The sequence below is a fragment of the Myotis daubentonii genome, chromosome 7, assembly GCF_963259705.1.
Source record: "Myotis daubentonii chromosome 7, mMyoDau2.1, whole genome shotgun sequence".
Taxonomy (NCBI): Eukaryota; Metazoa; Chordata; class Mammalia; order Chiroptera; family Vespertilionidae; genus Myotis; species Myotis daubentonii.
The window spans coordinates 10,688,263-10,832,441 of record NC_081846.1 but is presented as its reverse complement, the minus strand read 5'-3'; the positions used below and the strand labels follow the sequence as shown (position 1 = coordinate 10,832,441).

Genomic DNA, 144,179 nt, shown 5'->3' with positions numbered 1-144,179 from the left:
TAAAAGGCATCCAAATTGGAAAAGAAGTAAAACTATCCTTATTTGCAGACGACGTGATATTGTACATAGAAAACCCCAAAGATTCCATTAAAAACCTATTAGACCTAATAAATGAATTTGGCAATGTAGCAGGATACAAAGTTAACACCCAGAAATCTATGGCCTTTTTATACAACAATAATGAACTCACAGAAAGAGAAATGAAAAAAAAAATCCCATTTACCATTGCACCAAAAAAATTAAGATGCCTAGGAATAAACTTAACCAAGTACTTAAAAGACCTGTACTCAGAAAATTACAGGACATTGAAAAAAGAGATAGAGGAAGACATAAACAAATTGAAGAATATACCATGTTCATGGATTAGTAGTATCAACATCATTAAAATGTCCATACTATCTAAAGCAATGTATAGATTCAATGCAATACCTATTAAAATACCAATGGCATATTTCAAAGATGTAGAACAAACTCTCCAAAAATTCATCTGGAATAAAAAAAGACCCCGAATAGCAACAGCTATCCTGAGAAAGAAGAACAAAGTTGGAGGGATCACAATACCAGACATCAAACTATATTACCAAGCCACGGTTCTCAAAACTGCCTGGTACTGGCACAAGAATAGACATATAGATGAATGGAACAGAATAGAGGACCCAGAAATTGACCCAAGCCATTATACTTAATTAATATTTGACAAAGGAGGGAAGAGCATACAATGGAGTCAAAACAGCCTCTTTAATAAATGGTACTGGGAAATTTGGTCAGATACATGCAAAAAAATAAAACTAGATCACCATACACAAAAACAAACTCAAACTGGCTAAAGGACTTGAATGTAAGACGGGAAACCATAAAAATCCTACAAGACTCCATAGGCAGCGAAATTGCAGACATATGTCGTAGCAATATCTTTACAGACACAGATCCTAGGGCAAGAGAGACTAAGGAGAAAATAAACAAATGGGATTACATCAAAATAAAAAGCTTCTGCACAGCAAAAGAAACCATCAACAAAACAAGAAAGCCCACTGCATGGGAGAACATATTTGCCAATGTTATCTCCGATAAGGGTTTAATCTCAAACATTTACAGGGAACTCATACAACTCAACAAAAGGAAAATAAACAACCCAATCAAAAAATGGGCAAAGGACCTACATAGAATCTTTTCAAAAGAGGACACTCAGAAAGCCAAGAGACACATGAAAACATGCTCAAAGTCACTAATCATCCGAGAGATGCAAATCAAAATGACAATGAGGTACCACCTCACACCTGTCAGAATGGCTATCATCAACAAATCAACAAATGACAAGTGCTGGAGAGGATGCGGAGAAAAAGGAACCCTCCTTCACTGCTGGTGGGAATGCAGACTGGTGCAGCCATTGTGGAAAACAGTATGGCGTTTCCTCAAAAATTTAAAAATGGAACTCCCCTTTGACCCAGTGATCCCACTTCTAGAAATATATCCCAAGAAACCAGAAACACCAATCAGACAGGATATATGCACCCCTATGTTCATAGCAGCACAATTTACCATAGCTAAGATCTGGAAACAGCCTAAGTGCCCATCAGTAGATGAGTGGATTAGAAAACTATGGTACATCTATAAAATGGAATACTGTGCTGCTATAAAAAAGAAGGAATTCTTACCATTTGCAGCAGCATGGATGGAACTGGAGAGCATTGTGCTAAGTGAATTAAGCCAGGAAGTGAAAGAAAAACACCACATGATCTCACTCATTTATGGATAATAAAGAACATTATAACCTGATGAACAAAAGATAGATACAGAGGCAGAGAAGCATGGAACAGACTGTCAAATTACAGTGGGAAGGCTGGGGAGTTTTTTTTGCGGGGGGAGGTAAGAGATCAACCGAAGGACTTGTATGCACGCATATAAGCATAACCAATGGACACAAGACACTGGGGGAGTGGGGTGAGGGCATGTGCAAGGGGTTAGGGGATGCCGGGGGAAGGTCAATGGGAGAAATAAAAAGGAGATATATGTACTACTATCGGTAATACTTTAAACAATAAAATAAAATTTAAAAAATAATAATAAAATAAAATAAAACAATGCTAAAAAAATAATTGGTTTTGTGTATATATCATATTTTATATGTTTATTCATAAAGACCTGCTGGTAATAATGATAAATTTTTAAAAACCTGCTTGTATCAGTCACCTCTTCTGTTCTGCCTAACATTTTCTCAGTCCATTTCCCCCCCCCCCAGCGACTGCAAGGCAACAGCTTGAACTTTAGCTGCACTGCAAGTCTTTCCCATTGTGTCCTAAGGCTTTTACATGATGTGGTCAGGACACCTATGAGAAGGGATTGTCAGCTGTGGGTGCTCAAAACTGCAGATGTGGGGGCATTAACACCTCAAGGACAATCCTTGACTTTGTGGAGTGCAGATCATTGAACATTTTTGTGCGTGTATACTGATAACAAAACATTTCTCATAAGAATATGCACAGAAATGGAATTGCTGGGTCACAGGAGGTACGTATTTTTATATTTAATAGATACTGGTGAACAGGTTTTCACACTGCTTCTACCAGTCCACCTTTCATCTTCTCCAAAAACGCACTCATATTTGATACTAGAGGCCCAATGCACGAAATTCATGCAAGAGTAGGCCTTCTTTCCCCTGGCTGCCGGCACCGGCTTCCCTCTGGCACCCGGGATTCAGGTTTCCCTCACAGCTCTGGCTTCATCTGGAAGGATGCCCAGTCTAATTAACATATTACACTTTTATTATTATAGACTAGAGGCCTGGTGCCTGAAATTTGTGCATGGGGAGAGGGTCCTTCAGCCTGGCTGCACCCTCTATAAACCAGATCCCTCTTACAATCTGGAACCACTGGCTACTAACCACTCACCTGTTTGCCTGCCTGATGCCCCTAACTGCCTCTGCCTGCCTGCCTGATGCCCCTAACTGCTCTCCCCTGCCGGCCTGACTCCCCCAATTGCCTAACTGCTCTCCGCTCCTGGCCTGAACTCCCTAACTGCCACCTTCTCCCTTCTCCCTTCTTGGGAGCAGCACTGGCCTTCTCCCTTCTGCCTTGTCCCATGCGCTAGTCTTTCCCCTTGTGCCTTCTCCCACGACCTCTGCAAAAGGGACTGCAGTGCTGGACCAGCCCTCAGCCCTCACAACTGCCATGGATGCTGGCCCTAGGCCAGGGGTGGGCAAACTTTTTGACTCGGGGCGACAATGGGTTCTTAAACTGGACCTGAGGGCCGGAACAAAAGCATGGATGGAGTGTTTGTGTGAACTAATATAAATTCAAAGTAAACATCATTACATAAAAGGGTATGGTCTTTTTTTTTTTAGTTTTATTCATTTCAAACGGGCCGGATCTGGCCCGCGGGCCGCAGTTTGCCCACAGCAGGCTAGAATATATAATGCTAAGTGAAATAAACCAGTCAGAAAAAAACAAATACCACATGACTTCACTTATACGTGAAATCTAAAGAACAAAATTGAATCAAACTCATAGATACAGGAACAAACTGACAGTTGCCAGAGGGGAGGAGGATTGGAGGAATAGGGGAAAAAATAGATTAAGAAGTAAAATTGAGCCTGGCTGGCATGGCTCAGTGATTGAGCAACGACCTATGAACCAAGAGGACATGGTTCTATTCGGTTAGGGCTCATGCCTGGGTTGTGGGCTCGATCCCCAGAGTGGGGCATGCAGGAGGCAGTCGATCAATGATTCTCTCTCATCATTGATGTTTCTATATCTCTCTCTCCCTCCCTAAAATCAATAAAAATATTCTTAAAAAAAAAAAAAAGAAGTAGCCCTAACTGGTTTGGCTCAGTGGATACAGCGTCGGCCTGCAGACTGAGGGGTCCCGGGTTCGATCCCAGTAAAGGGCATATACCTTGGTTGTGGGCACACCCCTAGTAGGGGGTGTGCAGGAGGCAGCTGATTGATGTTTCTCTCTCATCCTTGTTTCTAATTGTCTATCCCTCTCCCTTCTTCTCTGTAAAAAATCAGTAAAACATATTTTTAAAAAATTAAAATTAAAAAAGAAGTAAAATTGATTGTTACAAAATAGTCACAGGGATGTAAACTACAACACAGGGAATATAGTTAGTAATACTGTAGTAACTATATAAGGTGCCAGGTCAGTACTGAAAATATTGGAGGGAACACTTTGTAAGGATATAATTGTCTCATCACTATGTTGTACACCTAAAACTAATACTAAATAATATTTAACATAAACTAATTGAAAAGCAAATTTTAAAAAAAATGAGGGAAAAGCAAAATGGGGAAGAAGAGCACAAGAATGGGGAGAAAAGGCAGCCCAGTGAGACACACAGAATGCTAGAGGGAAAGGCGACAAGATTAGAAAACATTTATTTCTTTCAACCCAGTTATTTTACAGATAAGAAAACTGAGGCCAGAATGCTGATGTGTTTTTTCCAGCAGGTGTCTCATCCAGGAATTTATCTTTTCTCTCAGTCCTAAGGTCCTGTTAGGGCAAGAGACTTGCTTTGAAGGGCAAGAATCACTCTCATCAGATACATATAGAGGCTGGAAGCCAGGAAGAGGATAGAGAAGCTTGAAGCCAAGTGGGAGGGAAAAGAAGAAGCTCAATAAAAGGCACATGAATGTAAGAGGCAGTGGGTTTCTCTAGCAGGGAAGTTGAGGTTATTGTTGCTGGGGAGTGGGAGTTCAGGTAAGAGGCAGTGGATTTCTCCAGCAGGGAAGTTGAGGTTACTGTTGCTGGGGAGTGGGAGTTCAGGTAAGAGGCAGTGGATTTCTCCAGCAGGGAAGTTGAGGTTACTGCTGCTGGGCAGTGGGAGTTCAGATGAGTCTGTGAGACTGTGTGGGAGGGGAGCTCCGGTCAGGGTTCTGAGGAGAGCTTCAGAGCACAGAGAAATTCCAGAGCTCTGATGGTGTTTGAGGAGCACCACGTAACAGCTGTTAGAACATGAGCATGCTTGTAGCCTAACCACCAATGGACCAAGAGGAGGGATTTCCAGGGAGGTCTGAAGACACAGGGGAAAACATGGGCGTCCTGCCCTGGCCAGTGTGGCTCAGTTCATTGAGGGTAGTCCCGGGCACCAAAAGGGGGCAGGACAGTTAACAAGATTATGTGCTCCCCTGAGGTGGTTACACCTGAGAGGGGTCTGGAAAAGATTACTTTTGACATTTCAAAGGTGTGTTAACCTAGATGCACAAGAACAATGGACAGAGTTTGCTTAAGGCAAAGATACACCTGTTATAGACCTGGAGCAGACTACCCATTGTGACCTGCCTAGTTAGCAAGTTATGACAGGTCACCCTGTGACGCTACTTTCTGTCACTGAACTTGTCAGATTTACCACCTGTCACTTTTATAAATTGAGGTAGGAGAGGCAATTCTGAGGTAAAGATGAGGTAGGAATGGTTGGGGCTTCAAAATGTTGATAATAAGAGATGTTCGAGAAACTAAGATGGCGGCATAGGTAAACACCGGGAAATTGCTGCCCCCCACAACAACTTCAAAAATACAATGAAAAGACAAAACGGAATCATCTAGAACTACAGGAAGGCTGGCTGAGTGGAAATTCTACAACTAGGAGGAAAGAAAAGCACACTGAGAGCCAGAGGCGCTGCGGAAGCAAAGTGCAGAGGTACGGAGGCTCGCGCGCGGGGAAAGGGGCTGGCACCTGAGGACACGGCTGTCTTTTTTAATCAGGAGGGAGTCACAAGCTCCCGACTGCTCTGAACTCCGGTTCTGGGACGTCCCTGGGGACCCAGGACTCATATGGGGAGAAACTGGACTGTCTGGCAGCAGGCAGAACTCTGAACTTGAGAGTGGCTTTCCCTCAGAGGTGCTTGCAGCAATTATCGGGACACTGAGACGCGCGGCCCCTTAGGGGAGGGCTGAGGATCCTCCATAGCTGCTTGCTCCGCCCTTTGATTCCCTGAGACCCCGCCCCACCCAGGCTGCGGCAGAGGCTTTTGCATACGAATGCCCTGGCCCTCTGAAATCTGAAAATTACCTAACAAACTGCAGTAGGGCCAGACAGACCCAGAACTTCCAAGAGAAGGCCCAAGGCCCCACAGCACCTTACATTGCTTCACAGCTGGGCCTCATATGGGCACCTCCAAACTCCAAAAAAGGAAGGGGAATCTGCAGTTCTCTTTGTAGCTCCTGCCGGGTAACCTCAGGCAGAAGCTAAATTAGCACCTCCTTAGATCCAAGAGCCAGTGTACCCAGTGGTCAGAGGGGGACCATCCGGATTACAACTCCTCAGATCCATAAGGGACACACTCAGGGGGCATACTCAGTGAGCACCAAAGCCCCACTGAAGCAAGTCTTGCCCCAGAAGGGTGTCTTCAGCACAGAAGTTCTCCCACTGCAGACACAGCTGATTCTCACTGCCAATTGGCCTGGAGGTCAATTCCTCCCAGTGATACCTACAACAATCAAGGCATAACTACGACAAGACTGTGCACAAAGCCCACAAGGGGGTGCACCAAGAGTGTCCACCTCAGGTAATTGGGGAGGCTGAGCCACTGGGCCCTACAGGACACCTAGCACACAAAACCACTCTACCAACACGGAAGCATAAAAAATGTGGAGACAAAGAAACAGGTCACAAATGACAGAAATAGAGGAAAGCAAACGACTGGATATAGAGTTCAAAACCACGTTTATAAGGTTTTTCAAGAATTTTATGGAAACTGCCGATAAATTTAGTGAGACCCTGGAGGATATGAAAAAAGACCAACTAGAAATTAAGCATACACTGACTGAAATAAAGAATAATATACAGAGATCCAACAGCAGACAAGAGGATCCCAAGAATCAAGTCAAAGATTTGAAATACGAAGAAGCAAAAAATACTCAACAGGAAAAGCAAAAAGAAAAAAGAATCCAAAAATATGAAGATAGTGTAAGGAGCCTCTGGGACAACTTCAAGCGTACCAACATCAGAATTATAGGGGTGCCAGAAGAAGAGAGAGGGCAAGATATTGAAAACCTATTTGAAGAAATAATGACAGAAAACTTCCCCTACCTGGTGAAAGAAATAGACTTACAAGTCCAGGAAGCGCAGAGAACCCCAAACAAAAGGAATCCAAAGAGGACCACGCCAAGACACATCATAATTAAAATGCCAAGAGCAAAAGACAAAGAGAGAATCTTAAAAGCAGCAAGAGAAAGACAGTCAGTTACCTACAAGGGAGTACCCATACGAATGTCAGCTGATTTCTCAATGGAAACCATGCAGGCCAGAAGAGAGTGGCAAGAAATATTCAAAGTGATGAATAGCAAGAACCTACAACCAAGATTACTTTATCCAGCAAAGCTATCATTCAGAATAGAAGGTCAGATAAAGAGCTTCACAGATAAGAAAAAGCTAAAGGAGTTCATCACCACCAAACCAGCATCATATGAAATGCTGAAAGGTATTCTTTAAGAAGAGGAAGAAGAAAAAGTAACTCTTACCATTTTCCACAGCATGTATGAAACTGGAGAGCGGATAAACACCACATGGTCTCACTCATTTGTGGAATATAATGAACAACATTAACTGATGAACAAGGACTGATCCAGAGACGGAGAGGCATTGATTGGACTGTCGGGCCTTGGAGGGAAGGTAGGGGAGGGTGGGGGTAAGGGGGAAAGATCAACCAAAGGACTTACATGCAAGCATATAGGCCTAACCAATGGACACGGACAACGGGGGGGTGAGGGCATGAGCAGGGGGGGGGAGGGGGTAATGTGGGGATAAGGACACATATGTAATATCTTAAACAATAAAAAATATATTTAAAAAAATAAGAGATGTTCAGTAACTCACAGTCGGCCCTGCCATGTAGATTGGTTAAAATATGTTTCTGCTGAAAGCTTATTATGGGCAAGTCCCCCAATTTAAATTCTTTAAGGGAGAAGTAAAAGTTTCTCATAAACCTGCAGGGTCTTAATTGTCTCTGGCTCAACATAATTCAAATATTAAAGCTCAATATAGTACAAATTTTAAAGTGGTACATTCTGGGGAGGCCTATTCTGAACTCCTACAATGGCTATGGAGTAATTTAGCTTATCAGCTTGTTAGCACCAATAGAAATCTTTTTTTTTTTTTGTATTCAAGCAAGTATCCCATTTTTTAATTCTAAAATTCCCTTCCTCTCACCATGTAATCAGAATCCTATGTGGTTTCTGCTTGAATCTGTGCTTCCCAAATTACAATACAAATAAACCCTTGTAGTCTCATGTTTTTGCTTTTTAATTTTAGGTTAAGATAATCTTAACTTTTTCCAAAATATTTTAAGAATTAACCTTAGATAATTTGTTTACTTGTATACAAATAAATAACAAAATGGCCCGAGCACATTTATCTAGAAGTTACAAAGGAAAACAACATTTTAAGAGCCTTTTAAACAGGATAAGCATGAAAGAACAGGGTCAGCATGGCCAGCAACGACCAGTGTATGATAAAATAAGCTGGACCATCCAAGCAGGGCCATTAAGAAGGAAATCTTGGATAAAGAACTCCAGAATAGAGAAAACAACCAAGATGGCTGCATAAGGTATATACTTGTACCTGCCGCTCCCCACAACCACATTAAAACTACAACAAAAAGAAAAAAATGGCGATCATCCAGAACCACAGGAAAGCTGGCTGATTGGACATTCTACAACTAGAAGGAAAGAAAAAAGCACATTGAGGGTGGGTAGGAGGTGCGGAGGCGCCAAGAGCAGAGGTACAGAGGCGCGTGAACCAGGCTGCACCTGGATGCAGGGTTTTTTTCAATCTGGAGATACAAGCCCCTAACGGCACTGAACTTGTTTCTGGTGAGACTCTAGGGACCCAGAATCCTATGGGGAGAAACTGGACTGTTTGGCATCTGGTCAGAAAGTGAGGGTGGCTTTCTCGAAGAACTGCTTGCAGGCATCATTGTTACTGTGGGGGTGCGGGACTGGGGGACACGGAAACACTGAGACATGGAGAGGCACCCAGAGGTGCGGAGAAGGCTGACAATAGCATATCACTGTTTGCTCCACCCTGGTGATTCTCTGAGGCCCCGCCCCACTCAATTTACAACCCCACCAAAAATGTGCGCAACAGCCCTTTTGCAGTCTAACCTAACAAACTGCAGCTGGGTCAGATAGCTCCAAAATTTCCAAATTCCAAACAAAGAAGAGAAATCTGCAGATCTCGCGGAAGTGACTGCTGGGCAGACTCACACAGTGGTTGAATTTGCACCTCCTTGGAGAGCCAGGAGCCAGTGTACCCAGGGGTCAGATACCATATTTCAACTCCTTACATCCATAAGTGACACAGCTCAAGAGGGAGACTCAGTGAGCACCAAAGCCCCACTGAAGCAAGTCCTGCCCCATAAGGGTGTTTCCAGCACAGCAATTCTTCCACTATAGACACAGCAGGTCCTTGCAGTCAATTGGCCTGGAAGTCATTTCCTCCCAGGGATACCAACAGCAATCAAGGCTTAACTACAACAAGACTGTACATCCAACCCACAAAGGGGTGCACCAAGAGTGTCCACCTCAGGTGATTGGGGAGGCTGAGCCACTGGGCCCAAAGGACACCTACCACACAAAGCCACTCTATCAACACAGGGAAACAGCCAAAATGCGGAGACAATGAAACATGTCACAAATGAAAGAGAACTTCCCCTACCTGATAAAAGAAATAGACTTACAAGTCCAGGAAGCGAAGAGAACCCCAAATTAGAGGAATCCAAAGAGGACCACACCAAGACATATCATAATTAAAATGCCAAGAGCAAAAGACAAAGAGAGAATCTTAAAAGCAGCAAGAGAAAGACAGTCAGTTACCTACAAGGGAGTACCCATACGAATGTCAGCTGATTTCTCAATAGAAACCATGCAGGCCAGAAGGGAATGACAAGAAATATTCAAAGTGATGAATAGCAAGAACCTACAATCAAGATTACTTTACCCAGCAAAGCTATCATTCAAAATTGAAGGTCAGATAAAGAGCTTCACAGATAAGGAAAAGCTAAAGGAGTTCATCACCACCAAACCAGCATTATATGAAATGCTGAAGGGTATTCTTTAAGAAGAAGAAGAAGAAAAAGGTAAAGATAAATATTATGAACAAAAGGACAACAAATACATATCTATCAACAAGTGAATCTAAAAATTAAGTCAATAAAAAAATCTGATGAACAGAATAAACTAGTGAATATAATAGAAGCGGGGGCATAGAAAGGGAGTGGACTGACAATTCTCAGGGGGAAGGGGGTGTGAAGGGTGTGGGAAGAGTTTGGACAAAAATCTTACACCTATGGATGAGGACAGTGGCGGGGGGTAAGGGTATGAGGTGGAGGGGGGGAACCAGGTGGAGGGGAGCTATGGGGGGATAAAAGAGGAACATCTGTAATAATCTGAACAATAAAGATTTATTTTTTAAAAAACTCCAGAATATTATATTAATTTAATTTCCCACAAATTATCACTGTTTTTAAAAATTATAATAGATTTACAGCATAACCTTCTGTGTAAACTTCATGCTTATTAGCACATATTTTAATCCTAAATAAAACTGTGGAAGATTCTCATTTTACCAAGTAGAAATACAAGCAAAGGTTTCTGATACCTTAAACAATAATGTTTAAAAGCTGTATAATGAAAAAAAATAATTGGATGCCTGAAAAAAATTATTCAATCATTCAAACTTATTCACTGAGCACCTAGCCAGGAGGCATTCTGCTAGAGTTGGGGACCCAGTACAACAGAGGTATACAGACCTAACGCCCTGAGCAAATCACTGAGGCCAAGATTCTGCGTGGGCAACATCAGTTAAGGGTTGGGACTTTGTTTCAAGGCTTGTTTTGTCTAGTCTATACATTAAATAAAACCCAGCACACCAAGGAGTATACTCCTTAGTTTATTTGCTTCCTTCTTAAGTAGCATGAAAGCTCCTTGAATAAAGTGATTGTCTTGTAGACCACTATATATTCACCAGTGTTGCAAGGTGCCTGTATTCAGGCAGGTGCTGAGTGACTCGGGTTAATGAATATATATCAATGCAGGTCAAACAGAGGAGATTTTTTTTTTATGTTTCAAGGTTCTTGTGGTCTGTGCGATGGCTACTGGTTCTTCCCTAAGAACAACGTTTATACTGTTACACAGGGAAATCATAGGAGATCCTGAAAATCAAATAAAGCAGCCAATGAGATGTCAGAGATATGATGATACAGTGGGGTGGGGCTTAGACAGAAGAAGAGAGTATTTGAAGAGTATTTAAATTTGGCAAGAAAGGACAGAGTGACAGGACAGAGCAGGGACAACAGAACATTAGGTAGGAATTGGAAAATCATTTAATTTTATGTTTTCATTGTCTGAATGAGAAGGAAATATCTCCAGAAATAAACTGACTTTTGAATGGCGCATAAAAATTAGTTCATAGGGACTGAATTAGAGAAAGATGAACAGAATGAAGGCCGAACAAGGAAGATGCTGAAAGCCAGATAAGAGAGTCAGAAGTGGAGGGGAAATGAGAGGCTGAATTGGTGTCTAAAGTTTAGGGAAGGAGCACTGTTTTTTCATTTTGTTTTGTTTTGTTTGTCTGTTGTTAGATAAAGGAAGTCAGAATAGAGGTAGTCTGGAGTAGTTTTATTTAAAACAGAAGCCAAAGACAAACTTTCCTGAGAAAGAAATAACATCTGTAAAGGAAATGCTGTTTCTGCAAATTCCATTGCTAGCAGTTCTCCTCACGGCTGGTGACAATGAAGATGGTAAGAACTATGGCAACTGCCTGTTGGGTGCAAAAGGGTGTGTGTGTGTGTGTGTGTGTGTGTGTGTGTGTGTGTGTGTGTGTGTGTTTCTGTGTGGTGTGGTGTCCTCGGAACATACCTGGAGAGGAGAATGTCAGCATAGTTCTCAGTATCCCATACTCTGGGACCCTGTGCCCTTCTGAAGTTTGTTTGTAAAGCCTGGGCCCTGGGCAGCTGAATGTCTGCTGAGGTAGCCATGGCTTCCCTAATCTCCCGATTCTAGTGTTTCCTTCCTGGCACCTTTCTTCATTCTCTCTCCTTCCAGATGCCTTTTCTTCTCCTCATTCTGTTTGTTCTTTTGCCCAGCCTTCCAGGAGGAGATCTCCTTCAAAATTATCCACAGCTCATCCTTCTACAACCATTCCTGGGTGAAAAGTTGGCACTCTGGTTGGTTGGGTAACTTGCAGACTCATGGCTGGGACAACACTGGCAGTATTATATTCCTGCGTCCTTGGTCCAATGGAAACTTGAGCAAGAAAGAGTTAAATGAAGTGGTAGAGTACCACCATGCGCTCACCCATGAAATGCCGCACAAACTTCACAGACATGCCAGTCAATGGCAGCTTAAATGTAAGTTCAATTCCGAAAATGGGGAGGTGCAATGTGCTGGTTGAGGGGTGTGTGTCTCAATGAGATCCTTATTCCAATTTTCCCCACATTCAATCTCTTGAGTATTCTCTGTCTGTGCATTTATTGTAACCTATTGCATTTCATTCTCCCTGGGTTATTGTAATCACAACTCACACTATGGCATCCTTTCTTATTCTCTTGTTCACACCATTTACGTCACCTTCTTTCAAAAATTCGCTCACTTCTATTTCCAAAAAAAGAAGTCATTCATTTTTTTCCTCTACCTTCATCTGCCACCAATTACACATTTTCTGAACTTCTGATCAAACCAAACTTTGTTCCATTACCTCAAATCCCCCAAACTGCTTTTATTTCCTTTTTTTCAATCCACTAATTTCATCTTTACTCCCTCTTTCCTCTAATTTACAACCCTTTTCCCCTAGATCCCTTTGAGGTACAGTTAACAGCAGGCTGTGAGCTGCACCCTGGGGGAGCCACAGTAGCCTTCAATCAATTCGCTTATCAAGGATCAGAGCTCCTGCACTTCCAGAACAATTCATGGTGGCCATCTGTACAGGATGAAATTAGAGCTCAGCCTATGAGCAGAGTATTCAATCAGTACCATGTCCCCAACAAAATAGTACAGAGGATTCTCAGTGACACCTGCCCACGTTTCCTCTTGAGTATCCTTGATGCAGGGAAGGCAGATCTCCAGAGACAAGGTCAGTCCCATATCCTTCCTCCAAGAATTTTCTAAAATTACACCTTCCCACCTTCCCTCTAAATTAAAGATAAGTAGTCAAGAGGGAGAAGGATAATGCGTGAATTCCCAACGTGGGATAGATGTGTCCTTCTGAACTGATGTGAAGATATGAACCTCCAAGTCTGTGTTAGTGTCCTTATCTGAGTATCTCTCCTGTTCTCTGCAGTAAAACCAGAGGCCTGGCTGCCCACTGGCCCCAAACCTGGTCCTGGCCGTCAGATGCTGGTTTGCCATGTCTCTGGCTTCCATCCAAAGCCAATTTGGGTAAAGTAGATGCGAGGTGAACAGGTACAACAGGGCACTCAACTAAGTGATACCTTGCCCAGTGCTGACGGGACATAGTGCCTTCAGGTTTTCTTGGAGGTGGAAGCCACTGAGACATCTGGCCTGTATTGCCGGGTGAGACATAGCAGCCTAGGAGGCCAGGACATCCTCCTCTACTTGGGTAAGAAACACTGGGGCCCGCACTGGGAGTAGGAGTGGATAATGGTCTACAAGCAGAGCAGGAGAGCCAAGTAAAATTTGGGATTTATGGCCTCCAAACCAAAAAGAATGAAAATAATTCTATAAATAAAGAGTTGAAAATGAGAGACCTGCAGAAGTAGGAAGATGTTGAGGGTTAGATGAAAGATTCAACTCTGAAGAGGGAGGAGAGAGGAAACAAGAACAAAGATTAGTGAGGCGAACACGCAAATAAAAAAGGCAGAAAATAAAATTTAAAAAAATAAAAAAATGCAGACCAGGGAAAGGCAATAAACAGGGGGTGGGTTTGAAATGACACCTTGTGTGCACCCAAACCCACAGAACATCATCAAGGCTCCGTGGGCTGGATCATCTTGGCAGTGATGGTGCCCCTGGTGCTTCTGACAGCTCTTGCATTTTGGCTTAGGAAGCGCTGGTGAGTTTTTTGTGCCCATCTTTCCTGTTCTTTCACCCACTCCCTACTTGTCTTCCCACCTTTCTTCTCTCTCCTTAGTCCTTCTTTCCTCAGTCCCTTTCCTTCTACTCTTCAATTCTCACCTCCTCCTCATGCAGAGTAACTTCCATCTCTGTTCTTATCAGGTCACACTGTGAGCCGCCTGCCATTCTTCTTCCTCTGGAATGAGATCCAGCAGCCCTGGGGTTCCAGACATATTTAAACGCAGCATGGCGACAATGTCCGCTCAGCTCTCCACGTACAACTTTGGTTGTTTATGTTTTGTTATTTGTGTGTTTAACAGTTAGTTATTAATATGAGCTAAAGGTAATTTTGCTATTTGACCTGGTTCTGAGATTATAAAACTCTTATTTTAACTCTGGATAAAATGAGACCTTAGCAACTGCTACATATTAAAAAACTGATGAATCTCAGGCACATTTCAGATGTCACTTCTTTATGGGGCCTTCCCTGATTCACAAGTGGAGGCAGCGTCTGAACTCCCACCACGCTTTTCAGTGGACTTTGCTGAATCTACTTTCCACTTTTTATCCGTTGTTGTAGTCATGTAGGCCCCTTTTCACCTTTTAATTTTTAAGCTTGAGTGGAAAGTCTATGTCTTTTAAAAATTTGTATCATTTTCAAAGTGTATAATCATATGTAATATGCTTTCAATAAAAGCCTGTGTTAAGTTTTCTTAGCATTTACCACTCAGATCAGGTACCTGAAGTTCTAGAGCAAGGAAGGAGAATACAAGGAAGTAACTAGTGACAATATTATATATCCTGCTACTTAACACAAACCCATTTTTCTATCAATTTGTGAAAAAGAATATGCTATTTATAAGTTAATTCAGGCTCGAGGTGCATGAAAAGAAAATTTGAGGCAATATCCCTAAAGGTACACAGGGAAAAACTCAAGAAGGACAGACTTTACTTTTAACATAAAAGTTCTATTTTTTTTAAATATATTTTATTGACTTTTTACAGAGAGGAAAGAAGAGGGATAGAGAGCCAGAAACATTGATCAGCTACCTCCTGCACACTCCCCACTGGGCACGTGCCTGCTACCAAGGTACATGCCCTTGACCAGAATCGAACCTGGGACCCTTCAGTCCACAGGCCGACACTCCATCCACTGAGCCAAACCGGTCAGAGCAAAGTTCTATTTTCTTGTGAGGCAGCAACAAGTGTTCAGATACAGGGAATGCATAGGTACACAGTAACAATATTTATCACCATTGGAAATGCTGTTTTTTGGGAGAATTTTATTAGAAAAACAAAATTTTTAAAAATTGCATTTAAAAAAGATTAAACAGCTTCAACAGAGATGAAAGATACAAACTTTAAAAAAACATAAATTATATTCTTCAACAGGATTGCATAAACAACATCTATTGTTAAGGGCTGCTCTGCCTATCATTAATTTAAGGCAGAGTAAAACTTAAACCTTAAAATGCGGAGTTAAGTATTCTTAGCTTAATGCAAATTCAGCACTTGCATTGGTACAGTTCAATACACTGGTCCAAGCATCAAGAAATGAATCAAGTTCAGAATAGTACAATAAATTGAGTAGTGGCGATTTTCCTGTTTTTTCCTTTTTTTTTTTTTTTAATATATTTTATTGATTTTTCAGAGAGGAAGGGAGAGAGATAGAGTTAGAAACATCGATGAGAGAGAAACATCGATCAGCTGCCTCCTGCACATCCCCCACCGGGGATGTGCCCGCAACCCAGGTACATGCCCTTGACCGGAATCGAACCCGGGACCTCTCAGTCCGCAGGCTGACGCTCTATCCACTGAGCCAAACCGGTTTTGGCCTGTTTTTTCCTTTAACAAAAGAAAATCTTGACAACCCACTGCTAATCTTGGACATACCCAAGGCTATAAAATCTGCCATTTTTAAAATACCTTCCATTAAAAGCCAACCATTGAAAAGAAAAAGCCTGTCTTGTTGCCAGTTATCCCACAGGTAGCAACAGCACCTTCTGAAAGACGGATTTGGCTGGTCATAAGTGTAAGACACCTTTTAAACAACATGAAGAATCTACAGCAAAAATAATTTTGGCATCCATGCTCACAATATTAACCAAAACGGAAAAAGAGATATTTTTTTTTAAATATATTTTATTGATTTTTTACAGAGAGGAAGGGAGCGAGAGAGAGAGTTAGAAACATCGATGAGAGAGAAACATCGATCAGCTGCCTCCTGCACATCTCCTACTGGGGATGTGCCCGCAACCAAGGTACATGCCCTTGACCGGAATCGAACCTGGGACCTTTCAGTCTGCAGGCCGATGCTCTATCCCCTGAGCCAAACCGGTTTCGGCAGGAGATATATTTTTAAAAACATAACTGCTCACAAAAGACATGACAAGCAACAGACTCAGTCATGATCAAAACCAGTAAATTTACATGTTTTTATCACAACAAATTCTTTAAGGGAAAAAAACTAACTTAAGACTGATAAAGTAATTAACCACAGAATAGCTCCTTATGCCAAAATGTACATGCCATTATTTCTTTTACTGTAATGGAAACACATTTATTTAAATTTTAAAAAATTTAAGCCATAATCCCATTGAAGTTATTTTAATTTACTTACTTCCTGTACAGTTTTCTAGAGAATAACAATTATAGAATGTAATTTTACAAAACAGTATTAAGACCCATTAAAAATAAATCAACCCCTTGGGAACTAAGCATTAAATAAAGTGGAATGAGCTAAGATTAGTATTTTTTCTAGACTGCGATAAAGCTCCTATGTTTAAAATTAGCCCTTTGGCGCTGGCAGTTAAAGTTGTTTGTAATTTGTACCTTTTCTTTTCTTCAAATCTCAGGCTCTGTCTCTCCCAAATCCACGGGATATGCTTGGTTGCCATACAATTCATTTACCTACAAATTCACATTCTCCTTACAACCAGACATTACAAGTTCCATTTACAAGACTATGTAAATAATAAAGTTATCCCATTCCTATTTTAAATTACTTTAGGTTAAGGATATATGAAACTCTACAGAAAAATGTGAATTAGACCAAAATGCACAACAGAGTAAAAGGAAAAACTTTACCAAGTGGCATTCTGGCTGTAAAATACCCTCATAACTTGTAGGGACGGAGACGCAAGAAAGTTAAGTGTGAGGCAAAGAAAAGAACACGGATTTAACAGAACGCAAGTCATCCAAAAACAGGCCTGTGTGTTTTAACCTTGTCTTTAACTTCTTCTTCCTGCCTTTTACACTAACTCACCTGACCTCAGTTTTACCTTTCCTGTACTTCTGACACAGCAGCTCTCTGTGGTGAAATGGTCAAGTCAAAGGCAAAGAATCAAAGTTCTCAGTAAACCAACCAGAACATTTAGATCCTGAATAACTGGGCGGTTACTGACTTAGAAGCCACATGTACTAATTCCAAGTAAATTAATTTTGAACAAAAAAGGTACCAAAATTCATCTGACTCACCAACTAACCTGACAGACTTATGTTTGAATTTATCTAACTTCCCTAAATACATCTCCATTTTAACTTCAATAGGGCATGCTTTTCATTACTTAGACATTTAAAAGTTGCATGATTATAAGAAGTCCTTACAGAAGATGTATTGCTACCACTAGGTTTTCCTTGATGGGATATGTCTGGATAAACTGACATAGTAACCCTCTATACCAGGGGTACTCAAACTTTTTAAACAGGGGGACAGTTCACTGTCCCTCAGAGCGTTGGAGGGCTGGACTATAGTTTAAACAAAAACTAGTCAGCTGCTAAGCAACAGCCAGCAGCGGCAAAAACACCCGGCTGGCCGGATAAATGTTTTCGGCAGGCCACATGTGGCCCGTGGGCCATAGTTTGAGGACCCCTGCTAACCTGTATCCCTTTACAAGTATTTAAATTTTTTCTCCCTGTAATATGTATAAGAACATTACATCATTGCATCATAAGGTAGTATATGAAGACCTCAGAAGGATGCTTGTTACCAACACAGTTTGCTGGAACTCACTTTGTAAAAGAGCTGCTCCTTAATTTTACTACCACATTCCCAGACATGGAATACTGCTGACACGTGACACTGGCAGTAACTGTATTAAGATGAGCCTAAATCCAAAACTGGATGGATTTTTCAAAGGTTCCTGTTGCTTATGCCCCAAAGCTCTCCTTTGCCTGTTTCCCGACTGTGTGGAATGTTGGACGGACAACTAGCAAAACTGTAGGTAACATCTCAGTGCCAACTACATAAAGAAAATGTCAGTCGCAAGATTCTGTGATTACGGATTGCTATTCAATGGATTACACTCCTGGCAAACTACTAACCCAGACCAAGTCCACAAGACAACAACATCACAAAAGCAAAGGAGGAAATCCATGCACCGTCATTTAGGATCTCTGGGACTGTGATACAGTGATGATGAAAGGTAGGATGATACCTGTGGTAAAGGCAGATCATGTGACTGTCAGGCTGTGGCCAGAGCCCTTGAGGGTAAGATCTGGCGTGGGAAGGAGTGGCTTGAGGATGCTGACGAGGCAGAAAGCAGAGCCGCTTTTAGGAATGAAATTCACCTTGTTTTTGTCAGGACAGTAAAAGGCTGGGATTTCGTGAAGTTGTTTTGGCCTAGATATAGAACAGACAATCCCATGCATTTAGGTCACAGAACAGTGGAAATACATTCCTTTATTATTATTTTTTAAAAGCAGATAACAGACACATAAAAGAAATACAAAATTCAAGCTACATCAAAGCTTCAAATGCTATGGACCAAAGCGAGACTAGACACATGATTCAAAATCTGTATTTCAGAACGCCAGGAGGACACCATTCACCTTGCTGCTGTCAGTTCCCTGGCGAGCCCGGTGCACCAGAAGCTTTCCCAGGCTGCCAAAAGGGTCCACAGCACAAAACAGGTAAAGAGCTCCTGCAAGAGGGGCTGAGAGATGTGATAAAACGGCTTGTAAAAGGCTTACAAGGAGCACAGGAAGTGACAACCAGTGCACAAAGGAGGAGAGAGAGTTTGGGGAGAAGCAGCCTTCCAAAGGAAGTCACACCTGAGCTGGGTGGTTGCCGGGAGCCGGTCCATGCTTGCTGTTTCAAGGGACCTGGCATATATGGCATACTGTTCTTAATATGTTTGCTCACCTTCTTGGCACTATGTGTTTTAACCAAGATCTCTGAGAAAGGTTGAATCCCCAGGTAGGGATTTTCCCCTGAAGTTAGGGAGGGAATAAAACCCCTCAACTAAGTGCCAGGCGGGTAATTAATCCCTTTAATTACGAACAATCATGCTTAAACTACATAATCTTTTCTCCCTGGAATGGAGATAAGAAACGCCCTAACCTTTGTAATAGAGATTGATAGGATTGAATCAACTGGTATAAATACAGTTGTAACAAGACAGAAACACTCAGAGCTTAGAACAGAATTCAGAAGACAGCAAGACACAGAACTCAGAACTTAGAACAGAATCAAGAAGACAGAACCTACACGGAGCCTAGAGACAGAAGAACTTCGCTGGAGAGAGCATGCCGGAGGATCCTGGACAGGGACTGGCCTCGGAGCCTGGAGGCGGAGCCTGGCGAGAGAGCATGGCAGGGGATCCTGGACTGAACCTGACTGTGGAGATTGGCAGGAGAGCCTGACTAGAACCTGGTGACTGATCCTGGCTGGAGAACCTGTACAGAACCTGGCTGGAGATCCTAAGCAGAACCTCTCTGGAGATCGAGACCAGAACTTGGCTGGAGATCCTGGCTAGGCTGCTGATCAACTGAACTCTGCCTCCGTGTCCTTCCTTCTTCGCCGACTCCGTCCACACCTTTGGGGACCCCTGGACCCGCTGGGGTTAGACCCCGGCAGGTGGTAATGAATGAAGAAACAGGCCTTGGGAGTGGATGCAAAAAGAAAGGAGTGTCTAGTAGACAATGTTTTGGGTGGCAGATTTTATCGATGAACAGTGAATACTGCCCGTGAACAGCTCTGGCAAATGTAATAATTTATGAATAAAGACATTACATGAGGGAGTGGGCTCATGAAGACATGCCCCGCTCCAGCTGCCACCTCTCTGGTCCTCTCCTGGCCTAAGCCTCCCCCTGAGGGCTCTGGCAACAGATCCCTGGGGCAGCGGACCTTGGTTCCAGCCACTGTGTGACTCACCGCTCTGAGCCTCAGTTGACTCAGCTATGAAATGGGTTGAACACCCACTACCTCCCTACCTTGTTCTTGGGACTTAAGGAGATAAATCCCAATGTTTGGCACACAATAAGTGTTCAATAGATGCTAATGCCCTCTCTACGTGTGGGACCTATGGATATACTAGCCCACGCCTCTCCTGGAAGGGTCTAGATCTGCACTGTCCACCTGAAAAGTCATGAACCCCATGTGGCTACTGAACACTGGAAATGTGCCAGTCAGAATTGAGATGTGTCATCAGAGTGAAATATACAGCGGATTCTGGCAACCTGATAAGTAAAAGGAATGCAAAATATATCATGAGCAATGTTTTATATTGAGTACATGTTGAAATGACATATGTCTGGTACATTGGGTTACATGAAACATATTATTACATTTAAAAATGACATCATTTAAATTGTTTCTTAAATAAAATAGAAACTTAACTCATTGAGTACGTTTAGGCCCACAAATGTGTTTGGATATGCTGCTGTTAAGAGGACACACTCCTCTGTTTTTACTATCTGATAGTATGTTGTTCTTTTTCTTTTTTTTAAATCCACATTCAAGGATATTTTTCCACTGATTTTTAGAGAAAGAGTGGAAGAGAGAAGGAAAGACAGGTAGGAACATCAATATGAGAGAAATCGACTGGCTGCCTCCTGCATGCATGAGCCCTGACCAGGGCCAGGGCAGGGGAGGAGCCTGCAACCAAGGTACGTGCCCTTAACCAGAATCAAAACCAGGACCCTTCAGTCCACAGGCCAACACTCTATCCACTAAAACAAACCGGGTAGGACTAATTTTCTTTTTTAAATATATATTTTTTACTTTAGAGAGGAAGGGAGAGAGAGAGACAGAAACATCGATGATGAGAATCACCGATCAGCTCTCTCCTACCTGCCCTCTACTGGGGATTGAGCCAACACACCCAGGCATGTGCCCTGACAGGGATCATAGGTCGATGTTCAACCATAGGGCCACACCAGCTGAGCGACTCCTACGTTTTTAATTATTTAATTTTTTTGAAGCTATCTTCTTTTAAAATTTAAATTTTATTTTTACAAATTGATTTTAGAGATGGGTTTGCAGAGCAGGGAGAGAGAGAGAGAGAGAGAGAGAGAGAGAGAGAGAGAGAGAGAGAGAGAGAGAGAAGGAGAAACATCGATGTGAGAAAGAAACACTGATTAGTTGCCTTGCACCCTGATCAGGGCCTGAACTGCAACCTGCATGTGCCCTGACCAGAACTAAACCACAACCTTTTGGGTGTATGGGACGATGCTCCAACTACTGTACAAACTGGCCAGGGCGACAGTTATTACTTTTGAAAAGAAATAACTGATGATATAATTAGTGGATAGTACTTGGTTTCTTGAAAAAATACTCCAAATAAAATATGAGACAAGAATTGCAAAGACCCTGGCCGGATGGTTCAGCTGCTTGGAGCACTGTCCCATACACCAAAAGGTTGTGGGTTCGTTCGTGGTCAGGGCACATACCGTGGTTGCGCGTTTGAAACCCAGTTGGGACCAATGCAGGAGGCAGCAATCAATGTTTCTCTCTCTAAAATCAATAAAAATATATCCTCGGGTGAGGATTTTTAAAAAAGAATTGCAAAAATAGATTCATCTGAAATTATTTATCTGGATTGATATTATAAAAGTATGGCAAGTGCTGGCGAGGATGTAGAGAAAAGGGAACCCTAGGGCACTGCTGCGGGGAATGCAGACTGGTGCAACCACTATGGAAAACAGCATGGAATGTCCTTAAAAAATTAAATATGGAACCGCCATTTGACCCAGTGATCCCACTTCTAGGAATATATCCTAAGAAACCAGAAACACCAATCAGAAAGGATATATGCACACTATGTTCATAGGAGGGCAATTTACAATAGCTAAGATCTGGAAACAGCCCAACTGCCATCAGTAGATGAGTGGCTAAAAAAGCTGGGGTACATTTACACCATGGAAAACTATGCAGCAGATCCCTCCATACTGTCTCTTACCCTTTGAGACAGTATGGAGGGACCTGAAGAGTATTATGCTAAGCGAAATAAGCCAGTCAGAGAAAGACAAGTATCACATGATCTCACTCATGAGTGGAATCTATAGAACAAAATATATTGATGAACAAAATAGATCCAGAGATATAGAAGCATAGAACAGACTGCAAAACCTCAGAGGGAAGGTGGGGTGGTGGGAATAGGTGGATAGGAGGAGATCAACCAAAGACCTTGTATGCATATATGCATAACCTGTGGACACAGACAATAGGGTGATGTAGGCCAGGAGCGAGGGGGATTGGCCTGGGGGACAGTAATGGTCTAGAAGGGGTCACTGGGGGGAAATGTGGAATATATGTAATACTTTCAATAATAAGGATTTAATTATTTTTTAAAAGTTCCTTAAAACACAGTTTTAACTGAGGTAAGAAGATAACCTATGTTAGGCTGGTATTAATAAAATCTACACTAATAAAAGAGAAAAATGGTAATTGGCATACGACGATACCCTTTTCATTGGCTAATCAGGGCTATATGCAAATTAACTGCCAACTATGATTGGCAGTTAACTGCCAACTAAGATTGGCAGTTAACTGCCAACTAAGATTGGCAGTTAACTGCCAACAAGATGGCAGTTAATTTGCATATGTAGGCACAATGCAGGGAGGCGAAAGGGAAAGCAGGAAGAAGCCCCCTGCCACTGACAGTGATCGGAAACCCAGGGGGGAGCTAAGAGCTGCGGGGCAGGGCAAAGGCGGCCCTGGGGCCGCCTTTTCCCTGCCCCCCAGCCATGATCGGAGAATCAGGCGCCTTTGCCGCCCTGGCCAGTGATAGCAGGAAGTAGGGGTGGAGCCAGCGATGGGAGCTGGACACGGTCGAAGCTGGCAGTCCCAGGAGCTAGGGGTCCCTTGCCTGGGCCTAAAGTGGAGCCCATGATTGCGGGGCCGCTGCAGCTGTGGGTCCCTGCTGCCCGAGCCGTACGCCTCAGCCAGAGGCGTTAGGCCTGGGCAGGGGCGGAGCCTGCAACCGCGGGGAGCTGGGGGTGCCCTGCCCAGGCCTGACACCTCTGCCGGAGGCCTCAGGCCTGGTCAAGGGGCCGATCCAGTGATTGGTGATCGGAGGGTGATGAGGGTCAACTCCTCTGGCCGAGGCATCAGGCCTGGGCGGGGGGCTGAGCCGGGGATTGGGGGGGATATGATGGTCCCCTTGTCCAGGCCTGAAGCCTGGGTCAGAGGCGTCAGGCTTGGGCGGGGGGTGGAGCAAGCGATCAGAGGGAGATGGGGGTCCCCTGCCCAGGCATGATTCCTGGGCCAGAGGCCTCAGGACTGGGCGGGGGCCAGAGCCAGTGATCGGGGGGAGATGGGGGTCCCCTGTCCAAGCCTGACACCTCTGGCAGAGGCGTCAGGCCTGGGCAAGGGGCTGATCCTGCGATTGGAGGGTGATGGGGGTCAACGCCTGAGGGCTCCCAGTATGTGAGAGGGGGCAGGCTGGGCTGAGGGACACTCCCTCCCCACACACCCAGTGCACGAATTTCGTGCACGGGGCCCCTAGTCCTATATAATAAAAGAGAAACATGCAAATTAACCTTCCCTCCACTATGCTCAAGCCACGCCCAAAAGCCATGCCCACTACTAATCAGGAGTTACTATGCAAATTAACCCAACTAAGATGGCAACAGCTACAGAGCAGGAGCAAGCAGGAGGTTTGGGTTGCCCCTGGCGATGGAGGAAGCCAAACTTCCCACCTGCCCTGGCCGGCCCTGGGCTATGCTCTAAACTACAAAGTTTCAATTATAGAAGATAAATAAATCCAAGAAAAAAAAAAAAAAAGAGAGAGGCAGGGAACTTGGTTTGCCAGGGGGGGGCGTGGCTAACCTGAAAATGGCCATCAGCTACTCACCCAGGCTGGCCAGCACCCCAGTGGGACTCCCTCACCCTGAAGGGGCTGTGGGAAGCCTGAAAATGGCCCTCAACTCCTCACCCAGGCTAGTCACACGCCCATGGGTTGAGGATCCCTGCTGGGGGGCTTGGCCAGCCTGAAAACAGCCACCAGCCTCTCACTGAGGCTGGCCATGCACCCCAGTGGGGACCCCAACCCTGAAGGGGGTGTGGCCAGCCTGAAAATGGCCATCAGCCCCTCACCCAGGCTGGCCAGGCACCCCAGCGGGACCCCCACCCTGATCCAGGACCACTTCAGGGCAAACAAGCTGGCCTCCACCCGTGCACCAGGCTTCTATACTATATAATAAAAGGGTAACATGCAAATTGACCCTAACAGCAGAATGACTGGGAATGACTGGTCACTATGACACACACTGACCACCAGGTTACAGAGAGTCAATGCAGGAGCTGCCACCTGGTGGTCAGTGCGCTCCCACAGGGGGAGCTCTGCTCAGTCACAACCAGGCTGACAGCTGCCAGCACAGCGGTGGTGGCAGGAGCCTCTCCCGCCTCCTCAGCAGCTCTAAGGATGTCCGATTGCAGCATAGGCCTGCTCCCCGCTGGCAAGTAGACATCCCCCGAGGGCTCCTGGGCTGCCAGAGGGATATCTGAATGCCAGCTTGGGCCCCTTTCCCCCTGGAAGCAGGCCTAAGCCAGCAGGTGGACATCCCCTGAGGGGTCCCAGACTGCTAGAGGGCACAGGTCAGGCTAAGAGACCCCCGCCAAGTGCACAAATTTTTGTGCACCGGGCCTCTAGTATGTAATATAATTGTTATTATATAAAAAATATAGTGGACACATAAATAATAATAAATATTAAAATAATTTGTTATTAAAACTCTCCCACAAAGAAAACTGTGGCTCAGAAAGATTGTTGAATCCAAACATTTAAAGATAAAGAAATACCAGTTTTATATTAAAACCTTTTAGAAAACAAAGATGGCATTCTTAATTTACTTTATGAGGTCAGCATATTGCTACCATTAAAAACTTACAAGATAATTGCAAGAAAATCAAACTATTCATCAATATTTCTTATAAACATAGATACAAAATTCCTAACAAAATGTAATAGAATCCGGCACTGTACAAAAAGTTTATTATATGATGACTATTTGGGTTTATCCCAGATGAGGAAGATTTTTTAAATTTAAAAATTAATCATTATAATTCACCATGGTAACAGAATAGAGGGGAATAATCATATTTCACCTCAATAGGTGGAAATAAAACATTTGAAACATTGAGCATCTTCTCATGTCAAAAACTTCCAGTGAACTAGGAATGAAAGGGCACCTTCTCAATTTCATAAAGAGGGGAAAAACCAAAACAGCTAACATCCCACTAAATGGTGACACTTTGGGCTTCTCTCCTAAGGACATTTGTGTTCATCATTGCAGTGAATGCCCCAATCTTATTAATTAAGAATTAATATGACAAAATAAGAAATTAAAGCCATAAGATTATAAACCAAGAAGCATAGCAATCTTTATTTGTAGGGGACATGATAGTCTATATACCAGAGAACATTTACTCCTGTTCTATATGCTCTTTCATCAGTTCAGAGTCTGCATAGTTAGTACAGAGTTTGCAAAGTTTGTTGGAGAACCTAATTAGCAATGAAATAGACTAATCCGAAACAAAGGACTATGTTTGCTTTATCTACATCTTAAACTAAATATAAATAGCAGCAAAACCAAACAAAGTGAAATACTTGGTGGATACAACTGCGTATAGTACTGTTTAGATCTATACAAGTCAATCAGGGGAAACTGAATTTTTGTAGAAATAATGGCTACAAAAGATAACTTTCAAACACAACCTTTTACAGGTAAAATTCAAGAGTTGATTTGCCAGTTAGTTTTTACTGTGTGATTTTTCTATGAGTAAGAAGTGGGCTGCCCTACCTGGTTTGGCTCAATGGATAGAGCATCAGCCTGCAGACTGAAGGGTCCTGGGTTCGATTCCGGTCAAGGGCACATGCCCAGGTTGTGGGCTCGATCCCCAGTAGGGGGAATGCAGGAGGCAACCGATCAATGATTCTCGCTCATCATTGATATTTCTATCTCTCTAACCCTTTCCCTTCCTCTCTGAAATCAATAAAAATATTTTTTTTTTAAAAAAAGAAGTGATCTGTGTGAAGATACTTTTAAGAAAATATAATGCGCCCTGACCGGTTTGGCTCAGCGGATAGAGCGTTGGCCTGTGGACTGAAGGGTCCCAGGTTCGATTCCGGTCAAGGGCATGTACCTTGGTTGCGGGCACATCCCCAGTAGGGAGTGTGCAGGAGGCAGCTGATCGATGTTTCTCTCTCATCGATGTTTCTAACTCTCTATCCCTCTTCCTTCCTCTCTGTAAAAAATCAATAAAATATATATTAAAAAAAAAAAAGAAAGAAAATATAATGCAAGTTGAATAAGTTGAAATTATGTAACTGTGGTTTTAAAATAAAGAAGTTAAATTGGTTTACAGAAATTTACTTGGTATAATTTCTTATACATACTTTAATTTAGAGATTAAAGGAGAGTAACTAACAAACATGGAGAAATTAAGACTTTCAGATTACAATGCAATATAGAGATTTCATGTGAGGCTGACTTTATGTATGGGGGAAGCTACATGGGGTACGTCCACCAGAGTCAAGCTGCCCACATCAAGAGTTTACTTGCAAGGTACCATACTGAGTTTGCCTTATTTTCTCAGAGTGGTGGGTTAGGGTAACGGTCCCAACAGATGAACAGCTGTTACTGCAGGTGAACAGCTGCACAGCAGGAAAAGGGTGTTTTGTGTGTGTGTGTTTTTTAACTCACTGGTATTGTTTTTTTTAATATATTTTCATTGAGTTCAGAGAGGAAGAGAAAGGGAGAAAGAGATAGAAATATCGATGAAAGAGAATCACTGATTGGCTGCCTACTGCAAACCCCACACTGGGGATCCAGCCTGCAACCTGGGCATGTGCCATGACTGCAATCCAACTAGACTTCCTGGTTCATAGGTCAACGTACAATCACTGTGCCACACCAGCCGGGCAGGCATTGGTTTTTAGTTTCGAATAGAGTGAAGGTGAGCAACATAGAGTTTCATAGGAATTTCTCCTTAGACAGCGTTAAAGAGCTGTAACTTGATGCTTGTGAATGTCTGTATTGGAATAGGTGTCTGTATTTGAATAACTGGGAGTTAAACAGTTACTGAACAGACTGGCCTATGGATGATTTCCTATGAAAAATAATTGATTTTGTGTATATATTATATTTTATATCTTTATTCATAAAGACCTGCTTGTTATAAAGATAAATTTTTTAAAAACCTGCTTGTATCAGGTTTTTACATTCTGTTCTGCCTCACATTTTCTCAGTCCATTTCCCCCCCGAGAGACTACAAGGCAAAAGCCCTGAACTTTAGCTGCACTGCATGTCTTCTGCATTGTGTACTAAGGCTTTTACATGATGTGGTGAGGCCACCTGTGAGAAGGGATTGTCAGCTGTGGGAGCTCAAAGCTGCAGATGTGGGGGCATTAACACCTCAAGGACAGTCCTTGACTTTGCAGAGTGTGAATCATTGAACATTTTTGTGCGTGTATACTGAAAACATAAACATTCATTTCTCATAAGAATATGCACAGAAATGGAATTGCTGGGTCACAGGAGGTACATATTTTTACATTTAATAGAAACAGGTTTTCACAGTGCTTCTACCAGTCCACCTTTCATCTTCTCCAAAAACTCACTCATATTTGATACTAGAGGCCTGATGCACAAACTTCATGCAAGAGTAGGCCTTCTTTCCCCCGGCTGCTGGCACCGGCTTCCCTCTGGCACCTGGGATTCCGGCTTCCCTCACATCTCTGGCTTCATCCAGAAGGATGTCTGGCCTAATTAGCATATTACACGTTTATTATTATTATAGACTATAGGCCCGGTGCACGAAATTCGTGCATGGGAAGGGGGTGTCCCTCAGCCCAGCTGCACCCCCTTCAATCCGGGATCCCTCTTGCAATCCAGAACCAGTGGCTCCTAACCGCTCAGCTGCTTGACTGCCTGATTGCCCCTAACTGCCTCTCCCCTGCCTGCCTGATCCCCCTAACTGCCTAACTGCTCTCTCCTGCTGGCCTGATCCCCCTAACTCCGTGGTCGGCAAATCGCGGCTCGCGAGCCACATGCGGCTCTTCGGCCCCTTGAGTGTGGCTCTTCCACAAAATACCATGTGTGGGCACACACGTACAGTGCAATTGAAACTTTGTGGCCCATGCGCAGAAGTTGGTATTTTGTGGAAGAGCCACACTCAAGGTGCCAAAGAGCCGCATGTGGCTCGTTGAGCCGCGGTTTGCTGAGCTGCAGTTTGCTGACCACTGCCGTAACTGCTCTCCCCTCCTGGCCTGATCCCCCTAACTGTCTAACTGCCACCTTCTACCTTCTGTCTTCTCCCACATCACCAGCCTTCTCCCTTCTGCCTTCTCCGGTGGTGCTGGCCTTCCCCCTTCTACTTCTCCCACGGCCTTTGCAAAAGGGACTGTAGCACTGGACCGGCCCTCAGCCCTCACTGCCGCCTGACTGCCGGCCCTGGGCCCTTGCAGCTGCTATGGCTTTGTCTGGAAGGACATCTGGAAGGTCTACCAGAAGACATCTGGTCTAATTAGCATATTGCCCTTTTATTAGTACAGATTATGAACCCCTTTAATTTTAGCCATTCTTGTGTGGGTATTTTTAGTTATCTATTTATTGTTTAGGGTTTATATTTTCCTGTTGACTAATGGTATTTAACATATACCTATTAGCCATTCTGGAGTGTGGATCATTGAACATTAGCTGCACTGTAAGTCTTCTACATTGTGTCCTAACGCTTTTACATGATGCGGTCAGGACACCTGTGAGAAGAAATTATCAGTTCGAATAGAGTGAAGGTGAGCAACACAGAGTTTCAAAGGAATTTCACAAAATTGAAACAAACTTATAGATAAGTTTGAGAAAAAAGTAAAGAGATTAAGAAGTAAAGATTAAGAGGCACCTGGCAGGTATGTGAATTTTTATCACTCTCTAGTGATTGCTAGAACAGGTGAGAACTACTAAGCAGTATAACCAATAAATGTTCTCAGACCAAGAATTCTCATCAGTTTTTAATTTGGGAGTTAGGTTATATCTAACACACAGTTGTTGTATATCATTGTTTTTTATAGAGATTTAGTTTTAATACTTTAGGTATCTTTATAAATTAAAAACCAGCCTTTCTTTTAACACTTTTGTGAAGTACCAGTTTAAATGTTTAGATATTCGCGTGCGCATGTGTGTGTGTGTAGTTAGGGAGGATGTCGGTCTTTTTCTTATTGATTTGAAGCTCTTTATAATGTCTGTATAGTAGTCCTTTGCTGAATATATGTATTGTAAATATTTTCTACCAGGCTCTGGCTTACATTCTACTCTCTTAAACTTGTATTGTGATGGAAAGAATTTTTAATGGGATACAATTGATTAATATTGTTCTTTATGATGATTGTTATTTACTCCTGTAAGTTATTTACTCCTTCTCCAAGGTCATGAGATATTCTCCTTAAACTGTGGTGCTCAAACATGAGTGGGCATCAGCAGTATCTGCGAGGTGTTTTGTGTTTTTTCTAAAACAGGAAATGTTTGTTTACATACCTCCAGAATGTCTAGTTCTTTAGGTCAGAAAAGAGGCCTAAGAATTTGCATTTTTTTACAACTTTCAGATGATGCTGATTCTGGTGGTCTGAGGATCACACTTTGAAAACCACTTTATCTTTGAGAAGCTTATCTTTTACATTTAGATATACTGGTACAATATGCCTGGACTTGATTTTTGTGTGTGCTATGAAATGGGGATAAAAGTTAAAATTTTCCATGTTAGTCAATTAATAATGATATGCAGCACCAATTATGTTGTAATTTAAGTGCCTATATGTATACTGACCTGTTGCTGAACTCATTTTGTTCCATTCTTCTGTGAGTCTGTCCTTATGCCAATGTAATGTAATAGAGTAATCTTAACTACTTTAGATTTAATAAATCTTGATAACCACTGCTCTTCCTACTATGTTGTTTTTGTTGTTTTCCTTCAAGTGTATCTTGTAAAAGAAGAGGAAACTTGTAAGAAAACAATACAGAAGTACAGGCTTTTTGGAAGCTAAGGGTTACTTACTGTCTCTGAAGTCTAAATATCTTTGAGACACCTCTGTTAAAAAGAAAACACATTTGCAAGTCAAGAGGATTTTGAAAAGTAAAGAAGATTTTGAAAAGTGAAAATATCCAGTGTATGGGCTGACTTTGTTTTTCCTAAAATTTATATGCTGAAGTCCTAACCCCCAATATCTCAGAATGTGACTGTACAGACAGTCCTCGGGTTACATCGGACTCAATGTACATCGTTTTGTGGTTACGTCACCATCTCCCATTTATTAATTAAAAAAAAGGTTCCGTCATTTTGACAGGTGTACATATGTGCTTTATGTTTTCTATTATTTATTTACCACAAGTAAAGGTCAGGAATTGTTATCTTTCTTTTAAAATTTTTTTTTTTACTGTTTCACTTCATCACTGCTGTGTATGTGCTCCATGTGAGTGACGTGGGCGCTTATGTAGCTGGGTTCCGACTTATGGCGAAATTGCGTTACATAGTGCCGTAGGAACAGATCTCTGACATAACCTGACGACTTACTGTATTTTAATAAAAGGCCTTTACGGAGATCATTCAATTAAAGCCAGGCCCTTATGATAAGCCTTAATCCATTCTGAATGGTATCTTTCTAAGAAAAAAATTGGGCACACAGACACCAGGACCAGGGATGGGTGTTTACAACGGAACGGTGATGTGAGCACACAGCAAGAAGATGGCCCGTCCAACAGCCAAAGAGAGAGGCCTCAGGAGAAACAAACCTGCTGACACCTTGATCTTAAACTCTGTCCTCTAAAACTCTAAGAAATACATTTTTGGTGTTTGAGTCACTCAGTCTGTGGGTTACTCAGTGGGTAACCCTAGCAAACCAACACATCTTGTGTTGGCAAAGTTTTCTTCTAGATGATTAGTCATTAAGCAAAGCAGGAACAAGTATATAACAGGCATTGCAGGATAATAACTAAATATTTAGGCAGCATTTTCAGAACATATTAGGGTAATATCAAAATCGTCTTAAAAACATATAGCAAAGAGTTTCTTCACCTACTTTCTATCTGATAATAAGAGCTTGACAAAATAAATTAGAAAAAGAAAGAAAATATTAAATGCAATCTACCAAAAGAGGCACCTGGCAGGTGTGAATTTTTATCCCTATCTAGTAATTGCTAGAACAGTGAGAACTATTAAGCAATATAACCAATAAATGTTCTCGAACCAAGAATTCTCATCAGTTTTTAATTGAGGAGTTAGGTTTTATCTAACACACAGGTGTTGTGTATTGTTGCTTGTAATATGGGTTTAGTTTTAATACTTTAGTTATCCTTATAAATTAAAAACCAGTAGAAATATTTTCATGAATATACAGGTCTCACTGCTGAGGTCTGACATAATCATTGCAGCCAATATTCTGGTGGTCAGATTGAGCAAAGCCACATAAGTAGTGCAAATATCCTATCTAATAAAAGAGAAACATGGTAATTAGCCATACCTCTGCTACCCTTCCCATTGGCTAATCAGGGCGATATGCGAATTGACTGCCAGCCAAGATGGCAGCCGGCAGCCAGGCAGCTTGAAGCAAACAGGAGGCTTGCTTGCTTCAGTGACGGAGGAAGCCAACGTTCCCGCCCACCTTGCTGGCCTCTGAGCTTGCAGTTTGAAACATTGTTACAAATATAGAATCTAAACAAACTCCAGAAACCTGCTTTCAGCCAGCCAGGATCTCAGAGCTGGAGTTGAAACAGTGTTTCGATCATAGAACCCAAACAAACCAGATACCTGCTTTCAGCAGCAGAGGCCTCAGAGCTGGAGCCAAGCCTCAGAGCTAAAGCTGGCCCAGAATAAAAAGAAGAAAAAAAAGGAAAAAAGGAGTGGTTGGGAGCTTCAGTCACCCGCCAGCCTGAAAACAGCCCTCAGCCCCTCACCCAGACTGGCCAGGCACCCCAGTGGGGACCCCCACCTTGAAGCAGGTGTGACCAGCTGCAAACAGCCATCAGCCCCTCACCCAGGCTGGCCAGGCACCCAAACGGGACCCCCACCCTGACCCAGGACACCCTTCAGGGCAAACCAGCTGGCCCCCACTCGTACACCAGGTCTCTATCCTATATAGTAAAAGGGTAATATGCCTCCCAGCACCAGGATCAGTGGAGCCCCGAGGCCTCCCGGCACAAGGATCAGCATGACAGGGGGCAGTGCCCAAACCCCCTGATTGCCCTGCGGCTCTGTGTGTGACAGGGGGCGGGGCCACAACCTCCCTATCCACCCTGCTCTGTTTGTGACAGGGGAAGGCACCCCAACCCCCCTGATCAGCCCTGCTCTGTGCCCGATAGGGGGGAGCTCCCCAACCCCCTGATCGCCCTGCAGTTCTGTGTGTGATGGTGTGGCACCACAACCCCCCCGACCCCCCTACGGGCCCTGCTCTGTGTGTGACGGGGTAGAGCCATAACCTCCCCCTCGGCCCTGCCCTGAGTGTGACAGGGTGTGGCGCCCCAACCCCCTGATCCGCCCTGCTCTGTGTGTGACAGGAGGCGGTGCCCCAACTCCCCTATTGGCCTTACTCTGTGCATGACAGGGGGGAGCTCCCCAACCCCCTGATGGACCCTGCTCTGTGCGTGACAGGGGGTGGCGCTGCAACCTCCCCATCGACCCTGCCTTGAGTGTGACAGGGGGCGGTGCCCCAAACCCCCAATCGGCCCTACCCTGAGCGTGACTGAGAGTGGCATTGCAACCTCCCAATCCGCCCTGCTCTGTGCATGACAGGGGGCAGTGCCCCAACTCCCCAGTCAGCCCTGCTCTGAGCCCGACCAGGGGCTGCACCTAGGATTGGGCCTGCCCTCTGCCACCCAGGAGCAGGCCTAAGCCAGCAGGTTGTTATCTCCCAAGGGGTCCCAGACTGCGAGAGGGCACAGGCTCTGCTGAGGGACCACCCCCCCCCCCCGCCGAGTGCACAAATTTTTGTGCACCGGGCCTCTAGTATAGTAGATAAAAAAGCTCTTTAAAAAATATGTTTTCATTTAATTTTTTTTATAGAGAGAGCAGAAGGCAGAGGGAGACCAAGATAGAAACATCAATAAGAAAGACTCAATCAACTGCCTCCTGCACGTCCTCCTAATGGGGACTGAGGCGGTAACCTGGGTATGTGCCCTGACCAGGAATTGAACCTGGGACCCCTTGGTTCATGGCTCAGTGCTCAACCACTGAGCCACACTGGCTGGAAAGATAAAACATTTGAGACTCATTCCGTCCTTGTAATTTCCTTCGCAGGAGAATTATCACAGTCTTCTCAAGTTATGTTTTATGTCATCATTCCAGAAATAAATTCCATAACTGTGATTTACATATTACACACAGAAATTTATGGGCCACGCAATAAAACAATGCTTTAGCGTTGAAAGTGAGTCAGGAAGGAAAGACTGGCGGGGCAAATGGAGTAAGCAGCTGAAACTAATAACACCCACCCCAAATTGGCGAAACTACTCAGCTGGTGAGACGGTCTGCAGCCGGGAAGGGCAGAGCTCCCCTGGAAAGGTAAAAAACCAGGGATCTGGGCAGGAAAGTTTGCCAGACCTCTGAGCCCAGAGGAATAGAGGCAGACCGCGCGGCAGACAGCCGAGACCCTTGGGACAGGCACAGCCCCTGACTGGGGAAAGGAGATCCGCGGGATTCCTGGTACCGCCGTGGGATTTGAGAGCTGAGTTCTGTGATCACAGAGGACTGAGCCTAAAGGGGGCAGCCTGAAGAGCTGACCAGAGCATGAAGTGCCGGTAGTAGAAGAGCTTGTAAGAAAGTCAGCCTTCCCCGTTTCCGCGGCCGGCGTTTGCTTATTTATTTTCACTGAATCCTGTTCATAAGACATCTCGGATACAGACACTCACCTGTGCTGAAGAGAGGGAGAAGGTGCGGACGAGTGGAATCTGGGGAGAGACTGAGGAGAGAGGGGGGGCCGGGAGAGGTGGCAGCGAATTGAGTGCTGAGACACCCCTGGGCCCAGGATCGGGGCAGCCATTCTCTCCGGAGGGTGGGACTCCCCTACCTAGCCCCCAGGCAAGGAGTACAGCCACACCCAGATTCCACTGTGAATGAGATCAAGGATTAAAATAATCTGATCAGTCCCTGGGAGTTAACAGGATCTGGCCTATAGAGGGATTTTCAATCCCAGCGATAGAGAAGCCATATAGCCTCAGAGGCCAACCCCAGAACACTGCCACCCAGAGGCTGAGCCACAAACTGATTCTTTGCTAAACACAAAATAAGGCAGTCTGAGAAACAAATACGGCCTGCTTTAAAATAAGGACTGGTTTACAACAGTGTATCGCAGGGAAATTCAACACTCTCCTGAATACCTGGCAGGACTAAGGCGAGCCAGACTGACGAGTAGAAGAACCGAAGGACCTTCACTACTGCAATTTTTTTTTCTTTTTTCACCTTTTAACTAAGAAACCAATTTTTTTTTCTTCTTTTTCCATCACCTGATTTTACCCTTTTAATTACTACATTCTTATTTTTAACCAGTATTATTACTGCTACCATTTTACCATTTTTTAAAGTGCCATTTTATTTTCTCTTTATTTTATTTTGGGATTAGTGTTCTCCATTCTATTTTCATCGTTCCTTTAGCAACAATTTTCCCTACCTCAATTTTACCTCTATGCTAAAACCCTCTCCCTCACTTTTCCCCTTTTGTTGTCCTGTTTCTCTTATCCTATTCCTGCTCTAGATTTTCCCTATTCCTTCTGTTTACCTCGTGTCAAAATTTCATCCTACTTATATATCCTATTTCCAATCCACTGCTCTAAATCTTTATACATATACCCCTCATCTTTCTTCACTATCCAAAAATTTTTTTATTTTTTTCTTCTTTTATCTTTCTATTCTTTTGTTGCTGTTTGCTTGATTGTTGAGTATATTGTTTTTTTGTTGTTGTTGCTTGTTTTTTTGTGTGTGTCTGTGTGTGTGTGTGTGTGTGTGTGTGTGTGTGTGTGTTTTAGGACTTGTTGTGAGGCTGTTTTGTTTTTTTTATTTTTTTCTGCTGGTTTTTCCCCTCCCTCCACCCATCCCCCCCGGTTATTTTTGTGCTTCTGTTTTCCCTTGCCTCTCTTGATATTATTGGTTGTTTCTAGTTTGCATTCATCTCCAGGGAGCTGTTGCTGGAATTTGTTGGGATTAGTGGCGGTTCTATAGGAGTTTTCTCCTCATATTAATAGTCTCTTCCCCTCTTCCACTTCATTCTCTCTTTTCGCTCTTTTTTCTTTTCTTTTCTTTTCTTTTCTCTCTTTTATTTTCCCCCCTCCTTTTTCCCAATTTCATTTTTGCACTCCTTTTTTTTTTTGGTCCCTACTTTTCTTTTCTTTTTTCTCTTTTATCTTTTTCTCTTCTTTCTTCCTTATCCCCTAATTCTCTTAATTCGGGTGGTCACCTTTATTTGGAGTTATTAATATCGTGAATATATTTGTGTTTAGTGCCTGGTACGTGGTGCCTTGTTGTGTTGTATTTTGTGCCTTTAAATCAACGCAGCAGATCCAAGCAACAGCAGCCTCCTGAGCACCACACCCTCTGTCTGAGGAACAGCAGCTGTACATGAAACCTCCCCCCACCAGCCAGAAGAGCCACCACAGCTGTGAACAGCACCCACCAGAGGAGTTGCTGCCAACTGAAGAGCAGCTGCTACCGCAACCGCCCGAAGAGCAACCACAGACCAAGGAGTCACTGCCACCCAGGGAGCAGCCACTGAATGACTCAATGTCTAGATATGTCAGTGAGATCAAACATGGGTAGACAAAGAAACCCCCAAAGAAAAGAAAAAGAGGACTCGCCAGAAAAGCAGCTAAATGATACAGAGGCATGCAACATGACAGAAAAAGAATTCAGAATAAGGGTTCTAGAGTGCATAAACCGGACGGAGGAAAAAGTCAACAACTTATGCAAGAAGCTAGAAGAAACAGACGAAAAAGTCAACTACCTATGCAAGAAGCAAGAAGAAACAGATGAAAAAATCAATAACATATGGAAGAAGCTAGAAGAAACAGATGAAAAAATCAACAACTTAAGTAAGACCCAAGAAGAAATGAAGAGTGATATAGCTGCAATAAAAAACACCATTGAAAGTATCAATAGTAGACTAGGAGAAGCAGAGGACCGAATTAGTGAATTAGAAGACAAGGAAGCAAAACACACCCAAACTGTACTGCAATTGGAGAAAAAAATTAAAAGACAGGAAGAGAGCCTAAGGGAGCTTTGGGACAACATGAAATGAAACAACATACGAATAATAGGGGTGCCAGAACAACAGAAAGATGAACACGGATTAGAAAACCTACTCGAAGAAATAATATCAGAAAACTTCCCTGAGGTAGGGAAGAAAAAAGTCACACAAGCCCAGAGAGTCCCAAACAAGGTGAACCCGAAAAGACCCACACCAAGACACATCATAATTACCATGGCAAATGTTCAGGACAAAGAGAGAATCTTACAGGCTGCAAGAGAGAGACGGAAAGTTACAGGAAGGAAAGACTGAGATGATAGTGAATGGACAGGGACTATGAGAAAATGGAGAGGAGGCTGGGAGCTGTGCTGGAGGCTAAATGGGGAATGACTGATAAGACATGCAGAAGGAGAAACAAGGAAGGACCAAGATATGGAAACAAGTCAAGTTCCCATCAATAAAGGATGGATAAGAAAGTGGTAGCACAGATATACAATGGAATATTACACGACCATAAAAAAGAACGAAATCTTACAATTTGTGACAGCATGGGTGGGTCTAGAAGGTATAATGTTCAATGAAATAAGCCAATAAGAGAAAAATAAATACCACGTGATTTCTCTTATACATGGAATCTAAAGAACAAAATTGAAACAACCTCACAGGAACAGACTCTGACAGTTGCCAGAGGGGAGGAGGATTGGATGAGTGGGTGAAAAAAGTAAAGAGATTAAGAAGTAAAATTGAGCCCAGCTGTCATGGCTCAGTGATTGAGCAACGACCTATGAACCAGGAGGTCATGGTTCAATTCTGGTCAGGGCACATGCCGGTGTCGTCGGCTCGCTCCCCAGTGTGGGGTGTGCAGGGGGCAGCCAATCAATGATTCTCTCTCATCGTTGATGTTTCTATATTTCTCTTTCCCTCTCCCTATCTCTCTGAAATCAATAAAAAAATTGTTTTAAAAAAGAAGTAAAATTGATAGTTACAAAATAGTCACAGGGATATAACGTACAACACAGGGAATATAGTTAATATTACGGTAGTAACTATGTAAGGAGCCAGGTGGGTACTGAAAATACTGGAGGGAACACTTTGTAAGGACATAATTGTCTCATCACTATGCTGTACACCTGAAACTGTTATGCCGAGAGTTCAGGGTCCCCAATAATCCACCACCACGGAGCCTTTTCCGATGCAAAAGCAGAGAGTCTTTATTCAAACCCAGGTTTGGCTCCCAGTCTCTGTCCGATGCAGCGGTGAGATAAGAGACCGTGTCTCAGGAGAACAAAGGTTATATAGGGCAAGTTATTTGGGTGGGCTTTAGGGGTGACGTGAGTTACAGAGATTGGTCATTTAGGTCAGGGTTTTACAGCATAAGGGTCAGGAAGTGACGAACACATTCTGAAGGTTAGAGCCGTCCTCCACTATAGCCTTATTAGGACCTTAGCTGCATTTCTGGAGCTTAATTGGTCCACTCAGGTGGTGGTTGGGTGAGTTAGGACAATACCAGCATTCTTGTGGTCACTCTCAGAAAAAAAGGGGGGGTGGGGGGCTTGGGCTAAGGGCCCAGCCTTGCAAGACAAGATAGAGGAGAGGGAGGAGAGTGTGTCTCTGCTCCGTCCTTGAAAAGGGAGGAGGGTGTGTTTCTGCTTTGTTCTTTCAAAACTAATATTACTAAATAGAAACACCTTATAAGGCTATGATTGTCTTCCCACTATGTTCTACACCTAAAACTAATCCTATATAATAAAAGCTTAATATGCAAATTGAGCCTCAACTGAAGTTCTGCTGGGAGTACCATTGCTCGACCAGTTGCTATGACATAAACTGAACACCAGAGGGCAGACACTCCAACCAATAGGTTACCTTGCTTCAGGCACTGGTGAACTGTACTGGAAAGTGAGGTGTGAGGTGAGAGCCATCAGGAAGCTCCCAGGATTGGGATCAGGACTGGACCCGTGAACAGCTCTGATCACCAGACAGGTGGAGGGACCCCACCCGTGCACGAATTTCGTGCACCAGGCCTCTAGTACTAAATAATATTTAACATAAACTAATTGAAAAGTAAAGTTTAAAAAATGAGGGAAAAGCAAAATGGGGAGGAAGAGCACATGCATGAGGAAAAAAGGGAACCCAGTAAGACACACTGAATGCTAGAGCCAAAGACGACAAGATTAGAAAACAAGATTATTTCTTTCAACCCAGTTATATTACAGATAAGAAAATTGAGGCCAGAATGCTGATGTGTTTTTTCCAATTCACTGCATCCAGCAGGTGTCTCATCCAGGAATGTATCTTGACTCTCAGTCCTCAGATCCTTTTAGTGCAAGAGAGCTGCTTTGAAGGGCAAGAAGCACTCACATCAGATACAGAGAGATGCTGAACGCCAGAAAGAAGATAGAAAAATGTGAAGCCAAGCAGAGGGAAAAGAAGCAGCTCAGTAAAAGGCAAATGAGTGTAAGAGGCAGTGGGTTTCTCTAGCAGGGAAGTTGAGGTCACTGCTGCTGGGCAGTGGGAGTTCAGATTAGTCTATGAGACTGTGTGGGAGGGGAGCTCCCGTCTGGGTTCTGAGGAGAGCTTCAGAGGACAGAGAAATTCCAGAGCTCTGATGGTGTTTGAGGAGCACCACGTAACAGCTGTTAGAACATGAGCATGCTTGTAGCCTAACCACCAATGGACCAAGAGGAGGGATTTCCAGGGAGGTCTGAAGACACAGGGGAAAACATGGGCATCCTGCCCTGGCCAGTGTGGCTCAGTTCATGGAGGGTAGTCCCGGGCACCAAAAGGGGGCAGGACAGTTAACAAGATTATGTGCTCCCTTGAGGTGGTTACACCTGAGAGGGGTCTGGAAAAGATTACTTTTGACATTTCAAAGGTGTGTTCACCTAGATCAGTGATGGCGAACCCTTGGGCTCGGCGTGTCAGCATTTTGAAAAAACCTAACTTAACTCTGTGCCGTGTCACATATAGAAATTTGTTGATATTTGCAACCATAGTAAAACAAAGACTTATATTTTTGATATTTATTTTATATATTTAAATGCCATTTAACAAAGAAAAATCAACCAAATAAATGAGTCCACTTGTTAGCTCTGACACGTGTGTCATAGGTTCGCCATCACTGACCTAGATGCACAAGAACAATGGACAGAGCTTGCTTAAGGCAAAGATACACCTTTTATATAAACCAAGAGCATGGCTACCCGTTGTGACCTGCCTAGTTAGCAAGTTATGACCAGGTCACCCTGTGAGGCTACTTTCTGTCACTGAACTTGTCAGATTTACCACCTGGCACTTTTTAAATTGAGGTAGGAGAGGCAATTCTGAGGTAAAGATGAGGTAGGAATGGATGGGGCTTCAAAAGGTTGATAATAAGGGATGTTCAGTAACCAGTAGTCTGCCCTGCCATGAAGATTGGTTAAAAATATGTTTCTGCTGAAAGCTTATTATGGGCAAGTCCCCTCATTTAAATTCTTTAAGAAACAAGTAAAAGAGTCTTATAAACCTGCAGGCTCTTAGTTGTCTTTGGCTCAACATAATTCCAATGCGAAGGCTCAAAATAATACGAATGCTACAGTGGCACATTCTGGGGAGGCCTGTTCTGAACCCCTACCATAGCCATAGAGTAATTTAGTTTATCAGCTTGTTAGCACCAATAGAAATCTTCTTTTTTTGTATTCATGAAATTATCCCATTCTTTTCTCCTAAAATTCCCTTCCTCTCACCCTGAAATCAGGACACTATGTGGTTTCTGCTTGAATCTGTGCTTCCCAAATTGAAAGACAAATAAACCCTTACTGCCTCCCGTTTGGCTTTTTAATTTTAGGTTAAGATAATCTTAACTTTTTCCCAAAATATTCTAAGAATTAGTCTTAGATAACTTACTTGTATACAAATAAATAACAAAATAGCCAGAGCACAAAGGAAAACATTTTAAGAGCCTTTTAAACAGGATAAGCATGAAAGAACAGGATCAGCATGGCCAGCAAAGACCAGTGTATGATGAAATAAGCTGGAACATCCAAGCAGGGCCAGTAAGAAGTAAATCTTGGATAAAGAACTCCAGAATATTCTATTAATTTAATTTCCCACAAATTATCACTGTTTTTAAAAAATTATAACTAATAGATTTACAGCATAATCCTCTGTGTAAACTTCATGCATATTAGCATATATTTTAATCCTACATAAAACTGTGTAAGATTCTCATTTCACCAAGTAGAAATACAAGCAAAGATTTCTGATACCTTAAACAATGATAAAAATCTGTCTAATGAAAAAAATAATTGGATGCATGAACCCAATTATTCAATCATTCAAGCTTATTCACTGAGCACCTAGCCAGGAGGCATTCTGCTAGAGTTGGGGACCCAGTACAACAGAGGTATACAGACCTAACGCCCTGAGCAAATCACTGAGAACAAGATTCTGCGTGGGCAACATCAGTTAGGGGTTGGGACTTTGTTTCAAGAAGGCTTGTTTTTGTCTAGTCTATATCTTATATAATAAAACCCAGCACACCAAGGTTTATAGTCCTTAGTTTATGTGCTTCCTTCTTAAGTAGAATGAAAGCTTCTTGAATAAAGTGATTGCCTTGTAGACCACTACATACTCATAAGTGTTGCAAGATGCTTGTATCCAGGCAGGTGCTGACTGACTCTTGGGTAAATGAATATATATCAGTGCAAGTCAGAGGAGATGTTTCTTTATGTTTCCAGGTTCCTGTGGTCGCTGTGATGGCTACTGGTTCTTCCCTAAGGATAATGGAGTACTAGTTTATACTATTACACAGGGCAACCATAGGAGATCCTGAAAATCAAAAAAAGCAGCCAATGAGATGTCAGAGATATGATATAATGGGGTGGGGCTTAGACAGAAGAGAGTATTTGAAGAGTATTTAAATTTGGCAAGAAAATGACAGAGTGACAGGGAAGAGAAGGGACAACAGAACATCAGGTGGGAATTGGAAAACCATTTGGTTTTATGCTTTCATTGTCTGAATGAGAAGAAAATGTCTCCAGAGGTAAAATGACTTTTCAATGCCAAATAGGACTTAGTCCATAGAGGCTGAATTAGAGAAAGATGAACACAATGAAGGCTGGTAGCAAGGGGAGAAGTTGAACATCAGTAGAGGGGAAATGAGAGGCTGAATCAGTGCCTAGAGTTTAGGGAAGGAGCACTTTTTCTTTTTTGGTGGTGGTGGTTTGTTGGTAGAAAAGGAAGTCAGAATAGAGGTATTGTGGAGTAGATTTATTTAAAACAGAAGCTAAAGACAGACTTTCCTGAGGAAGAAATAACACCTGTAACTGAAATGCTGTTTCTGCAAATTCCATTGTTAGCTGTTCTTCTCACGGCTGGTGACAAAGAAGATGGTAAGAACTATGGCAACTGCCCTGTTGGGTGCTAAAGGGTGTGTGTGTGTGTGTGTGTGTGTGTGTGTGTGTGTGTGTGTGTGTGTTCCTGTGTGGTGTGGTGACCTCGGAACATACCTGGAGAGGAGAATGTCAGCGTAGTTCTGAGTATCCCGTACTCTGGGACCTTGTGCCCTTCTGAAGGTTGTTTGTAAAGCCTGGGGCCTGGGCAGCAGAATGTCTGCTGAGGTAGCCATGGCCTCCCTTATCTCCTGATTCTGAGTGTTTCCTTCCTGGCACCTTTCTTCATTCTCTCTCCTTCCCGATGCCTTTTCTTCTCCTCATTCTGTTTGTTCTTTTGCCACAGCCTTCCAGGAGGAGATCTCCTTCAAAATTATCTACAGCTCATCTTTCTACAACCATTCCTGGGTGAAAAGTGGGTACTCTGGTTGGCTGGGTGACTTGCAGACTCATCGCTGGGACACCAACTCTGGCAGAATTATTTTCCTGCGTCCATGGTCCAAGGGCAACTTGAGGAAGGAAGAGATAAAAGAACTGGAAGAGTTCAACCGTGCACTCTCCATTGAATTGCAGATCGAACTTCAGAGACGTGCCAGTCAATGGCAGCTTAAATGTAAGTTCAATTCCCAAAATGGAGAGGTGCAATGTGCTGGGTGAGGGGTGTGTGTCTCAGTGAGGTCCTTATTCCAATTTTCCCCCACATTCAATCTCTTCAGCACTCTCTGTCTGTACATTTATTGTATCCTACTGCATTTCATTCACCCTGGGTTATTCACAACTCAAAATACGTGCTTCCTTATTCTCTTGCTCTCAGTATTTATGTCCCCTTCTTTCAATAATTTGCTCACTTCTATTTCCAAAAAAAAAGAAAGCATTCACTTTTTCCTCTACCTTCAACTACCACCAATTACACTTTTTCTGAACTCTGATCAAACCAAAAGTTGTTACATTACCTCAAATCCCACAAACTTCTTTTATTTCCTTTTTTTTAATTTTTTTTTTGCTTCCAGTAATTTCATCTTTACTCCCTTTCTTCGAATTTACAACCCTTCTTCCTAGATCCCTTTGAGGTACAGTTAACAGCAGGCTGTGAGCTGCACCCTGGGGGAGCCATAGTAGCCTTCTATCGATTCGCTTATCAAGGATCAGAGCTCCTGCACTTCCAGAACAGTTCATGGTGGCCATCTGTACAGGATGAAATTAGAGCTCAGCCTATGAGAAGACGATTCAATCAGTATCATGTTGCCAACAAAATAATACAGAGGATGCTCAGTGACACCTGCCCACGTTTCCTCTTGAGTATCCTTGATGCAGGGAAGGCAGATCTCCAGAGACAAGGTCAGTCCCATATCCTTCCTCCAAGAATTTTCTAAAATTACACCTTCCCACCTTCCCTCTAAATTAAAGATAAGTAGTCAAGAGGGAGAAGGATAATGTGTGATGAATTCCCAGCGTGGGATAGATGTGTCTTGTCTAAGCTGATGTGAAGATATGAACCTCCAAGTCTGTGTTAGAGTCCTGATCTCAGTATCTCTCCTGTTCTCTGCAGTAAAACCAGAGGCCTGGCTGTCCACTGGCTCCAATCCTGGTCCTGGCCGTCAGATGCTGGTTTGCCATGTCTCTGGCTTCCATCCAAAGCCAATTTGGGTAAAGTGGATGCGAGGTGAACAGGTACAACAGGACACTCAACAAAGTGGTATCTTGCCCAATGCTGATGGGACATGGTACCTTCAGGTTTTCTTGGATGTGGAAGCCACTGAGACATCTGGCCTGTATTGCCGGGTGAGACATAGCAGCCTAGGAGGCCAGAACATCCACCTCTACTTGGGTAAGAAAGACTGGGGCCTGCACTGGGAATGGGAGTAGATGGTCCACAGCAGAGCAGGAGAGCCAAGTAAAAAATTTGAGACTTATGGACTCCAGACCCAAAAGAATGAAAATCGTTCAATAAATAGAGAGTTGAAAATGAGAGACCTGCAGAAGTAGGAAGATGTTGAGGGTTAGATGAAAGATTCAACTCTGAAGAGGGAGGAGAGAGGAAACAAGAACAAAGATGGTGAGGCGAACACGCAAATAAAAAATGCAGACCAGGGAAAGGCAGTAAACAGGGGGTGGGTTTGAAATGACACCTTGTGTGCACCCAAACCCACAGAGCATCATCAAGGCTCCGTGGGCTGGATCATCTTGGCAGTGATGGTGCCCCTGGTGCTTCTGACAGCTCTTGCATTTTGGCTTAGGAAGCGCTGGTGAGTTCTTTGTGCCCATCTTTCCTGTTCTTTCACCCACTCCCTACTTGTCTTCTCACCTTTCTTCTCACTCCTCTTAGTCCTTCTTTCCCCAGTCCCTTTCTTTCTACTCTTCAGTTCTCACCTCCACCTCATGCAGAGTAACTTTCATCTCTGTTCTCATCAGGTCACACTGTGAACGTCCTGCCAATCTTCTTCCTTTGGAATGAGATCCAGCAGCCCTGGGGTTCCAGACATATTTAAATGCAGCATGGCGACAATGTCCGTTCAGCTCTCCATGTACAACTTTGGTTATTTATGTTTTGTTATTTGTCTGTTTAACCGTTATTAATATAAGCTAAAAATAATTTTGCTTTCTGACCTGGTTCCAAGATAAAAAGTCTTATTTTAACTCTGGATAAAATGAGATCCTAGCAACTGCTACATATTGAAAAATTGATGCATCTCAGGCCATTTCAGATGTCACCTCTTTATGGGGGCCTTCCCTAATTCACAAGTGGAAGCACCGTTTGAACTCCCACCACACTTTTCAGTGGACTTCACTGAATCTACTTCACTCTTTTCAGTTGTTGCAGTTATGTAGGCCCCTTTTCACCTTCTAGTTTTTAAGCCTGAGAGCAAAGTCTATGTCTTTTTGAAATTTGTATCATTTACAAAGTGTATAACTGTATGTAATATGCTTTCAATAAAAGTCTGTGTTTAGTTTGCTTAGCATTTACCACTAAAATCAAGTACCTGAAGTTCTAGAGCAAGGAAGGAGAAAACAAGGAAGTAACAAGTGACAATATTATATATCCTGCTACTTAACACAAACACATTTTTCTATCAATTTGTGAAAAAGAATATGCTATTTGTAAGTTAATTCAGGCTCGAGGTGTAAGAAAAGAAAATTTAAGGCAATATTCATAAAAGTACACAGGAAAATTCAGCACTTTCACTGACCTGTTCATTCCACTGGTCTAAGCAACAATAAATGAATCTTAAGTTTAGAATAGTTCAGTAAATGCAGTAGTGGTGATTTTCTTGTTATTTCCTTTAAAAAAAGAATATCTTGACAACCCAGTCCCAATCTTGGACATACCCAAGGCTACAAATTCTGCCATTTTTTTTAATACCGCCTGTGGGTGTCGGTGGCTCGCCTCCCCCTCCCGCGTAAGCCGCATTATCTCCCATGGAAGCGGCTGGCCACCTACTGCGTGCGATATCGTGCAATGGGCTACTAGTATTATAATAAAGCCCCGCACACCAAGGATTATAGTCCTTAGTTTATGTGTTTGCTTCTTAAGTAGAATAAAAGCTCCTTGAATGAAGTGATTGCCTGTAGACCACTAGATACTCATGAGTGTTGCAAGGTGCTTGTACCCAGGCAGGGGCTCAGTGACTTTTGGGTAAACATTCATTTGGGTATATATCAATGCAAGTCAGAGGAGATTTTTCTTTATGTTTCCAGGTTCCTGTCGTCTCTGTGATGGCTACTGGTTCTTCCCTAAGGATAATGGAGTAGTAGTTTATACTGTTACACAGGGCAATCAGGAGATTCTGAAAATCAAATCAAATAAAAAAACCAATGAGATGTCAGAGATATGAATGAGGTGGGGTGGGGCTCAGACAGAAGTGTGTATTTGAAGAAAATTTAAATTGGGCAAGAGAAGGACAGAGGGACAGGAAAGAACAGGGACAACAGAACATCAGGTGGGAATTGGAAAGCCATTTGGTTTTATGCTTTCATTGTCTGAATGAGAAGAAAATGTCCCCAGAGGTAAACTGACTTTTCAATAGCACATAAGACTTAGTCCAGAGAAGCTGAATTAGAGAAAGATGAACAGAATGAAGGCTGGTAGCAAGGGGAGAAGTTGAAAGTCAGAAGTGGAGGGGAAATGAGAGGCTGAATCAGTGCCTAGGGGGAAGTAGCCCTTTTTCTTTTTTTTTCTTTTTTTTGGTGGTGGTTTGTTGGTAGAAGAAGGAAGTCAGAATAGAGGTATTGTGGAGTAGTTTTATTTAAAACAGAAGCCAAAGACAAACTTTCCTGAGGAAGAAATAACATCAGTAAATGAAATGCTGTTTCTGCAAATTCCATTGCTAGCAGTTCTCCTCACGGCTGGTGACAATGAAGATGGTAAGAACTCTGGCCACTGCACTGTTGGGTGCAAAAGGGTGTGTGTGTGTTTTTCTGTGTGGTGTGGTGTCCTCGGAACATACCTGGAGAGGAGAATGTCAGCGTAATTCTGAGTATCCCGTACTCTGGGACCTTGTGCCCTTCTTAAGGTTGCTTTTAAAGCCTGGGGCCTGGGCAGCAGAATGTCTGCTGAGGTAGCCATGGCTTCCCTTATCTCCTGATTCTGAGTGTTTCCTTCCTGGCACCTTTCTTCATTCTCTCTCCTTCCCGATGCCTTTTCTTCTCCTCATTCTGTTTGTTCTTTTGCCACAGCCTTCCAGGAGGAGATCTCCTTCAAAATTATCTACAGCTCATCCTTCTGCAACCGTTCCTGGGTGAAAATGCAGAACCCTGCTTGGTTGGGTGACTTGCAGACTCATGGCTGGGACACCAACTCTGGCAGAATTACTTTACTGCATCCTTGGTCTAAGGGCAACTTAAGCAAGGAAGAGATATAAAAAAAAAAACTGGAAGAATTCTTCCATTGGTTCTCCATTCTAATGCCTCAAGGAATTCACAGACATGCCAGTCAATGGAAGTTTCAATGTAAGTTCAATTCCCAAATTGGGGAGGTGCAATGTGCTGCGTTAGGCAGGTGTGTGTGTCTCAATGAGTTCCTTATTCCAATTTTCCCCACATTCAATCCCTTCAGCATTAAGTCTGTACATTTATTGTAACCTATTGCATTTCATTCACCCTATGTCAGTGTTTCTCAACCTTCTGGCCCTTTAAATACAGTTCATGTTGTGACCCAACCATAAAATTATTTTCATTGCTACTTCATAACTGTAATGTTGCTACTGTTATGAATCGTAATGTAAATATCTGATATGCAGGATGGTCTTAGGTGACCCCTGTGAAAGGGTTGTTCGACCCACAGGTTGAGAACCATGACCCTAGGTTCTTATAATCACAACTCTCACACTACATGCTTCCTTATTCTCTTGCTTTCACCATTTATGTCACCTTCTTTCAACAATTTGCTCACTTCAATTTCCAAAAACAAGTCATTATTTCTTCCACTTTCATCTACCACCAATTACACTTTTTCTGAACTTTTGATCAAACCAGACTTTGTTCCATTATTTCAAAACCCCCAAATTTCTTCTATTTCTTTCGCTTCCACTAATTTCATCTTTTTATTCCCTCTAATTTACAATCTCTCTTTGCTATATCCCTTTGAGATTCAGATAACATTAGGATGTGAGCTGCACCCTGAGCGAGCCATAGTAGGCATCTATGGATTCGCTTATCAAGGATCAGAGCTCCTGCACTTCCAGAACAATTCATGGCTGCCATCTCCAAAGGGTGGAACAAGAGCTCAGGATGTGAGCAGAGTATTCAATCAGTACCAGGTCACCAAGAGAGAAGTACAGAGCATTCTCAGTGACACCTGCCCACGTTTCTTCTTGAGTATCCTTGATACAGGGAAGGCAGATATCCAGAGGCTAGGTCAGTCCCATATCCTTCCTCCAAGAATTTTCTAAAATTATACCTTCCCACCTTCCCTTTAAATTGAGATAAGGAGTCAAAAGGGAGAAGGATAATGGGTGCATTCCCAGCATGTCATAGATGTGTCCGTCTAAACTGATGTGAAGATATGAACCCCCAAGTCTGCGTTAGAGTCCTTATCTGAATACTAGAGGCCAGTGCACAGGTGGGGTCCTTTGGCCTGTCCGGAGATCGGGGGTGATGAGGTATGCCAGCCGGGAGGGACAGCGGGACATGGGCCGGCCAGGGAGGAACAGCAGGAGGGCTCCAGGGTATGTCCAGCCCGTCTCACCCAGTCCCGATAGGCCGGAACCCAGCAGTAAGCTAACCTACCAGTGTAAGCGTCTGCGCAGTGGTGGTCAGTGCGCGGCATAGCAACTGATCGAAGAGTCGGACTGAAGGGTCTAATGAATGGTCGAACACTTAGATTACACTTTTATTATATAGGATCTTTCCTGTTCTCTGCAGTAAAACCAGAGGCCTGGCTGTCCACTGGCCCCAAGCCTGGTCCTGACAATCAGATGCTGGTTTGCCATGTCTCTGGCTTCCATCCAAAGCCAATTTTGGTAAAGTGGATGCGAGGCGAACAGGTACAACAGGGCACTCAACAAAGTGATATCTTGCCCAATGCTGATGAGACATGGTACCTTCAGGTTTTCCTGGATGTGGAAGCCACTGAGACATCTAGCCTGTATTGCCAGGTGAGACATAGCAGCCTAGGAGGCCAGGATATCCTCCTCTATTTGGGTAAGAAAGACTGGGGCCCACAGCAGAGCAGGAGACCCAAGTAAAAAATTTGGGATTTATGGACTCCAGACCCAAAAGAATGAAACTAGTTCAACAAATAGAAGAATTGAAAATGAGAGACCTGCAGAAGTAGGAAGATGTTGAGGGTTAGATGAAAGATTCATCTCTGAAGAGGGAGGAGAGAGGAAACAAGAACAAAGATGGTGAGGCGAACACTCAAATAAAAAAGGCAGACCAGGGAAAGGCAGTAAACAGGGGGTGGGTTGGAAATGACACCTTGTGTGCACCCAAACCCACAGATCATCATCAAGGCTCCATGGGCTGGATCATCTTGGCAGTGATGGTGCCCCTGGTGCTTCTGACAGCTCTTGCATTTTGGCTTAGGAAGCACTGGTGAGTTTTTTTGCCCATCTTTCCTGTTCTTTCACTCACTCCCTACTTGTCTTCCCACCTTTCTTCTCTCTCCTCTTAGTCCTTCTTTCCCCAGTCCCTTTCCTTCTACTCTTCAATTCTCACCTCCACCTCATGCAGAGTAACTTTCATCTCTGTTCTTACCAGGTCACACTGTGAGCCTCCTGCCATTCTTCAGCCTTTGGAATGAGATCCAGCAGCCCTGGGATTCCAGACATATTTAAACGCAGCATGGCGACAATGTCCGCTCAGCTCTCCATGTATCATCTTGATTGTTTATGTGTTGTTATTTGTGTATTTAGTGATTAATTTATTAATAAGATAAAGGTAATTTCGTAGAACTTGCTTTCTGACCTGGTTCCGAGATAAAAAGTCTTATTTTAACTCTGGATAAAATGAGATCCTAGCAACTGCTACATATTGAAAAATTGATGAATCTCAGGCCATTTTCAGATGTCACTTCTTTATGGGGCCTTCCCTGATTCACAAGTGGAAGCAGCGCCTGAACTCCCACCACACTTTTCGGTGGACTTTGCTGAATCTACTTCTCACTTTTTATCCGTTGTTGCAGTCATGCAGGCCCCTTTTCACCTTCTGATTTTTAAGCTTGAGAGCAAAGTCTGTCTTTTTAAAATTCGTATTATTTACAAAGTGTATAACTGTATGTAATATGCTTTCAATAAAAACCTGTGTTAAGTTTGCTTAGCTTTTACCACTAAGATCAGGTACCTGAAGTTCTAGAGCAAGGAAGGGGAAAACAAGGAAGTAACAAGTGACAATATTATATATCCTGCAACTTAACACAAACGCAATTTTCTAGCAATTTGTGAAAAACAATATACTATTTAAAGTTAATTCAGGCTCGAGGTGTATGAAAAGAAAAATTGAGGCAATATCCATAAAAGTACACAGGAAAAAACTCAAGAAGGACAGACTTTATTTTAACATAAAAGTTCTATTTTCTTGTGAGGCAGCAACAAGTGTTCAGATACAGGGAATACATAAGTATATAGTAACAATATTTATCACCATTGGAAATGCTGTTCTTTTAGAGATAATTTTATTAGAAAAACAAAAATTTTAAAAATCGCATTTAAAAAAGATTTAAACAGCTTCAACAGAGATGAAAGATACAAACTTTAAAAAAACATAAATTATATTCTTCAACAGGATTGCATAAACAACACATATTGTTCAGGGCTGCTCTGCCTATCATGAATTTAAGGCAGAGTAAAACTTAAACCTTAAAGTGCGGAGTTAAGTTCTTAGTTTAATGCAAATTCAGCACTTCCACTGGTCCGGTTACCTCCACTGGTCAATGCATCAAGGAATGAATCTTAAGTTTAGAATAGTACAGCAAATTCAGTAGTGGCAATTTTCCTGTTATTTCCTTAACAAAAGAAAATCTTGACAACTCAGTCCTAAACTTGGACATACCCCCAAGGCTACAAATTCTGACATTTTTTTAATACCTTCGAGTAAAAGCCAACCATTGAAAAGAAAAAGCCTGTCTTGTTGCCAGTTATCCCACAGGTAGCAATAGCACCTTCTAAAATGTGGATTTGGCTTGTCATAAGTGTAAGAAACATTTTAAACAACATAAAGAATCTAGAGCAAAAATAATTTTGGCATTAACCAAAAAGGAAAAACAAATATTTTTAAAAACATAACTGCTCACACAAAAACACGACAAGCAACAGACTGAGTCATGATCAAAACCAGTAAATTCACATGTTTTTATCACAACCAATTCTTTAAGGGTAAAAAAAAAATAACTTAAGACTGATAAAGTAATTAACCACATAATAATAGCTCCTTTTGCCAAAATATACATGCCACCTATTTCTTTTACTACAATGGAAACACATTTATTTAAAATTATAAAAAAATTAAATTATATTCCCATTGAAGTTATTCTAATTTACTGACTTCCTGTACAGTTTTCTATAGAATAACAATTGTAGAATATAATTTTAGAAAACAGTATTGAGACCGATGAAAAAAAATCAATCCCTTGTGAACTAAGGGTTAAATAAAATGGAATGGGCCTTAGTATTTTTTCTAAACTGCGATAAAGCTCCTATGTTTAAAATTAGCCCTTTGGTGCTGGCAGTTAAAGTTGTTTTTAATTTGTACCTTTTTTTTTTTTTCGTCTTCAAATCTCAGGCTCTCTCTCCCCCAAATCCACCGGATATGCTTGGTTGCCATACAATTCATTTACCTACAAATTCACATTCTCCTTACAACCAGACATTACAAGTTCCATTTAGAAGACTATGTAAATAATAGTTATCCCATTCTAATTTTAAATTACTTTAGGCTAAGAATATATGAAACTCTACAGAAAAATGTGAAACAGACCAACATGCACAACAGAGTAAAAGGAAAAACTTTACAAAGTGGCATTCAAAATACCCTTGTAACTTGTAGGGATGGAGACGCAAGAAAGTTAAGTGTGAGGCAAAGAAAAGAACACGGATTTAACAGAACTCAAGTCATCCAAAACAGCTGTGTGCATGATTTTTAACCTTGTCTTTAACTTCCTGTTCCTGCCTTTTACACTAACTCACCTGACCTCAGTTTTACCTTTCCTGTACTGCTGACAGAGCAGTTCTCTGTGGTGAAATGGTCAAGTCAAGGCAAAGAATCAAAGTTCTCAGTAAACCAAACAGAACATTTAGATCCTATATAACTGACTTAAAAGCCACATGTACAAATTCCAAGTAAATTAATTTTAAGCAAAAAAGGTACCAAAATTCATCAGTCTCACCAACTAACCTGACAGACTTATGTTTGAATTTATCTAACTTCCCTAAATACATCTTCATTTTAACTTTAACAGGCATGCTTTTCATTGGTTAGATATTTTAAAGTTGCATGAGTATAAGAAGTCCTTTCAGAAGATGTATTGCTACCACTAGGTTTTCCTTGATGGGATATGTCTGGATAAACTGACATAGCTAACCCTCTAAACTGTCTCCTTTTACAAGTATTTAAATTTTTCTCCCTTTAAAATGTATAAGAACATTAAACCTTTGCAACATAAGGTAGTATATGAAGACCTCAGAAGGATGCTTACCAACAGAGTTTGCTGGAACTCACTTTGTAAAAGAACTGCTCCTCAATTTTACTACCACATTCCCAGACATGAAATACTGCTGACACGTGACACTGGCAGTAACTGTATTAGGATGAACCTAAATCCAAAACTGGATGGATTTTTCAAAGGCTCCTGTTGCTTATGCCCCAAAGCTCTCTTTGCCTGTTTCCCACTGTGTGGAATGTTGGATGAACAACTAGCAAAACCTGTAGGTACCATCTCAGTGCCAACTACATAAAGAAAACGTCAGTCGCAAGATTCTGTGACTACGGATTGCTATTCAATGGATTAGGCTCCTGGCAAACTACTAACCCGGACCAAGTCCACAAGACAACAACATCACAAAAGCAAAGGAGGAAATCCATGCACCATCATTTTAGGATCTCTGGGACTATGATACAGTGATGATGAAAGGTAGGATGATACCTGTGGTAAAAGGAGATCATGTGACAAATACTGTGCAGAAAAACCAAAGGGGCTTATTACTCCTAGCTAGCAACCAACACTGGGCAGCTTCCTATTGGCTCATGTACTTACAAACCAACTTCCAATGATGGGTGAGAACTTGTTAAGCACTCATCTCCAGACTACGATTTTTCTGAGCACATGGTGGAATGTACACAGGAGTAGTGAAGAGAACAGCAGTTTTACAAATATTTCACCCAAAGCACAAACTTTTGACATAAAAAACATAAACCACATAATGTACTAATATTGCTTTTTATTTCTTTTTTTATATACTTGTTCAACGCATTTACTTATCAATTCTTGTTTGGGAGGAGAACACAGTCATGAGAATAAGATTGCTGGGAAAATGTCAACAATCCCTTTGGTCCCAAAGCTGAAAACAGCTGAGAAAAGCACACATTGAGAAAGGGAAACAAGAAACAGGCCACCAAAGACTCTTTTGAACATCCGTTTGCTATGTTTCAGAAAATGTCACATTGGTTTTATAAAATAGTCATTATCATATAAAAGATGGTTCTTGCAGCATCACTCACATCTCCAGGAATCATTTGCAGGGGTCAGTGTTTTGTTGTGTTTTTGTTTCTAAAGAAGTTTAATTTGAAAACAAAACAACAACAAAAAAGTGGTATCAGCCCACCAAAAGCAAAGAATGAGACCTTTCTGTTTCAACTGGCGCTTTAGGAGAAAGCAGGCTAAGCATTGAGGGCTGGCCTTCCAGCGAGCCGGTCACCAGATGGTGCTCTTCCAGAAACTGTGCTGGGAGTCACCCTGGAAGCCTGAGCACGGCACAGCCAACTGAGCGCAAGGTGCCATCACAGTCAGGAGATCTGAGGGAGCAGTGGTTACGCAGCACTGGGACCTACCCTTCAGCCTCCTCAATCGGTTCAGGTGGTGTGAGTAGTGAGGCCGAGGGCAGGATTGTACTTGTTCCTCGGGAGACTCGGTCTTGCTCTGCAGACAGGGAGGCCATGGCGATGGGCTGCAGCAGAGTGGTCGTCATGCCAGTGGTGACCGTCAGGCTGTGGCCAGAGCCCTTGAGGGTCAGATCTGGCGTGGGAAGGAGTGGCTTGAGGATGCTGACGAGGCAGAAAGCAGAGCCGCTTTTAGGAATGAAATTCACCTTGTTTTTGTCAGGACAGTAAAAGGCTGGGATTTCGTGAAGTTGTTTTGGCCTAGATATAGAACAGACAATCCAATGCATTTAAGTGACAGAACAGTGGAAATACATTCCTTTATTATTATTTTTTAAAAGCAGAGAACAGGCACACATAAGGAACACAAAATTCAAGCTACGTCAAAAGCTTGAAATGTTATGGACCAAAGCGGATTAGACACATGATTCAAAATCTGTATTTCAGAACGCCAGGAGGACACCATTCACCTTGCTGCTGTCAGTTCCCTGGCGAGCCCGGTGCACCAGAAGCTTTCCCAGGCTGCCAAAAGGGTCCACAGCACAAAACAGGTAAAGAGCTCCTGCAAGAGGGGCTGAGAGATGTGATAAAACAGCTTGTAAAAGGCTTACAAGGAACACAGGAAGTGACAACCAGTGCACAAAGGAGGAGAGAGAGTTTGGGGAGAAGCAGCCTTCCAAAGGAAGTCACACCTGAGCTGGGTGTTAAAGAATGAAGAAACAGGTCTTGGGAGTGGGTTCAAAAAGAAAGGAGTGTCAAGTGGACAACGCTTTGGGTGGCAGATTTTACCGATGAACAGTGAATATTACCCATGAGCAGCTCTGACAAATGTAATAATTTACGAATAAAGACATTACATGAAGGAGTGGGCTCATGAAGACAGGCCCAGCTCTAGCTGCCACCTCTCTGGTCCTCTCCTGGCCTAAGCCTCGCCCTGACGGCTCTGGCAGCAGAGGCCTGGGGCAGCGGACCTTGGTTCCAGCCACTGTGTGACTTCACCCCTCTGAGCCCAAGTTGACTCAGCTATGAGATGGGTTGAACACCCCCTACCTCCCAGCCTTGTCCTTGGGACTTAATGAGATAAATCCCAGTGCCTGGCACACAGTAAGTGTTCAATCGATGGCAAGACCCTCTCTCCGTGTGGGACCTATGGAGATACTAGCCCACGCCTCTCCTGGAAGGGTCTAGATCTGCTCTGTCCACCAGAAAAGTCATGGCTACTGAACACTGGAAATGTGGCCAACCAGAATTGAGAAGTGTCATCAGAATGAAATATACACCAGATTCTGGCAACCTGGTACCTAAAAGGAATGCAAAATAATTAATAACATTTTACAATGACTACATGTTGAAATGACATATGTCTGGTACATTGGGTTACATGAAACATATTATTACATTTAAAAATGACATCATTTAAATTGTTTCTTAAATAAAATAGAAACTTAACTCATTGAGTACTTTTAGGCCCACAAATGTGTTTGGATATGCTGCTGTTAAGAGGACACACTCCTCTATTTTTACTATCTGAGAGTATGTTTTTCTTTTTCTTTTTTTTAAATCCTCATTCGAGAATATTTTCCATTGATTTTTAGAGAGAGAGAGTGGAAGAGAGAGGGAAAGACAGGGAGGAATATCAATATGAGAGAAACACATCAACTGGCCGCCTCCTGCATGCATGAGCCCTGACCAGGGCCAGGGCAGGGGAGGAGCCTGCAACCAAGGTACGTGCCCTTGACCGGAACCGAATCCAGGACCCTTCAGTCCACAGGCCAACACTCTATCCACTGAACCAAACCGGGGAGGCTTAATTTTCTTTATTAAATATATATATTTTTTACTTTATCTTTTTTATATATATATATATATATATTTTATTGATTTTTTACAGAGAGAAAGGGAGAGGGATAGAGAGTTAGAAACATCGATGAGAGAGAAACATCGATTAGCTGCCTCCTGCACACCTCCCACTGGGGATGTGCCCGCAACCCAGGTACATGCCCTTGACCGGAATCGAACCTGGGACCTTTCAGTCCGCAGGCCGACGCTCTATCCACTGAGCCAAACCGGTTTCGGCTATTTTTTACTTTAGAGAGGAAGGGAGAGGGAGAGAGAGAGAGAAACATCAATGATGAGAGAGAATCACTGATCAGCTGCCTCCTACATGCCCTCTACTGGGGATTGAGCCCACAAATCGGGTATGTGCCCTGACAGAGATCATAGGTTGATGTTCAACCACTGAACCACACCAGCTGGGCAAGTCTAGGTTTTTAATTATTTAATTTGTTTGAAGCTATCTTCTTTTATTTTATTTTTTAAAATATATTTTACAGATTTTTTACAGAGAGGAAAGGAGAGGTTTAGAGAATTAGAAACATCGATGAGAGAGAAACATCGATCAACTGCCTGCTGCACACCCCCTACTGGGGATGTGCCCGCAACCGAGGTACATGCCCTTGACTGGAATCGCACCTGGGACCTTTCAGTCCGCAGGCCGATGCTCTATCCACTTAGCCAAACCAGTTAAGGTAGAAGCTATCTTCTTTTAAAATTTAAATTTTATTTTTAAAAATTGCTTTTAGAGATGGGGTGGGTGAGAGAGAGAGATAGAAAGAGAGAGGAAGAGAGGGAGAGAGGGAGGGAGGGAGTGAGGGAGGGAGAAGGAAGGAGAAAGAGAGAAAAAAACATAGATGTGAGAAAGAAACACTGATTAGTTGCCTTGCAGCCTGATCAGGGACTGTACCTGCAACCTGTATGTGCCTTGACCAGAACTGAACCACCACGTTTTTGGTATATGGGACGATGCTCCAACCAACTGAGCCACACTGGCCAGGGCTGAGTTTATCCTCTTAAAAATGACCTAAGACAAGCACTGGCTGGTATGACTGAGTTGGCTGTAGTGTCATCCTGTGTACCAGAATGTCACCATTTCAATTACTGGACAGGGCACATACCTAGTTGCTGATTAAACCCCCAATCAGGAGTGTGTGAACTACCTGACTGATATATATATATATATATATTTTTTTTTTTTAAAATATTTTTTATTGATTTCAGAGAAGAAGAGAGAGAAACATCAATGATGAGAGAGAACCATTGATCGGCTGCTTCCTGCACGCCTTCCCCCGCCCCCCTCCCAGGATCGAGCCCACAACCCAGGAATGTGCCCTTGACCAGAATCAAACCTCGAACCCTTCGGTCTGCAGGCTGATGCTCTATTAACTGAGCCAAATCTGCTAGGGCCTGACTGATATTTTTTAATGAGAATCTAAAAAGTTTAATTTCCTGTTGCTTTCATAAAAACACTTATGAAAATATTTACACAAAATAATATAAACAGTAACTTTGTCTAACTAGCACCCAGGTCAAGAAAACAGGACGTTAACAGTAAAAAGCACCAAAAAGCACCAACCCACCAAGAGGAATCATTCCTGACCTCTAACACTTAACTTCTAGAAGCATATTACCTAAGAATCACACTACTGACCCTTGGGAGTGTATGACTTATACTTTTGGTAACAGAAGGTGTAAGTATTCATATTATATAAAACCTTTCTTCTCAACTCAAGAACCATAACTACCAAAAAAATCACAGAAATAGTTTTAAAATTTTATTTTTCCTTAAAAAGTTATCATTTTTCCTTAAGAAGTTATCATTTTCAAAGATAGACCACATTTTAGGACACAGGCAAAGTCTCTTCAAATTCAAGGAGATAGAAATCATACCAAACATCTTATCAGATCACAATGGCATAAAATCAGAAATCAACTACAATAAAAACGATGAAAAAAATAAAACACTTGCAGGCTAAATAGCATGCTATTAAACAAGGATTGGGTTACCAAAGAGATCAAAGAAGAAATAAAATGCATCCTGAAACAAATGACAATGAAAACATAACAATCCAAAATCTATGGGACACAGAGAAAGCAGTCCTGAGAGGGAAGTTCATAGCTCTACAGGCCTACCTCAAAAAAAACAAGAAAAAATGGTAATGAATTATCTAACCTTGCAAATTAAAGAGTTAGAAAGAGAGCAACAAGAAAACCCCAGAGGAACCAGAAGGAAGGAAATAATAAAGATCAGAGCAGAAATATATGACATACAGACCAAAAATACAATACAAAAGATCAATGAAACCAAGAGCTGGTTCTTTGAAAGGATAAACAAGAATGATGAACGTCTAGCCAGGTTCACCAAGAAACAAAGAGAGAGGACCCAAATAAACAAAGTCAGAAATGAGACAGGTAAAGTAACAATCGACCCCAGAGACATACAAAGGATTGTAAAAAAATACTACGAACTACTCTACTCCGACAAAATGGACATATTCCTAGAAAAATACAACCTTCCAAAACTCAATCAGAAAGAATCAAAAAACCTGAATAGGCCGATAACTACTGATGAAATTGAAACAAAAATCAAAAAGCTTCCAGCAAACAAAAGCCCTGAACCGATGGCTTCACAGGGGCATTTTACCAAACATTCAAAGAAGAACTAAAAGCTATCCTCAAACTATTCCAAAAAACTCAAGAGGAAGGCACACTTCCAAGCTCTTTCTATGAAGCCAGCATTACCCTAATCCCAAAATCAGATGAAGACACTATAAAGAAAGAGAATTACAGGCCAATATTCCTGATGAACATACATGCTAAAATTAAAATCCTCAACAAAATTCTAGCAAACCGGATCCAGCATTACATTTGAAAGATCATACACCATGACCAAGTGGGATTTATTCCAGAGATGCAAGACTGGTATTAATATCCACAAATCAATAAACATGAAACATAATATAAACAAATTGAGAGACAAAAATCACATCAATTGATGCAGAAAAGGCACCTGACCAAATCCAACACCCTTTTCTGATAAAAACTCTCAGCCAAGTGGAAATAGAGAGATCATACCTCAACATAATAAAAGCCTTATATGACAAACCTACAGCCAACATCATACTCAATGGGCAAAAACTAAAACCATTTCCCCTAAGAACAGGAAAAAGACGGGGATGACCTCTTTCACCACTCCTGTTCGACACAGTACTGGAAGTGCTAGCCATTGTGATCAAACAAGAAAAATAAATAAAAGGCATCCAAATTGGAAAAGAAGGCATAAAACTGTCATTTGCAGATGGCATGATATTGTACACTGAAAACCCTAAAGACTTCACCAAAAAGCTACTAGACTTAATAAATGAATTTGGCAATGTAGCAAGATACAAAATTAACACCCAAAAATCTATGGGGTTTTTTATACACCAATTAGAGGCCTGGTGCACAAAATTATGCATGGATGGGGTCCCTCAGCCTGGCCAGCGATTGGGGTTGATTGGGGCCATCTTGCCTAGTCCGGAGGGATGGACCGTGGGAGGTTGTCTGGCTGCAGGGAATTGGCTGTGGGAGTGTACTGACCACCCTGTCAGCCAGGGGAAGGGATCACGGGAGGTTGGCTGTGGGAGTACACTGATCACCAGGGGCAGCTCCTGCAATGAGTGTCTGCCCCCTGGTGGTCAGTGCACATCATAGCTACTGGCCGGTCGACCGGTTGCTTAGGCTTTTATATATATACTAGAGGCCCGGTGCACAAAAATTTGTGCACTCGGGAGGGAGGGGGGGCGGTCCCTCAGCCCGGCCTGTGCCCTCTCGCAGTCTGGGACCCCTCGGGAGATAACGACCTGCTGGCTTAGGCCTGCTCCCGGGTGGCAGAGGGCAGGCCCAATCCCTAGGTGCAGCCTCTGGTAGGGCTCAGAGCAGGACCGATTGGGGAGTTGGGGCGCCGCCCCCTGTCATGCACAGAGCAGGGCGGATTGGGAGGTTGCGATGCCACCCTCAGTCACGCTCAGGGTAGGGCCGATTGGGGGGTTGGGGCACTGCCCCCTGTTACACTCAAGGCAGGGTCGATGGGGAGGTTGCAGCGCCACCCCCTGTCACGCACAGAGCAGGGCCCATCAGGGGGTTTGGGCGCTGCCCCCTGTCACGCACAGAGCAGGGCCCATCAGGGGGGTTGGGGCTCCGTACCCTGTCATGCACAGAGAAGGGCCCATCAGGGGGTTGGGGAGCTCCCCCCTGTCACGCACAGAGCAGGGCCCATCAGGGGGTTGGGGAGCTCCCCCCTGTCACTCACAGAGTAGGGCCGATAGGGGAGTTGGGGCACCGCCCCCTGTCACACACGGAGCAGGGCGGAGCAGGGGGTTGGGGCGCCGCCCTCTATCACCCACAGAGCAGGGCCAATCAGGGGGTTCGGGCGCAGCCACTGTCACACTCAGGACAGGGCTGATGGGGAGGTTATGGCTCTACCCCGTCACACACAGAGCAGGGCCTGTGGGGGGGGGGGGGCCGCCCTCTATCACCCACAGAATAGGGTGGGGGGGGGGGGGCCGCCCTCTATCACCCACAGAATAGGGCCAATCAGGGGGTTGGGGCACCGCACGCTGTCACACACAGAGCCGCAGGGCGATTAGGGGGTTGGGGAGCTCCCCCCTATCAGGCACAGAGCAGGGCTGATCAGGGGGTTGGGGTGCCTTCCCCTGTCACAAACAGAGCAGGGCTGATAGGGAGGTTGTGGCCCCGCCCCCAGTCACACACAGAGCCGCAGGGCGATCAGGGGGTTTAGGGCACTGTCCCCTGTCACGCTGATCCCGGTGCTGGGAGGCATATTACCCTTTTACTATACAGGCGAGAGGCCTGGTGCACGGGTAGGGGCCGGCTGGTTTGCCCTGAAGGGTGTCCTGGATCAGGGTGGGGGTCCCCACTGGGGTGCCTGGCCAGCCTGGATGAGGGGATGATGGCTGTTTGCAGCTGGTCACACACTCTTCAGTGTGGGGGTCCCCACTGGCGTGCCTGGCCAGTCTGGGTGAGGGGCTGAGGGCTGTTTTCAGGCTGGTGGGTGACTGAAGCTCCCAACTGCTCCTTTTTTTTTTTTTTATTCTGGGCCAGCTTTAGCTCTGACTTCAGCTCTGAGGCCTCTGCTGCTGAAAGCAGGTATCTGGTTTGTTTGTGTTCTATAATCGAAACACTGTATCAACTCCAGCTCTGAGATCCCGGCTCGCTGAAAGCAGGTTTCTGGGGTTTTGTTTAGCTTCTATATTTGTAACTATTTTTCAAACTGCAAGCTCAGAGGTCGGCAAGGCAGGCAGGGAACGTTGGTTTCCTCCGTCACTGAAGCAAGCAAGCCTCATGTTAGTTTCAAGCTGCCTGGCTGCCAGCCGCCATCTTGGCTGGCAGTTAATTTGTATATCACCCTGGGAAGGGTAGCGGATGTACGCTAATTACCATGTTTCTCTTTTATTAGATAGGACTAGAGGCCTGGTGGACTCGGGGGGTTGGGGGGAAGAGGTCCCTCAGCCTGGCCTGTGCCCTCTCGCAGTCTGGGACCCCTCGGGGGATGACCACTTGCTAGCTTAAGCCTGCTCCCCAGAGGATTGGGCCTAAGATGGCAATCAGACATCCCTCTGGCAGCCCGGCAGCCCTCAGGGGATGACCACTAGCCAGCAGGGAGCAGACCTAAGCTGCAGTCGGACATCCTTAGCGCTGCTGAGGCAGGAGAGGCTCCCACCACCACCGCTATACTGGCAGCCATCAGCCTGGCTTGTGGCTGAGCAGAGCTCCCCCTGTGGGAGTGCACTGACCGCCAGAGTGCAGCTCCTTCATTGAGCGTCTGCCCCCTGGTGGTCAGTGTGTGTCATAGTGGCCAGTCATTCCCAATCTTTCTGCTGTTAGGGTCAGTTTTCATATTACCCTTTTACTATATAGGATAGAGGCCTGGTGCACGGGTGGGGGCCAGCTGGTTTGCCCTGAAGGGTTTCCTGGATCAGGGTGGGGGTCCCGCTTGGGTGCCTGGCCACCCTGGGTGAGGGGCCGATGGCTGTTTGCAGGCTGCCTGCACCCCCTTTATGGCGGGTGTCTCCACTGGGGTGCCTGGCCAGCCTTGATGAGGGGCTGATAGCTGTTTTCAGGCGGGCCAAGCCTGCAACTGAAGCTCCCAGTCTCTCCTTTTTTTCTTTTTTATTCTGGGATTTATTTACCTTCTGTAATTGAAACTTTGTTGCGGCTCCAGCTTTGAGGCCGGCTAGCTGAAAGCAGGTATCTGGGGTTTCTTTAGATTCTAAAATTCCAACATTGTTGCTTAGACTGGAGCTCAGAGCCGGGCTGCGGCAGGCGGGGAACCTTGGCTTCCTCCATCACTGAAGCAAGCAAGCCTCCTGTTCACTTCAGCTGCCTGGCTGCCGGCCGCCATCTTGGTTGGCAGTTAATTTGCATATCGCCCTGATTAGCCAATGGGAAGCGTAGCGGAGGTATGGTTAATTACCATGTTTGTCTATTATTAGATAGAACTAGAGGCCTGGTGCACAGATACGCGCACCGGTGGGGTCCCCCGGCCTGGCCTGTGGGGATCGGGCTAAACCTCTAAAATCCCCCAAGGGGTTCTGGATTGCCAGAGGGTGCAGGTCAGGCTGAGAGACCCCACGGGTGCACTATCAGGGCTGGGGAGGGACTGCAGGGAGAGCTCCAGGGCGTGTCTGGCCCATCTCGCCCAGTCCCGGTCAGCCGGACCCCTGCAGCAAGCCTACCTACTGGGTGGAGCGTCTGCCCCTGGTGGTCAGTGCATGTCATAGCGACTGATCGAACGAACGGTAGGACACTTAGCATGTTAGGCTTTTATTACATAGGATAGACTAGAGGCCCGGTGCACGAAATTCGTGCACAGGGGTGGGTCCCCAAAGCCCAGCCTGCACCCTCTCCAATCCAGGACCCTTCGGGATTGGGCCTAAACCAGCAATCAGACATTCTTCTCACAACCGCTCACTTACCTGCCTGCCTGATTGCCCCTACTGCGCCCCCTGCTGACCTGGTCGCCCCTAACTGCCTCTGCCTGCTGGCCTGATCACCCACAACTGCCCCCACTCTCGGCCTAGTTGCTCTTACTGCCCCTGCTGCTGGCATGATCGCCCCCAACTGTCCCCCCTTGCCGGCCTGGTCGCCCCCAACTGCCCCCCCACCAACCTGGTCACCCCATGCAGCCTGCTGTTCAGTCATTTGGTCATCCCTCACTGCACCCCTGCTGGCCTGGTCGCCCCACGCAGCCTGCTGTACAGTCGTCCCTCCGGTTGTTTCGGTCGTAACGGCCCCTGACTTTATATATATGGATAAAGAACTCATAGGAAGAGAAACTAAAAAAACAATCCCATTTACCATTGCAACAAAAAATTAAGATGCCTAGAAATAAATTTGACCAAGGAGGTAAAGGACCTGTAATCAGAAAATTACAGGATGCTGAAAAAAGAGATAGAGGAAGACATAAACAAATGGAAGAATATACCATGTTCATGGATTGGTAGAATCAACATCATTAAAATATCCATACTACCCAAAGCAATCTATAGATTCAATGCACTCCGCATTAAAATACCAACAGCATATTTCAAAGACCTAGAACAAACTCTCCAAAAATTCATCTAGAGTAAAAAAAGACCCCGAATAGCTGCAGCAATCCTGAGAAAGAAGAATAATGTTGGAGGGTTCACAATACCAGATATCAAGCTATATTACAAAACCACTGTTCTCAAAACTGCCTGGTACTGGCACAAGAACAGACAAATAGACCAATGGAATAGAATACAGAACCCAGAAATTGACCCAAACCATTATGCTCAATTAATATTTGTTTGACAAAGGAGGCAACAGCATACAATGGAGTCAAGACAGTCTCTTCAATAAATGGTGTTGCGAAAATTGGATAGATGCAAAAAAATGAAACTAGACCACCAACTTACACCATATACAAAAATAAACTCAAAATGGATAAACGACTTAAACGTAAGACAGGAAACCATAAGAAACTTAGAAGCCATAGGCAGCAAAATAGCAGACATATGTCGTAAAAATATCTTTACTGATACAGCTCCTAAGGCAATGGAAACTAAAGAGAAAATAAACAAATGGGACTACTACATCAAAATAAAAAGCTTCTACACAGCAAAAGAAACAATCAAGAACCCACTGCATAGGAGAACATATTTGCCAATGTTATCTCCGATAAGGGTTTAATCTCCAACATTTACAGGGAACTCATACAACTTAACAAAAGGAAGATAAACAACCCAATCAAAAAATGGGCAATGGACCTAAATAGACACTTTTCAAAAGAGGACATACAGAAGGCCAAGAGACATATGAAAACATGCTCAAAATCACTAATCACCCGAGAGATGCAAATCAAAACAACAATGAGGTACCATCTCACACCTGTTAGAAAGGCTATCATCAACAAATCAACAAATGACAAGTGCTGGCAAGGATGCAGAGAAAAAGGAACCCTGGTGAACTGCTGGTGGGAATGCAGACTGGTGCAGCCACTGTGGAGAACAGTATGGCGTTTCCTCAAAAAATTAAAAATGGAACATCCAGTTGACGCAGTAATCCCACTTCTAGGAATGTATCCCAAGAAAACAGAACACCAATCATTAAGGATATATGTACCCCTATGTTCATTTGCAAACAGCCTAAGTGCCCATCAGCAGATGAGTGGATTAAAAAACTGTGATACATCTACACAATGGAATACTACGCTACTGTAAAAAAGGAATTCTTACCATTTGCAACAGCATGGATGGAACTGGAGAGCATTATGCTAAGTGAAATAAACTGGTCAGAGAAAGATAAATATCACATGATCTCACTTATTTATGGAATATAATGAACAAAAATAGATCCAGAGACAGAGAAGCATTGAATACAGTGTCCATCCTATGAGGGAAGGCGGGAGGTCCGGGTACGAGATCAACCAAAGGACTTGTATGCATACATATGAGCATAACCAATGGACACAGAAGGGGAGGAGGCGTGGCCAGGGAGAGGTCAATGAGGGGGAAAGGAGACTTATGCAATACTTTAAATACCCACTCTAACCTCTAGTTGAAGTCAGTTACTTCCCTTTAATGCCAATGAATCCAGTGCATTTGCTCTAATTTTGACATAGCTAGTGCAAAAAGAGACTAATTTTTAAACTCTGAGTTGTTTAATTTTATTTTTTAAAGAAATATTTTTATTGATTTTTAGAGAGGAAGGGAGAGGGAGAGAAACTTCGATGTGAGAGTGTAACAACTGGCTGCCACCTGCAAACTTCCTACTGGAGAATGAGCCTACAAACCAGGCATGTGGCCTGACCAGTAAGCAATTTAATCTAATTAGCTGACCCAATCAACACAATCCAACTGGACTGAGTGAACAGCTTAATCCAATCAACTGGTCCAATCAACGTGTTCTGATCAATCCTCATTCTCTCAATTTTCTCAGACCTCTGGTTTCTCTCCTCATTCACTCAATTGTGTCCCATCTCTCATTTCTCTCCTCATCCTCTCATAAAGGAACAGAAGGATACCAGATTTCAAAATGATTCCAAAATGTTCATAATGGAGGAAAAAGATAAATTATGCGAATCAGACAAGGTTGGATATTATCCACATTGTATTTTAGGTTTCATAGTGAGAAAAAGCCAGAAAAGAGCCTCGTACACTAGCAACCATAGTGTGATTAGAAGTACTATCACCATATTCCCAAATAATGTTCATCACCTATTTGCTCATCGCATTTACCCTTACAACCCTGCAGCCATCACTTATAAAGCAAAGAACATTTCAGCTACTGAAAACCCAAGGCTGTAATACTTTCTGAGCAACTTTTGAGTCTAAAATTGAAATACTTGATGAGTACCAGTCAACAGAATAGGAGCATAGGTGATCACACACCAAAAGTACCAGACACTGTTGAAAATTTTACTTCTTACTATCTTCATCACAGTAACATGATTCGGCAAAGTAACAGAATCCTGTTTCCTATATTGGCAAATAAAATATTTTTTAAAACTATTTAACAAAATGATCAAGAATAGATAAAAACCAAAGGGAATTCAATTCTTGAAAGAAGGAAACCACACTGGGTAAGATCTATGGTATATCTTGAATAAATATACTGCTAAATTTAAAGTGTGATGTTGACTGCATACAGGTTCAAAAATAACAGCCACAAATGGTACAGTGGAAAGAAGTTAGAAAAGGTGAATAACAACTGGATATTAAACATTACTGTTAATTTTCTTTGATGTGATAATGGTATTTTGGGTATGTAGGAGTAGTGTGGTTACTTTTAAGAAGCACATATTAAATTGTATTTAAGGTGTAAAGTCATGGTGCCTGCAAATTTACTTTCAAGCAGTTCAGCAAAAACACTACCACAAACAAAGCCAATACAGCAACATTTTATTACAGAACACAGGGAGTGGTTATATGGGTGATCACTGTACTAGTCTTCAATTTTCATAATAAAAATTCTCACAATAAAAGCTTGAATTTGGGGGGAGGAGAGTACTTACGAGCATTCCTCAAAGACTTTGACCCTTTCACAGCCCTCTGGAGGTTCCCTTTTGAACATATAACTGTTGTTGGGTTTTGGTGAAGTTGCATATTTGGGCAAAGGAGAGTTGTTCCCATTCTCTGCAATAAACAACATGCTGGATTACTAAGAAATGCTACTACATAAATGCTTAGTCATACTGTAATAAATTATTCATGCCCCCACCACCCCCCCATGAGCCACTTGAGGATAGAAACAGTGTTTTCCTCATCAACACCAACCCAATATCTAATTCCTGGTAAAGAGAAGAAAATGTTCGTTAAATAAATGCATAAACAAATCAAAGATTTTTATGTCTTTTTCACTTATAATCACCACCTCCTAGGCCCGTCTCTGATTTATTTTTATTCCATACATAGCACACAGACTCCAATAGCACTACCATTCTTCCCAGTACAAGTAACTGTTTGCTTATCATTCTCTCCTGTGCTACCCTTCAGAATTTCTCAGTTGATTTCTCGGCTCCTCCAGTTACCATCTCTGCTCCAGGATGTCAGAGCCATCTGCACTGTACACCAAACTTCCTTTTGCCTATGAACTTCTCCATGCATGCATAAGAGATTTTCCTCTCTGCTGATTTCTCACAACTGCCTTCAAAATCTGGCTCAAAGTTTTTAAAACCTTTCCAAATTAATTATATCAAAAGGAACACTTCTTACTTTGGTATTCCTGTTTAGTGCTGATGTCCTCGGTTTATATGTATTAACTTAAAATTTCTTGATACGTTACGTAAGTGTTCTGAGTTTTCAGCTTGTGTTTGCTAAGCTACAAATTCCTTGCCAAGAGTAGCACAGTGGCTCTGTTTTCTTACAAAAGAAATTCAGAGCAGCTAGTCAGTCACTAATCTCCTAAAATCAAATGCAGCAGGACATGCTGTCAAAGGGCAGATTTTAATGGCCACGACTTTTTAAATGTTGGAGGGTACATTTGATTGAGCCTAAGTACCAAGAGTAAGCTAAATGGTTTGCATTCACTACCTCATTTAATCCTCACAATAAACATAAGAATTATTATGCAGATTCCTGACAAGAAACACATGGCCCAATCAAAGGACTTAACTGAGTGGGTGTCAAGCTTGTGTGCACATTGGAATCACGGAGAATCTCCTAGTGCCTATTCCTACAACCCCCAGGGGCTGTGATTTAATTGGTCTGGGTGTTGGCCTGGAACAGTCGTACTTTATTTAACCTAGAAGCTGGCAGAAAAGGCTTCAAATAATAATATTTTACAATGGCCCATAGTTTGAAGTGACTTCTTCAGAAAACCTTATGTTCTCTGCATGTCTCAATAACTTAAGTGTTTGGTAGTAACAGTCAGCTGTAACAATGAAACATTTTAGGATGTTCAACACACTGTATGAGGTCCTAAATAAATGACTACTGAACTGGGCTGTAGAATCCTATTAATAAAAGCTTAATATGCAAACTGTCCCCTCGGGCGATCGTTCAACCAGGAGACTGGGAGTTCGACCGCTCGCTATGACATGCACTGACCACCAGGGGGTGGCATGGAACATAGCGGGTGTCAGCGCTGCTGGCCCCAAAGGGCTCTAACGAGAGTGGGACCATGGTGGGATGGTGGAGCAAGTGAGCGGGCGGCACCAGGCCAAGGCAGGTGCGAGTAGGGGTCCAATCACCCCGCCGATCGTCCCACAGATGGCAACCAGCGGCAGCAGAGGGGGCCTGGCCCCAACCAATCACCCCGCAGATGGCAACTGGCAGCAGCATGGGGGGGGGGGGGGTATGGGGCTCCGGCACCAATTGATCACCCACAGGCGGGATGGTGCAGCAGATGAGGGGATGGTGTCAGGCCAAGGTGGATGCCAGGCGGCTGCGAGGTTGGGGGCGTGAGCTGGGGCCCTATCTCCACAGGCCAAAATATTGCCCTGATACAGACTTATGAAAGGTCCTATTTGTTTTAAAAGGTAAGAATACTAGTAATTAATATTCAAATTGCTTAGGTCACCACGTTATTTTTCAAGTTGCATAAGTAGTTTAATACTGTAAGTAGCCCTCCAGGCTTCCCTTGAATAGTCATTTTGCATGATATAAATCAGCTCTATTCCTTCTAGAAATATCACAAGTATAGATCCTAAAAAACACTAACTTAAAGGTTTCACATTTAATTAAAAAGTAGTGGGTAGTAAAAACATTACTACTAAATGACAGAGAATAAAGTGCTCTTCATGACCAATGTTCATCTCATTTATACCCAAAAGAATGTTTCTCACTAATAAGACACTTGTATTAATAAGCACAAAGAAGAAAAAAGAATAAAAACCCATAAACTCACCCAACTTGACCATCACCGAACACACCACAATAAAACCTGTTTTGTACTCCAATTTTTAAAAATCTGTTTTGAAACACCTCAAACTAATTACCTTAGTGCAGCTTTAACACATTGTTTGTGGGTAGTTTTTATCGCGCGCTAACAGGTGGCGCGGGCCATTTTTGCTAATTTTTTGCGCAAATGGCAACGTTCAGAAAATTACGATAACTTTAGTTTACGTATTTATACGTTATCTGCATTCTACCGCTAGTCTATAAAAAACGTATTAATATGTGTCCCGCGCTCTACTACACTGGTAGAACGTATAAATACGTAAAACGTGTACACACGTTTCCCGCATACAATGTGTTAAGTGTGTGCGTTCTGCTAGAAAATAGAATAAATGATAACATAGGTGGTATTCCCTTATCATCTGGTAACAAATTCCTCCTGTACTGTACCTTTATCTCTGGGATCAACGAGCAGGTCATCAGCTGAACAAGGGCTCTCTTCGCTGCCTTCATTGGAGATGGTGAGGAATGACGCAGGGGACACAGACTGGGAGCGGCTGCTGTTGTTGCTCCCCCTGTCTGCCCCACCAGGAGTCTGCGTGTCGATGCTGCGTGTGCTGCTACTTCTCTGTACAAGGGGAGGAGGTGCACGATGGCCATCTGGAATATCTTGTGGCTGTTATAAAAGTTTTTAAAATATGCGTATTTATCACTGATTTTGAAACTCACCCAGAAATGTGCCCAAAATTGACCTTCCCCTGTGGTTCCAGAAGACTACGTCAGAAATCCCCTACTTATGAGCCTAATGAGAAAGAAGCCTTTGTGTTCCTCCATTAGTGACATCCCTGCCTAATCTGACTCCCCCACTGGACACCGAGCAGCCTGGGCAGACTCTCTTTCCAGGAACTGGCACCTGACAGGTGGCCAATGCTTACTGAATGATAAATTAAAGTTACTTATCATGTGCTAAATAGTATTTAAAAATTTATGAAGAGGGGCCATGAAAATGAGAATTCTATGTGTAACACTCAATTCCATTATTAGAAGAAAAGGTTATCCATTGTGGGAACTTCAGATACCTGATGTTAGGCCCTGTTACCTTCTCCCCCTGCCAATTCTGAGTTTTTTTTAAAAAAACTGCTACATGAGGAAAAAGTTCATCACAACAGTGGTAATTATAGGGGGGAATCAAGGGGAACAATTTAAAAAAGCTTGTGGGCTCACTTTTGAGGGAAACCAGGAACCTGTTTACCTGTGCCTCATTGACATTTATTATATGAGGGAAAGTTTCCCTATCATGCAGCATGGAGAAGAGGGTGTGAGGAGTTGTGTTTTCTGTAATCTAAACGAACCTTTAATCTTAAGCATCAATGAAATACTACTTAAAACTCTTCAATTCATTCACTGAAGAAAAAAGCTTAGTATACTCTGTGACATGGTTTTAAATACAAACAGGAAATTTTCTGTCTTACATATGAGTCATTCTTATGTGCATTAAAGTTAGTAGAAGAGTACACAGTCTTATGTGCATGATAGGTAAGAACTGCACTTCATGATGTTCTCATTAACCTTTGAAATAGTAAGTGACAAACAATAAACAGGTAGCCCTGGCCGGATGGCTTGGTTGGAGCATTGTAGTGCATCAAAAGTTTATGCATTGGATCAACTCCGGGTCAGGGCACGTACCTAGGTTGTGGGTTTGATCCCCAGTGCGAGTCCATATGGGAGGCAACTGATCAATGTTTCTCTCTCTCTCAACCTCTCTCTATCTCTCTCTTAACATATCCTAGAGTATCTAAAAAAAGAAGAAACAGTTCACGCTTAGAATTTGATGTCATATCCCTCTCTCCCCAACAAATTAGTAGCCTAATCTTTTCTTAAATGGAGTTATAATAATTAGAATTATACCATCTGTCTGGTGCTTTTCAAATACAAATAAATAAAAAATAGCTGAGAGAAACTAAGATGGCGGCATAGATAAACACCGGGAAATTGCTGCTTCCCACAACAATTGATAAATGCATCAAAAACACAAGGCGGACATCATCCAGAACTACAGGAGGGCTGGCTGAGTGTAAATTCTACAACTAGAAGGAAAGAAAAGCACACTGAGAGCCAGAGGAGCTACGGAGGTGGAGTGCAGAGGTACGGGGGCTCGCGTGCGCGCGGAAAGGGTCTGGCACCTGAGGACGTGGCTGTCTTTTTGAATCCGGAGGGAGACACAAGCTCCCGACGGCTCTGAAATCCGGTTCCAGGAAGTCTCTGGGGACCCAGGACTCATACGGGGAGAAACTGGACTGTCTGGCAGCGGGCGAGCTTGAGGGCGGCTTTCCCTCAGAGGTGCTTGCAGCCATTGCCAGGACACTGGGACTCGCGACTCCTTAGGGCGGGGCTGAGGCTCCGCCATAGCTGCTTGCTCCACCCTTTGATTCCTTGAGACCCCGTCCCGCCCAGGCTGCGGCAGAGGCTTTTGCATATGAATGCCCCGGCCATTTGCAACCTGTAATTACCTAACCGCAGCCGGGCCAGATAGACCCAAAGCTTCCAAGAGAAGGCCCAAGGCCCCACAGCACCTTGCATTGCTACACAGCTGAGCATCATCAGGGCACTTCCAAACTCCAAAAAAAGGAAGGAGAATCTGCAGTTCTCTTCGTAGTTCCTGCTGTGTAACCTCAGGCAGAGGCTAAATTAACACCTCCTTAGATCCAAGAGCCACTGTACCAGTGGTCAGAGGGGGACCATCCAGATCACAACTCCTCAGATCCCTAAGAGACACACTCAGGGGGCAGTCTCAGTGAGCACCAAAGCCCCACTGAAGCAAGTCTTGCCCCAGAAGGGTGTCTCCAGCACAGAAGTTCTCCCACTGCAGACACAGCTGATTCTCACTGCCAATTGGCCTGGAGATCAATTCCTCCCAGTGATCCTACAACAACCAAGGCATAGCTACAACAAGACTGTGCACAAAGCCCACAAGGGGGTGCACCAAGAGTGTCCACCTCAGGTAACTGGGGAGGCTGAGCCACTGGGCCCTATAGGACATCTAGGACACAAAGCCACTCTATCAACACAGGGAAGCAGCCAAAATGCGGAGACAAAGAAACAGGTCACAAATGGCAGAAACGGAGGAAAGCAAACGACTGGATATAGAGTTCAAGGCCACGTTTATAAGGTTTTTCAAGAATTTTATGGAAACCGCCGATAAATTTAATGAGTCCCTCAATAAGTATAGTGAGACCATGGAGGACATGAAAAAGGACCAACTAGAAATTAAGCATACACTGACTGAAATAAAGAATAATTTACAGAGATCCAACAGCAGACAAGAGGATCCCAAGAAACAAGTCAAAGATTTGAAATACAAAGAAACAAAAAATACCCAACTGAAAAAGAAAAAAGAAAAGAGATTCCAAAAATATGAAGATAGTGTAAGGAGCCTATGGGACAACTTCAAGCGTACCAACATCAGAATTATAGGGGTACCAGAAGAAGAGAGAGGGCAAGATATTGAAAACCTATTTGAAGAAATAATGACAGAAAACTTCCCCTACCTGGTGAAAGAAATAGACTTACAAGTCCAGCAAGTGCAGAGAACCCCAAACAAAAGGAATCCAAGGAGGACCACACCAAGACACATCATAATTAAAATGCCAAGAGCAAAAGACAAAGAGAGAATCTTAAAAGCAGCAAGAGAAAGACAGTCAGTTACCTACAAGGGAGTACCCATATGACTGTCAGCTGACTTCTCAACAGAAACGATGCAGGCCAGAAGAGAGTGGCAAGAAATATTCAAAGTGATGAATAGCAAGAACCTGCAACCAAGATTATTTTATCCAGCAAAGCTATCATTCAGAACAGACGGTCAGATAAAGAGCTTCACGGATAAGAAAAAGCTAAAGGAGTTCATCACCACCAAACCAGCATTATATGAAATGCTGAAAGCTATTCTTTAAGAAGAGGAAGAAGAAAAAGGAACTCTTACCATTTGCCACAGCATGGATGGAACTGGAGAGCATTATGCTAAGTGAAATAAGCCAGTCAGAGAAGGATAAATACCACATGATCTCACTCATTTGTGGAATATAATGAACAACATAAACTGATGAACAAGGACTGATCCAGAGACGGAGAGGCATTGATTGGACTGTCGGGCTTTGGAGGGAGGGGAGGGGAGGGTGGGGGTAAGGGGGAAAGATCAACCAAAGGACTTACATGCAGACATATAGGCCTAACCAATGGACACAGACAATGGGGGGGGGGGGGCGCCATGAGCGGGGGGGGGGGGGGGGTAGAGGGTAACGTGGGGACAAGGACACATATGTAATATCTTAATAAAGATATAATAAAAAATAATAATAATAAAAAAAATAAAAAATAGCTTCTGTTCAAGGATCCAAATTTAAGTCATATCAGTTGTCTCTATGACATGCAAAGAAATGAAAACTTTCACTCACTTAGTTTTCCAAAAGATAAAAATTGTTATTTTCTCTCAACAAGAAGGAAGAAACCTAAGTAAATATGAAAAACAAAATCGTAAATTTTTTAATAGGTAGAAGAGTTAATGAGTAAGGATTACTTACTATAAGTTGTTCTTCCTTTTCCCCTGTCTCTTTAATTATTATTTCAATCTCCTGATTCAATCCTTCCACACTGTTCCGGAACCGCGAGCCTGTTGATTTGGTGATGGGAACTGCTGGAATAAGAGTACTCTTTGGAACAGGAGCCTTGAGAAGAGGAAATAAAGCAGGGAGAAGAGCGGTTTAACACTCATTTGAAACATACTTTTAGTTTACATGAGTAACTCTAAAATAAAATAAAAATACAGTCTATAGGCCTCGTAAAAAGTGTGAGTGACCAAATCTCCTTCTCAGTATACTGTACATTGAAAACAATTTAAAGATAAAAACCCAGACAATCAAGATAGGCTTTCAGAAGTATATTCACATCTATGAGGAACTATAAAGGGAAACCAGATAAAAGAATACTGAAAGAATTTCAATCTCAAATTATTGTATGATTGTAACAGAGTTCTAATTTCAGACATAACTTTAAAGTCCTCTAGTGACACAATTAACTATATTTATAGCAAGACTGCGATGGGAATAAGGTCCCTGTAAAATTTACTTACTTATACTTCCATTGTAATGATTTTAATGTTTTTTCAGGAATGAAAATGATATGATTTATTTTCTTTTTTTTCCCAAAGCCTATCACTAACTTGAAAAAACATTTTTTTTCACTGACAGTTATTGCTTTTGAAAAGTAACTGATAACATAATTATAGGATATTACTTGGTTTCTTTTTTTTTAATATTTTATTGATTTTTTACAGAGAGGAAGGGAGAGGAATAGAGAGTTAGAAACATCGATAAGAGAGAAACACCAATCAGCTGCCTCCTGCACACTCCCCACTGGGGATGTGCCCACAACCAAGGTACATGCCCTTGACCAGAATTGAACCTGGGACCCTTGAGTCCACAAGCTGACGCTCTATCCAATGAGCCAAACCGGTTAGGGCATTACTTGGTTTCTTGACAAAATACTCAAAATTAATGAGACAAGAATTGCAAAGGCACTGACTGGATGGCTCAGCTTCTTGGAGCGTTGTCCCATACACTGAAAAGGTTGTGGGTTCGATTCCCAGTCAGGGCACATAACTAGGTTGCGGGTTCAAAACCCAGTGGGGGAGAGTACAGGAGACAACCAATCAATGTTCCTCTCTCTCTAAAATCAATAAAAACATATCCTTGGGTGAGGATTAAAAAAAAAAAAAAAGAATTGCAAAAATATCCGCCAAAGTTCAATGCAACAGTGTGCCTGAGGTCTCTTGTAAATTGCCCTGCTGCCTGGTAAAGAAATGTGATTAACCCACCATTCACTTGGAGGTTTCTTTGAAAAACTTGTCTTTCTGAGGAAGGTGGGTAAGCAAAAAGGTAACAGGGCCTTTGATCAATTATCACTAGTTTCATTCAATGGACAACCCTGTCCTCTGAAATAGAACTTAGTTTTAAACCTGTATTCCTCCTCTTTTATTCCTGCTCACCATTATAACTGATATTTTTAAAAATTAAGCATAACACATTAACAATCCTCGGAACAGGCAAGGAACTGGTGAGAAAGATCTAAGGGGAAGCTTCAATCTGGAGTGCCGAGGCAGCGCTTCTTCACTGATTACTGCTGGGCCCCTCCGCCCCACTTTCCTCATGTAATAGGGGAACACAACCACCTCAGATTGTAACGTGTTATTTTTTTTCATTTCCTCTATCTCTAACATCTTTCTATGCTTTAAAATTATTATTTACCAAATAACATTCATAGCTGAATGGTATTTTTTTGTATAAATAAATATATTAAGAATAAATGCTTTGCTATTGGACAAATAGTTTCCAATTTTTCACTACTCAAAAAAAAAATGCCAATATGAACATCCTCTAAAATAAATATTGCATACAAATATAAATATTTCCTTAGGATAAATTCTTGGGCCGGAGGGACTACTGACTCAATGTACAGGAAAGATTTTCAGGACTTTCATTCATACTGCTAAATTAATCGGCAAAAACATTTTTTACTGCCGGGAGCCGGTCCATCCTTGCTGTTTCAAAGGACCTGGCATATATGGCATACTGTTCTTAAAATGTTTGCTCACCTTCTTGGCACTATGTGTTTTAACCAAGGTCTCCTCTCTGAGAAAGGTTGTTTCCCCAGGCAGGGATTTTCCCCTGAAGTTAGGGAGGGAATAAAACCCCTCAACTAAGTGACAGGCTGGTAATTAATCACTTTAACTACGAACAATCATGCTTAAGCTACATAATCTTTACTCCCTGGAATGGAGATAAGAAACGCCCTAACCTTTGGAATAGAGATTGATAGGATTGAATCAACTGGTATACATACAGATGTAACAAGACAGAAAGACACAGAACTTAGAAGACAGAACTTAGAAGACAGAACCAAGAGGCACCGAACCTAGAGAAGAACCTAGAGACAGAACATGGCAAAAGATCCTGGACAGAAACTGGCCTCAGAACCTAGAGACAGAACCTAGCAAGAGAACATGGCAAAAGATCCTGGACTGAACCTGACTACAGAAATTGGCAAGAGAACCTGACTAGAGCCTGGTGACTGAACCTGGCTGGAGAACCTAGCAAGAGAACATGGACACAGAACCTGGCTGGAGATCCTAACCAGAACTTCACTGGAGATCCAGACCAGAACTTCGCTGGAGAGCCAGACCAGAACTTGGCTGGAGATCCTGGCTAGAGATCCTGGCTAGGCTGCTGATCAACTGAACGCTGTCTCCGTGTCATTCCTTCTTCGCCGACTCCATCCACACCTTTGGGGACCCCTGGACCTGCTGGGGTTGGACCCCGGCATTTTACTCCTCACAGTATCTGCACTTCATGTTCACTGCAGCATTATTTCTGAGAGCCAAGACATGTTAACAACGTAAGTGTCTGCTAACAAATAAATGGATAAAAAATAGGGTTATACACACAAACAATGAAATATTATTCACCCATGAAAGAGGAAATCCTGCCAATTGCAACAACATGGATGAACCTAGAGGACATTGGGCTAAGTGAAATAAGTCGGAGAAAGACAAATACTGTGTGATGTTACTTATATGTGGAATCTTAAAAAAATAAAAAAATAAAATAAAAAAACCACTTCATAGAAACAGGAGTAGATGGATGGTTGCCAGGAACAGATAGGTAGGAGAAATGGGTGAATGTGGTCAAAGAATACAAACTTCTAGTTATAAGATGAATATGCTTTGGGGATCTAATGTATAGCATGGTGATGACAGTTAATAATGTATTGTATACTTGGAACTTGCTGAGACAGATCTTAAAAGTTCTCACCAGAAAAGAAATAAAAAGGTAACTATGTGAAATGATGGATGTCTTAACTAACCTTATTGTGGTAATATTTTTACAATATTATACATATACCAAGTCATCAAAATGAATAGCTTAAATGCACAATGTTAAATATCAATTATATCACTATCAAGCTGAGATGGGGGGAATGATACACTGGACTTCTTCAAAATTATTTGAAAATAATTTTTTCTCTGTGAAAGACCCTGTTGAGAGAATGAAAAACTAATTCAGACAATAACAACAGACCCCATAGAAATACAAAGGATTGTTAGAAAATACTACAAACAACTCTACTCCAACACACTAGACAACCTGGAGGAAATGGACATATTCCTAGAAAAATACAACATTCCAAAACTTAACCAGGAAGAATCTAAAAATCTCAATAGGCCAATAACTATGGAGGAAATCGAATCAGTAATCAAAAAGCTTCCAGCAAACAAAAGCTCGGGGCCAGATGGCTTCACAGGGGAGTTTTACCAAACATTCAAGGAAGAACTAAAACCTATCCTCCTCAGACTACTACAAAAAATTCAAGAGGAAGGAACACTTCCCAGCTCATTCTATGAAGCCAACATCACCCTAATCCCAAAACCAGATAAAGACAATACAATGAAAGAGAATTATAGGCCAATATCCCTCATGAACATAGATGCCAAAATCCTAGCAAACTGGATCCAGCAGTACATCAAAAAGATCATACACCATGACCAAGTAGGATTTATCCCTGGGATGCAAGGATGGTACAATATCCGCAAATCAATAAATGTGATACATCACATAAACAAATTGAGAGAAAAAAACCACATAGTCATATCAATTGATGCGGAAAAAGCATTTGACAAAATCCAACACCCTTTCTTGATAAAAACTCTCAACAAGATAGGAATTGAGGGATCATACCTCAACATAATAAAAGCCATATATGACAAACCCACAGCCAACATCATAATCAATGGGCAAAAACTAAAACCATTCCCTTTAAAAACAGGAACAAGACAGGGATGCCCCCTCTCACCACTACTGTTCAACATAGTACTGGAAGTACTAGCCATTGCGATCAGACAAGAAGAAGAAATAAAAGGCATCCAGATTGGAAAAGAAGAAGTACAACTGTCCTTATTTGCAGATGACATGATACTGTACATACAGAACCCTAAAGACTCCATCAAAAAATTATTAGACTTAATAAATGAATTCGGCAATGTAGCAGGATACAAAATCAATGCTAAGAAATCCATGGCATTTCTTTACACCAATAGTGAACTTACAGAAAGTGAAACTACAGAAGCAATCCCATTTACCATTGCACCAAAAAAATTAAAATACCTAGGAATAAACTTAACTAAGGAGGTAAAAGACTTATATGCCAAAAACTACAGGACACTGAAAAAAGAGATAGAGGAAGACATAAACAGATGGAAGATCATATCGTGTTCATGAATTGGTAGAATCAACATCATCAAAATGTCCATATTACCCAAAGCAATTTATAGATTCAATGCAATCCCCATTAAATTACCAACGGCATATTTCACAAATCTAGAACAAACGTTCCAAAAATTCATCTGGAATAAAACAAGACCCCGAATAGCTGCAGCAATCCTTAGAAAGAACAAAGTAGGTGGGATCTCAATACCAGATATCAAACTGTATTACAAAGCCACTGTTCTTAAAACAGCTTCATACTGGCACAAGAACAGACATATAGATCAATGGAATAGAATAGAGACCCCAGAAATCGACCCAAACCACTATGCCCAATTAATATTCGACAAAGGAGGCAAGAGCATACAATGGAATCGAGACAGTCTCTTCAATAAATGGTGTTGCGAAAATTGGACAGATACATGCAAAAAGATGAAACTAGACCACCAACTCACACCATACACAAAAATAAACTCAAAATGGATAAAAGACTTAAACGTAAGACGGGAAACCATAAAAATACTAGAGGAATCCACAGGCAGCGAAATCGCAAACATATGCCGAAGGAATTTCTTCTCTGATAATGCTCCTAGGGCAATGGAAACTAAAGAGAAAATAAACAACTGGGACTACATAAAAATAAAAAGCTTTTGCACGGCAAAGGAAACCATCAACAAAACAATAAGAAGACCCACTACATGGGAGAACATATTTGCCAATGATACCACCGATAAGGGTTTAATATCCAACATTTACAGGGATCTCATGAAACTTAACAAAAGGAAGATAAACAATCCAATAAAAAAATGGGCAACGGACCTAGATAGACACTTTTCGAAAGAGGACATACAGAAGGCCGAAAGACATATGAAAACATGCTCAAAGTCACTAATTATACGAGAGATGCAAATCAAAACGACAATGCGTTATCATCTTACACCGGTCAGAATGGCTATTATCAACAAATCGACAAACAACACGTGTTGGAGAGAATGTGGAGAAAAAGGAACACTTGTGCACTGCTGGTGGGAATGCAGACTGGTGCAGCCACTGTGGAGAACAGTATGGAGCTACCTCAAAAAACTACAAATGGAACTCCCATTTGACCCAGTGATCCTACTACTAGGAATATATCCCAAGAAACCAGAAACGCCAATCAGAAAGGATATATGCACCCCTATGTTCATAGCAGCACAATTCACCATAGCTAAGATTTGGAAACAGCCTAAGTGCCCATCAGCAGATGAGTGGATTAGAAAACTGTGGTACATCTACACAATGGAATACTATGCTGCGGTTAAAAAAAAAGGAACTCTTGCCTTTTGCAACAGCATGGATGGAACTGGAGAGCATTATGCTAAGTGAAATAAGCCAGTCAGAGAAAGATAAATACCACATGATCTCACTCATTTGCGGATTATAGAGAACAACATAGACTGATGAAAAGGGACAGACCCAAAGACTGAGAAACAGAGATCAGGCTATCAATTCCCAGAAGGAAAGTAGGGGAGGGCAGGGGTAAGGGGAAGAGATCAACCGAAGGACTTGTATACATGTATATAAGCCAAACCAATGGACATGGACAACAGGGGGATGGGAGCATGAGTGTGCGGGGCGGGGGGGGGGGGGGGGGAGGTTGGGGGTAAATGGGGGAATGAGGACACATTTGTAATACCTTAACTAATAATAAAAAAAAAAAAAAGAGAGAGAATGAAAAACTAATTCAGACTGAGAGAAAATATTTGGAATTCACAAAGCCAACAAAGGACTTGTATCCAAAATATATAACGATCTCTCAAATATATAATAAAACAAACAGCCCAATTTAAATATGGGCAAAAAACTTGAACATACATTCATTAAAGAGGATTTACATATAGCAAATAATCTTAGAAAAATGTGACAGTGCAAATTTATATCAAGTACAATACCACTACACATCTATTCGAATGGCTAAAATAAAAAATACAAGAGGCAGAGTAGGTGGAAGTTACACTCACCCTCCTCCCAGGTCCAAATTGGAATTACAACTAAATTACAAAACACTCCACCTGAATAGCCAACTGAAGACTAGCTGAACCGAAGTCTTGTAACCAAGGATTTATAGAAGAAGCCACTTTGAGACTGGCAGGAAGGGCAGAGACATGAAAAGGGCTGGCCCCACACCCATGTACAGCAGGTGGGAATCTGGAGGGACATCTCAGCTGCAAAAGTTACCCCCTGAGGAGCAAGGGGTCTCAACCAAACGCATGTGCATGCGGGTAGAAGAGCCCATATAACATCTGGCTGTGAAAATTAATGGGGATTCTGTCTGCCAGGGAGAAACAGTACTCTGCTCAAAAGCCAGGTGCCCTCTTAAAGGAACAGCACACAAAATCTCATTCATGGCCACTTAGCCTGGACTCCAGCAAACAGAGGGAAGATCAGAGCAAACTGGAGATGTGGGAGGACAAACAGGGTGTGAGGCTCCAGGGAAAGAGCTGAAGGGACCGCTGCCAGGACCTCTATGCCAAGTTCTTCTCAGACAACAATCACAGAAGACATCTTTCCTGGGTCAAGCACTCCCCTCCATACTGCATCAGCCTGGAGAAATGCACTAGCCCCACCCTCATGACTCCATCACCCTGCCCTGCCGAGCTGTTGGAAATTACAACCAAACTTTAAATTTATGAAATCAAATTTGACCCATGTGCCAATATTTTAGGACAAAATTAGTTTGAAAAAATATATACCTCTACCTATACTTTCTCTTGAAAACAATCCAAATATACTTGACAATCATCAGAAGGTATCAACCTAGAAAAGGTGTTGGCAAACTTTCTCTTGTTTCTCCTTGCCTAGGGACCCCATCCAATTTCAATTCAGTTAAAAAGAAATGTTCCCGGTGCGAGCCATCAAGAGTAGTTTATAGGATTCTATTAAGGAACCAGAGCAGCTAAACGTTTTCCCCTAGTAAATGACTTTATGAGACAGGTATCATTATTATCCTCAATCCTCAGATGAGGAAACTGAGACTTAGAGCAGGTTACCTGTCCAAGGACTGATTCCACAGCCAGTGCATATCTCTATTATTCTGCCGCCAACATACTAAATTGATAGATACAAAGTACGGTAAGTCAAAATATGAAAAATTAGCTATGTCTCTTAGAAGTCTTATCACAGATCACCAAAGGAAAATATCATTTTGTCAATTTAATATTCTAGTTTCTTTTTTTCGGTTTATTTTTATGAAGGTTATGATTCAGTATTAATCAGTTTCAAATGTGTTTTTGGCTATTTTGTCCCATAGTCACCTATAAAATAACAAATCACCTGCAAAATAAAAAAATCTTGTCTGCATTTTGTGTTATCTGTGCTCCTACCTGACACTGGTTAATGGCTGAATGGTTGCCATGGAATGGTGACTGTCTTTCTTTATCTCGATGATGTCGACTGCTATGCTTACTTCTCTGCAATTGCTGGCGTAATTTTGCAATCTGCAAAGGGGAAAATAAAACATGCATCAGAGTGTTTCCCATACTATATAAAACATCCTTGCTTAATAAGAACCAGAAAAATTCAGTCTTAATAAAAGTTTTGAATTTTTAGACTGTATCACAAAATCTTATTATATACTAGAGGCCTGGTGCACAAAAATTTGTGCACTCGGGGGGGAGGGGGGGGTCCCTCAGCCTGGCCTGTGCCCTCTCGCACTCTGGGACCCCTTGGGAGATAACAACCTGCTGGCTTAGGCCTGCTCCCGGGTGGCAGACAGGCCCAATCCCTAGGTGCAGCCCCTGGTCAGGCTCAGAGCAGGGCCAATTGGGGAGTTGGGGCGCCGCCCCGTCATGCACAGAGCAGGACGGATTGGGAGGTTGCGATGCCACCCTCAGTCACGCTCAGGGTAGGGCCAATCAGGGGGTTGGGGTGTTGCCCCGTCACGCACAGAGCGGGCCAATCAGGGGGTTGGGGAGCTCCCCCTGTCTCACAGAGCAGGGTCAATCGGGGTTGGGGAGCTCCTCCCGTCATGCACAGAGCAGGGCCCATCAGGGGGTTGGGGAGCTCCCCCCTGTCACGCACAGAGCAGGGCCCATCAGGGGGTTGGGGAGATCCCCCCTGTCACGCACAGAGCAGGGCCCATCAGGGGATGGGGAGCTCCCCCCTGTCACGCACAAAGTAGGGCCAATAGGGGAGTTGGCGCACCGCCCCCTGTCACACACGGAGCAGGGCGGATCAGGGGGTTGGGGCGCCGCCCTCTATCACCCACAGAGCAGGGCCGATCAGGGGGTTGGGGCACAGCCACTGTCACACTCAGGGCAGGGCCGATGGGGAGGTTATGGCTCTACCCTGTCACACACAGAGCAGGGCCCGTGGGGGTGGGGGGGTTGGGGCGCCGCACCCTGTCACACACAGAGCCGCAGGGTGATCAGGGGGTCGGGGAGCTCCCCCCTATCAGGCACAGAGCAGGGCTGATCAGAGGGTTGGGGCGCCTTCACCTGTCACGAACAGAGCAGGGCCGAAAGGGAGGTTGTGGCCCTGCCCCCTGTCACACACACAGAGCCGCAGGACGATCAGGGGGTTTGGGCGCTGCCCCCTGTCACACTGATCCTGGTGCCGGGAGGCCTCTCAGCTCCGCTGATCCCAATGCTGGGAGGCATATTACCCTTTTACTATATAGAATAGAGGCCTGGTGCATGGGTGGGGGCTGGCTGGTTTGCCCTGAAGGGTGTCCTGGATCAGGGTGGGGGTCCCCACTGGGGTGCCTGGCCAGCCTGGGTGAGGGGCTGAGGGCTGTTTTCAGGCTGGGACTGAAGCTCTCAACTGCTTTTTTTTTTTTTATTCTGGGCCAGCTTTAGCTCTGAGGCTTGGCTCCAGCTCTGAGGCCTCAGCTGCTGAAAACAGGTATCTGGTTTGTGTAGGTTCTATAATCGAAACTCTGTATCAACTCCAGCTCTGAGATCCCAGCCGGCTGAAAGCTGGTTTCTGGGGTTTTTTTTAGCTTCTATATTTGTTACAATGTTTGAAACTGCAGGCTCAGAGGCCGGCAAGGCAGGCAGGGAACGTTGCAGTCCTCCGTCACTGAAGCAAGCAAGCCTCACGTTAGTTTCAAGCTGCCTGGCTGCCGGCCGCCATCTTGGCTGGCAGTTAATTTGCATATCGCCCTGATTAGCCAATGGGAAGGATAGCGGATGTACGCCAATTACCATGTTTCTCTTTTATTAGATAGGAGGATACACATGTATATATAAAGAGATATTCCAAGTACTAAACAAGTGAAGTTTTCAGCATTCAGAATAAATTATATTACAACTTTCACAAAGAATTAAAAATTCATAGTTATTCTCTCATTGCCCTCATAAATCACATTTTATTTAGATTTCTTTATCAAACTTGTGACCTTCAACAGCTCCAAAAATTAAACTATTTGAATATCAATTCAAGCCACAAAATGCACTCACAGATATAATCTTTAAAAATACCAAATAAAATTTTAATCAATATCCCATGTTATTTCTGGACTGAATTTTCCTGGTCTTTTTTTCTACATTATATGTAAAATGAAAATGTTATAATTGTAGACAGAAAATGGTAATTAGGTAATCATAGCACAGGGGCAAAATCAACTTAGTTCTACTGGGTTACTAAATAGTAGAATCACTACCATAATATACAGAAATAATATATGTGAATTTGTTATATCACTAAAATTTATGTATTTGATATTTATATATTAATAGGTATAGACGCTCTTTTTTTAAAAAGAAAAAGTACACTATCTGATAAGTAATGTGTACATTTCTCCATTCAAATCTTTATTCAATTAACATAACTGTTTTTCTGATGTTAATTCTCAAGTAAACAGAACTAAGATAAAAACAAACACACAAACCCCACACTCAATGGAAACTGACAAATCTCTGCTGCCCACAATTTCAAGGAACTAGCCAACGAAGGAATCAAGTTTCCACACCCACTTTCTTGGAATCATTTTCCTGACCTCCTTAAGTTGATCTGTACTGCCCCAGGATGCTGAACGCTTGTGAGACCCTTTCTTCTTTTCAGAATATTCTTCGGCCCATGCACTCTCTGTCTATAATGAGAAAAAGGGGGAAGGGAGATTTTAATGAAAGAATCATTTAACAATAATGTATACCACATTTGCCACAACATGGATGGACCTTCAGGGCATTATGCTAAATGAAAAAAGTGAGACAGAGAAAGACAAATACTGTATGTGGATTCTAAAAAAAACCAAACATACAAAAGAGATCAGATTCGTAGTTATCAGAGCCAGGGGATAGGTTGGTAGGGGACTTAGATGAAGCTGCACAAAAGGTACAAACATACATTTATAAGAGAAATAAGTACTGGAGATGTAATGTACAACATAAAGGTTATTAATTCCCACAGCTGTATAGTATATTTGAAAGTTGATGTTTCTTTCTCTCCCTCTTCCTTCCTCTCTAATGTCAGAAAAAAAATATTTTAAAAAATCAATAAGGAGATAGATAGAAGTTTTGAACACTATAACCAATGTGACCCAATATATACTCATTGAACATTACACCTTATAAATTCTGAACATATGGATTCTTTATCCCAACATGCACGAAACATTTATCATCATAGACCATATGCTAGAGCTAGACCATAGAGATGTCTCAGTAAATATTAGAGGATTCAAATCACTGAGTATATGCTCTGATCACAATGGAATTGAATTTGAACTCAGTAATAGTAAGACATCAAGAAAATATGTATCCAAATATTTGAAAAGTAATCAACACAATTCTAAAGAAATTAACTCGTCAGTGAAAGATTTAAAAGATTAGAAAATATTTTGAACCTAATGATAATGAAAACGTAACATATTAAACTATGTGAGATACTTCAAAATGTACAAGAGAAACCTCAAAGTTCAAATGTTTACATCAAATAACAACAAGGAATGTTTAAAATCAGTAGTAATCTAAGCTTCCACCTTAAAAGGTAAGAACAAAAAGAGGGTATAGAAAGGTTACTATATGGTGACTATCTGGGTTTATCCCAGATAAGAAAGATTTATTTTAAATTTAAAAATCTAGCATTATAATTCACCATGGTAACAGAATATAAGAGAATAACCATATTTATCTCTATAGGTAGAAATAAAACATTTGAAACATTCAGCACCTTTTTGAGGCAAAAACTTCCAATAAACTAGGAATGAAAGGGCACCTTCTCAATTTCATAAAGAGAATTTAAAAGCAACAGCTAGCATCCTACTAAATGGTGACTTTTTTGGCTTTTCTTCTAAGGCTGGGAAGAAGGTTGGATGTCTGCCTGTGCTCACCATTTGTATTAATCATTGTAGTGAATGTTCCAATCTTATTAAGAATTAATATGACAAAATAAGACATTAAAGTTATAAAGACTATAAAACAAGAAGACTGAAACAACAAAACAAACAAACAAATAAATAACAAGAAGCTTAACTATCTTTATTTGTAGGGGACATGATAGTCTATATAACAGAGAACATTTCTATATGCTCTTTTATCAGTTCAGAGCCTGCATAGTTAATTTGCAAAGTTTGCTGGAAAACCAAATTAGCAATATAATAAACTAATCTAAGACAAAGGACAATGAGCTCAACTATTTTTGCTTTATATAAACTTTAAATATGAATAGCAGCAAAACAAAACAAAAGACTTAATGGATATAACTGCATACAGTAATATTTAGATCTATACAAGTCAACCAGGGAAAATTGCATTTTTGTAGAAATAATGGCTATAAAAGATAACTTTCAAAGGCAAACCCTTTACAAGTAAAATTCAACATTTGATTTCTAATTAGTGTTTACCATGTATAATTTTTATATGAAAAAGGACTGATTCATCTGAATATACTCTTAATAAAATAAGCAGAAATTATGTAACTATGGTTTTAGAATAATGAAATTAACTTGGTTACAGGAATTTACTTGGTATAATTTCTTATGCATACTTTAATTTGGAGATTAAAGGAGAGTAACAAAAACTGGAGAAATTAAGACTTTCAGATTACAATGCAATAGAGAGATTTCATGTGAGGCTGACTTTAAGTATGGGGAAGCTACATGGGGTAAGTACATCAGAGTCAAGCTTCCCACATCAATAGTTTACTTGCAAGGTACCATACTGAGTTTGCCTTATCTTCCAAAGTGGTGGGTTAGGGTAACGGTCCCAACAGATGAACAGCTGTTACTGCCGGTGAACAGGTGCACATCAGACACTGGGTTTTTAATTCAGAATAGATTGAAGGTGCGCAACATAGAATTTCACAGGAATTTCTCCTTAGACAGTATTAAAGAGTTGAAACTTGATGCTTGTGAATGTCTGTATTTGAATAGTTTTCTGTATTTGAATAGGTGTCACTGTATGTTAAACAGTTACTGAACACAATGGCATATCGAAGATTTTCTATGAAAGAAATTGATTTTCTGTGAAAAAAATTACATATATTTTATGTGTTTACTCATAAAATAAATTTTAAAAACCTGCTTGTATCAGTCACCTCTTCTGTCCTCTCTCACATTTTCTCAGCCCACTCCCCCCACTCCCCTCCCCCCTTAGAGATTACAAGGCAACGGAACCAAACTTTAGTTGCACTGCATGTGTTTCACATTGTTTTACTAATTAAGGCTTTTACATGACGTGGTTGGGACACCTGTGAGAAGCTGATGATCATTTGTGGGTGCTCAAAACTGCAAATGTGGGGGAATTAACACCCCATAACACAATCCTTGACTTTGAGGGATATTATGCTCAGTGAAATAAGTCAGTCAGGGAAAGATAAATACCATATGATTTCACTTATATATGGAATATAAAAAAAAACAAAAATTGAAACAACTAGTAGAGAACAGAATAATGGTTGCCAGAGGGGAGGGGGTTGGAGGAATGGGTGAAAAAAGTGAAGCGATTAAGAATTACAAATTAGACGAACTCTCCAAAAATTTATCTGGAATAAAAAAGACCCTGATAGCTGCAGCAATCCTGAGAAAGAAGAACAAAGTAGGAGGGATCTCAATGCCAGATATCAAGCTCTATTACAAAGCCACTGTTCTCAAAACTGCCTGGTATCAGCAGAAGAACAGACATATACACCAATGCAATAGGATAGAGAACCCAGAAATCGACCCAAACCACTATGCTCAATTAATATTTGACAAAGGAGGCAAGTGCATACAATGGAATCAAGACAGTCTCTTCAATAAATGGTATTGGGAAAATTGCACAGATACTTGCAAAAAAACGAAACTAGACCACCAACATACACCATACACAAAAATAAACTCAAAATGGATAAAGGACTTAAATGTACGACAGGAAACCATAAAAATACTAGAAGAATCCAAAGGCAACAAAATCTCAGACATATGCCAAAGCAATTTCTTCACCGATATAGCTCCTAGGGCATTGGAAAGTAAAGAGAAAATTAACAAATGGGACTACATCAAAATAAAAAGCTTCTGCACAGCAAAAGAAACCATCAACAAGCCCACTACATGGGAGAACATATTTGCCAATGTTATCTCTGATAAGGGTTTAATCTCCAACATTTTTAGGGAACTCATACAACTTAACAAAAGGAAGATAAACAATCCAATCAAAAAATGGACAAACGATCTACATAGATACTTTTCGAAAGAGGACATATAGAAGGCCAAGAGACATAAGAAAACATGCTCAAAGTCACTAATCATTTGAGAGATGCAAATCAAACAACAATGAGGTACCATCTCACACCTGTCAGAATGGCTATCATCAACATATCAACAAATGACAAGTGCTGGCGAGGATGCAGAGAAAAAGGAACCCTCCTTCACTGCTGGTGGGAATGCAGACTGGTGCAGCCACTGTGGAAGACAGTATGGCGTTTCCTTAAATAATGAAGAATGGAATTCCCATTTGACCCAGTGATCCCACTTCTAGGAATATATCCCAAAAAATTAGAAACACCAATCAGAAAGGATATATGCACCCCTATGTTCATATCAGCACAATTTACAACAGCTAAGATTTGGAAACAGTCTAAATGCCCATCAGCAAATGAGTGGATTAGAAAACTGTGGTACATCTACACAATGGAATACTATGCTGCTGTAAAAAAGAAGGACCGCCTACCATTTGCAACAGCATGGATGAACCTGGAGAGCATTATGCTAAGCGAAGTATGTCAGTCAGAGAAAGATAAATATCACATGATCTCACTTATTTGTGGAATATAATGAACAACATAAACTGATGAACAAAAACAGATCCAGAGACAGAGAAGCATCAATTAGACCCATGGTCGGCAAACTGCGGCTCGTGAGCCACATGCAGCTTTTTGGTTCCTTGAGTGTGGCTCCTCCTAAGCCTTAGGAGTACCCTAATTAAGTTAATAACAATGTACCTACCTATATAGTTTAAGTTTAAAAAATTGGGCTCTCAAAAGAAATTTCAATCGTTGTACTGTTGATATTTGGCTCTGTTGACTAATGAGTTTGCCGACCACTGGATTAGACCGTCAAACCTCAGAGGGAAGGCAGGGGAGGGTCGGGGGAAGGGAGAGATCAACCAAAGGACTTGTATGCATGCATATAAGCATAACCAATGGACACAGACACTAAGGGGGTGAGAACATGAGCGGTGAGGTGGGGGGGCATTGGGAGGATAAGGACCCATATGTAATACAGTAGGGCCTTGACTTACGAGTATCCCAACTAACGAGTTTTTTGAGATATGAGCCGTCTCTCGGCCGATTTTTTGCTTTGAGTTGCAAGCTCAAAAAAAGTTACGAGCCAGCTTCAGATACCCCACTGCTAGTTGGCGCAGCAAACGTCACAGTGATTTGACATACGAGTAATTTGAGTTATGAGCTCCATCACGGAACGAATTAAACTTGTAAGTCAAGGCCCCACTGTACTTTAATCAATAAAGAAAAAATATATATTTTTAAAAAGGAATAATTAAAAAGAAAAAAGAATTAGAAATCAGTCCTGGCTGGTTTGCTCAGTGGATAGAGCATCGGCCTGAGGACTGAGCAGTCCCTGGTTCAATTCCTGGTCAAGGGCACATGCCCAGGTTATGGGCTCAATCCCCAGTAGGGGGCGTGCAGAAGGTAGCTGATCCATGATTCTCTCTCATCATGGATGTTGCTCTCTCTCCCTCTCCAAAATCAATAAACCTGTATTAAAAAAAAAATTACAAATCAAGAGTTACAAAATAGTCACAGGGATGTAAAGTACAGCATAGGGAATATAGTCAATAATATTGTAGTAACTATGTCTGGTGCCAGGTGGGTACTGAAAATATTGGAGGGACTACTTTGTAAGGATATGATTATCTCACCACTATGCTATACACCTAAAACTAATCCTATATAATAAAAGGGTAATATGCAAATTGACCCTAACAGCAAAACGACTGGGAATGACTGGTCACTATGACCCACACTGACCACCAGGGGGCAGACACTCAATGCAGGAGATGCCCCCTGGTGGTCAGTGCGCTCCCACAGGGGGAGCTCTGCTCAGCCACAAGCCAGGCTGATGGCTGCCAGCACAGCGGTGGTGGTTGGGAGCCTCTCCCACCTCCTCAGCAGCACTAAGGATATCCGACTGCAGCTTAGGCCTGCTCCCCACTGGCAAGTGGACATCCCCCAAGGGCTCCCGGGATGCCAGAGGGATGTCTGACTGCCAGCTTAGACCCGATCCCCCCGGGGAGCGGGCCTAAGCCAGCAGGTGGACATCCCCCGAGGGGTCCCAGACTGTGAGAGGACACAGGTCAGGCTGAGGGACCCCCCTGAGTGAACAAATTTTTGTGCACTGGGCCTCTATTACTAAATAATACTAAATGTAAGCTGTAATTGAAAAATAAAGTTTAAAAAAAAGGAGGGGAAAATAGAGTGGGGAAAAAAGAGCACATGGATGGGGAGAAAAGGGACCCCAGTACGACACACAGAATGCTAGAAGGAAAGGTGAAAGATTAGAAAACATTTATTTCTTTCAACCCAGTTATTTTATAGATTAAAAAAAACTGAGGGCAGAATGCTGATATGTTTTTCCCAATTCACTGCATCCAGCAGGTGTCTCATCCAGGAATTTATCTCGACTCTCCGTCCTCAGATCCTTTTAGTGCAAGAAGCACTCACATCAGGTACACATAGAGGCTGAAAGCCAGAAAGAAGATAGAGAAGTTTGAAGCCAAGTGGGAGGGAAAAGAAGAAGCTCAGTAAAAGGCACATGGATTTCTCTAGCAGGGAAGTTGAGGTTACTGCTGCTGGGGAGTGAAAGTTCGGATGAGTGTGTGAGACTGTGTGGGAGGGGAGCTCCCGTCTGGGTTCTGAGGAGAGCTTCAGAGGACAGAAAAATTCCAGAGCTCTGATGGTGTTTGAGGAAGCACCACATAGCAGCCGTTAGAAAGAGCATAAGCATGCCTGTAGTCTAAGCACCAGTGCAGTGGATCAAAAGGAGGGATCCCAGGAAGGTCTGAAGACAAAGGGGAAAATGATGGACTTCCCCTAGGATAGCTGGGTACCCTGCCTTGTTAAGTTCTAATCAGGATATATCCCATTTATCTTGGTTCTCTCCTCTGGGGCTTTCTGTGTCCAGGGAGCACACAATTAATAGTGACCTGAATAGACAACTCCTTCTCTACCAATTCTTTTTTTTCTTTTTCTTTTACTGGTTCTGGTTGCCTTTCTTCACCCCTGTTTTTATCTCTTAATTTTGGTCTCTTTTAGTACTGATTGCATTTAATCTTTTCTCTTTTTCTAATATATTTTGTCACGGCTCTTATTATCAGACTAGAGGCAATTTGTGCACAGGGGTGGGGGGGAATCGTGGGAGGTTGGCCGGTGGCATCAAGGAGGGAGCCGGCCTTCGGGCCCCCTGGGGAAGGGGTTGCATCTGCCACCACCCATCCCCGGTTCCCCATCTCAGCCTGGGGCCTGAAGGCCCCAGCAGATGTGGGACAGGAGGCGACGGTAGCTGGGCCAGGCACAGAAGGAACAGACACCAGATGCCAACACTGCCCTGCCACTGCGCAGTTCCCCACCTCCCCCACTTCTCCTTCCCTCACTGCCGAGGCCCCCCTGGGAAGGGAGAGGATGGGAGCAAGACAAACCCTTGTGTTGAGGGCTGACTTTCAATAGATCACAGCGAGGGAACTGCTCTGCTATATACAAAACCCCAACCCAGAAGCAGGTTGTCTACGAATGGTTTAGCACCAAGGGCTGATGGGAGCCAGCCAACCGGGGGAGGGACTGTGGGCGGTTGGCCAGCTGAAGAAGATTGGCTGTGGGAGCACAGTGACCATCAGAATGTCTGCCCCCAATGGTCAGTGCGCAGCATAGCAACTGGTTGACCAGTCATTCTGGTCATTTGGTCGTAACAGTCGCTTAGGCTTTTATACATACTAGAGGCCCAGTGCACAAAATTCGTTCACAGGTAGGATCTCTAGGCCTGACTGGTGATCAGGGCCAATCAAGTTCCCCGACTCCTCATTCCCTTGACACCCACATGGTTCCTAGCCTCCTGCTTCCCTTACTCAGTCAGCACCCCACGGCTGCTGCTGGTCCTGCACCGCCCCCTGGTGGTCAGTGTATGTCATAGCAAGCCATCGAATTCCTGGTCTCCTGGTCGAACTCCTGAGGGGACACTTTTCATATTAGCCATATATATATATATATATATATATATATATATATATATATATATGTATATATATATATATATATATATATATATATATATATATATATATATATATATTAGAAAGTGGGTAAAGAAACTCTTTACTATGTGTTTACTCAAATTTCTCATTTATAGACAGGTGCTTTGATTTTTTACTTTTGGAATTAAGTCTTCCAAAGGGTCCTGCCTTTCTCTCAATAGTATGAAACCTCATACGGTCTAGGACAGGGTGTTTTACTGTCCTTTCTCCTTTTCCTAGCTGCAGGGCATCTTTACCTGTACCTTGAAAGCTATAGAGCTTTCTGTCCTATTCCAAGCAGGCTAAGAATTTTTTTTTTTTTTTTTTTGGTTGGTAGATAAGGTAGAAAGATCTGGTGGAAAGTTTTTCCTGTTCTCATGCAGTTGCTGGTCTCATGCCTCAGGTTTGCATCAGGAGAAGTTTTTCTGGTCCCTATTCTTTTTATTTTTTAATATATTTTATAGATTTTTTACAGAGAGGAAAGGACAGGGATAGAGAGTCAGAAACATCGACGAGAGAGAAACATCGATTCAGCTGCCTCCTGCACACTCCTCTCTGGGGATGTGCCCACAACCAAGGCACATGCCCTTGACCGGAATCGAACCTGGGACCCCTCAGGCCACAGGCTGATGCCCTATCCACTGAGCCAAACCGGTTAGGGCTGGTCCCTATTCTTGACTCCAATCTTTCAGGAGTCTCTGGTGAGGACTATGGAAGAATTTTAGAAATGTAAGTGAATTACCCATGTTTTTAATTCTCAGGTGTTCTATATACTCCTATTAGCCTTTAGTAATGTGTTAATATTGTAGAGTAGGTGATAATTCTCCCAATCTACCCTTCTTTACTTCTAACAGATATGGACTGGACAAAATTAACGAGAAAAAAGTACTTTAATTCATGCACATGGGAGAATTATAAAATGATACTCCCTCTGTCCCATAATAGTAGCAAGTGAATATTTAAACGGGAATTATTGGCAAATGCAGCTGTAAGTTATGTTGTAGTGCAAAACTGCGAAGCCTTCAATCAAAATCAATGATTTCTGACATCTGTCATTTGTTTTGACACATCTTTCAATATTTAGGTTAATCTAATTATTACAAATTATAACTATTTTTCTAATTTCATCCGCTGACTGAAATCAATTGTTTTATTTCAGTTGAATATAAACCCATTGTAAAAGTAAGATGAAAAAAGGAGAGTTTTCAAGCAAAGATTGAGTTGCGATTGTCCAGTTCTTGATGCATCAAAAGAAAAAGGAAAAGTTGCAGAAAGGTGCAATTACATTAGATGCAAAACAATTTAAGTGCAACAGAATGACCATATCAAAAATTTGGAAACATGCTTCCGAAAAGAATTGTCAAGGAGAATCTTATGCTAATGTTGATTCTTTGAAAAAACAAAACTGTGGACGTAAATGCAAAGATTATGGAGAAAAACTTGAAAAACAGACATATTCCTCTTAGCAGAAGAGGCACCATATTAGCCTTTGATAATATTTCTCCCGAAATACTGGATAATACGTTTCTGTCACTTCAAGTTATGCTGGAAGCAATGAAGAATGATGGCTCCAATAATTTTAAACTTACGCATATAGGAAAAGCAAAGCTTCACAGCCAAGGGATCCTACCAACAAGTTTAAAATGCAGTAACAAAATTATTGAAAAATCCAGAAACTATCTGAACACTCAAAATAAAAATGAGGAGTACTATTTTTAATTTATTGTTTAATTTAATCTAGTTTTTTAATAATAAATGTTGCGTTCTATATTTATTTTCTTTTGCTACTATTATTATGGGACAAATTACATTCATCAACTACTACTATTATTATGGGACAGAGGGAGTAGATCATAATGTGAGGCTCAAAGAAGAGAATGAACTAGGTAACATTTTATACCTTTTAGATGAAGAAACAATAAACTTGTCAGGAATTTACAGGAAAAATAAAGCTAGTGCTCATTCTAAACAGGTTTGGGGTTTTTGTTTTTGAGGAATCTAAACAAAATTTGAGCTCAGGTAGTAAATTAGTAAAGGCATTACAAGGTTTGTTTATACACACTTTTTTACTCTGGATTTCATAACACTTGTGAAAAAGTTCTCTCTTGGTGCTTCAGGAATGGGGAGGGCACCTATCATGGAAATCTGTGTCGTTCTTTTAAGTGGATAGAGGAGGGTCACAGAGCTCTTCCTGCTCTTGCTGCTACTCAGGTGATTTTTAGTTCAAAATAATATGTCACTGTGGAAGATCTCGGGGCAGCCAATTCTGAGCCCCAGTATTAATTTTAGCTGAGTTATTCTTACTAGCTTATATGGCATCTGGCATAAATAAGCAAGCATCTGCATCCCTATTTCCTTGAAGATGTCTGTTTGTCCCTATATTTTGAGTTGATTGCCTTGACACTTCAGTTCTCCAATGGTCTAAGAAAATTTGTAATTTTGATTATAATTGTAAGTAAAGAGTTTCTTTCCAGCTATCTATGTTGTAGTTGTGAAAAGTTGTCTAAATGGAGCCATCTAATCTAATAAAAGAGAAACATGGTAATTAGCCGTAACTTTGCTACCCTTCCCATTGGCTAATCAGCGAGATATGCATATTAACTGCCAACCAAGATGGCGGCCGGCAGCCAGGCAGCTGATGCGAACATGGAGGCTTGCTTGCTCCAGTGACGGAGGAAGCCAGGTTCCCCGCCTGCCTGCTGGGCTCTGAGCTGCTCTCTAAGAAACATTGTTACAAATATAGAAGCTAAACAAAACCCCAGAAACCTGCTTTCAGTCAGCGGGGATCTCAGAGCTGGAGTCGCAACAAAGTTTCAAATACAGAAGGTAAACAAAGTCCAGAAACCTGCTTTCAGCAGCTGAGGTCTCAGAGCTGGAGCTGAGCCTCAGAGCTAAAGATGGCTCTCAGCTCCAGTGACAGCCATAGAAGGTAAATAAAATCCCAGAATAAAAAAGAAAAAAGAAATAAAAGAGAGGTTGGGAGCTTCAGTCGCCCACCAGCCTGAAAACGGCCCTCAGCCCCTCACCCAGACTGGCCAGGCACCCCAGTGGGGACCCCCACCCTGAAGGGGGTGTGACCAGCTGCAAACAGCCATCATCCCCTCATCCACACTGGCCAGGCACCCCAGCGGGACCCCCACCCTGATCCAGGACACTCCTCAGGGCAAACCAGCCGGCCCCCACCCATGCACCAGGCCTCTATCCTATATAGTAAAAGGGTAATATGCCTCCCAGCACCAGGATCAGCAGAGCCGTGAGGCCTCCCAGAACTGGGATCAGCAGAGGAGCGAGGCCTCCCAGCACCGGGATCAGCGGAGCCACAAGGCCTCCCGGCATGAGATCTGTGGAGCCACAAGGCCTCCTGAACTTGGGATCAGCGGAGCCGTGAGGCCTCCTGGCACCGGGATCAGCAGAGCTGCGAGGCCTCCCAGCACCGGGATCAGCGGAGCAACGAGACCCCCCAGCACTGGGATCAGCAGAGCCGCAAGACCTCCCAGCACCAGGATCAGCAGAGCCACAGGCCTCCAGACCTGGGATCAGCGGAGCCACAAGGCCTCCTGAACCCGGAATCAGAGGAGCCGCGAGGCCTCCCGGCACCGGGATCAGCAGAGCCGCGAGGGCTCACTGCCCCTGTGTCAAGTGGAGCCATGAGGCCTCCCAGCACCAGGATCATCGGAGCCACAAGGCCTCCCGAACCCGGGATCAGCAGAGGCACGAGACCTTCCAGCACTGGGATCAGTGGAGCCACGAGGCCTCCTGGCACCGGGATCAGTGGAGCTGCAAGACCTCCCAGCCTGGGATAAGTGGAGCCACAAGGCCTCCCAAACCCGGATCAGCGGAGCTGCGAGGCCTCCTGGCACCGGAATCAGCGGAGCCGCGAGGCCTCACTGCCCCTGTGTCAAGCAGAGCCATGAGGCCTCCCAGCACCGGGATCAACTGAGCAGCCAGGCCTCACTGCCCTGGTGTCAAGCGGAGCCGCGAGGCCTCCCAGCACTGGGATCAGCGGAGTCGCGAGGCCTCCTGGCCCCTGGAGCAGCATGACAGGGGGCAGCGCCCAAACCCCCTGATCACCCTGCAGCTCTGTGTGTGACAAGAGCGGGCTCACAACCTCCCTATCTGCCCTTTCTTTGTTCGTGACAGGGGAAGGCGCCCCAACCCCCTGACCGGCCCTGCTCTGTGCCTGATAGGGGGGAGCTCCCCAACCCCCTGATCGGCCCTGCTCTGTGTCTGACAGGGTGGAGCTGTGACCTCCCCATCGGCCCTGCCTTGAGTGTGATGGGGTGGCGCTCCAACCCCTCAATCAGCCCTACCCTGAGCATGACTTAGGATGGCATGGCAACCTCCTGATCCGCCCTGCTCTACGCATAGCAGGGGGATCTCCCCAACCCCCTGATCGGCCCTGCTCTGTGGATGACAGGGGGGAGCTCCCCAACCCCCTGATCGACCCTGCTCTGTGTGTGACAGTGTACGGAGCCCCAACTCCCCTGATGGGCCCTGCTCTGTGCGTGACAGGGGGCAGCACCCCAATCCCCTGATCGGCCAGCTCTGTATGTGACAGGGGTGGCGCCACAACCCCCTGATCTGCCCTGCTCTGTGCGTGACAGGGGGTGGCGCCGCAACCTCCCCATTGACCCTGCCTTGAGTGTGACAGGGGTCGGCACCCCAACCCCCCATTCAGCCCTACCCTGAGCATGACTGAGGGTGGCATCACAACCTCCTGATCCGCCCTGCTCTGTGCATGACAGGGGGCGGCGCCCCAACTCCCCAGTTGGCCCTGCTCTGAGCCCGACCAGGGGCTGAAGGGCACACCTAGAGATTGGGCCTGCCCTCTGCCACCCGGGAGCGGGCCTAAGCCAGCAGGCTGTTGTCTCCCGAGGGGTCTCAGACTGTGAGAGGGCACAAGTGGGGCTGAGGGATACACCCCCTCCACCCCCCCAGCACCAGGCCTCTAGTCCTATATAATAAAGAGCTAATATGCAATGGTCATCACACCCTCACACAGTAACGACTCAGACATTCAACACTGGGGAGAGAAGAATGGGGACCAGCCAGGCACAAATGAGCTCGCGAGAGAGGAATGGGGACCAGCCAGACTGTGGCCTGGGAGAGGGACAAGCTGCCCGCCCCACGGTCCCGGCTGCCAGTGGCTGCGCCTGCGGCCTGGAGAGAGATCGCCGCAGTCCCGGGCATCAGAGGTTGGGTCTGCAGTCCGGGAAAGGGACAAGCCGCCTGCCTGCAGTCCCAGGCGCCAGCGGCTGCATCTGTGCCTGCGGCCCAGGTGAGGGACAAGCCACCCACCCCATGGTCCCAGGCACCTGCAGCTGCGGCCCGGGTGAAGCTGCCTGCCCACGGTCCCCTGCGGCTGCGGCCGGCCCAGGCGAAGCCAGGCCGGGTCCTGGGTGCCTGCGACCAGCCAGAGGGAGGGAAGTCCGGGTCCCAGGTGCCTGCGACCGGCCGGAGGAGGGAATCCTGGGTCCTGGGTGCAGGGCAAGGCAGAGGTGGTTAAGGGTAATCAGGCCAGCAGGGGAGCAGTTAGGGGTGATCAGGCAGGCAGGCAGAGGTGGTTAGGGGCGATCAGGCAGAGGTGGTTAGGGGTGATGAGGCAAGCAGGCAGGCGAGCGGTTAGGAGCCAGCAGTCCTGGATTGCAAGAGGCAATCGGACATCCCCCAAGGGGTCCTGGATTGGACAGGGTGCAGGCCGAGCTGAGGGATCCCCAGCCCCCTACACAAATTTCGTGCACCGGGCCTCTAGTTTTAAAATGAAACCAGAGCAGCCATTCCAAAGGAACTACATTTCACACTTTACTCCTTAAAACTTTAGAATGCTTGAACTGGGCCAGATCTTTGGACTAGCCAAACCAGTATTGTCTTTCAAACAACTGTTTGCAAGGCTAACTAGAAAGCAGACATTTTGACCACAAGGACTAATTATTATAGACTCTGTCAATGTAAGAATGTCCAAACCTGTAGGGAATTTTCATAAAAGTATGAGTGTAACTGATGACATATATTAGGAAGCAAGATCTCAAATACTTCAAAGAATAACAGTTTTGCAGCTTCTTTTAAGCATTAAAATTAAGAAGGAAACAAGATTACATGGAAATGGGAGGACTGGAACACAGGATAATTAATTAACATGATCGTATGCTCTCTTGAGGGTGTTAATAGCTTATTTCAAAGGTGTATTAACCTAGATGTACAGAAACAATAGACAGGGCTTACTTAGGCAAAGATACACTTTTTACTAAAGAGATTATATGCCTGGAAAATGACTACCAACCAGGACCTGCTCAACTAAGAACTTATGATCAGATCAGCCTTTGAGGTTACTTTGCATAGAAGACCTTTTTTGTTGTCCAAAACTTTCTTTCTGAAGACAGAATTAGTAACCGTCTATGTGTAGTGTAGGGGAAGAAGAAACTTTACCCTCCTAGGTTCTTTCCATGGATCTAATAATTAAATTAACATGAGTCAGATTAACAAGAGAAAATCATCAAATTTAGTAAATATGTCCACATGGGTACCACACATACATGAAAGAGTCAGAGAACCCACATACATAAGAAATTCAAGGAATGTATGTTGATGTAAGAACATCCAAACCTGTAGAGAATTTTTATAAGTTTATTTAAGTCAAACTGATGACATTCTGAGAAGCAAACTCTCAAATGCTCCAGAGAATGACAGTTTTGGAGTTCTTTTTATAAATTTCAAATCAAGGAGGAAACTTAAGGAATATTACATGAAAGTGGGACAAGATATTAACAAAATTATGTGCTCTCTTGATGGTGGTTACCCCTTAGAGAGGGGTCTGGGAAAGATTACCTCTAACATTTCAAAATGCACACTGTTCTAGATGCCCAAGAACAATGGATAGAGCTTGCTTAGGAAAAGATAAACCTTTTATATAGACTAGGAGCATGACTGCCTGCTATGGCCTGCCTAGTTAGAAATGTATGATCAGGTCACCCTGTGAGCTTACTTTCTGTCACTGAACTTGTCAGGTTTATTATATAGCCCTTTTGTTGTTCACAGTTAAAGTGAGGTATATAAGGCAAGTCTGAGGTAAAGATAAGGTAAGGTAGCTTGGGGCTTCAAAAGGTCATCCTATATAATAAAAGGATACTATGCAAATTGTCCCACTGACAGGGAGTTCAACCAGGGGGTGGGGGCAGCACCAGCCGGGGAAAGGGAGGGAGTACCTGGCCAGCAGCCAGCAGCTGCTAGGGATCCTACCAGTGCACAAATTTCATGCACTGGGTCTCTAGTTGAAGGATAATAAGAGATGTTCAGTAATTAATAGTTTGTCCTGCCAGGTATATTGGGGTTTTGTTTTGTTGGTTTTTTTTAAGTTATTTCTGGTGATAGCTTAGTATGGGCAAGACCTCTAATTTAAATTTTTAAAGAGAGAAATAAAGTTTCTCATAAACCTACAGGATCTTAACTGCCTTCAGCTCAAAGTAATTTAAATGCTAAAGTGGTACATTTTGGGAAGAAGTGTTCTGAAGTCCTACAATAGCTAAAGAGTAATTTAGCTTATCAGCTTATTAGCATCAATAGAAACCTTTTTTGTATTCATGAAATTATCCCATTCTTTCCTCATAAAATCCCCTTGCTCTCATCCTATAATCAGGACATTATGTTGGTTTCTGCTTGAATCTGTGCTTCCCCCAATTATAATTCTTTGATCCCAAATTAACTCTTACTGTCTCTCATTTTGTTTTTTAAGTTGTAGGTTGAGATAATCTAAATTTTCCAAAATATTTTGTTTCTTAAATTAGCCTTAGATAATTTGTGTACTTGTGCAAAAAGAAATCTATAATAAAAGCATAGTATGCTAATTAGACTGGACAGCTGAACAACCTTCAGGGCGTCATTCTGGACGTCCTTCCGGACTAAGCCACAGAGGCCAAGGGAGAGGCAGTTAGGGGCAATCAGGCAGGCAGGAGAGCAGTTAGGAGCCAGTGGTCTCGGATTGCAAGAGGGATGTTCCACAAGAATCAGGCCTAAACCGGCAGTCAGACATCACCCAAGGAGTCCTGAATTGTGAGAGGGTGCAGGCTGGGCTGAGGGACCCCCACCCCCGGTGAATTTCATGCACCGGACCTCTAGTAACAAAATAATAGCCAAAGCATATTTATCTAGAAGTTACAAAGAAAAACAAAATTTTAGAGCCTTTTAACCATTATAAATAGCATTAAAGAGGAGCATCAGCATGCCCAGCAAAAAACAGTTTATATATGATAAGACAATCATGGAATATCCAAAGCATGGCCAATAAGAAAGATATCTTGGACAATAACTCCAGAATATTCTATTAATTTCATTTCCCATAAATTATTAAGTTTTTTAAAATATATTTTTATATTTCAGAGGAAGGGAGGGGGAGAGAGGAATAGAAACATCAATGATGAGAGAGAATAACCGACTGGCTGCCTCCTGCATGCCCCCCACTGGGAATTAAGCCTGTAACCTGGGTATGTGCCGCTGACCAGAATCACATCCAGGACCCTTCAGTCTGTGGGCCAACTCTATCTGCTGAGCCAAAACATCTAGGGCTTATCACAGTTTTTTGTTTTTTTTAATAAATCTTTATTGTTCAGATTATTACGTTTGTTCCTCTTTTTTCACCCCATAGCTCCCTTCCACCCGGTTCCCACTCCACCCCATGCCCTTACCCCCTGCCACTGTCCTCATCCATAGGTGTAAGATTTTTGTCCTATCTCTTCCTGCACCCCCCACGCCAGTCAGTCCACTCCCTTTCTATGCCCTGATTCTATTATAATCACCAGTTTATTCTGTTCATCAAAGTTTTTATTGACTTGATTTTTAGATACACTTGATATATATTTGTTGTCACTTTGTTGTTCATAATTTTTATCTTTACTTTTTCTTCTTCCTCCTCTTCTTAAAGAATACCCTTCAGCATTTCATATAATCTGTTTGGTTGTGATGAACTCCTTCACTTTTTCTTGTCTGTGAAGCTCCTTATCTGACCTTCAATTCTGAATGATAGCTTTGCTAGGTAGAGTAATCTTGGTTGTAGGTTCTTGCTATGCATCCCTTTGAGTATTTCTTGCCACTCCCTTCTGGCCTGCATGGTTCCTGTTGAGAAATCAGCTGACAGTCATATGGGTACTCCCTTGTAGGTAACTGACTTTTTTTCTCTTCCTGCTTTTAAGGTTTTCTCTTTGTCTTTTGCCCCTGGCAATTTAATTATGATGTGTCTTGGTGTAGTCCTCTTTGGATTCCTTTTGTTTGGGGTTCTCTGCATTTCCTGGACTTGTAAGTCTATTTCTTTGACCAGGTAGGGGAAGTTTTCTGTCATTATTTCTTCAAATAGGTTTTCAATATCTTGCTCTCTTTCTTCTTCTGGCACCCCCATAATTCGGATGTTTGTACACTTGAAGTTGTACCCTAGGCTCCTTAAACTATCTTCATATTTTTGGATTCTTTTTTCTTTTTTCTTTTCCAGTTGGGTGTTTTTTTGCTTCCTCGTATTTCAAATCCTTGATTTGATTCTTGGGATCCTCTATTCTACTGTTAAATTTCTGTATAATCTTCTTTATTTCAGACAGTGTATGCTTAATTTCCAACTGGTTCTTTTCCATTTTTTTGGCATTCTCATTAAGGTCCTTGAAGGTCTCTGCCCTGACTGGTTTGGCTCAGTGGATAGAGTGTCGGCCTGTGGACTGAAAGGTCCCAGGTTCGAGTCCAGTCAAGGGCATGTACCTTGGTTGCAGGCACATCCCCAGTTAAGAGGTGTGCAGGAGACAGCTGATTGATGTTTCTCTCTCATCAATGTTTCTAACTCTCTATCTCTCTCCCTTCCTCTCTGTAAAAAATCAATAAAATTCATATTTTTTTTAAAAAAAGATCCTTAAAGGTCTCACTAAGGTCCTCAGAGGTTTCGAGAAGATTCTTGAATAACCTTATAACTGTGGTTTCGAACTCTATATCCAGTAGTTTGCTTTCCTCCATTTCTGTCATTCATGACATGTTTCTTTGCCTTCGCATTTTGGCTGCTTCCCTGTGTTGATAGAGTGGCCTTGTGTGGTAAGGGCCCAGTAGCTCAGCCTCACCAATCACCTGACGTGGGCACTCTTGGTGCACCCCTTTGTGGGCTGGGTGCACAGTCTTGCTGTAGTTAAGTCTTGATTGCTGTTGGTATCACTGGGAGGAAATGACCTCCAGGCAAATTGGCTGTGAGGACCTGCTGTGTCTATAATGGAAGAACTGCTGTGCTAGAGACACCCTTATGGGGCAGGACTTGCTTCAATGGGGGTTTGGCACTCACTGAGTCTGCCTCTTGAGTGTGACACTTATGGATGTGAGGAGTTGAAATCTGGTATCGTCTCACACTGACCACCGGATACACTGGCTCCTGGATCTCCAAGGAGATGCAAAGTCAGCCACTGCCTGAGGCCACCCAGCAAGAGCTACAGCGAGATCTTCAGATTTCTCCTCTTTGTTTGGGGTTTGGAAGTTTTGGAGCACTCTGACCCAGCTACAGTTTGCTAGGTTAGGCTGCAAAAGGACAGGGCATTCATATGCAAAAGCCGTTGTGCCCAGCTTGGGTGGGGTTATAAATTGGGTGGGGCAGGGTCTCAGGGACTCACCAGGGCAGAGCAAACAGCAATGGTTGCCGGTCTGCCATCTCCACTTCCCGTGCCCCCACGCAGTAACAACGATCCCTGAGAGCACCTCTGCAAGAAAGTTACCCTCACTTTCCGACCCGATGCCAGACAGTCCAGTTTCTCCCCGTAGGAGTTTGGATCCCCAGAGTATCGCAGGAAACTGGAGTTCAGAGCAGTCAGGAGCTTGTATCTCTCTTCTGAATGAAAGAAACAGCACACCCAGTTGCCAGCCCATTTCACGCGCCTTCGTACCTCCGCTCTTCTGTGCCTCCACACCTTGTAGCCAGTTCAATGTGCTTTTTTCTTTCCTTCTAGTTGTAGAACTTCCACTCAGCCAGCTTTCCTGTGGTTCTGGATGATATCCATTTTGTCTTTTAGTTGTAGTTTTGATGTGGTTGTGAGAGGCAGCATGTACAGGTGTTTACCTTATGCCACCATCTGGGTTCCTCTATCACTGGTTTTTAAAAATTATTACTAATGGGAGATTTACAGCATAACCCTCTGTGTAAACATAATGCTTATAAGCATATATTTTAATTCAAAATAAAACTTTATGAGATTCTCATTTCACCAAGTAGAAATACAAGTAATTATTTCTGATGTCTTAAAAAATTGTTAAAAATCTGCGTAATTAAAAAAATTGGATGCCTGAACCAAATTATTTAATCATTCAAAATTATTCATTGAGCACCTTGCCAGGAGGCATTCTGCTAGAGTTGGGGATGCAGTACAGCAGAGGTATACAGACCTAACACCCTGAGCAAACCACTGAAGTCAAGATTCTGAGTGGGCAACATCAGTTAAGGATTGCCACTTTACAAAATATTGTTTTGAGAAGGTTTGTTTTTGTTTAGACTCTCTACATTATAATAAAATCCATCACGCCAAGATTTATAATTCTTGGTTTATGTTGCTTTCTTCTTAAGTAAAATAAAAGCTCCTTGAATAAAGTGATTGCCTTGTAGACCACTAGATATTCATGAGGGTTGCAAGGTGCTTATTTCCAGGCAGGTGCTGAGTGACTTTTGGGTAAATATTCATTTGGGTATATATCAATGCAAGTCAGAGGAGATTTTTCTTTATGTTTCCAGGTTCCTGTGGTCTCTGTGATGGCTACTGGTTCTTCCCTAAGGATAATGGAGTAGTAGTTTATACTGTTATACAGGGCATAGGAGATTCTGAAAATCAAATAAAGCCACTAATGAGATGTCAGATATATGAATGAGGTGGGATGTGGCTTAGATAGAAGAAGAGATTATTCGGGGAATATTTAAATTTGGCAAGAAAAGGAAAGAGTTACAGAAAAGAGCAGGGGCATAAGAACATCAGGTAGGAATAGAAAAGCCAATCAGTTTTATGCTTTTATTGTATGAATGAAAATAAAATGTCCCCAGAGGTAAACTGACTTTTCAATGCCACATAAGACTTATGTATTCTATAGCGGCTGAATTAGAGAAAGATGAACAGACTGAAGGCTGGTAATGAGGTGAGATACTGAAAGCCAGAGAAGACAGTCAGAACTGGAGGGGAAATGAGAGGCTAAATTGGTGTCTAGGGTTTAGGGAAGGAGCACTGGTGTGTGTTTTTTGTTGGGTTTTTTTGTGTGTGTGGTTTTTTTTGGTGGTTTGTTGGTAGAACAAGGAAGTCAAAATAGAGGTATTGTGGGGTAGGTTTATTTAAAACACAAATCGAAGACAAACTTTCTGAGAGAAAGAAATAACATCTGTAACTGAAATGCTGTTTCTGCAGATTACATTGCTAGCAGTTCTCCTCGCAGCTGGTGACAATGAAGATGGTAAGAATTCTAGCAACTACCCAGTTCAGGGTTGGGGTGGGGGGAACGTGCGGTGTGTATGCACATTGTCCTTACGGCATACCTGGAGAGTGAGAATGTCAGCACAGTTCCATTCTGAATATACCATACTCTAGGACCCTGTGCTTTTCTGAAGGTTGTTTGTAAAGCATGGGGCCTTGGGCAGGTGAATGTTTGCTGAGATAACAATGGCTTCCCTTATCCAGATTCTGAGTTTTCCCTTTCTGACACCTTTCTTCATTCTCTCTCCTTCCCAATATCTTTTTTTCCTCCACATTATGTCTGTTCTTTTGACACAGCCTTCCAGGAGCAGATCTCCCTCCACATGATCCATATCTCATCCTTCTACAATCATTCCTGGACACAAAATTGGGGCTCTGGTTGGTTGGGTGAGTTGCAGATTCTTGGCTGGGACAGTAACTCTTACAGTCTTATTTTCCTGCGGCCTTGGTCCAAGGGCAACTTCAGCAAGAAGGAAATAACAGAAATGGAAAAGTTCTTCCGAAGGTTACACACCGAACTGCCATTTGTAATTCGCAAGCATGTCAGTGAATGGAAGTTTGAGTGTAAGTTCAATTCCCAAAATGTGGAGGTGCACTGTGGGTGGGATGTGCATGTCTCAGTGAGTTTCCTATTCCGATTTTTCCCTGCATTCAATCACTTCAGCAATTTCTGTCTGTACATTCATTGTAACCTATGGCATTACATTCACCCTAGATCAGCAGTCGCCAACCTTTTGGACCTCACGAACCACCAGTGGTCCATGGACCACCGGTTGGCAACTGCTGCCCTAGATTATAATCACAACTCTCACACTAAATCCTTCTTTATTCTCTTGCTCTCATCATTTATGTCACCTTCTTTCAATTTGCTCCCTTCAATTTCCAGAAAATATGTCATTTATTCCCCACCTTCAACTAGCACCAATTATGCATTTTCTGAACTTCTGATCAAACTAAACTTTGTTCCATTACCTCTAATACCCCAAAATCCTCTCTTATATTTCCTTTTTTCACTTCCACTAATTTCACCTTTACTCCCTCTTTCCTCTAATTTACAACCCTTCTTCCCTAGATCCCTTTGAGGTACAAATAACAGGAGGCTGTGAGCTGCACCCTCGGGAAGGCAAGGTAGTCTTCCTGAAATTTGCTTATCAAGGATCAGAACTCCTGAACTTCCAGAACAATTCATGGCTGCCATCTTCAAAGGGTGACAATAGAGCTCAGGAGGTGTGTAGACTATTCAATCAGTACCATGTCGCCAACATAATAACACAGAGGATGCTCTGGGACACCTGCCCACGTTTCCTTTTGGGCCTCTTTGATGCAGGGAAGACAGATCTCCAGAGAAAAGGTCAGTCTCACATCCTTCCTCCAAGCATTTTCTATTCTAAACTTTACCTTCCTACCTCCCCTTTACATTGAGGAGGTTTATATCTTCACATAAGTTTAGACAGACACATCTATCAATTCCCAGCGTGGGATAGATTGTCTGTCTAAAGTGGTGTGAAGATATGAACCTCCAAGTCTGTGTTACTGTCCTTATCTGAGTATCTCTCCTGTTCTCTGCAGTAAAACCAGAGGCCTGGCTGTCCACTGGCCCCAATCCTGGTCCTGACCCTCAGATGCTGGTTTGCCATGTCTCTGGCTTCCATCCAAAGCCAATTTCGGTAAAGTGGATGAGAGGTGAACAGTTACAACAGGGCACTCAACAAAGTGATATCTTGCCCAATGCTGATGGCACATGGTACCTTGAGGTTTTCATGGATGTGGGAGCCACTGAGACATCTGGCCTGTATTGCCAGGTGAGACATAGCAGCCTAGGAGGCCAGGACATCCTCCTCTACTTGGGTAAGAAAAACTGGGGACCACACTGGGAATGGGAGTATATAATGGTCCACAAGCAGAGCAGGAGAGCCAAGTAAAACATTTGGGATTATTGACTCCAGACCCAAAAGAATGAAAATAATTATTACAATAAATAAAAGCTGAAAATGAGAGACCTGCAGATGTAGGAAGATGTTGAGGTGAAAGATTCATCTCTGAAGAGGGATGAGAGAACAAAGAGGAAGAAAGGAGATTAATGAGAACATTCCAAAGAAAAAAGGCAGCCCAGGGAAATGCAGTAAACAGGGGGTGGATTTGAAATGACACCTTGTGTGCACCCAAACCCACAGAACATCAGCATAACTCCGTGGGCTGGATCATCTTGGCAGTGATGGTGCCCCTGGTGCTTCTGACAGCTCTTGCATTTTGGCTTAGGAAGCGCTGGTGAGTTTTTTATGCCCATCTTTCCTCTTCTTTTATCCACTCCCTACTTATCTTCCTCCCTCTTTCCCTCTCTCTTCCCCTCCTGCCCCTTCTCTCTTCTTAGTCCTTCTTTCCTCAGTCCCTTTTCTTTTACTCTTCAATTCTCACCTCCACCTCATGCAGAGTAACTTTCATCTCTGTTCTTATTAGGTCACACTGTGAACCTCCTCCCACTCTTCATCCTTTGAAATGAGATTCCAGCAGCCCAAGGACTCAAGATATATTTGAACACACATGGTGGTAATATGCTTTCAACTCTCCTGGTACAACTGTTGTTTATTTATGTTTAATGATCCATTATTAATATGAGCTAAATGTAATTTTGCAGGACTTGCTTTCTGACCTGGTTCAGAGATGAAAAGTCTTATTTTAACTCTGGATAAAGTGAGATCCTAGCAACCGCTACATATTGAAAAATTGATGAATCTCAGGCCCATTTAAGATGTCACTTCTTTATGGGGGCCTTCCCTGATTCACAAGTGGAAGCAGTGTCTGAAATCCCACCATACTTTTCAGCATACTTTGCTGAATCTACTTCTCACTTTTTATCCTTTGTTGCAGTTTATGCAGGCCCTTTTTTTTCCCCTTTGGATTTTTAAGCTTAAGAACAAAGTCTATGTCTTTTTTTTTTTTAATTAGGTCTTTATTGTTCAGATTATTACATTTGTTCCTCTTTTTTCCCCCATAACTCCCCTCCACCCAATTCCCACCCCACCCTCCGCACTCACTCCCCACCCACTGTCCTCAAGAATAGGTGCACGATTTTTGTCCAGTCTATTCCCACATCCCCCACAACCCTTTCACCCCCGAGAATAGTCAGTCCATTCCCTTTCTATGTCCCTGATTCTATTATAATCACCAGTTCATTCTGTTCATCAGATTATTTATTCCCTTGATTTTTAGATTCACTTGTTGATAGATGTGTATTTGTTGTTCATAATTTGTATCTTTACCTTTTTCTTCTTCTTCCTCTTCTTAAAGGATACCTTTCAGCATTTCATATAATACTGGTTTGGTGGTGGTAAACTCCTTTAGCTTTTTCTTATCTGTGAAGCTCTTTATCTGACCTTCAATTCTGAATGATAGCTTTGCTGGATAAAGTAATCTTGGTTGTAGGTTCTTGCTATTCATCACTTTGAATATTTTTTGCCACTCCATTCTGGCCTGCAAAGTTTCTGTTGAGAAATCAGCTGACAGTCGTATGGGTACTCCCTTGTAGGTAACCGAGTTTCTTTCTCTTGCTGCTTTTAAGATTCTCTCTCTGTCTTTTGCTCTTGGCATTTTAATTATGATGTGTCTTGGTGTGGTCCTCTTTGGATTCCTTTTGTTTGGGGTTCTCTGCGCTTCCTGGACTTGGAAGTCTATTTCTTTCACCAGATAGGGGAAGTTTTCTGTCATTATTTCTTCAAATAGGTTTTCAATATCTTGCTCTCTCTCTCTTCTTCTGGCACCCCTATAATTCAGATGTTGGTACGCTTGAAGCTGTCCCAGAGGCTCCTTACACTATCTTCGTATTTTTGGATTCATTTTTCATTTTGCTTTTCTGGTTGGGTGTTTTTTGCTTCTTCGCATTTCAAATCTTTGACTTGATTCTTGGGATCCTCTGGTCTGCTATTGAGAGTCTGTATAATATTCTTTATTTCAGTCAGTGTATGCTTAATTTCTAGTTGGTCCTTTATCACAACATCGAGGGTCTCACTAGATTTCTTGAGGGTCTCATTGAGTTTAGCGGTGATTTCTAGAAAATTCTTGAAAAACCTTTAAAGTGTGGTTTTGAACTCTATATCCAGTAGTTTGCATTCCTCCATTTGTCATTTGTGTCCTGTTTCTTTGTCTCGGCATTTTTTTATGCTTCGCTGTGTCGATAGAGTGGCTTTCTGTGCTAAGTGTCCTATAGGGCCCAGTGGCTCAGCCTCCCCAATTACCTGACGTAGTCACTCTTGGTGCACCCCCTTGTGGGCTTTGTGCACAGTCTTGTTGTAGTTAAGCCTTGATTGTTGTGGGTAACACTGGGAGGATTTGACCTCCAGGTCAATTGGCTGTGAGAATCAGCTGTATCTACGGTGGGAGAACTTCTGTGCTGAAGACACCGACACCCTTATGGGGCAAGACTTGCCTTCAGTGGGGCTTTGGTGCTCACTGAGTCTGCCCCCTGAGTGTGTCTCTTATGGATCTGAGTTGTAATTGGATGGTCCCGCTCTGACCACTGGGTACACTGGCTCTTGGATCTAAGGAGATGCTAATCTAGCCTCTGCCTGAGGCTACACAGTAGAAGCCAGCTGTAAGGCAATGCAAGTTGCCCTGGGGCCTTGGGGGCAGCTGCAGTTTGTTAAGTAATTTTCAGATTACAAAGGGCCGGGCCTTTCATATGCAAAAGCCTCTGTGCCCAGCCTGGGCGGGGTGGGGCAAGGTCCCAGGGGATCAACAGGGCAGGCGGAGCGAGCAGTATGGCTGCTCTCAGTCCTGCCTTCAGAGGCCCAGGCAATCGCTGCGAGTGCCTCCAAGAGAAAGCTGCCCTCAAGTTCTGACTGATGCCAGACAGTCCGGTTTCTCCCGTATGAGTCTGGGTCCCCAGAGACTCATCCAGAACTGGAGCTCAGAGCCTGAGACTCCCTCCCGATTGAAAAAGACAATCATGTACTCAGCCGCCAGCCCCCTCTGCATGCACCTCCGCACCTCTGTATTTTACTTCCGCACCGCACCTCCTCTGAGTCTCAGTATGCTTTTCTCTTTCCTTCTAGTTGTAGAATTTCCACTCAGCCAGCCTTCCTGTGGTTCTGGATGATGTCCGTTCCGTCTTTTAGTTGTATTTTTGAAGTGGTTGTGCGAGGCAGCAATTTCAGGTGTTTACCTATGCCGCCATCTTGGTTTCTCTCAGGTCTATGTCTTTTTTAAAGTTTGTATCATTTACAAAGTGTATTAACTAAATGTAATATGTTTTCAATAAAAGTCTGTGTTAAATTTATGCCAAATATATAGTCTTTTCTTATTCTTTATCTTCCTGACATGTTTGTTGTAATTGAGACATTTTATGCTCTTTTTGTTAAGTCTTCACCCTTTACTAGTTCCTTAGTAACTTACTTCTCTGAGTTCCTGAGGAGAAACACAATTTTGCCTCTGACCATTCTTTTTTTGTTTTTTTTTTAATCCTCACCCAAGGTTATTTTTTCCATTGATTTTTAGAGAGAGAGGAGGGGTAGAGACAGAGAGAGAAACACTGATGTGAGAGACACATCGATTGGTTACCTACTGCATGCACCCTCAACCTGGGTTGGGGATTGAGCCTGTAACTGAGGTACATGCCCTGACTGAAATCAAACCTGAAACCCTTTAGTTCACAGGCTAATACTCCAGCCACTGAGCTAAACGGGCACCTCTGACCATTCTAATAATTTAACTATAGAGACCTACTGGTGTGAAAGCTTTGCTCCAAGTATTTTAAACAAAAGAGGAAGGAAGAATATAGTCCTTGCTATTTAGTGTGGCCCAGGGACAAACAGCAGAGTTATCCCCTTGGAATTTGTTAGAAACCTATATTCTTGCACCTCACCTCAGACTTACTGAATCATAACTACATTTTAGCAAAATCAAAAGGCATTCATAGGTACATTAAAATTTGAAAAGAACTGATATTGGCGTAGTCTGAGAGGTAGCAGTATAAGTGTGTCACAGAAGCAAAAAGAAGATGGTCAAGAAAAGAGAACAGCATGTTGACAGTCAAGACTGAAGTGAGACCAAAGCAAGGAGAGTACATACAGTACATGCTTGCTATTTATGGTGGTTGTGTTAAAGACACTGTGATCACTGAGTTAATGAATTCTAAGCCACTGCTCCTAGGAAAAATATAAGGTTATGCTCCTGTAAATTTCTGGTTAAAACATTTTGATCAACTAAAGAATACACACACATCTCTGTTTTATGTGTGTTTCTGTTTAAAGTCACCTTTTTTAACGTAGATATAATTTCAAATAATTTATTTATTGCATGTAATATTTTTTAATATTTTTATTGATTTGAGAGAAGGGGAGAGGAAGAGAAAGAAACATCAATGTGAGAAAGAAACAGCAATCTGCCAGCTCCTGCAAGCACCCAAACTGGGGATCGAACCCACAAGGAACAGAACTGGTGACCTTTTGGTGCATGGCATGGTGCTCAATCAACTGAACCACAAGGGTTAGGGTTGCATTTTTTAATAGAACACCAGCCAAGACTGTTTCACATTTCCCTGACCCTGGGCAATGTAATTATAAGTATTTTTAGCCATACAGCTGGGCTATTATGCTTTAAAAAAACAAAAATAGTCATTTTATCATGAATTCACAAATCCAGTCCCTTCTCCATCTATTCCATAGCTTAATCATCTACACTAATAAAAGACAAAGATGCTAATTGACCATACCTTCGCTATGCCCAAGCCATGCCCACCAGCCAATCAAAGCGACTATATGCAAATTAATCCAAACAAGATGGTGACCAGCAGCCACAGAGCTGGAGCAAGCCGGAAGCTTGGTTGCCCCGGCGATGGAGGAAGCCAAGCTTCCCGCCTGCCCTGGCTGGCTGTGGCCTCTGCAAAAGGCAACAAAGTTTCAATTACAGAAGCTTAATAAATCCCAGATACCTGCTTCCAACCAGCCTCCACTGGGAGCTTGGGTGGCTGAGGGCCGTGGCCAGCCTGCAAACAGCCATCAGCCCCTCACCCAGAATGGCCACACCCTCATGGGGTGGAGATCCCTGCTGGGGGACTTGGCCAGCCTGCAAACAGCCATCAGCCCCTCACCCAGACTGGCCAGGCACCCCAGCGGGAACCCCACCCTGATCCAGGACACCCTTCAGGGCAAACCAGCCGGCCCCCACCCATGCACCAGGCCTCTAGCCTATAAAATAAAAAGGTAATATGCAAGTTGACCCTAACAGCAGAGCGTATGGGAATCACTGGTCACTATGATACATACTGACCACCAGGGGGCAGACGCTCAATGCAGGAGCTGCCCCCTGGTGGTCAGTGCACTCCCACAGGGGGAGCTCTGCTCAGCCACAAGCCAGGCTGACGGCTGCCAGTACAGCGGTGGTGGTGGGAGCCTCTCCCGCCTCCTCAGCAGCGCTAAGGATGTCCGACTGCTAGGCCTGCTCCCCGCTGGCAAGTAGACATCCCCCGAGGGCTCCTGGGCTGCCAGAGGGATGTCTGACTGCCAGCTTAGGCCCAATCCCCTGGGGAGCAGGCCTAAGCCAGCATGTGGTCATCTCCTGAGGGGTTCCAGACTGCAAGAGGGCACAGGCCGGGCTGAGGGACCCTCCCGAGTGCACAAATTTTTGTGCTCCAGGCCTCTAGTAGCATTATAAATGTTACTTTAGCGCACTGTGAGCAGCTCCACATACAGATTGGCAAATCCCTTTGCTTTTTTCCAGGCCTACTGACTGTACTGTAGATTTATTAACACTGAACTCACGGCCCACAACACTGTAACTCATGCCGGAACAAAGCATATCTACCTATGCATTTCCTCTGTAAGGCATATTACAGTCTATTTGTGCTTAGGAACACTAGAGAGCTCATTTGTACTGTTTCAAGGATATTTTAAACATCTAAATTACCAACACAAAGAAAAAAAAATGTAGAAAATGTGGCACTAAATAGACCATGAAAGGGACAGCTGTTTATAGTGTGAGAACTAAAATAAGAAGGCAGAATGTCACTTTGTTCAACTTAGCACGAACTGCAGTATAAGTTGATATATCCATGACTAGACTTCAATTACTTCATTAATTAATTCCAAAAATAATTCTTAAGCACTTTTTATGCAGCAGGGACATACTGAGTATAAAGTAGTGGGGACAGAAAGATCACTGCCTTCTGAGCTTGAAAGTTTTGCCTTCCTAATTTGATTCCACAAGTTCACTGTTTTCATTGTTAGATCTTAGTTTCTCAGTACAGCAACTTATTGGATTAAATTAGGGAAAAGAGACTGAGTTCTAGTTTGTTTAGAGAGCTGAGATGGGGGGGACTGGCAAAGAGAACATCCTTATGAACCTAGTACATCTGCACATATCAAAATTTTTGCAAAATAAAGTTGAGATGGGAGAGGGAGGAAAAGGTCAAAATAATGGGATGAGGGAGAGTAAGCAGTGGGACCGCTGCACTCTTCCTAACTGAATTAGGCTGGTTGGTTGCTTCTCTTGGTGCCAATCTACCTTGTCACCATGCAGAGCAGCCATTTGGTTTATGGTTGGTTGATTCCACTCTCATCTGTACTTTAAACCTCATCAGCCTAAGGCAAATATGAGAAAGCATCCCTGATATGTAATAGGCTAAAGGATGGACTGGTAATCTATAATTTAAGCCAAATCATCATTTAGACTTCACTTATCCTAGAGCTCAGAGTGATGGTTCAGGGCTAGGTATCTGCTCTAAGGTGATACAGTTCATATGAAGTCTAATTCTTAAGTTTGATAGTAAGGAAAAGAGACGCTCTTTCTTGTCCTGTTATGGTGTAAGGTATGAAGCTTGAAACAACCGAAGCTAGCCCAGCCTGTGTGGCTCTGTGGTTGAGCATCGACCTAGGAACCAGGAGGTTGAGGTTTGATTCCCAGTCAGGACACATGCCTGGGTTGTGGGCTCAATCCCCAGTAGGGGGCATGCAGGAGGCAGCTGATCAATGATGCTCTCTTATCATTAATGTTTCTATATCTCTCCCCTCCTCTCTGAAATCAATAAAAATATATTTTTAAAAAGAGAAACAATTAAAGCTACTTTTTCAATACCAGAGAAGCAAGCTGTGGATAAAATTATATATGCAAGAAGGAAGAGAAATTTGAAATTTATTAAGAGGGTAGATCTTAAGAATTCTCCACACTAAAAAAGAATAAAACAAGTAACTATGTGAGTTAGTGGACAGGTTAACTTGTCATGATCATTTCACAACATACACATAACTCAAAACACTGAGTTGTGGACTTGAAATATATAAAATTGTCATTTGTTGCCCTGGCTGGTTTTCTCAGTGGTTAGAGCACTGGCCAGCAGACCAAAGGATTGAGGGTTCAATTCCCAGTCAAGGGCATGTACCTCGGTTGCAGGCTCGACCCCTGGTTTGGTCAGGGCCCGTGCAGGAGGCAACCAATAGAAGTCACTCTCTCTCACACTGATGTTTCTCTCTCTCTCTCCTCCACACTCTCTCCCTTCCACAAATCACTGAATCATAACATTAATAAATATTTATGTTTATGCCTTATAATTACTTAATTGAATTCTTTATTATTTTGATTGTTTCTGATGATATTTTTAACAATCCTTTTCTTATTCACTCATGAAAGAAAGTTTAACTGATCAAGTCCACAGTAAACTGCAAGTTTATAGGAAATTTCTCATTTCTAGAAAAGAAGATTAAAAGAAAACTTGTGACATTTTTTTAGTATGCACAATTTCAATAAAGAACAATGGGAGGGAAATTTCTTCTTATAACAGACCTGGCCACACCTACACACAAACTATGTTTCATCACAGGCAGGAGTAAGGGATTCAGAGAAATTTTTGCAAGGTTAAAGGAAAAATTAATTCATATCATGTGTCATAAAAATTAGTATTAGTCACTCTCACTACTGAAGTTCATTTTCTGTGTAACTTTAATTTGGGGTTAGAAACATTTATTGGTGAAGGTAAAAATTGGTATGGTCTATAAGTTTCCGAAATGGTTTATTTAGGCTTAAATTCAATTTTTTGTGGTGATCTGTACATTCAGTACCTCAGTATCTAAAGGGGGATGCAGACATGGACTATGACCAAAGTATGCATCTGCATTCAGACATTACTGCTTTTTGCTTTTGTTAAAATTTTAAATAATCTGAGATTTTAAAACAATGGTCACTAAAGATTAATTTTTGCAATCTTACTACGATGCATTGTTTTTACACAGGTGAGCACAAATTCCTTTTTTCTGGTTCATAAGGAATTCTAAAGTGACACATATAGGGAGGGGATTTTATAGATTTAAAAGCATTTATTTATAAATAAGACAGACTAAAAACATATGAACTAAGACTTTAATTGAGGAAGCTAAAAAAATAAAATACTAAAAAATTAGAAGATAGAAAATTAATTTTAAAGCACTAAAAGTTAAAATAAAAAGCAAAACAAAAAGTTGATAAAGGTGGGTCAAGATGGTGAAGTAGCTGTACTCACCTCCTCCCATAACCACTCAAAGTTACAACTACATTTACAGAACCATCATTGAGTACTGCCTGAAGTCTAGTTGAACAGAAGCCCTATAACTAAAAATATACAAGTCAAGACTAGTAAGAGGGGTAAAGAAGAATGGGCTGGTCTCACCCACATGAAGCAGTTAAAAATCAGGATAGCCCTAGCTGGTTTGGCTCAGCAGATAAAAGCGTCAGCCTGCAGACTGAAGGGTCTTGGGTTCGACTCTGGTCAAGGGCACATATGCTGGGGTTGTGGGCTTGATCCCTAGTGTGGGGCATGCAGGAGGCAGCCAATCAATGATTCTCTCTCATCATTTATGTTTCTCTCTCTATCCCCCTCTTCATTCCTCTCTGAAATCAATAAAAATAAAGAATAAATAAATAAATCAGAAGGGTTATCCTGGGGGCAGAGTTCCCCCTTAAGGAGTGAGGGCTCCCAACCCCGCATCAGGTCCTCCAGCCCATGGGTTTTAGTGCCAGGAAGAGAAGTTCCCCTAAGTTCTGGCTGTGAAAATCAGCAGAGATTGTAGCTGCGATGGAGGCTTCTGGAGTCCCAGCATTCCTCTTAAAGGGCCTGCACAAACTTATTTGCTGACAGGCTCACTCATTTTGAACTCCAGTGCTAAGCTGGCAGCTCAAAAGGCACCAGGGATACACAAGAAGGTACTAAATTGTCTGTCTTTACATCAAGGGCTAGAGGTGCAGCATTCTCTTAGAAATGCTAACAGAGGCCATTATTCCTTTGCTAAGTTCTCCCCCTACAGGTGCAGGCAGGCACTACATCTGAGTATCCATCACCCTGGCTAACACCATCGACCCTGACCCACCCAACTTGTGGGCCCAAGCAAGCCTCTTCCAGTGGTTTTCCATACAAATGGCCTGTCTTGGCTCATAATATAGGAGACTTTCCTAAAATCACTTAAAGGCTCACAAACCCTAAACATATGGAATTTGGCCTCAATGTGCCCTGTATCACTTGATAAGTGGCCTCAGGCTAGACCAGCCGTGGGCAAACTATGGCCTGCAGGCCAATGAATAAAACTATTGAAAAAAAAGACCGTACCCTTTTATGTAATGATGTTTACTGTGAATTTATATTAGTTCACACAAACACTCCATCCATGCTTTTGTTCCGGCCCTCCAGTCCAGTTTAAGAACCCATTGTGGCCCTCGAGTCAAAAAGTTTGCCCACCCCTGGGCTAGACACTTGTGGCAGCCAGACTTGGTGCACAACTTGGCCTCTCTCAGGCACCACCAAATCCAACACAAGGAGCAACTATTGGCAGGTCACTTTATAGCTCAGAGCAGGAGGCCCCCAAGCAGAGCACAGACAGTGGCTGACCTTGGCCTGCACCTTCCAAGAGGCCTGAGAACCAACATACCCAGTGCCCAACTTCAGACTCCACCAGAGCACCACTTCCACAAACAACACACTCAAAAGGCAGACTGGGCAGGCACCAGAACCCCACTAAAGCGAATCCAGCTCCATAGGATTAGCCTTTGCACAGTATCTCCTCCACAACAGTCGCAACCAGTCCTCAAACCAATCAGTCTGAGGGTCAATTCCCTCCCATCGACATGCCAACAGCAATCAAGGCTCGACTACACTGGAGGACACATAGGACCCACACGAGGAACACACCTGAGTGCTTGGCTCAGGTGAACAGAAAGCATGTGCCACTGAGCCACACAGGACACTTGCTACATAAAAACACGCTTACCAAAACAGAGAGGCAGCCAAAATGAGGAGACAAAAAACCATGTCCCAGATGAAAGAACAGAACTCCAAAAAAAAGAATTAAACAAATTAGAGACAAGCAATATATCTGGTGCAGAGGTCAAAACTCTGGTAATAAGAATGGTCAATGATCTCAGTGAGAACTTCAAAAAGATAGGAAACAGAAACTCCTTTCCCCCAGGAGCGTGGGGTCTTAACCCACAGAAGGATCCCCAACACAGAGCAACAGTGATGGAAAGAGGAACCTACATAGATGAGCATCTGCTGGTGCAAACCGGTGGGGGTTCAGTCTCCCTGGGAGACAAGTGAGTCTGCTAAAGACACAGACACCTTCCCAGGTAAGAGCACTCCTGTTGTTGTAGCACCAGCCTGGGAATACACTGCCTGGTCCCCAACTGCTGACGAGACCACTCTGCTGTGCTGGGCCCCCTTTTTCTGAGGAGGCTCTTGACGGAGACTTAGACAGTGACTAAACTGTGTGCCTTTGGAAAGGGGGCCAATCTCCCCCACCTTGAGCACAGCCAGTGCCACCCAACCCCACCTGTTGAATTACTTGGCCGGCCTTGTCCTGCTGAGCTCAGTTGTGCAGGGGGATCAGAGTGTTGTGCAGAGCTGGCACTTTCATAGCCTCCCGGAGAAGCTTTTTAAAAATTATTTACTTATTTATTTATTTTTTTACGTAATCCCCACTCCAGGATATGCTTACTGATTTTAGAGGGAGATGGGGGGGGGGGGGAGAGAGACATCAATTTATTGCCTCCTATCTCACCACGACCAAGGACTGAACCCACAACTTTCCAGACAACGCTCCAACAAACTAAGCCACCAGGCCAGGGCTCCCAGGGAAGCTTTTGTTTAAGAATTAGAAAGTTGGGTGCTGGTTTGTATAGCTATATCACCAGAAGCCCCATTTATCTTCTCTGCAAGCTCACCACACCCTCCCCAGGAAGGGGAAGGAGTGCCTGCCCCCCTACTACAGGCTTGTAGGCACCACCCCCCAATGAGAGTCTGTTTGGATCTGCCCTTCCAAGTCCCAGACACCCAACCTAGCTGAGCTCAGTTCCGCAGGCAGAAGGGAGAGCTGCTCAGAGCTGAGATATTAGAGTGTGAGTCTCTCAGAGGCTACTGTCTGCGACCAGGAAAAAGTGCTTAGCCCACTCCTGCGAGCTGAGCCAACATCAATCCCAACGGGAGACTCTTGATCTGTCCTCCTGAGTCCAGTGGCTCTGCCCAGCAGAGCTGACTCATGCAGAGAGGATGGCTGGCTGCACCCAACTTAAACTTGCGGCGTGCCCCTCCTGGGTGAACCAGAGTTGGAGACTCTAGCAGAGACTGAGTGGTTTGGCTCTGGAGAAGGGACCACTTTTCCTCTCATTGAGTGCCTGACCACATGACCTCCAAGAGGGGACACTAGCTCAGTGATGGTGAACCTAAGACACGCGTGTCAGAGGTGACACGAGAACTCATTTTTTTGGTTGATTTTTCTTTGTTAAATGGTATTTAAATATATAAAATAAATATCAAAAATATGAATCTTTGTTTTACTATGGTTGCAAATATCAAAAAATTTCTATATGTGACATGGCACCAGAGTTAAGTTAGGGTTTTTCAAAATGCTGGCACGCCGAGCTCAAAAGGTTCACCATCACTGCACTAGCTCCATCCTCCCAACCCTGGTTACCCACCCCTACCAAGCTTGCAACTTGTGGAAGGGGCTGTGGGTTGCAGGCAGCCTGGGCACACTCTCTAATCATCCTTCAGAAGACTCTGGAGGAAGATTAGGCAACCCCAGGGAGAGGTGGAGTAGCTGACAAGGACAGGTGGACCTCAGAGAACCTGTCCTCTTACATGCCCCCAGCTCGAAGTTGAAGGAAACTGACCCTTATACACATACTAGAGGCCCAGTGCACGAAATTTGTGCACGGGTAGGGTAACTAAGCCTGGCCGGCAATTAGGGCCGATCGTGGCCTTCAGGCTGCCAGTCAGGGCCCTCCCTTCCCCAGCTTCCAGCTGCTGGCCAGGGCCTTCCTTCATTCTGTGCCACCCCCTAGTAGTCAGCACATGTCATAGCAAGCGACTGGTCTCCCGACTGAACTCCTGTGGGCAAAATTTGCATGTTAGGCTTTTATATATATAGACTGGCTTCTCCCACAAACACCCAGGCCAAGGAGATGCAGCCACAAAGGTGAAAAATATAGTAGCTCCAGACAGGTAGCCCAATGCTGGTTAAGCATAACATCTGACATGAACCCCACCCAAGTGGGCCCAGAACCAACACAACCAGGGTAGACTTCAGATCATACCAGAGCTCAACCCAAATAACCAAACAATTGGCACACCCAAAAAGGAATTCTGGTAGGCACTAGGCCCTGCTGGAAACAACTTCACCTCAGGGGACAGCCCGTGCACAACATCTCACACAGTGATTGAGGTTTATCCTTATGGTCAGCCAGCCTGAAGGGTTAAGTCCACCCACAAAAGGCTAAACAGCATTCAAAACTAAACTACAACAGGAGGGTGCATATAACACCCAAGAAATATTCCTGGAGCATGGAGCTCAGGTGCTCTGGAAGGTTTTGCCACTGAGCCCAACACCTTCATCATAAAGCCACCATAACAAGTTTGGGAGTTGTACCCGATCTACCTAATACACAGAGACAAAATGGGGAAATAAATAAATATACCCCAAGTTAAAGAGTAAGAAAAATACCCAAAGAATTAAATTAAATGAAGCAATCAAAATACCAGAAGCAGAATTTAAGACAATCGTTTTAAAGACGCTCTAGACCAGCCGTGGGCAAACTACGGCCCGAGGGCCGGGCCGGCCCGTTTGAAATGAATAAAACTACTGAAAAAAAAGACCGTACCCTTTTATGTAATGATGTTTACTTTGAATTTATATTAGTTCACACAAACACTCCATCCATGCTTTTGTTCCGGCCCTCTGGTCCAGTTTAAGAACCCATTGTGGCCCTTGAGTCAAAAAGTTTGCCCACCCCTGCTCTAGACCTTAGGGGAAGAATGGTTATCTCAGTGAGACCTTAAACAAAGAGATATAAGCATCAATAAAGGACATAGAAACCACATAAAATAACCACTCAGAAATTAAGAATAAGTAATACAATTCAGTCAAACGTCTCCCATCTAGAACAATTCCATTCTCAACTAAGTTGTTCACGGAAAAAACATCTTGGTTGTGGAACAAAACTTCAGTTTTCAACCTGACAGCCCATTCATGCATGACAAAAAGTATCTCTCAGGCAACAAAGGAGAGAATGCTTTTAAAACATAAAAAGGCCATCGAGAGTGCTAATGTTACAAAGGGTGTGAAAGTGCTCACAAAAAAAACAACCATAGGCAATTGAAAAGGTAGAAAAACTTTTGTTAATAAACAAAAAGTAGTTAGCCAGTGATAGTAATTCAGAGGTAGTAATATATGAAAAATTCCATTTAAGACCAGTAGGGGGAAATCTTTAAAATGTATAGGGTGTCCCAAAATTCATGCAAGAAGTAATTTTGATAGAAAACACAGGTTTATAATTAAAAATTGTAAATATTTTACTGAATCATAAAGTATACAGTATAGGGTTATGTATGGAATAACACATCGGGTAAATGGCCTCCACGGCTTTGCTGGCACATACGCAAAGCCATGGTCTTCATTGGTCTTCTTTGTCCCAGCTTCTGGGCCATAACTGGTACTTGGTAATGCTTATCAAATTGAAGGGATTGAAATCAAAAGGCAACAGATATAAGAATCTGATTCAATAAACCAAGTAAAATTAGGCTCTTTTTTGTTGTTGTTGTTGCTAATGCTCACGGAAAATTCAGATCTTGCGTGAATTTTGGGACACCCTTTACATTCTCAAGCCTCAACCAAAATCTACTAAAGAATATCTGGAGATCAGGCCTAGTTATCTGCTCTTTTGATAAGCTTCAGATTATTCTAAGATACATGGATGTTTTAAGAATTTGATCACAGACCAAAACAAATAATTATGAGAAACAAAAATGAAAATTATAAGAAACAGTCTCAGAATAAAACAATTCAGGGGCTTTGTAGGGCTGCGCGGGTCGGAGGAGCGCTGGACGAACCTCCGGGACGTGCAGGCCGCCTGGTCCCGAGAGAAGAGGAGGATGGTCCGGCCCCAGGTGGACGCAGCCCCAGGTGGATGCAGCTGAATGAGGGACCCCAGCACCTGCAATGGACCAACCTCGCAGCAGATCCAAGCAACAGCAGCCACCTGAGCACCACACCCTCTGCTGAGGAACAGCAGCTGTATGTGAAGCCTCCCCCCACCAGCCAGAAGAGCCACCACAGCTGTGAACAGCACCCACCAGAGGAGCTGCTGCCAACTGAGGAGCAGCTGCTACAGCAACCGCCCGAAGAGCAACCACAGACCAAGGAGTCACTGCCACCCAAGGAGCAGCCACTGAACAACTCAACGTCTAGATATGTCAGTGAGATCAAACATGGGTAGACAAAGAAACCCCCAAAGGAAAGAGAAGGAGTACTCTCCAGAAAAGCAGCTAAGTAATACAGAGGCATGCAACATGACAGAAAAAGAATTCAGAATAAGGGTTCTAGAGTGCATAAACCGGATGGAGGAAAAAATCAACAACTTCTACAAGAAGCAAGAAGAAACAGATGAAAAAGCCAACTACCTATGCAAGAAGCAAGAAGAAACAGATGAAAAAATCAATAACATATGGAAAAAGCTAGAAGAAACAGATGAAAAAATCAACAACTTAAGTAAGATCCAAGAAGAAATGAAGAGTGATATAGCTGCAATAAAAAACACCATTGAAAGTATCAACAGTAGACGAGGAGAAGCAGAGGACCGAATTAGTGAATTAGAAGACAAGGAAGCAAAACACACCCAAAATGTACTGCAATTGGAGAAAAAAATTAAAAGACAGGAGGAGAGCCTAAGGGAGCTTTGGGACAACATTAAACGAAACAACATACAAATAATAGGGGTGCAAGAACAACAGAAAGATGAACAAGGATTAGAAAACCTATTCGAAGAAATAATATCAGAAAACTTCCCTGAGGTGGGGAAGAAAAAAGTCACACAAGCCCAGAGAGTCCCAAACAAGGTGAATCCGAAAAGACCCACACCAAGACACATCATAATTACCATGGCAAATGTTCAGGACAAAGAGAAAATCTTACAGGCTGCAAGAGAGAGACGGAAAGTTACATACAAGGGACCTCCCATTAGATTATCAAATGATTTCTCAACAGAAACACATCAGGCCAGAAAAGAATGGACGGAAATTTACAAAGTGATGCAAAGCAAAGGACTGAATCCAAGAATACTCTATCCAGCAAGGCTATCATTCAAACTTGAAGGGGAAATAAGAAGCTTCACACACAAAAAAAGGCTAAGGGAGTTTATCACCACCAAGCCAGCAATGCAAGGAATGCTAAAGGGACTGGTATAAAAATAAGAAATAAAAAGCTCAGAAAGAAAACAGCCACACAAAAAAAGAAATGGCTACAAACAAGTACCTTTCAATAATAACTTTAAACATAAACGGACTAAATGCTTCAACCAAAAGACATCGAGTGGCTGAATGGATAAAAAAAACATGACCCATACATCTGCTGTCGACAAGAAACCCACCTCATTAGAAGGGACTCACACAGACTGAAAGTGAAAGGATGGAAAAATATCTTTCAGGCAAATAGAAAGGAAAAGAAAGCTGGGGTAGCAATACTTATATCGGACAAAATAGACCTCAAAGTGAAGGCCATAACAAGAGATAAGGAAGGCCACTTCATAATACTAAAGGGATCAATACAACAAGAAGATATAACCCTGGTAAACATATATGCACCCAATGCAGGAGCACCCAAATTCATAAAAAAAACTCCTGGAAGATATCAAAGGAGAGATCGACAACAATACAATCATAGTAGGGGACTTTAATACACCACTGACAGCACTGGATAAGTCCTCTAGACAAACAATCAGCAAAGATACAGCAATCCTAAATGACTCACTAGATCAGATGGACTTAATAGACATCTTCAGAACACTTCACCCCAAAGCCAGGGAATATACATTCTACTCATGTGCTCCTAAGACATATTCAAAAATAGACCATATATTGGGTCACAAGCAAAGTATCCCCAAATTCAAGAAGATTGAAATCATCAAAAGCATCTTCGCAGACCACGATGGCATAATATTAGAAATAAACTACAATAAAAACAACCCAAAATACTCAAACACCTGGAAGCTGAATAGCATGCTATTAAATATTGACTGGGTAACCAATGAGATCAAAGAAGAAATTAAAAACATCCTGGAAACTAATGACAATGAAAACACAACAATCCAATACCTATGGGACACAATGAAAGCAGTCCTGAGAGGGAAGTTTATAGCTCTACAGGCCTATCTCAAAAAACAAGAAAAAATGGTAGTAAATCATCTAACTCTACAACTCAAAGATTTAGAAAGAGAGCAACAAGAAAACCCCAGAGTGAGCAGAAGGAAGGAGATAATAAAGATTAGAGCAGAAATAAATGACATAGAGACAAAAAAAACAATACAGAAAGTCAATGAAACCAAGAGCTGGTTCTTTGAAAGGATGAACAAGATTGACAAACCTCTAGCCAGACTCACCAAGAAGCAAAGAGAGAGGACCCAAATAAACAAAATCAGAAACGATAGAGGCGAAATAACAACAGACTCCACAGAAATACAAATGATTGTTAAAAAATACTATGGACAGCTCTACTCCAACAAACTAGACAACCTGGAGGAAATGGACATATTCCTAGAAAAATACAACATTCCAAAACTCAATCAGGAAGAATCTAAAAATCTCAACAGGCCAATAACTATGGAAGAAATTGAAGCAGTCATCAAAAAGCTTCCATCAAACAAAAGCCCAGGACCAGACGGCTTCACAGGGGAGTTTTACCAAACATTCAAGGAAGAACTAAAACCTATCCTCCTCAGACTACTACAAAAAATTCAAGAGGAAGGAACACTTCCAAGCTCATTCTATGAAGCCAGCATCACCCTAATACCAAAACCAGGTAAAGACAACACAATGAAAGAGAATTACAGGCCAATATCCCTCATGAACATAGATGCCAAAATCCTCAACAAAATCTTAGCAAATCGGATCCAGCAATACATCAGAAAGATCATACACCATGACCAAGTAGGATTTATCCCAGGAATGCAAGGATGGTACAATATCCGCAAATCAATAAATGTGATACCTCACATAAACAAATTGAAAGAAAAAAACCACATGGTCATATCAATTGATGCAGAAAAAGCATTTGACAAAATTCAATACCCATTTTTGATAAAAACTCTCAGTAAGGCGGGAGTAGAAGGATCATACCTCAACATAATAAAAGCCATATATGACAGGCCCACAGCCAACTTCATACTCAATGGACAAAAACTAACACCATTTCCCCTAAGAACAGGAACAAGACAGGGATGCCCCCTCTCACCACTCCTGTTCAACATACTACTGGAAGTGTTAGCCATTGCAATTAGGCAAGAAGAAGAAATAAAAGGCATCCAAATTGGAAAAGAGGAAGTAAAACTGTCCTTATTTGCAGATGACATGATACTATACATACAAAACCCTAGAGACTACATCAAAAAGCTACTAGACTTAATACATGAATTTGGCAATGTAGCAGGATACAAAATTAACCCCAAGAAATCTGAGGCATTTCTATACACCAATAGTGAACTTTCAGAAAGAGAGATTATAAAAACAATCCCGTTTACCATCGCACCAAAAAAATTAAGCTATCCAGGAATGAACTTAACTAAAGCAGTAAAAGACCTCTACTCAGAAAACTACAGGACGTTGAAAAAACATATAGAGGAAGACATAAACAGATGGAAGAACATACCGTGTTCATGGATTGGTAGAATCAACATCATTAAAATGTCCATACTACCCAAAGCAATCTATAAATTCAAAACGCACTTCCCATTAAAATACCAACGGCATACTTCATAGATCTAGAACGAACTCTCCAAAAATTCATCTGGAATAAAAAAAGACCCCGAATAGCTGCAGCAATCCTGAAAAAGAACAAAGTAGGTGGGATCTCAATACCAGATATCAAGATGAATTACAAAGCCACTGTTCTCAAAACTGCCTGGTACTGGCACAAGAATAGGCATATAGATCAATGGAATAGAATAGAGAGCCCAGAAATCGGCCCGAACCAATATGCTCAACTAATATTTGACAAAGGAGGCAAGAACATACAATGGAGCCAAGATAGTCTCTTCAATAAATGGTGCTGGGAAAATTGGACAGATATATGCAAGAAAATGAAACTAGACCACCAACATACACCATACACATAAACTCAAAATGGATAAAGGACTTAAATGTACGACAGGAAACCATAAAAATTCTAGAAGAATCCAAAGGCAAGAAAATCTCAGACATATGCCGAAGCAATTTCTTCACTGATACAGCTCCTAGGGCACTTGAAACGAAAGAGAAAATGAACATGCCAAAACCGGTTTGGCTCAGTGGATAGAGCGTCGGCCTGCGGACTGAGAGGTCCCAGGTTCGATTCCGGTCAAGGGCATGTACCTGGGTTGCGGGCATATCCCCAGTAGGAGATGTGCAGGAGGCAGCTGATCGATGATTCTCTCTCATCGATGTTTCTAGCTCTCTATCTCTCTCCCTTCCTCTCTGTAAAAAATCAATAAAATATATATTTAAAAAAAAAAATAAAAATAAAAATAAAAAAAAAAAAGAAAAAAAGAAAGAGAAAATGAACAAATGGGACTACATCAAAATAAAAAACTTCTGCACAGCAAAAGAAACCATCAACAAAACAACGAGAAAACCCACTGTGTGGGAAAACATATTTGCCAATGTCATATCTGATAAGGGCCTAATCTCCAAAATTTATAGGGAACTCATACAACTTAACAAAAGGAAGATAAACAATCCAATCAAAAAATGGGCAAAGGACCTAAATAGACACCTTTCAAAAGAGGACATTCAGAAAGCCAAGAGACATATGAAAACATGCTCAAAGTCACTAATCATCCGAGAAATGCAAATCAAAAGAACAATGAGGTACCATCTCACACCTGTCAGACTGGCTATCATCAACAAATCAACAAACGACAAGTGCTGGAGAGGATGTGGAGAAAAAGGAACACTTGTGCACTGCTGGTGGGAATGCAGACTGGTGCAGCCACTATGGAAGACAGTATGGAGTTTCCTCAAAAAACTGAAAATGAAACTCCCATTTGACCCTGTGATCCCACTTCTAGGAATATATCCCAAGAAACCAGAAACACCAATCAGAAAGGATATATGCACCCCTATGTTCATAGCAGCACAAGTCACCATAGCTAAGATCTGGAAACAGCCTAAGTGCCCATCAGTAGATGAATGAATTAGAAAACTGTGGTACATCTACACGATGGAATACTATGCTGCTCTAAAAAGGAAGGAACTCTTACCATTTGCAACGGCATGGATGGAACTGGAGAGCATTATGCTAAGTGAAATAAGCCAGTCAATGAAGGAAAAATACCACATGATCTCACTCATTCATGGATAACAGAGACCATTATAAACTTGTGAACAATAATAGATACAGAGGCAGAGTTGCCTCAAACAGATTGTCAAACTGCAGCGGGAAGGCCGCGGAGGGTTGGGGGACAGGAGGTAGGGGGATAAGAGATCAACCAAAGGACTTGTATGCATGCATATAAGCATAACCAATGGACATAAGACACTGGGGGATAGGGGAGGCTAGGGGACTGTCTAGGGCAGGGGGGGGAAAAATGGACACATATGTAATACCCTTTGTATTACTTTAAGCAATAAAAAAAAAAAAAAAATTCAGGATAAGACCTGTAATACACCTACCTGTGTAGCTTTGTCCTTCATGCAAGGAGCAGTTTGACCATGATTATCACGAGGCCAGTGCCCTGCAAGGTATGGAGCAGCAAGTGTATCCAGAGAGGAAGTGCGGCGAATAATAGTAGAGGGGCTTGAGGAAGGCGGTCGTGTTTTGTCACCTAAATTTAAGGCAAATATATTTATTTTAAAAATAGATGAAAGAAGAAAAAAAGTAGAACCTAAGTTTTAAAACAGTCAGGAGTTTCCTAACTAAAATATAAATATATATATAACAAAAAGAAATTACAAACTACTAGAGGCCTGGTGCACGAAATTCATGCACGGGTAGTGTCCCTCAAGCCTGGCTGGTGATCAGGGCCGGCCAGAGCCTCCCTTCCCCAGCTGCCAGCTGGGGCCCTCCTTCGTTCCACGCCACCCCCTGGTGGTCCACACACATCATAGCAAGCGATCAGTCTCCCGTCAAACTCCCATGGGGACAATTTACATATTAGCCTTTTATATATAGACTAGTAGCCCGGTGCACAAAAATTTGTGCACTTGGGGGTGAGGGTGAGGGGTGGGGCCAGACCCCTCAGCCCGACCTGCATCCTCTGTCATGTTCTGGGACCCCGGCCACTCCTGGCCTAGGCACAGGCCTACAGGCTTGGGGCGGCCTGGGGGGACCAGTGGCTGATCGGTGCATTAGCACCTGCCAACTCGGGATCCCCGTGGGAGGGCGGCTGGTGGGCATGGCCATTGGCGGATGGGTGCATTAGCACCTGCCAACCCGGGATCCCCGCGGAGGGCCATTTGTGGGCATGGCCAGTGGCGGATGGGTGCATTAGCACCTGCCAACCAGGATCCCAGCGGGAGGGCCGTTTGTGGGCGCAGCCAGTGGCTGATCGGTGTATTAGCACCTGCCAGCCACGGATCCCCACGGGAGGGCCATTTGTGGGCGTGGCCATTGGCGGATCGGTACATTAGCATCCGCCAACCCGGGATCCCCAGGGGTTAGAGATAAGGGAGGAAAAATAAAAGTACTGGGAGAGAAGCAGGGACCTTTGTGATAAGGAAGTATTCAATATCTTGACTGAAGTGGCAGATATAGAAACATACAAACAAGAGTAAAAGTATAGAATTACACACACACACACACAAAAGAATACAAGTAAAATTGAAGACATCTGAATAAAGCAGTGAATTGCACAATGTCAATATTCTGGTTATAACGTTGTAGAGTAATAGTTCTACAAAATGTCATTGGGGAACCCAGGCAAAGTGTACAAAAGATCTCTTTGTTTTATTTCTTACAACTGCAATTACCCCTACAAACACACACACACACACACACACACACACACACACACACAGAAAAGACAAATGTATGTCTATCAATTTAAAAAGTGTTCATCTAGGTTTTAAAATTAAATTGGTATGATATGTAAAATACTCATTCATCATTATACCATCTATACTCAAAAGGACATAAGGCAATTAAGATAAAGTTAAAATTACACTTTAACCTACTTCTATAAAAATCCTTACCTTAGTGAGATTTTGTTACAGTAAATACACTGCAAGAAACCATATTAACCAGGCTGCAGGAGTTCTAATTAAAGCCACATATGCAAAAAATTTTGCATTTCAAGATACAAATAGTTATATACTTAGATGTAAACCAAAAGCAAAATACTAGAGGTAATAGGAAGTTAGAGGTGACGCAGAAGAAACACCCTCATATCTCCTTTTTTTTTTTTTTTTTTTGATGTGGGTTAGGCGTAGGCTTAATTTATGCTGTAAATTAAAGAAAATTAAGAAGCTTAAATATATTAAACATAAATATATGCATTCATAAAATTATACTATTACTAGTGGGCCGGTGCACAGATTCGTGCACGTTGAAAGGAAATTAATTAGAAGAAATATTTTAATATCGCTATTCACCCTTCTCTATAATACAAGTGTCAACCAAACACAATTGACAATGACAGATCAAAACACACCCGCGCAACTGGAACCAGCAAAAGCTTTATATGTATCGTGCATGTGCAAGTCAACTTAGCCTTTTATCTATGTACTAGGAGCCCAGTGCACGAATTCATGCACCTTGCAAGTAACTGTGGGCCCCAAGGCCTTGGTGGGCACAGGGGCAGGTCTCAGCCCATCCTCCACACTCCTGCCCAGGCCCCCTCCTGCCGTGGCCCCCAGTTCCCTGTCTGCTGGCAGCCCTGCTCCCGTTGCCACCGGTGGCTCTGCTTTCACCCACTGACAGTGTGCAGCAATTGGAACCCCCGCTCACCTGCTCCACCATCCTGCCACAGCCAATGCCCACCATGTTCTATGCTCTGCCGCCTGCTGCTGACACCTGCCATGTTCCACGCACGCCCATGGTGGTCAGCGCACATCACAGCAACTAGTTGTTCGGTTGTCCCGCCATTCGGTCTATAAATCCCCTATATATATTAGGGATTTATATATCTACTAGAGGCCCGGTGCACAAAAATTTGTGCACTCGGGGAGAATGGGGCGACCCTCAGCCTGGCCTGTGCCCTCTCGCAGTCTGGGACCCCTCAGGAGATAACGACCTGCTGGTTTAGGCCTGCTCCGGGGTGGCAGAGGGCAGGCCCAATCCCTAGGTGCAGCCCCTGGTCAGGCTCAGAGCAGGGCCAATTGGGGAGTTGGGGCGCCGCCCCCTGTCATGCACAGAGCAGGGCAGATTGGGAAGTTGTAATGCCACCCTCAGTCACGCTCAGGGTAGGGCCGATTGGGGGTTTGGGGCACCGCCCCCTGTCATACTCAAGGCAGGGTCGATGGGGAAGTTGCGGCGCCACCCCATCACGCACAAAGCAGGGCCAATCCGGGGGTTGGGGCACTGCCACCCGTCACACACAGAGCAGGGCCCATCAGGGGGTTGGGGAGCTCCCCCCCGTCACACACAGAGCAGGGCCCATCAGGGGGTTGAGGAGCTCCCCCGTCACTCAGAGAGTAGGGCCGACAGGGGAGTTGGGGCACCACCCCTGTCACACAAAGAGCAGGGCGGATCAGGAGGTTGGGGCACCTTCCCCCATCACGAACAAAGCAGGGTGGATAGGGAGGTTGTGGCCCCACCCCGTCACACACAGAGCCGCAGGGCGATCAGGGGGTTTGGGCGCTGCCCCCTGTCACGCTGATCCCGGTGCCAGGAGGCCTCTCGGCTCCGCTGTTCCCGGTGCTGGGAGGCATATTACCCTTTTACTATATAGGATAGAGGCCTGGTGCATGGGTGGGGCTGGCTGGTTTTCCCTGAAGGGTGTCCTGGATCAGGGTGGGGGTCCCCACTGGGGTGCCTGGCCAGCCTGGGTGAGGGGCTGAGGGCTGTTTGCAGCTGGTCACACACCCTTCAGTGTGGGGGTCCCCACCGGGGTGCCTGGCCAGTCTGGGTGAGGGGCTGAGGGCTGTTTTCAGGGTGGCGGGTGACGGAAGCTCCCAACCGCTCCTTTTTTTCTTTTTTCTTTTTTTAATTCTGGGCCAGCTTTAGCTCTGAGGCTCCAGCTCTTAGGCCTCTGCTGCTGAAAGTAGGTAATCGAAACAATGTATAACTCCAGCTCTGACTCCAGCTCTGAGATCCCGGCTCTCGCAGGTTTCTGGAGTTTTTTTTTAGCTTCTATATGTTACTATGTTTCAAACTGCCCACTCAGAGGCCTGCAGCGGCAGGCGGGGAACGTTGGAGTCCGCCGTCACTGAAGCAAGCAAGCCTCATGTTCAGTTTAAGCTGCCTGGCTGCCGGCCTCCATCTTGGCTGTCAGTTAATTTGCATATCTCGCTGATTAGCCAATGGGAAGGGTAGCGATCGTACGCCAATTACCATGTTTCTCTTTTATTAGTGTAGATTATATAGGATAGGATTGCTTAAATGGGGGGTAGGGGCTTTTTCAGCAGGAGGAGATGCTCTTGGCAGACAAAAATACATAATCCCTATATCTGGACTGATAGCCAGCCATATGCACTGTACTGCCAAACTGGTCATTAAAAAATTGAACTGCTTTCTTACACCTTACACCAAACAGCTGTTGCCCTTAAAACCCCTCCTCAGCCCCAACCTTAGGTTCTGCCTTTGCAATTTACCCAGATTAGGTTCTGATTGGTCGGTTTCTATGCCAGTCAGTGCCAAAAGCTCCGCCTCCTAGGCAGCCATTGGCTCCTCGCAGTTTTCCCAGATTTGGTTCTGATTGATCAGTTTCTATGCCAGTCAGCATCTCTGAGCTTATTTCCCGGCCTGATCAGAGAGGCGGGGCTGATCAGCAGCCGCTCCATCTGAACTGCTGACCTCTCAGAGAGAGAGATGCTCAGCTGTTGGCGAAGCCTGGGGCCTTTCTCTGTCTCCAAGAGGTGAGCAGTTCAGCCTGCTCGCCAGTCCCCGCCCACCTGAGCCTGCTGCGCATGCAGCCTGGCATTTGATCGTCCCTTTGGTCATTTTGAACGTTATGGACCCTCACTCTTTATATATATAGATGGTGACTACAGTTGACAACACTGTTGTATAATTGAAATGTGCTAAGAAATAGAACTTAAATGTTCTCACAAAAGAAGAAGGAAGATGCATAGCAAAAGGAGGAGGAGGAGGAGAAAAATATGTGAGGTGACGAATAAACTAGATGGGAGGAATCCTTTTACAATGGATATCAAATCACAATGTACACTTTAAATGTCTTGCAATTTTATTTGTTAATTATACCTCAATAAAAAAAGAAAAGAAAATCAAATCTTTACAGAAGTTAACTACAATATGGTGTGGCACTAAAAGTTTCAGTCATAGGAGTTTGGAACTCCCAAACCACCTGTACTAGTTCAACTGGTTCCTGTGTTGCTTCAATGACAATAGAGCATCCCAAACCATGGCCCTAGGTATTACATTATAAAGGTTCTAAAACCTGATCAGCTACTGACTTAAAGGCTGTAGTTCCTGTTATCCACAAAATCATTTAAAAAGAAGAAGGGATATACTAGACATAATTATTTGTTCAAAAGGGGGGAAACCCTAGCAAGTGTGGCTCAGTGGTTAAACCATGAACCAGGAGATCATGGTTCGATTCCTAGTCAGGACACATGCCCAAGTTGTGGGCTCAATCCTGTGTGGGGCATGCAGGAGGCAGCCGATCAATGATTCTCTCTCATCATTGATGTTTTTTTCTCTCTCTCTCTCCCTCTCTCTTCCTCTCTTTTCCTCTCTCTCTAAACAGAAAAAAAATCAACAAAAACATATTTTTTAAAAATAGAAAAAATATCCTCAGGTGAGGATTAACAACAACAAAAGTACAGTACAAGTCTAAGATGCTGCAAATATTAAGTTCTGATACCCTACTTTCTCCTGATTATTAGTCTAGAGACCTCCATCTCTTGTTGCTCTTGCCACTTCCTCCACCCCAACAACCAACCAAATTCATACACAACATAATGCATCCAAAGTAAGGGAGAAATTAGCAAAAACACAACTTGCTATCTACGTATCAGCCACACTGCAAAAAATAACTTTTACACATACTGTACGAAAGCCATTTTTTCTAATGATGAGTTTTCAGATTTTCTTTTGGTGCTTCTAGTCACTTTTTTTGTTTTAGAGTACAGCAAAATCACAGTGGGTAGAGATCAGGCTTTTAAGGTCTGTACTAGAGTCTGGTAACCTGCATTTTTACCAAGGACCCTAAGTAATTCTGATAAAGATAAACTAGACCACACTCTGAGAAACATTTCTGGATGTTCACAGGCAATATTCTCTCTAACATGAAATTTCATACAACCATGAAAACTAAGCCTACATTGGCAATTTATGTTATATCCACTAAAACTAGAAGCAAACTAATATGATACACAATAGCCAACTTTTATGATGAGGTACAGTACTCTTTTAAAATTTTCTCTCATGTCATCCTTACCACCAGATGAAAATGACATCCATCACTACCTTTTTCATACAAATGAGAAAGATAAGGGTCAGAAAGTTATTCACTTTCCAATATCACATGGTTTCTAGGTGGCAAAACAGGTATTAAATCCAGACTGTCTACCCAAAGCCGATGCTCCCAACCTCCATGTTATGCTACCTCTCCATTTATAACATATACTAGAGGCCCGGTGCACAAAAATTTGTGCACTCGGGGGGGAAGGGGGGTCCCTCAGCCCGGCCTGTGCCCTCTCGCAGTCTGGGACCCCTCGGGAGATAACGCCCTGCTGGCTTAGGCCTGCTCCTGGGTGGCAGAGGGCAGGCCCAATCCCTAGGTGCAGCCTCTGGTCGGGCTTAGAGCAGGGCCGATTGGGGAGTTGGGGCGCCGCCCCCAGTCATGCACAGAGCAGGGCGTATCGGGAGGTTGCGATGCCACCCTCAATCACACTCAGGGTAGGGCCAATTGGGGGGTTGGGGCACCGCCCCGTCACACTCAAGGCAGGGTCGACGGGGAGGTTGCGGCGCCACCCCCTGTCACGCACAGAGCAGGGCCAATCAGGGGGGTTGGGGCTCCGTACCCTGTCATTCACAGAGCAGGGTCTATCAGGGGGTTGGGGAGCTCCCCCCTGTCACGCACAGAGCAGGGCCCATCAGGGGGTTGAGGAGCTCCCCCCTGTCACTCACAGTCTAGGGCCGATAGGGGAGTTGGGGCACCACCCCGTCACCCACAGAGCAGGGCCAATCAGGGGGTTGGGGCACCGCCACTGTCACACTCAGGGCAGGGCCGATGGGGAGATTATGGCTCTACCCCGTCACACACAGAGCAGGGCCCATGGGGGGAGGGGGGGTTGGGGCGCCGCACCCTGTCACACACAGAGCAGGGCCGATCAGGGGGTTTGGGCACTACCCCCTGTCATGCTGATCCCGGTGCTGGGAGGCATATAACCCTTTTACTATATAGGATAGAGGCCTGGTGCACAGGTGGGGGCTGGCTGGTTTGCCCTGAAGGGTGTCCTGGATCAGGGTGGGGGTCCCCACTGGGGTGCCTGGCCAGTCTGGGTGAGGGGCTGAGGGCTGTTTTCAGCTGGTCACACACCCTTCAGGGTGGGGGTCCCCACCGGGGTGCCTGGCCAGTCTGGGTGAGGGGCTGAGGGCTGTTTTCAGGCTGGCGGGTGACAGAAGCACCCAACCGCTCTTTTCTTTTTTTTTTTTATTCTGGGCCAGCTTTAGCTCTGAGGCTTGGCTCCAGCTCTGAGGCCTCAGCTACTGAAAGTAGGTATCTGGTTTGTTTCGGTTCTATAATCGAAAATCTGTATCAACTCTAGCTCTGAGATCCTGGCTGGCTGAAAGCTGGTTTCTGGGGTTTTGTTTAGCCTCTATATTTGTTACTATGTTTCTTAAACTGCAAGCTCAGAGGCCGGCAAGGCAAGCGGGGAACGTTGGTTTCCTCCCTCACTGAAGCAAGCAAGCCTCATGTTAGTTTCAAGCTGCCTGGCTGCCGGCCACCATCTTGGCTGGCAGTTAATTTGCATATCTCGCTGATTAGCCAATGGGAAGGGTAGCAGTCCTACGCCAATTACCATGTTTCTCTTTTATTAGATAGGATTAGAGGCCCGGTGCACGAAATTCATGCACAAGTGGGGGGGGGGGTACTTCAGCCCATCCTGCACCCTCTCCAATCTGGGACCTCTCGAGGGATGTCCAACTGCCCAGTGGGATTGGGCCTAAAAAGGCAGTCGGACATCTCTTTCATAATCCAGGACTGCTGGCTCCCAACCGCTCGCCTGCCTCCCTGCCTGATTACCCCTAACTGCTTCTGCCTGACAGTCTGATTACCCCCTAACCACTCCCCTGCCAGCCTGATCGACGGCCTAACTGCTCCCCTGCCAGCCCAATTTCCCCTAACTGCCTTCCCCTGCCGGCCTGATCACCCCCAACTGCCCTGCCTTGCCAATCTGGTCGCCCCCAACTGCCCTCCCCTGCAGGCCTGGTCCCCCCAAACTCTCCTCCCCTGCCAGCCATCTTGTGTCCACCTGGGGACAGCCATCTTTGACCACATGGGGTGGCCATCGTGTGTGTGGAGTGATGGTCAATTTGCATATTACTATTTTATTAGACAGGATATTTGACATTTTATTAAGATGAAATGAGGTAAAAAGAGGAAAGGCACAAAAACAAACCTCACCTTTTTCATTATTTTATCTACAGTTAACACTGTTGCCAACTCACCTTTCTCTAAGCCTTTCTCAGTTTCTAATGACAAACCACATTGCCATGGACACAGCAGGCACTGAAGGTGGGAACACAGATTGGTGTAGCCATTATGGAAGACACTGAGGAGGTTCATCAAAAAATTAAAAATGGGCCCTGGCCAGTGGTGGGTCAGTTGTAGGAGTGTCATCAAAAGGTCCCAGATTTTAAAACCAAGATGGTGGCATAGGTAAACACCGGAAATTGCTGCCTCCCACAACAACTTCAAAAATACAACTAAAAGACAAAACAGACATCATCCAGAACCACAGGAAGGCTGGCTGAGTGGAAATTCTACAACTAGAAGGAAAGAGAAAAGCACACTGAGACTCAAGAGGAGGTGCGGAAGTGAATTGCAGAGGTATGGAGGCTCAAGTGCTCACGCGGAAGGGGGCTGGCACCTGAGGACGCCGCTGTCTTTTTGAATTGGGAGGGAGTCACAAGCTCCTGACTGCTCTGAACTCCAGTTCCCGGAAGTCTCTGGGGACCCAGGACTCATACAGGGAGAAACTAAACTGTCTGGCAGCAGGCAGAACTCGGAACTTGAGGGAGGCTTTCCCTCAGAGGTGCTTGCAGCAATTACCAGGACACTGAGACGCGCGGCTCCTTAGGGCAGGGCTGAGGATCAGCCATAGCTGCTTGCTCCACCCTGTTGATTCCCTGAGACCCTGCCCCGCCCAGGCTGTGGCAGAGGCTTTTGCATATGAATGCCCTGGCCCTTTGCAATCTGAAAATTACCTAACAAACTGGAGCTGGGCCAGACAGACCCAGAACTTCCAAGAGAAGGCCCAAGGCCCCACAGCACCTTGCATTGCTTCACAGCTGGGCCTCATCTGGGCACCTCCAAACCCCAAACAAGGAAGGGGAATCTGCAGACCTCTTCGTAGCTCCTGCTGGGTAGCCTCAGGCAGAGGCTAAACTAGCACCTCCTTAGATCCAAGAGCCAGTGTACCCAGTGGTCAGAGTGGGACCATCCAGACTACAACTCCTCAGATCCATAAGGGACACACTCAGTGGGCAGATTCAGTGAGCACCAAAGCCCCACTGAAGCAAGTCTTGACCCAGAGGGTGTCTTCAGCACAGTTCTCCCACTGCAGACACAGCTGATTCTCAAGGCCAATTGGCCTGGAGGTCAATTCCTCCCAGTGATACCTACAACAATCAAGGCTTAACTACAACAAGACTGTGCACAAAGCCCACAAAGGGGTGCACCAAGAGTGTCCACCTCAGGTAATTGGGGAGGCTGAGCCACTGGGCCCTATAGGACACCTAGCACACAAAGCCACTCTACCAACACAGGGAAGCATTAAAAATGTGGAGACAAAGAAACAGGTCACAAATGACAGAAATGCAGGAAAGCAAACAACTGGATATAGAGTTCAAAACCATGGTTATAAGGTTTTTCAAGAATTCTCTGGAAACCACCGATAAATTTAGTGAGACCCCTGAGGATATGAAAAAGGACCAACTAGAAATTAAGCATACACTGACTGAAATAAAGAATAATATACAGCGATCCAACAGCAGACAAGAGGATCACAAGAATCAAGTCAAAGATTTGAAATACGAAGAAGCAAAAAATACTCAACAGGAAAAGCAAAAAGAAAAAAGAATACAAAAATATGAAGATAGTGTAAGGAGCCTCTGGGACAACTTCAAGCGTACCAACATCAGAATTATAGGGGTGCCAGAAAAGAGAGGGCAAGACATTGAAAACCTATTTGAAGAAATAATGACAGAAAACTTCCCCTACCTGGTGAAAGAAATAGACTTACAAGTCCAGGAAGCACAGAGAACCCCAAACAAAAGGAATCCAAAGAGGACCACACCAAGACACATCATAATTAAAATGCCAAGAGCAAAAGACAAAGAGAGAATCTTAAAAGCAGCAAGAGAAAAACAGTCAGTTACCTACAAGGGAGTACCCATACGACTGTCAGCTGATTTCTCAACAGAAACTACGCAGGCCAGAAGAGAGTGGCAAGAAATATTCAAAGTGATGAATAGCAAGAACCTACAACCAAGATTACCTTATCCAGCAAAGCTATCATTCAGAATTGAAGGTCAGATAAAGAGCTTCACAGATAAGAAAAAGCTAAAGGAGTTAATCACTACCAAATCAGCATTATATGAAATGCTGAAAGGTATTCTTTAAGAAGAGGAAGAAGAAAAAGATAAAGATAAAAATTATGAACAGCAAATACATACCTATCAACAAGTGAATCTAAAAATCAAGGGAATAAAAAATCTGATCAACAGAGTAAACTGGTGAATATAATAGAATCAGGGGCATGGAAAGGGAGTGGACTGACAATTCTTGGGGGGAAAGGGGTGTAGGGGTGCAGGAAGAGACTGGACAAAAATCGTACACCTATGGATGAGGACAGTGGGAGGGGTAAGGGCAGAGGGTGGGGTGGGAACTGGGTGGAGGAGAGCTATGGGGGGGGAGGGGAACTGTAATAATCTGAACAATGAAGATTTAATTTAAGAGAAAAAAAAAAAAAAAAGGTCCCGGATTTGATTCCCATTTAGGACACATGCCTAGGTTATGGGTTTGATCCCTGGGCCTTATTGAGGCTCATGCAGGAGGCAACCAATCAATGTTTTTTTCTCTCTCTCTCGCTCTCTCTCTCCCCCTCCTCCCCCCCTCTAAAAATCAGTAAAAAAAAATCCTCGGGTGAGGATTTTAAGAAAATATTAAAAACGAAATTTCCTTATGACCCAGTGATTCCACTTTTGTGAATATATCCAAAGGAACCTAAAACACTAATTCAAAATAATATATGCACCCCCTATTTTCATTGCAGCATTATTTACAATTAAAGGCCTGAGGCACGAAATTTGTGCAAGGGGCTCAGCTCTCGCAGCCGCGGCAACCTGCCTCGGCCCTCACAGCTGCGGCGGCTTGCCTTGTGGCTTGCCTCGCCCCTCGCAGCCCCGGCTTCCTCCAGAAGTACGTCAGCAAGGTAGTTTGGCTGTCCAGTCTAATTAGCATATTATGCTTTTATTAGTATAGACTAGAGGTCCAGTGCACAAAATTCATGCATGGGGGGTGGGGGTCCCCTCAGTCCAGCCTGCACCCTCTCCAATCTGGGACTCCCCAGAGGATATCGACTGCCGGTTTAGGCCCAATCCCTGGGATCGGCCATCAGAAATCCATCTCACAACCCAGGACCGCTGGCTCCTAACTGCTCCCCTGCCTGCCTGCCTGATTGCCCCTATTTGTTCCCCTGCCAGCATGATCACCCCTAACCGCCTCTGCCTGCCGGCCTGATCGCCCCTAACTGCCCCCATGCCGGCCAGGTCGCCCCCAACTGCCCCCCACCGCTGGCCTGGTCGCCCCCAAATTCCACCCCTACCAACCTGTTCGCCTCCAAATGCCCCCCTGCTGGCCCAGTCACCCCCAACTGCCCCTTCCCTGCTAGCCTGGTCGCCCCCAACTGCGCCCCCTGCAGGCCTTGTCACCCCACGCAGCCTGTTGTTGAGTCACTTGGTTGTCCCTCACTAACCCCCCTGCTGGCCTGATTGCCCCACGCAGGCTGTTTGTTCAGTCGTTTGGTCGTCCCTCACTAACTTCCTGCCTGCCTGTTCGCCCCACGCAGCCTGCTGTTTGGTCATCCGTCCAGTTGTTTCGGTCATGAGGGCCCCTGGCTTTTTATATATTAGAATAGTCAAGGTATGGAAGCAACTCAAGTGCCCATCCAGAGATGAATGGATAAAAAGGCTGCGGTACATTTACACAATGGAATACCAATCGGGCTTAAAAAAAGAATGAAATCTTACATTTTGTGACAGCATGATGGACCTAGAGAGTACTATGCTAAGTGAAATAACTCAGAAAGAGACATACCATATGATTTCACTTATATGTGAAATCTAATGAACAAAATAAACAAAATAGAAACAGACTCATAGATACAGAGAACAGAATGACAGTTATTAGAGGGGAGAGGGGTTGGAGAGCTGGGTGAAAAAGTAGAAATTGGTAGTAACAGTACAGTCGCAGAGATGTAGATTACAGCATAGCGAATGTAGTCAGTAATATCAATGATAACTGTATGGGGACAGGTGGATACTTGAAGCAGTGATACATGATTTTCAAACCACTTTGTTGTACATCTGAAACAAATACAGAATATGGGATGTAATTGAAAAAAATTAATTATCTGTCAGAATGGGTGCTTGGATTACCTTATCACAACGATTTTCAACCCTTTTTATCTCATGGCACATAAACTAATTACTAAAATTCTGTGGCACACCAAAAAAATATATTTTATGCTGATCTGACAAAAAAAAATAGGTATAATTTTGATTCATTCACACCAGATGGCTATTGTTGTGTTGGCTACTGTCATTTTTTTTTATTTCACAATCTAAGGGAAATGAGTTCAGGGCCCGTGACTAGTCAGGTATTGCATGTTTTAAAAATTCTTGCGGCACACTGGTTGAAAATCACTGCCAAATAGTAGTCAAGAAAAGGGGAGTTCTCAGAGCCAATGATTAGCTCTAAACCTGGAGGAATAAGGCAACTGTGTAGGAATCCAACCCTCTAAGGATCCTGAGACGTTCAACTCAAGGACTTTTAGATACTGGATCCCTAATAAGGTTATGGCATCCAGTTCATCCCAGAGACACCCAGAAAGTGGTAGCCTGATCTACATGGACCCTGGAATTTGAGTCAGATGAGGTTTACAAAACTATATAAGGTGGACACTTCCCCTCTACCAGTAAAGATTTCTAAATTCCACTGAGGCTGTAAACTGACCTCTAATCTAAAAGACTCTTCCTTAGGCCCTGGCTTTTTAGCTCAGTTAGAGATCAAAGCATCATCCCAAAAAGCTAAGGTTGGGGGTTCAATCTCCGGACAGGGCACATGAAACAACCAAGGAAAGCATAAATAAGTATAATAACAAAGCAATGTTCTCTCTCTCTCTCTCTCTCTCTGTCTCCCTTCCTCTCTCTAAAATCAATCAATAAGTAAAATAGCCCTACACAGTTTGGCTCAGTGGATAGAGCATCGGCCTTCAGACTGAGGGTCCCAGATTCGATTCTGGTCAAGGACACATGCTCGATCCTCAGTAGGGGTCATGCAGGAGGCAGCCAATCAGTGATTCTCTCTCATCGTTTTTTAAAATATATTTTTATTGATTTCAGAGAGGAAAGGAGAGGGGAGAGAGAGATAGAAACATCAGTGATGAGAGAGAATCATTGATTGGCTGCCTCCTGCATGTCCCCTACTAGGGATGAGCCCACAACCCAGGCATATGCCCTTGACCGGCATCGAACCTGGGACCCTTCAATGCGCAGGCTGGCACTCTATCCACTGAGACAAACCAGCTAGAGTCTCTCTCTCATCATTGATGTTTCTATCACTCCCTCTCCCTTCCTGAAATCAATAAAAATAAATAAATACTTTTTCCTTTTCTCTCTTTCCAGTTTTAGTCTGAGAAAAAAAGCAAAATGCAAATGGTCTAGTTTGTGCTACGAAGACTTGAAATCTGAAAATTGTTCTACTCTGCATGGAAATTCACTAGAGTGAAACAATACAATCCTGGGAAGGAAGCTATCAGACATTCACTTCAGCATAACTTAGTAACAGATGGTATCCCTTTTCAGTTGAGAGTGCTGCATTAGAGGAAAAAGTTGTTTTAGTTTTGGGGGGTTTTTTTGGAGGGTGGGTAATGAGAGGGTTAATTTAACAGCATGAATACTCTAAGGAATAACAGATCTGAGGAAAGGGAGCTATGGGAAGCATGACGAATGGGCACATTAGGAACCTGAGATCCCTGGAAATCCAACAACTCAGTTCTAGAGATCAGAAGGAAAGAGCACCTTTCTCCACACACAGCCAATACCTAATTTTACCCTCTCTCCCTAGACTGCCGCTCTGCTTCAAGGGTCAAACCGTTAAGAGGGTAGCCAGAGTGCATTCTCAGAATGCAGCCACCACCTCCTACCAACCTACCTCCACCTCTATGCCCACTTAAGCAGCTCTCCTTCCCTTCCACCTGCCACGCACTATGCCAGCTCCAGAGGGCTGAAAGTAAACTGAGGCAATTATGGTCACCAGGTATCTCAAAGAGTTACTTCAAAAACTAAGCACATGCAACTTTGCTGTGCTATATATTTCCCAGGTTCTATCTTATACATCATAAAGCTACTGCCTTGATATAAGGTAAAAGATAGGATTGAAGTATCTCGCAGCAGAGTTCAAATATCAACTCTAATAGTTGTTACTTAAGCTCTTTAAAACCTACTGTGAAAATTAAAATGGGAACTTGTAAGTAAATCACCCACCATTATAGCAGAAGCTCAGTAAAGTGGTAGCTATTTTTTGAAGAGGATGTAGTACTTTTAACAATCAGTTTTTAAAAAGCACTTTGCATTTTCAAAATATTTAAATCAGTACTCTTGCTTTAATTAGAAAACACTATTGATCATTTTTCAGGGCAATTCTCTCCAAAAAATCTGGTAAAATAATATATGATAAAATAAATAGTAGGAAAGGTTCACCCTACTCCCTGCATTTCTGAATGAACCTTTGAAATCACTTCATCTGTTTTATTTGGTTAGGAAGTACTGTACAAAGTTTCCTGAAATTCCCAGCCATTCTGCCTGAAAGATTTTAACAGAAATTCCCCAGAAAAAGGAAAGACAAAGGTCTATGTTGACAGTATTAACACGCAAACTAAAAACCATCCACATCTTTCTTCACTAGGTCCTAACAGGAAGGCAATCAGATAATAAATTTTACCTCTGTTTCCCCAATCCGAATGTCTCTATTGAGTTTCTCTTTATGAATGACTCCACGAGAACCCAACAACTCAGTTCAAGACCTTTCCAGGGACCTTGCTCAGGTGTAGAGGAAAACAACCAATTTTAGGTCCAGAAAATGATCACAGAAAAACCCCAGATTTTCTTTCGCTTTTTTTAGAAAAACAAAGGAATGGTTTTACATCCTAAGCACAGAATCAGTCGGTATACGAGAAAGACACGCAGACCCTGGGACAAAGCCCATAACCGTCCAGAGCAGCGGTTCTCAACCTGTGGGTCGCGACCCCTTTGGCGGTCGAACGACCCTTTCACCGGGGTCGCCTAAGACCATCCTGCATATCAGATATTTACATGACGATTCATCACAGTAGCAACATTACAGTTATGAAGTAGCCACAAAAATAATTTTATGGTTGGGTCACAGCATGAGGAACTGTATTTAAAGGGCCAGAAGGTTGAGAACCGCTGTTCCAGAGGAACCTGCTTCCTTCCCTGCGCTCCGCGCCAGCCCCTTCCCGAGGCTACGGACGCGCTCACACTCTCCCGGGCTCAGACTCTGCGGGTACCCGCAGCTGCCGCGCTGACGTTTTCAGTCCCGCAAATCTGGGCTGTGTGGGGAGAGAAATACTCAGCAGCCGCGTGCCACCTTCACATGAACCTTGTCACTCGGACGAGGGGACAGCCCGCGCCCCGCCTCACCGCCAGCGGAGGGTGGGCAGGTCCGCAGGAAGCGGCCGGCGGCCAGGGGCCCGGGTTTACCGTCCACACACATCGGAACAAGCACAGGTGAGCGGCGGCCCCGCCGCGGGCGCGGACAAGCGGGGACTGGCTGAGGCGAGGGATGAATGAGGCGGGCAAGGACCTGGGGGGGGGGGCCGCCGCGGGATGGGGGGGCCGCCGCGGGGCAGGCGGGTCCGCCCCACTCGGGCCCCGCCCCCGGCCGCCCCGGCCCCGCCGCAGCGCCGCAGTCCCCGCGCGGTAGCGACGCGCACCCCGGCCCCTGCCCCGCGCCGCCCGGCCCCCAGCACTTACCTGCTTTGCAGACCGGGGCGCTGGGGCTCCGCCTCTCCGGGGAGCAGCGGCTCTGCTCCGGGGACCGCCTCCGGTGGCGGACGCGGGCCGGGGGTGGGGCCGCGCTCACCTCGCCCGTCCACAGGTGGGTGGGCGACGAACACGGCGACGACACGGTGCCCAGCAGCGGCGGCGGGGCCGGCGGCCGCGGGGGGCTCCCGCGGGCTCCGGGCGCGGCGCCGCGCGTGGGGCTGGTGCCTCGCGTGGAGGTGGCTGACGCGCCCGTCTGCGTGGCCACGGTGGGGCTGGTGCGCGCGGCCGCACTCCCGCCGCCGCGCGTGGGGCTGGTGCTGCGCGAGGCCGTGCGCAGGCCCCCGCCGCCCGAGGGGCCTGAGGCGCCGCCACAGCCGCCGCCGTTGTTGCCGCCGCCGCCGCCGCTGCTCCGCGTGGGGCTGCCATGTTGCTGCTGCTGCTTCAGCTGGAACGGAACCGTCGCCCTCATGGGCTGCAGGCGGCTCCCGGCGCCCCCGGTCGTGGCGACCGCACCGCCCCCGAGGGCGCCGGCCGGCGTGGGGGACCCATTGCGCCTCATCCGCTGGGACATGGTCCACCCTCCCCGGTGACTGGGCGAGACGGGGGCGGGGGCCGTTGCTGGGTTGAAGGGGAAAAGGTTCTCGAGGCCGAAGAGAAGGCCCCCGCGACGGGGTGACGAAGCCGAAATCCGGGGTGCGGGGGGCGCCCGGGCCGCGGCCGGCAGCGAGGAGGTGGTGCAGCCGCCGCCGCCGCTTCTCCTCATCAACAATAGTGTCTCCGCCGCTGCCCCCGCCCCCCGCGCACGCCCATTGGTGCAGCGTCAGCCGCGCTCGAGCCGCTCCGCCGCGCCCATTGGCTGCCGGCAGCTCGGGCCCTGGCCCCCGGGGCCTAACAGAGCCTGGCTTTGCGCGGAGACCGTCCGCTCTTTAACGAGAGCAGCCCGCCCCCGGGATGGGGTGCGGGGGGAGCGGGGAGCCGGCCGTGTGTATGTGTAGCGCGTGCGCGCGCGCCAGTGTGTGTACACGTGAGTGCGCGTGCGCGCGCCTGGCCCCGCGCGCCTCCGGTCCACGCAGGGCAGCCCCGGGCGCTCGGGCTGGAACGTTGCCAACGAGAATGTCCCGAGCCGGAGCCGTCCCCGGGGATGTCCCGAGTCTGTCCTCACCCGTCTCCTCTCCCCTCCGTGTGCCCCGACCGAGGCCGGGTCCCTGGCCTTTTCTCTGGATCTTTTTGTTCTGTCCTAAAGCCATCAACGTTTGGGCAGGGCTCACAGGAGGAGAGATTACGTTCATCTGAATGGCATGTTGCACCTCGTGTCCCTTTTAATTCATCTTTACAAAGAGCCAAGTCCCGGGAGGCCAGGCCTGCTGGTCAGCGTGCACTTGGAGGTTGTATCCACGAGGTCCGGTTATCCAACGCTGTTACCATCACCACCATCACCCCCACCCCCACCCCCGGCACCTCGAGTCACCGGAGATTTTTTTCATCCGCTGCTGCCCAGCCCCCGGGTTCCTGGGGAAGATGTCCGCTACCCTGCAAGTTTGTGAAGGGCCTCGGTTTACCAAGGGCCTCGTTTGATCTTCACGGTCATTATTTGAGGCAGAACTGGGCTGGCCGTCCACGTTGTCTTCTGGTGCAGGAAACAGGTCTCTGTGTGCCGGGCAAGCACTCGGGAAGACAGGCAGCAACGTCAGTGCTAACATAACCTTAGGCGCTCCTCGTGAAGACAAAAAAAATTTTAAAAAAATAAAAAATGGTGGAATCTTACCGCACATACTCACCTCTCGGGCTATAAATTGCTTCCCCTTTGCGACTTTATTAAATGTCCATTCTAGACAGATTTCATCTTGTAAAAATGTGGGAGTGGAAGGTGCGGGATGATTTGCTCTGGACCCGAAATTCCACTGGGTCCCTGTGCGTTGCGGTGGGAAGCCTGTGAGGACCTAGAGACTCAGATCCCAGACCCACCACCGCCTCCGTGACCTTTCACAGGTCCCTGGCCAGTTCCCTTACCTGTAAAATGCAGCTCTACGCCTCCTCTTCCATCCGATGGTTGTGATTATCAGCCACGGGGTAAACGAGCATGTGGTATGTAGAAGGCACTCGCGGTTCCAGGGTCTCAGAGTGATTCAGTGGCCCACGTCTCCCCCTTTTCCCTATTCCTCCTCCCCCCCCACCGCAGAGAGGCCCCAAGTCCCAGAAAATACCTCGTTGGCTGGATAGACCTGGCATCGCTACCATTCCCACAACCTGGAGTGAAAACAAAAATAGCTTCTCACTAGACAGGACATACAGGAACCTGCCTGCAAGATCCATGCAGAGCGATAAGGCTAGTCTTAACACAGGAGAGAAGATAAGCCTTTAAATAAGGATTTCATGTCCTGTACCAAGTAAGAGCTCTATATATTTACTGAATTAAACTGCAAGAGTTCAGCAGCCCTAGTGTCTTAGGCTTCCTGATCAATCACCTTTTTTAAATTAAATCTTTATTGTTGAAAGTATTACAGCCTGCTGGCACGGCTCAGTGGTTGAGTGTTGCACTATGAACCAGGAGGTCATGGTTCG

The 144,179-nt window shown here is 43.9% G+C and overlaps 2 protein-coding genes and 2 pseudogenes across 5 annotated transcripts; 3 read left to right on the top strand and 1 right to left on the bottom strand.

The window, feature by feature from the left end:
* The first annotated feature begins 12,362 nt into the window (after window positions 1–12,362).
* On the top strand, window positions 12,363–14,319 carry LOC132238799 (T-cell surface glycoprotein CD1a-like; annotated as a pseudogene).
* A 27,441-nt stretch (window positions 14,320–41,760) lies between these two features.
* On the top strand, window positions 41,761–44,276 carry LOC132237907 (T-cell surface glycoprotein CD1a-like). The gene is made up of 6 exons (XM_059702451.1): window positions 41,761–41,821; window positions 42,168–42,434; window positions 42,881–43,159; window positions 43,371–43,649; window positions 43,974–44,067; window positions 44,234–44,276. Exons 1-6 carry the CDS (start codon window positions 41,761–41,763, stop codon window positions 44,274–44,276), a joined length of 1,023 nt encoding a protein of 340 aa, XP_059558434.1.
* A 1,723-nt stretch (window positions 44,277–45,999) lies between these two features.
* Window positions 46,000–49,061, top strand: LOC132238798 (T-cell surface glycoprotein CD1a-like; annotated as a pseudogene).
* Window positions 49,062–49,791: 730 nt separating this feature from the next.
* On the bottom strand, window positions 49,792–142,440 carry FAM117B (family with sequence similarity 117 member B). 4 transcript variants are annotated; one of them, XM_059702810.1, is made up of 8 exons: window positions 141,606–142,424; window positions 125,654–125,805; window positions 83,335–83,427; window positions 80,720–80,833; window positions 72,624–72,767; window positions 68,497–68,722; window positions 65,724–65,844; window positions 49,792–53,611 (listed from the first exon to the last, which is right to left on the bottom strand). In XM_059702810.1, exons 1-8 carry the CDS (start codon window positions 142,378–142,380, stop codon window positions 53,299–53,301), a joined length of 1,938 nt encoding a protein of 645 aa, XP_059558793.1. In that variant the 5' UTR covers window positions 142,381–142,424; the 3' UTR covers window positions 49,792–53,298. The 4 variants fall into 4 exon arrangements, with proteins under 4 accessions (XP_059558793.1, XP_059558794.1, XP_059558795.1 ...); XM_059702811.1 differs by lacking the exon at window positions 80,720–80,833 and having other exon boundaries at window positions 141,606–142,439; XM_059702814.1 differs by lacking the exon at window positions 65,724–65,844 and having other exon boundaries at window positions 53,407–53,611; window positions 141,606–142,437.
* Between the last annotated feature and the right edge of the window lie 1,739 nt (window positions 142,441–144,179).

Excerpts from the sequence above, each read along its gene's own strand:
- LOC132237907 (XM_059702451.1), top strand. The coding sequence starts at position 41,761 with ATGCTGTTTCTGCAAATTCCATTGTTAGCTGTTCTTCTCACGGCTGGT. Across the intron at positions 41,822-42,167 it reads GGCTGGTGACAAAGAAGATG|CCTTCCAGGAGGAGATCTCC; the intron begins GTAAGAACTATG and ends CTTTTGCCACAG. Across the intron at positions 42,435-42,880 it reads CAGTCAATGGCAGCTTAAAT|ATCCCTTTGAGGTACAGTTA; the intron begins GTAAGTTCAATT and ends CCTTCTTCCTAG.
- FAM117B (XM_059702810.1), bottom strand. The coding sequence starts at position 142,380 with ATGAGGAGAAGCGGCGGCGGCGGCTGCACCACCTCCTCGCTGCCGGCC. Across the intron at positions 83,428-125,653 it reads TGAAGGACAAAGCTACACAG|ACAGAGAGTGCATGGGCCGA; the intron begins GTAGGTGTATTA and ends TTCTCATTATAG. Across the intron at positions 53,612-65,723 it reads AAAGTCTTTGAGGAATGCTC|GCCAAAACAACTTCACGAAA; the intron begins GTAAGTACTCTC and ends TTCTATATCTAG.